Source organism: Bicyclus anynana, chromosome 10 (assembly GCF_947172395.1).
Source record: "Bicyclus anynana chromosome 10, ilBicAnyn1.1, whole genome shotgun sequence".
Taxonomy (NCBI): domain Eukaryota; kingdom Metazoa; phylum Arthropoda; class Insecta; order Lepidoptera; family Nymphalidae; genus Bicyclus; species Bicyclus anynana.
Window position 1 is genome coordinate 6,127,096 of NC_069092.1, and position 144,179 is coordinate 6,271,274.

A 144,179-nucleotide genomic window follows, 5' to 3' on the forward strand; every position below is an offset into this window, starting at 1 on the left:
CCCACCTGTATTACGTACTCACCCCACTCACACATAAGCACCTTAGTCCAGTTTAACAAGGCCTTCCATTCTCCCCTATTAATATTATTTTGAGGAGAGATAAAGGGCAGGTGACCTATGCTTTGGAGATCTAACAAATCTGGTAGTGCCGTGGTACTGTGAAGATTTTCTGCCCTGTTTACTTGATTTTCTTTACTCGCTTATAAATTTGGTTACGCAACGTTAAATTTGAAGTAAGTTATAATATCATAGCGTCCAGTAAGGCTTCCCTGATTTTTATCATTGACTTTACTTACAAAATGTTTGTACAATATTCTTATAAATTGTAGAGAATTAGCTATAGATACCAGAGGTGATGAATCCATACAGGCCGATTTCCACCGGGTTACCTTTTAAAAATCCATTCATACCAAAACTTTTTGTTTACAATTCCATTCTTCGCCACTGTTACCTATAACTAAACGATTTCGCTGCTGACATTACTTTAGTTAACAGTCACTGTATCTTTACTATAGGTACATACAAAGTAAGTAATATTTTCTTACCTAACTCATCTATTGAGCAACTTCTCTAACTGAAAAATAATGTTTCTTTCTTCCTTTATACAACGTTTACTATTCGTTTTAAAAATAATACTGCATAAGAGGTGCGCCTTCGTGTCCAAACTGACGTTTGATTCTGAACGAAAGTCGACTATTGAAAGTATTAGTAGGTATACGAGTAGGTAGACTATCGAAAGTGTACGTTGACAGCCTTCGTGGCGCAGTGGTATGCGGGTTCGATCCCCGGCTGGACCGATTGAGGTTTTCTTAATTGGTCCAGGTCTCGCTGGTGGGAGGCTTTGGCCGTGGCCAGTTACCACCCTACCGACAAAGACGTACCTCCAAGCGATTTAGCGTCTAAAACGACGTCGTGTAGAAGCCGAAAGGCGTATGGATTTCATCCTCCTCCTAACAAGTTAGCCCGATTCCATCTTAGATTACATCATCACTTACCATCAGGTAAGATTAGTCAAGGGCTAACTTGTAAAAAAAACCGACGTTTGATTATGAACGATAGTCGACTATTGAAATTATTAGTATACGAGTAGGTAGACTATCGAAAGTGTAAGTATAGTATAAGTAGTAGACGTAGAATAACGAAACTTTAAAGGACTTTACACTGCTTGGGTTTGAGTTTTCCAGTAATACTTGACACAAGCAAGTATACTTGCCAATCTACTTGCCAGCTGGGCACAACAAAACAATAGAGGGCTCGTAACTCGCGTGGGATAGTTAGGCGTACGAATAACGGCCGATATTGCCGCTCCCGGCTCTACGATCTGTTACGTAACACCATCCGATTAAATTGGACGAATTTACAGCTCCGCTACTAATGCAACGTTTATTTGTTACAAGAATTAGCAATAGCCCTCCCGAATAACACCTTTTTAAACAGAGTTCCGAAAAGAACTAGGTACATTAGGTACTTTAGGGGATATATTTATAATTGATTTTCGTGTTTTATACTCTTGTTTAATCTCAAGGTTCAGTAAACAAACATTCGGTTTCTACTCTTTTGTTCTTGTCATATTTCTATTAAAGTAAATGGTATTGCGACGTAACTTGGTGTAACCTTCCGTGTTGAAGCTATTGTTGACTGATGAAAATGCACGATTGACTTGGGGGGAGAAATGAGGAGATCCGCTGACGAACTAAAGTCACTGACGTATTTCAGCAAGTCGCGAAGCTGAAGTAGCAATGTGCAGGCCACATATTTCGAAGAGCCGACGACCCCAACGGTCGTCGGCTCTTCGAAATATGTGGCCTGCACTTTCAGCACTTTAGGGCTGGAATGGTGACCCCGGAAAGCGCAATGTTGGTCAACCTAAGACTACTAGGTGGACCGAAGACGTCAATCCGGTTGCAGGGAGCTGCTGGATGCTGGCGGCTCGAGACCGTTTTCTTTGGAAGTCCATGCGAGAGTTCTATTTCCAGCAGTGGACGTCCATCTTCTAATAATGATGATGATATACTAATACTAATCTACTACTAATCTTCTAGTACCTATCTCCATTTCAAATTTCAGCTACATTAGTCCTCTAATTGCGGAATGACATTGGCACCGTGTACTTACACACGAATTTTCGCCTTTATATTAATTATTCTGTGATTTTCCTACAGTTTTCATATTATGTATTATCCAATAAGTTTTTTCAGACTTTAGTTTACAGAAAAAGGCAATCTAAAACCGGTAATTTATACATAGGGTTTTCACTTTTTTTCAAATAAAAGCATGTGAAAATTTTAACAAACTATAATTTACCACCTCTAAAATTTATTTTTATTGTACGTACCTACTACAATGTCTTTTACATTAATACGCTTATAAAAATGACTTTATCGCGAGTTTACTTTCCATTGCTGGTTTATATGGAACAAAATTAAATGTGTAGTAAAATAAGCGGCAAAGGATATCATAAGCGGAAGTAACATTATTACAATGGATCCATAATGGTGTCGTAGTAGAGGGTAGGTTCGCTTGCCGAGTCGGGTTCTATCTGCAAAATCAATGTGCCCATTAGCAAGTTTTCGCGCAGTCGCAAAGCGTTGAAAGGCTATCCGTTAGAAGTTATACTGAACGTTTCCTATGTAGATGCCTAGTTAGATTTACATAAAAAATTTGTTTACTTTCCTGTAATGCATCGTTGGAAACCACGTTTTATGTAGAGAAGAAATAATATTCGTATTTTCGATTTAACTGTTATTTATCTAAATTAGACGCTTTATCATATTTTGCGTTTATTTTGTACTCTTACACATTTCAAAGGATCATTAGAAAATATATATTCCAATTGTTACTTAATTTAACAGGTTAAAATCATTCTAGTAGAATATCATAGAACTATGATTTTAATTAAACTTTTAATTATTTTCAAATTGATTTATAAATAAAAATATTTGATAAAGGATAGTTCAAAATCATTCAAGTTAGGTATTACATGTAAGAATAAAATATTCTTAAATGTATTCATGATTTTAATTAAACCTTTTATTATCAAAATAATTTTCAAAGTGAAAATTTTTATAACTAATTTAACAGAATTATTATTGCTATCGTTTTTTCTAATATATATGCATAAATAAAACATTCAATACGTAATATAGGTACATAAACAATAACACTTGGCGATAAGTGATCGCCAAGTGATAATAATGGACTCGTCACTAATTTATAATGTAAGGCCCATGATTATTTAGATGTCTAGACGTTTGCCATAGAGCTTTCTACGGTAAAATTAAACCAGTTTTTAATGAAAACGATAGTGAGGTAGTATGCTTATGATAATCTTACGTATCTACCTACTTTAGAATGCTAATCCATACTAAGACGGCTGCGTGGCGCAGTGTGTTGTAAGTTGTGACTCTGCTTTCTGTATCTAAGGCTGTGGGTTCGGGTCGGTTTAACGACTAAACCACTACACCGATTTGGAAAGTTTGGTGAAAGCTACATTATCAGCGAGTAACAATAGTTGTACTTAATCCCTATACTCCCACGGGAATGGGAATTACATTATTGAAACCGTGGCGTGTCCGCTAGTTATGTAATGAGCACCACAAACATTTATTTTTATGTAATGCATATTTTTAAACCGTTACATTTTTGACTGTCCCCTCACTTTACATCACTGCCATTATAAAGCTATTCATTCTCATTCGTACATCTAAGAGCTTTGTTGAACTATGCTGTCATAGCTAAATTATTTAGTAGTTTCTCAAGTATTATATTCTCGCTCGCTACTTTGTAGATAAGCCAGAAATTCAGTTTTCACAAATCCCGCGGGAACCATAGATTTTTTCGAATTAACAGTAGTTTATCCCTCTATGTTCCCGTGAAAGTCCCATTAAAATTGGTCCAGCTGTTTCAAAAATTAGCCTGAACAAACAGATAGACAGAGGATTTTTTTAAAAAGCTTGTTTGTGTTTTGGTATCGTGTAAATAACTATAAGCACTTTTTTTGTATTCACAGACAGTCACTTCAATTTTATTTATATGTATAAATTAATAACGATGAAGATTTGCAATTCCCTTCACAATCGCCCTTGGATGTACGACTAAGTTACTTCATTGTAGGTAGCTCTCTGGTGTAGGTACCGCAAATCGATACTGCAGTCGCGCTCGTTTTGTGTAGAGCTTCGTTATTTGGAGCGGTACCGGGTACCTTGTAACTAACATTCACTTTACCTACTACAAAAATAGTTATACCTCCAAGTATATCCAAATGTACAGTTACTTTAGAATTTAAACTATCGCGAGTGTTATTCGAGCCGTGATAGCCCAGTGGATATGACCTCTGCCTCCGATTCCAGAGAGAGTCGGTTCGAATCCGGTCCGGGGCATGCACCTCCAACTTTTCAGTTGTGTGCATTTTAAGAAATTAAATATCACGTGTCTCAATCGGTGAAGGAAAACATCGTGAGGAAACCTGCGTAGCAGAGAATTATCTTAATTCTCTGCGTGTGTGAAGTCTGCCAATCCGCATTGGGCCAGCGTGGTGGACGATTGGCCTTATACCTCTCATTCTGAGAGGAGACTCGAGCTCAGCAGTGAGCCAAATATGGGTTGATGATGACGAGTGTTATTCATATTAATTGATTATGAAACACGGCTAAAACTTACGTGATATAAGGTCGGAGTATGCCCGACTAGTTTCGAAACTATACGGAGCCCTTAGTCATGAGCTGGTTCTTGCAACGCGGCAAGATCAAAACTGAAAGTTTTAGCCGTGTTTCTTAATCAATTAATAAACAGTTACTACTTGTACTGACTTACTGACTGGTTGACGTATTAAAACCGAACTTTTGAACAATAAAGGAATTCTGGAATTTCAACTTAACAACCCATATTCGGCTCTGTTAGCACGAGTCTCCTCTCAGAATGAAAGCGGTTAGGCATTAGCCTAGCCTAGCCCCTTTTCTTCTGACAAATGAATGCATATAACTGAAAAGTTGGAGGTGCATGTCCCGGACCGGATTCAAAACGCCCTCCGCAGAGGTCGTATCCTCTGGGCTATCATCGTCTTTGTGGCGTGCACTTCATAAATGCAAAAAAAAGCACTGCGTACCCTAAGGGCTCAATACAAACCTTACTATGGTTTACCACAGAATACATAGTTGGTCAAGGAATTTTCCAATTTTTACTTATAGTGAATACCCTAGTTAAAAACCTTATGCACGCTACTGTTGATTATCTGACAGACAATCTATCAAAAAATTACGTTTCTTTTCAAAAAAAATTATAAAAAAAGCCCTATAGGATTACTTATTGTTAAAAGTAATGAAACATTAGATAGGTTGATATGCCTGCCTGGTGATAAGAACATAAGAATTTTGTTTTACAAGCATCGAGCAAGCACTGCAATATGACCACGTAAGGTTATATTGCAATGTGACTCACGAGCGATTTTCTTCGAAGACATGATGGACATGAAATTTTATGCTTCGTATTATGAGCTTGCTATTGGCACTAAATTGTTATCGTGGTGTTAATTCTAACATGAGAAGGGGTTTCTTAAGTGTGTTGTAAAGTCTAGTTAGAAGTTTTCCGACGGTTATGGACTTGTATGATGGATTTTTATACGACACTTCGATCGGAAATGTTTCGTAGATGTTAGGGCATAACTTTTTATTGTTTAAACCGATTTGTGCAATTATTATGTAGGTACGAGTATATTGTTTTCTGTAGGATAGTCAAAGTTATGTTTTGTTAAACATACTTCTTACATGGCCATGACTCATAACCTCATCAAGTGAGAAATTATTGGAGCTCTTTCTATCTTCTACTTGTAAATATTTAACCTGTTTTTTTAGTTCGAGTCATTTTTCTAACTTATATAATTTATGATTTCAGATAGATTTTTAGGTTTGGCAAATATCGGTTCAGCAGTCAAAAATCAAAAATTCATTTATTTCAAGTAGGCTCAGTATACAAGCACTTTTGATACGTCAGTTGACTATTTGTAAAGATTCTACCACCGATTCGGAAGGCAGATTCTGCTGAGAAGAAACCGGCAAGAAACTCAACAGTTGCTCTTTAAAAAAAAAATCATACAATAATATCATAATTACAATTAGTGTAAGATAAGCGTAAGATAAGCAGGTCTTTTCCAAAATTATGTTATGCATTTTTTGGCTTTATTTTAGATGCTTCACGCATAACAGTAGGTATAATCGGTTGTTATATTTTTGAGGATTGTTCCATAAGCTATAAGTATTTTTTACGTAGAGCCTCCATAGCTCAACGGTAAGAGCGGTCGGACTCATCATATGATGGTTCGATCCCCGCTCCGTTGGTCTATTGTCGTACCCACTCCTAATACAGTCTTTCCCGACTATTTGGAGGGGAATGGGAATATTGATATATCAAAAAAAAGATATGACAAAAACTCTTTTAAAAAAAAAATTGCCTAAAAATCTTTACATTTCATTTAAACACAGCATTTATACTGGAATTCGGTAACTTTGATTCTTCTACGGACTTGAAGATTTTCGGAAAACCTCAGAAATATAAAATTTTTGAATATGAAGGTCACTTCTGGGGGCAAGATGGTAAATTAAAAAAAAAACAACTTTTTCTTCAAGATTCAAGTAGAAATTTGAATTTGTTTGTGCTATAAACACATATCTAATACTGTCTTAACAAGCGTCAGCTTTAGCGTTTTCTATGTTCTGTGGCATTTAGATTAAGTCTTAGATTACTCTCAGTCCTGGTTGACATAACCCCTAATACCGCGGCCAACAATCTCGGCACGAAGCTCTATAAAGTATGAAAAAATACTGTTCTATTTGGATTTATAATATTTATTACTGGAACTCAATTTATTTATTGGAAGTTATACTTACCTATACATAGCCAATTTCTGCAATGAATGAATCAAGTAATTGCTTGCTTGGGAAAAGACAAAGTAGGCAAAGCAAAACACAACCTACACAATACACAGTTCTTCACCAGTCTACCTGTGTTGAAAAATTATACATAGTAACTAATTATACTAACTAATAGTTACTATTAACTAGCTGCACCCCGCGGTGTTACCCTCGAAAAATAAGTGTGTACCAAGTAATTTCATTTTTCCGGGATAAAAGTACCTAGTCTATGTGTTAATTCAGATTTAACTCCATTCCAAATTTTAGCGAATCCGGTTCAGTAGTAAGAAACATTCATACCACCATAACCATCAGTTTTTTAGAAATCTCGGTTTGAATTTGGACGATGGATGGATCGAGACAAAGAGTAGCCTGTGTGTTAATCCAGGGTATTAACTATTTTCATTTTAAATTTCATCCAAATCGGTTTAATAGTTGCAGCGTTAAAGAGTAACAAACATCCATACAAATTTTCTCGTTTATAATATTTTATCTGCAGAAAAGTAATATAGGTGCGTAATGGAAAACTGTTTTTTTTTATTTTTCGCTGTTTTTAACTTGGAATCTAATCAGATTCCTTGAACTATTTTTAAAATAGTAGAATTACCTACATAGAATTAAAGTAAAGGGTACCTATAGGTACTATAATTTAATATTATCGGTATCTTATAAAACTGAATTGTTCTAATAAGTAATCTTACATTTTGGACTATGTATTGTGGTATTTACATTAACATCAAGATTAAAATCAAGAATGCACGTTTTACATCCAATCGTAATACCCTATCAAAAGTTTACATGGTGAAACGAAACAATTTTCCCGATTGAATAGAAACAAAACCGAAATAAAATAAAAGAATGGAGTTTCCTATCGTATCCGGTATAGTTTGCAAGCGGATCGCAGTCGCCATGTTCAATCCACTCGGTTGTTATTTCGTGTCGTCATTGATATTCGGGTTTGTATCAATGCACATTTTAGAACTGCTGTTTTTCACGAGATGGAAGGACATTTACTTGTAGATATTTGGTCTTAGAATGGAAAATGGATACAGCATTTGATACTTCAGAAATTTCATATTTAAAAATTATGTTAGTCATATATAAATAAAGCTATTATTTGTAGCTGTTTTTGGCCAGTCTGACTAATTGGGTAAATTAAGAGCAACTTAATGTAATAATAACAACTCGGAGTCCAAAGGTCAATTCACCCAAAAGCTTTCGGTGTTTGGTAAAGTACGTGTGATGGTATTGCTAACTTTTGATTATTTAATATATAGCAGTAGAGATAATAATAGTAATGAATTTCAATAATTGTTTTATAGTGTATTCTGAAAATTTCCGTCTATCCGTCTATCGTCTAGGTATGTACCTACTACCTTGGAAAATTTGAAAGGAAAGTAATTTATTTTAGAATTTAATAATAATCATTTAATATGAAAGTAATTTAGTTATGTTAAATTGTTATTGTTTTTATTTTTAATGTAGATATTGTAATAAACTGTAAATTTGAATGTAAAATTTTATGCTTAGTGCAGATGAAATCTAAATTTAAAGTACTACTCGTATATAATATCAAGTAGGCTTAGATTAGAGCAATTTGGAAAGGTCGAGTTTATCTGTTTGTGATGACTTTTTCCTCGTTATTGGGATAGTGATCGCTTGGAAATGGTACATGTAATCAGTGATTTTGGTGCAGAGAGGGAGCGTCAGAGCATGAAATTGGCCCAGTCTATGCCATTTCGACGCACTGCAGCTTAATCGTGATCGCAAATAGGATTAAAGCTATTATTCTGTCCATAAATTAACGGAATTACCTTTCTGAATTTTAACCTTACAAAATAATATAATAAAATTAGATGAACACATATTTTAATGAACTTTCTTAAATTACGTGCTTTTTTAAATTTATCAGTGGCGTGCACAAGGTTTTTAACTAGGGTAGGCAGCAAAAGTAAACATTGTTCAAAATGGAAAATGTCTTTTCTACCCCGGATTCGTAATGAGTCTTCAGGGTAGGCAGTACATTTTTGCATTTATGGGGGCACGTTATTTATTTATCATTATCTCTTTTTGAATGACAAACAACAAGACTAGGCTAGGTGTTCCTTTTTATAGGAGTGGAAATTTGAGGCACCAGCGAACTCCAGAACTGAGAATTTTTTGGGCAGAATGAAAAGCTCGACTTCTTTATTTGTTATTAACAAATAAAGAATAATGTAAACCATGAATTATATATTTCAAATGGCATTGGTCTAAGAATATTTTTGCCTACTATAACAACATGTCTTGATCCGAAACAATACTTTCTGAGACATCTTTCAGTAGTAGGTAACTAGGTAGGTACTTATTACCTATGTGGATATCCGGTGTAGGACAATTATCAACCTAATGAGTTATATTTTTTATTATTGTGTTTTAGAAATATCGTATGGTATATCTAATGTAGGTATAATAGATAAGTTGATACTTTAATATCACATAATAGGTCTTTAGAAAAGAAAATTTCTAGGTAGTACGAGTTACCTAGAAATTTTCTTTACTAAAGAGGCCTACCGAAGTAATTATCTATATTTTATCTTGAATTTATTTTCGCGGGGGGCTTTTTAAAGCGAAACATAATAAAAACGTATAACACTTAATGAAAATACGACAAAATTTGTTTTGGCTATAAGACGAGCTAAAGCTCTTTTTAACTGCCATTAGAATTTGCTACGATCACACCATAAGGCATCAGGCGCCATAAAGGTAATGTCAAAAGATAGGAGTACTTGAAAAAACTACCAACAAAAACTACGGGGCCAAAATATGAAAAGCAAAAAAAAAATGTTTTTTAATTTAAGATCAAAATCGCTTGGAACGGGATCTTGTTTTGCAAGGTTTTTACAGTACAAGAGCAGTGAATTGCTTAGCGATTTTGCGTTCAACGTATAGCGATCCCACCTATTGTGAATTCTGTAGGTCTGAAATTTATTTGACAGCTCCAGTGTCTGTGGAGAATAGAAAATGGCGGAATGGCAGAATACATTACATTACAGATATAACTCACGGTTTGTTTTTGGCGGGGATCCGACAATCGTTATTGGTATTTAGGGGCATTAAACTATTAGGGTAAAATGGCGTTTTCTTTTTTATAATGAAATACGAGACAGTCAATGTTAGTGGAATGAGTTGCCGACAGTGTGAATGTTAGTTACGGTGGGAATTAATATTGTTTTAAATAGGGTCTCTGACAAGAGGAAGAACTATCAAGTAGGTAGTTAGTGACCTTTTTCTGAAATACTGTCACACTGCCATGATTTATTAGAAAACTTTGCGGTGCCCTTTGCAATCTATGCATTTTGAGTAGGTACCAAACCTTGTGCATTTTTAATTAAACTTAATACTTAAATCATAGATACTAGCATATTATCTCTATTACGGATTTATTTGATTACACTCTATTACTTATTTTTTGATATTCTTTGTGGGATAATAAAGTAGATTAGTGCCCGTTGCTTTATAAGAGAGAACTCCTATGATACGATTCTTGGCTCAGGTAAATTAGTAATTGGTTACTTTTGTATTATATTTGTTATTGGTTACTCTTAATAGTAATTTAACCTACCGATACGGTACCGTAATATCACATTGAACCCAGGACTTCCGTCCTGTAAATCCACTGCGCACATCACTGCGCCAAGAAAGCCGTCAAACTTTCTACATAATTAAAAAATGTACTCTACGGCTAAGGAATTTCCAGTGATTTTATTTTCAAAAACTGGTATGAAATTACTCGTACGTAGGTGAAAATGCGTTAAAACAGGAGAGTTAAAACCAAAAAATTAAAATCGTTTGCAATTAGGTAGGAGGATTAATGAGATCTATCTGGCCCAGGAATCGAACGCAGAACCTCATGTTTCGAAGTCGCATCGGCTAACCACTGGACTGACGAAGCATCTCTTCTCATAGAATAATAATTTTTTTAAATATAGTTACGTAGTTAACAAGTGGCCACAATTTTTTTAGCCTGGATTACTTGTACATATGTTTTCTGTGCCTGGATTTTGAAGTTGGTTGTGTAACACCCCGTGCCTCGGTGAGCACGTTAAGCCTTCGGTCACGGTAATTATTCATTAACATCTGATAAAGTATATTAGCAAATGAACATGATCACCATATGGTTGCGAACGTAGGAGCAGCGTGGTGGTGGGTCTAAGCTCCATATCCCCTCACCTATTAGGAGGGAGGCCTCACTTGTAGCAGTCTGGTAATCTGGTCTGATAATGATAACGATCTTAGACGCGCTTCCAGGTGGTCTCATGCTTATAGTCTCAAATGAAAAAAAATAACAAATTATGATTTATTCAAAAGAGGTTCTATAACCGAATTTTCTTATTTTTAATTTTCTTACTTTTTTTTACTTATATAATAGATTTTTATTTTTAGGACTACAAAATAAAGTAAAAACTTACCTTAAATGTGCAGAACTGAGACGGGGTTGTATGTTATTAGGTGTTATTAATATAACCGTTAAAAGTTCATTAGAGAAAGAGACAAGCGTTAGCTTGACATACCTCACTATGAAGGCCGAATGTAGTTAGCTCATTCTCCTACCATAACTTGTACCTCGTAGGTACAAGTAGCGAAGACTGAAAATTTCTAGTAGGTAGGTAACCCACGTTAGTTGTTACTTGTTTTTAGTTTGAAGAAAGCAGGATTCAAAGGTCCAGATCCTCATTAAATCAAGCATAAAACGTATTTTTCTAATGTTCTCTAATGATAAAGAAAAGTTAATCCTAGAAAATTTGGCTATTTCATAGGAAGCTCAGCACAATATGCTGAGTTATAGGGTAATTCCAGGATAGATGCCCCAGTGGGATAGATGATTTGATTTTTATTTCACTATGTTAGGAGCACTGTAGGAGGTAAATTTTACTGTAAGTAACGAGTCCTCCCCCTGCAAACCATAGTGTCGGAAGGAATTTCGACCGGAGTGCATGCGTTTCGTCTGTATGAGTAAAAATGTTCCGCGGTGAGACGACAAAAGGCGCCAAAATAAGATTCGTAAGTTCTTTCAACAGTGTATTTTTTCTCTCGCATATAATTTTTTTTTTTTCTATTTGTCTGCTTGCATTGAAGATTAGCCTATGTAAACTGATAGATTTTATAGTAATTGAAACTCAACTTTTGTTTTTATTGATAAGGGCATCTATCCCCTACAAAAAGTATAGTTGCCCCGTTTTTTATTAGGATAGATGCCTCTAAGGGCAACTATCCCCAACTGTTTATTATAAGTGTCGTGTTGTTGCAGGAGAGCAAAATACCTCGTAAATATAAAAGGAAACAGGGTGTTGTCCCTCGTACTGTAACCTAGACCGAAGACAGTATGCTAGCAGCGTTTGAAGAGATGAAAAAAGGAGAGAAAGGCGTAAATCAGATTTCTAGAATATAAGGAATACCATCTAAAATATTAAGACGAAGATTTGCCGTTAACAGCAATTTTTATTTTCAAAGTTACTGTATGTGTTGTTGTTTTAAATTTGAATTACTTTTAATTTGTATTGTATTGCATCATATCATTGTAGTTACTGTCTGGCATAATTATTACTGAAAAAAATTATATATATCCAGCATTTATTTTTATTTGTTTTATGAAAACATCCTGTAATAACAAAAAACGACTCGTGGCTCTTACATTCAAATTAGGAGAAGCTGGATTTCCGCTGGACCGAACAGCAATACGTCAGTTAACATACCAGTTTGCTAAAAAGCTACAGCTAAAGTATAACTTTGACAAAGATGGCCAAGAAATGAAAATGAAAGTTATATAAAACACCATAAAGACTGATTATAATAATATAGTGGTTTGATTTCAGAACAAACCAATTGCAATGTTCAATCTAAGTCGCCAATCCCCACTAAGGGCACCTATCCTCTGAAGTTTTTTCATGATAAGTCTTCTATCCGCCACAGTAGGCGTCTATCCCATTTTTTAGAGGTCCATAAAATTACAATTTACACAAAATCTACACAGTCTATATCAGAAAGATTCAGATAATATAGAACATTAAGAAATATATTTAATATCTCCCAAAGAACGCAATACTCTAAGATTATAAAATTCGAGTTATTTAGCATTTTCGAAAAGTGGGGCATCTATCCTGGACTTACCCTACTAATTGTCAAAGCTAACTTGAATTTCTTGTTTCCGAGGATTGTATAATTCAATTTTTTTTTAATTAATTTATTATTGCAATAAATTAATTAGTGATTAAATTTGAAGTTTGTCTTACACTATTTTAAAGAGATCGATTAATATTTTTTGAATATTTTGTTGCAATCTTGCATTTTATTATATAGCTACTTTACTTCCAGATATCTTGATTCAACCTTGTAATAAGTATATTGTGATTAAATTTAGGTAAATTAAACCAACTGATATTATTATAAAATAACTGACACTAATTTGAACATTGTAACGGTTCATTAGAAAAATCAGCTAGCCTATTCACTGCTTTGGTCTTTATTATCAACCTATTAACAAACATAGCCGTGATAGCCCAGTGGATATGACCTTTGCCTCTGATACCGGAGAGAGTGGATTCGAATCCGGTCCGGGGCATGCACATCTAATTTTTCAGCTGTATGCATTTTAAGAAATTAAATATAACGTGTGATCGACCACACTGAAAAAGTGAAGGAAAACATCGTGAGGAGAGAATTTTTTATTTCTTAATTCTCTGCATGTGTAAAGTCTGCCAATCCGAATTGGGACAGCGTGGTGGACTATTGGCCTAACCCCTCTCATTCTGGAAGGAGACCTGAGCTCAGCAGTGAGCCGAATATGGGTTGATAACGATTAACAAACATTAAATCAATTGAGATACGTCATCTACTTACCTACTGTATGATATTCACCAGTAGGCATCGGGTGACATTTGTTATATAGAATCTCAATTTCGTCATATTTCATAGAATCTCAATGTCAATACTAGCATACGTCAAAGATAGTGAATTAGTCTGCTGGGCCCAGCAATGTACGTATGTAAAATGGCGGTTTCCTTTATCTAGTTGCAGTGACTCCACAATTACTTGTAGGTACTTAGTAGTAAGTAAAATTACTGAAAGACCAGACAAAAAGCTCGAAAGTTTCTCTTGTAAAAATCATCATTTGGAATAATTTTAATTTACGTAAATCATTTACTGAAATACCCGACAAGAAGCTCAAAAGTTATTTTATCTTGTAAAAGTCATCATTTACCTAAACCATTTGTATTATTTTCGTTATAGGTGAACCGTGAACCGATTACAATACTACTTAATGTAATAAGTAAATTAAGATGGAAAATCGGTGAAGATAGATAAAAGGGTGTAACAAAATATTAAAGAAAATAATTGTTTTATTAACTCTTTATTCTCTTGAATTTTCGAAATGAATATTACAATATTGAATGCGGGTTACATATACAATCACCCAACTATTTCCTTAATAATAACACGACACAGTCACGTTGATTTGCACATTGGATTTCACTCGACCAAAAAATTTTGGAATTGATTGGTTCCACAAAATGGTCATCGTTTTTAAAATTTAAACTATCGTGAATGTTATTCATATTAATTGATTATGAATACACAAGTTTGAATCGTACCGCGTTGCAAGAACCAGCTCATGACTAAGGACCCCGTATGCATTCGAAACTAGTCTGGCATACTCCGACGTTGTATCACGTGAGTTTTAGACGTGTTTCATAATCAATTAAAATGGTCATCAACGGTTAAGCCATTAACCCAGTCGAAGAAAAACTGCGTTACCAATTTTTTTTTAATTTTCCAGACAGACCAAATTCTATTTAGAATAATTAATATATGTATGTACCTAAGTATCTAGATTTTGATTATAATCTAGTAGATAAATTATATCACAAAAGGAAACAGAGAGAAATGCTTATAAATAAAGACCAAAGAAAATATCAAAAACATCAAAGATATTTTTGAAAAAATAATAACAAAATATACTACTGTAACTATTGTAGAAGAATTATAGGTTTCCTTTACATTAAATATCATACCTTTATTAGTCTCTTCTTACAATGTTTGACAGATTTGTATTAATTAATGTTGTAACACTTCAAAAATTTAAATTTCACTTTCGACTTCAAAAATTGTGGGTAAATTGTGGGTATACAAATGACAGAATGTCAATCAATTACATAGGTACAAGGTTAAAAAAATTCGTTTCCAGTAATATTTTTTTTGATACTCGGTATCTTTGATCGAGTGAAATCACACAAAAATGTACGTTCATTACATAAATACATAACATGAAACAAAAAAAAATATGAACAAAAAAATAATGCGCCACATAAAACTTTCACGACTATTTACACTTATTTTGTAAGACAGTATAATTAAAGATATAGTTACATACATACATAACTACAATTATATTAAGATAAAATTAACCGATTTATAAGTAACCTAGTAGAACGGAAGTCTCGTTAATAATAATATAAATTCAAAAAATGTAAATTTTTTAACTTAACAAAAATATGTAAAAAAAGACAGCAACTGGGAAAGTTTTTTTTTTAAATAACAAAATTGATTGATACATAACTGTAGGATATATATTTGCTACAACTATTGAAAATCTGTATTCAAATAGGCATTATAGTAATACCTATAGTCTAAAACTAGCAATATGGCAAGACAGCATTACGGATGGAGGTCGTATATAATCTATTTAACAAATTGCTCATTGTTTCACGTGAATTATCTACAGTTCTTTACGAGGCAGAAACAATAAAGAGAACCTGACATAAATCATCGGACGTACATACACACAAATATTACTATCGTATGCTACCAGTTACCTATTAGTCAGGGATCCCTAGAACAGTTTGTACACTTGATTACTAAACAAGCTGATTTTTCGTGAAAAGCTTCATCTTGATGAGACGATCAACTTTTTTATTTACTAACTGAGTTACCAGAAAATGAAAATTTCAGAGCGTCTGAACGAGATAATGTACCTACCACGCAATTTGTAGGACAATGTAGCTGTTAAGTTGTAAAAGTATTAATTGATCAACAGTAAAAAAAACATCTGATTAGTAACAACTTTTGTTACTCTATCCTCTTCCCAACTTGTATCAATAACGAGGTTATTAAAAGATGTTACTAACCAGCTCTTTTTTTTACTGTTGCTTAATTTATAGATATACAAGTTAACAGCTACATTGTCCTACAAATTGCATGGTATTATATCTTGTTCCGACTTTCTGAAATTTTCATTTCCTGGTAACTCAGTTAGCTACCAGAATCAAGAATTTTCGTAAATAATAAAGTTCATCGTCTCATCGAGATGAAGCTAGTCACGAAAAATTAGCTTGTTAGTTATCATGTGACAAAATGTTCTAGGGATCCCTGACTTTAAATGTATTGTTTGAATCGGAACCTAATTAATAAGTATTGAAACAGTGTAATAAAAACGATGTTATGCCGATATTTAATAAACGGGTACTAATTTGCACAGACCCATAAAAATAACGAAACAATAACCGTTAATGTAAATTAATAATAACGGGATAAAATATTTTCTCAATATGCATATATAACAATTTATTAGTTCGTATACACACATTGCGTTATATTCCGAGGGTTTTGAGGTGTTTGATGAAAGCTGAAAATTTGTAGAATCTCTGTTTAGTTTATAATGTTTATTATATTTATAGTGTAATAGCATCACGCAATTCAAAATCTAATCGAAATCGGTCGTCGACAATCGATCAGTTAGTTATTTTGAAAAATGCGCTATTGTTATCCTTTTTGACAAGTGTAGCCGAAATAAAACGACCATAGTTTTCAGTTGGTCTGTTGTTTGCATTTTTTTTAATCCAACACGTAAGTAAATTAAATCAATAAACTGCGAATTTTTATTCATTGGCACCCCAATATTTATGTGTGTTTTGTTACAAATTTTCAGCGTTTATTAAAACACTATTTTTTGCGTCCTCCAGAGATGTCTCTTCTTTCTCGATGCATAGTTCCAATGTCCATTCACCAGTGTGTACGCTCCGTCCATTCGAAATAGTCTCCGAGTTTCATATCATCCAATCATAATAATTACGAGTGGTACTAAATAGGTAAATAAGCGTTTTTTAATCAAATACTTCTCCGGATTCATTACGCTTAAGTTTATTACCAGTGGCTACATTAAAATCTATGCATTATAATTTATAAAGCCTACATATACCAAAGTTACTTAAGTACATTTTGTTCGATTTTAATTCATAGTTAACGTAAAATGGGATAAAAGGATTTACCTACTAATGACAACCTTATACAGTAATCTTATACGACAACTATGGCTCATGAGAAATGTATCCAATATCTAGTTATTGCACATATCTGGCTTTTGCCGATATATCAATATAAATTATATTTTATGTATATAAACTTGGATTTCTTCGAATACCTAATCTATCAGCATGTCATCAATTTATAGAATTTATTATATCATTTTCTTTCCCCTCTCGTGGAATATGTAACTGCTTAACAGGTATATAGTATAATAATATTGCGAAAGTATGTCTATTTGTAATCAATTTCATACATATTCATAACGGGAAATGTAAAATTTTTATAATTTCATTTAAGTGATGTTACTATACATTTTAAAAATAAAATGAAGCACACTAATTTGGGGAAATACATTATAAATGGAAGTATAAAACGTGTGATAATATATTTTCTTGATAAAAAAATATAATACCCATCGATAGGTGATATTTAAACATAATATGTAGTATAAATAGAAAAGTTACATACGTATTTCTGGTAAATAAAATTAAAAACTTAAAGTTATCCACTTAATTTTCAATTAGATCTGGATATATATGTACTTCTTACATGTATCATGTATATATGTACATAGTTATAATGTAATTTATAGATTTATTATTGCTGAGATTAAGTTTTTTGGAATTTATATAGTTATTTATTCAACTGAATCCGTATTTTCACTCCATGTAGTGATAATATAATCATGTAGGTACTATGAGCTCCTTACACCTAAAAGGATCTTGCGCTAATGATATTGGCATATGTATGTATAATGTATATATTTAAAATTACTGCTACTGATATTTATGATAATGTTTATACGAATAATACAGTGGACAGATCTATTGAGTGATGATTATTATCAAAATTAAGCGAACATTTTTTTTTAATTTTAATACACATATTTATTTAAATTTTCTTTAATTCTACCCTGACATTAATTTACGTATAATGGTGACTATCAACACTAAATTTAGAGTCCTAATTAAATATTTGTTCTGATTTACGTATAGAGGAATTCTGTGCTTTTTGTTCGGAGAAACTTAAAAGTGAATTTGTTCCATAATTGATTCAAAATATCAAGTTAATTTAGTTTTTACAATATTTTGGCACAATGCGGATGTAGAAGCAAAAATAGAAAGTTTTCTAGCAAAATATTGTCAGCTTAATAAGCATTTTATTAAGAAAAAGTTATTGCAATCATTTGCAATTATTATTGACCGTTTATTATTATTAGAAAAAATCATGCACAAAATAAGAAACGGACAGAATATTTATAATTTTATATTCCGTCCCACTGTAGGATCATTTAGCTAAAATCTTAGCAATACTTTATTTAAAGTTGAACCTACATTATCTATTTATATGTTACACTTAATCTAGTCAATTTTAAAATTACATGTAAAATTTACTTTAGTCACATTATTGTTTATTATATGTATCAATGTTACGTATATAATTTTGAACATTTGATGACTTGGGAAGTATGGACACACTGTATTTTTATAATACTTGAAATTCAAATAATGTCAAATATCTGGACATGGTTTAACTACTTTAAAGTAGAATCATCATCAAAAATACCGCATTTAATATTTTTTTTTTTTTTTATGAAAACCTTGATTACAAAACAACATTCGTTACGATGAGAACCTACACGCAATTGTACTTCGATACGTATTTAGTTACAATTAATCGTCTAACGCTCTTACGAGAATAATAAAAATATTGTTTATAAAACTGCGGATAAATAAAACTATAAATAAACAAAATGTTTTAAATCAAACAACAATTTGTGGACCTAACTACCAAACTGATTCACGTTATGGACGAAAATAAAAGCAACGTTTTTTGAAACCAACCGCTAAAATAACAAATTTTAGAATCATAAAAATGTGACTCTCAAAACATAACCAGTCCACTAATAGCAGACAAATAATAAAATATACATCAAAATGTACATAATATAATATCTATTAATAAAAAAATATAACATAATGGATTAAAATAAGTGGTAGCAATAAATACTATGAGATTCACAGATTTTAAATCTTAACTAACAATACCGAAATTCACTCGGGCTTGTAAATCTTAGAGCGATATACTAACGTTTTTGTAAAATTTAGTAAAATATTATTGCAATACATGGTGTGGTTATGGCAACAAAATAAATGCTTAAAGCACTTCACCAGCCTGTCCACAGCGAACGACATCGAGGCAAGTCCTTCGCACTAAAGGAACATCAATACGATAATCAAAGTCACCGACAACCTCCACAACGAGGCGACACTCCTACTCAATCAGCCGCAAAACATAAAACTAGTGGATAGGAAACTAACGGTGCCCGCAGGTCCTTATGGACGTAACACTTCCATTCATGTATTCACACTATATGATACAGTATCAGTCAGGGTTTAAGCGGCTCGCGAGCGCCTTACGTCGGCACTTTATTCACTTTGAGGATATCGCTGGAGCCCTTGTCGATGGGCATTTTCATTGGGTCGTGGTGGTGGGTCACGTGGTGGCCGTGGTGCTGGCTCTCCAGCTTGGCCTGCTTCTCCTGCTGCTGCTGCTTCATCCGGTCCTGTTCCTCTCGCTCCCGGCGCGCTTGCTCGTTTATCTCTTTCACTGCGCGCAGCTCCTTCTTTAGTTTCATTCGTCGATTCTGGAACCATATTTTGATTTGTCTTTCTGTGAGACACAGGGCGTGCGCGATCTCTATCCTGCGTCGGCGCGTCAGATAATGGTTAAAATGGAATTCCTTTTCTAATTCTAGCGTTTGAAACCTCGTGTAAGTTTGCCTTCCCCGTCGCCTTGGACAGCCGTTCGGTCCTGAAGAAACAAAAGAGAACCATTAATGTCACATTCATAAAAAACAACGGTACTTTCGTACGCTAAAAATTTATGCTAATGAGTATAGGAACTTAGTAGAATTAAATCGATTTATTGCAATCATATATCACGCGTCCGCAACTCGTGTTTCGATTCGCATCGAAAAGGCTTCGAGCAAGCTATTAAATTTCACTTTTATAGCATCTTAGATTTTAATAGCTCATTAATATTTTATTGCAGCTGTAAAGTTAATTTTAGAGTTATCCGCTACTGGGACCAAGCTCAAAGTAGATCAACAGTCAATAGATTTACAACCGAATTTTACGATGTGGCATCCAAAAAATCGCTCCAATACAAGCGAACCCTTAAAGATAACAAAAATTTACAAATAAACGATTAAACCTTCAAAAAGTAACGGAAAGGGTTAAAGGCGCTAAACGAACCAAAGCTTACAAAAGAAGCTTTCTAAAAAGAAATCTCTACAAAAAACACAGGGACGTGAAGGGTTACGCAACTTTCTAACTCTTTGTAAGGTGCTTCTTTGTATTTAGACGGTAAAGATATTTTCTAAGAAACTGTGAAAGTATTAACCCTTTTATTTTATTTGTTAAACTGCGACATCGTCGAAATAACGTTTTTTGTGTAATAACATTCGTCCCACATAGTTTAGCGGTAGGTCATTGTTATATTGCCAATAAAAGTCGCTAACATGGAAATCAAATTAATTTATTGTGTTCTTTTCCTTATGCTAATATGTTGTTTAGCATTAAATTTCTTCCTGTAGCATTGAATATTACTTTAGATGGGTACATGTAGTTCAGACAAACTAACTTAATACATACTTTGTTGGTAAATAAAGAGTTTTTATGCACAATGTATGAAATATTAATTTGTATGTCTTAAGGTATGTAGGTACTAAGTATATTAGAATTCATCTTCATAAATCGGTAAGTACATACAGGAAGAAATTTTTTTTAGTGCGGATATTTTTATATTTTGTACATAAACAAAATTTAATGATCACGTATTTTTTCTTTTTTTTTTAACTCAAAAATAACAAAATTATCGTTAGTTAAAGTTATTTACTTTTGAACAGAATTTTAGGGTCACCCTATTGTGCGTTTATTTTATTTTCGTTTGATACCTAAAGGACGTCACCAGATCACTTTTAAGCTGAATATATCTTGTTTAGTAATAATATGTACATTATTTTGTTATTTTAGAGACATAAATTAAAAAAAAAAATTACATAAAATGTATCGAACTGTTTGTAGATTTATATTCTATTAATGATACAGAACCACGAAAAAAAAATATCCGCACTAAAGACCGAATCACCCTGTATAAATAAATCAAATAAAAATATGAAATATGTTTCTAATTATCTAGATACAAAAATATCCTGGTTAAAGATTATACTTGTTTTTAAGATCTTATTAATTAATAGAACTGTAATAAAATATTAACTGGTTGATGATAAAAATAAAATAGGTATAAATTAATACGCATTGAATTTAGAATCATTGCTTTTAATTAATTCAAATGGTTATAAAATTCAAAGAAATGAGTTACGCATTCTGCTTTTTTCTTGGTTGCAGCTTCAACTTGTTTCGTGCCGAGCTATAGCAAAAATAAATCTAGGCAACATAGAAAAATCAGATCGCCCAAATTCCAATCACATCATCATTGAAAACCCATATTTTTCTCACTGTTGAGCATGAGTCTCTACTCAGAATGAGAGGGGCCTTAGTCCACCAAATTCGGATTAGCAGACATCACACGCTTAGAGAATTAAGAAAATTCTCAGGTAAGTATGCAGGTTTCCACACGATGTTTTTCCTTCACTGTTTGAGACACGTGATATTTATTTTCTTAAAATGCACACAACTGGAAAGTTACGTTGCATGTCCCAGACTGGATTCGAACCTACGCCCTCCGAAACGATGGCAGAGGCACAATCCACTGGGCTATCACGTCTCTCTTTTGGATTCCAATGTTTTGCTTTAAAAGCTACGATATTCCCGTATCCTAAGGGTATGAATTTCTACATTTTATCCAGAACAATTCATTCTCACGATCTTTGGTTACCTGTACTGTACATATACCTTTGGTTCTACATAGTCCGGTAAATGCCGCGTCGGCCGTGCCCAGACTGGTTTTGAGTCAGCCAATAAATAAGGCAAGATAAATAGTCTTCCCTTCGTGTATAATTGATAGCGGACCAACTTGGAATGTCGCTTAGGTAGAACGGAAAACGCATGCAGCTCTTACTGTTCTAGATATAGGTGTCATAATCCAATGAAAATTATGTTTAGTTGTAAATCTACTGGTTTGACCGCATTGGTTTGAAGTGAATGAATTTTTTTTTTGTTTATTAAGTTGCTTGCATCTTTTAAGTCTAATAATACTTCAATTTTTAATGTGGAGTTTTCAGTAAAAGGAATTTTAATATCTAATAATACCTAATAACATATTAATGGTTCTACAATATTGCAAATCTTTGTCCTTGATTAGGAAGCGGATATTAGCAATCAATTCCGCTTTAGGAAATTAGGAGCCATGATATTCCAGTGGATATGACCTCTGCCTGCGAATCCGGAAAGCGTTGGTTTGAATCCGGTCCGGGGCATGCTCCTCCAACTTTTTAGTTATGTGCATTTCAAGAAATTAAATATCACGTGTCTCTAACGGCGAAGGAAAAGCGTCGTCAGGAAACTTGCATACCTGAGAATTTTCTCATTTATTTACGTGTGTGAAGTCTACCAACGTAGACCAGCCAGCGAGGTAGACTATCAATCTAAACTCTCTCATTCTGAGAGGAGACTCGAGCTCTACAGTGAGCAGAATATGGATTAGGTAATAATAATGTTTACGGTTTGGTTTGGTGATATTGATGGCTCCTCAGTTAGGTATATTGGGAAATTAATAAATGAAAGTCATGATAAACTATAATGCTATAGGTATAGGGTAATTCCAGGATAGATGCCCCAGTGGGATAGATGACTTGATTTTTATTTCACTATGTTAGGAGCACTGTAGGAGTTAAATTTTACTGTAAGTAACGAGTCCTCCCCCTGCAAACCTTAGTGTCGGGAGGAATATCGACTGGAGTGCATGCGCTTCATCTGTGTGAGTAAAAATGTTCCGCGGTGAGACGACAAAAGGCGCTAAAATAAGATTCGTAAGTACTTTCAACAGTGTATTTTTTCTCTCGCTTATAATTTTAATTTTTTTTCTATTTGTCTGCTTGCATTGAAGATTAGCCTATGTAAACTGATAGATTTTATAGTAATTGAAACTCAACTTTTGTTTTTATTGATAAGGACATCTATCCCCTACAAAAAGTATAGTTGCCCCGTTTTTTATTAGGATAGATGCCCCTAAGGGCAACTATCCCCGACTGTTTATTATAAGTGTTGTGTTGTTGCAGGAGAGCAAAATGCCTCGTAAATATAAAAGGAAACAGGGTGTTGTCCCTCGTACTGTAACCTAGACCGAAGACACTATGCTAGCAGCGTTTGAAGAGATGAAAAAGAGAGAGAAAGACGTAAATCAGATTTCTAGAATATAAGGAATACCATCTAAAATATTAAGACGAAGTCTTGCCATTAACAGCAATTCTTATTTTCAAAGTTACTGTATGTGTACTGTTGTTTTAAATTTGAATTACTTTTACTTTGTATTGTATTGCATCATATCATTGTAGTTAATGTCTGGCATAATTATTACTGGAAAAAATTATATATATCCAGCATTTATTTTTATTTGTTTTATGAAAACATGTTGTAATAACAAAAAACGACTCGTGGCTCTTACATTTTGAATGTAAAAGCCACGAGTTGTTTTTTGGGAGAAGCTGGATTTCCGCTGGACCGAACAGCAATACGTCAGTTAGCATACCAGTTTGCTAAAAAGCTACAGCTAAAGTATAACTTTGACAAAGATGGCCAAGAAATGAAAATGAAATTTATATAAAACACCATAAAGACTGATTATAATAATATAGTTGTTTGATTTCAGAACAAACCAATTACAATGTTCAATCTAAGTCGCCAATCCCCACTAAGGGCACCTATCCTCAGAAGTTTTTTCATGATAAGTCTTCTATCCGCCACAGTAGGCGTCTATCCCATTTTTTAGAGGTCCATAAAATTACAATTTACACAAAATCTACACAGTCTATATCAGAAAGATTCAGATAATATAGAACATTAAGAAATATATTAAATATCTTCCAAAGAACGCAATGCTCTAAGATTATTAAATTCGGAGTTATTTAGCATTTTCGAAAAGTGGGGCATCTATCCTGGACTTACCCTATACCACATATTAAATGTTGCCTTCGCAAATTCACGAATAAAATTTAGCGGTGTCACTATTTAATTATTTAATAGCTAGGTCATAGGTGTGAAAATAAATTCTTTACAATTATGATTGGACAGGATTAAAAAAATATTGTACCTAAATGGAATTTTAATGACGCACTTTTAAATATTGCCATTTATCTTTTGCAATTAAGTCTAATTCAATAAAAAAGGACAAAATAAAATATTATCTGAACATAACCAATAAATAAAAGTTCCTTCTCGGTTTGTTACTCGTACTTCGCAATCAAAAAGGCATTAAATCCTTTAAGAGCTCTTAAATGAAAAAAGTATGCGAATTATAAATCACGATGACCGAAAATGTATCCAGATACAGCGATTTATATGAATAATAAATTAGAGTAATTGCATTTTTACAACAGCTATAAACATTTACGATCGAGTTTTATTTAAAAAAAAGAACTTTAATATAACGGTTTCAAATATCACAAATAGAGACTTTGATATAATTATACAAGTGTGGTGGTCGATCTCTGTGACATCGAATGTAAGGGACAGAGATAGAGAGATATTCTAATTTTAAAAAGCAAAGATGGAACCCAAAATACAATACAAACGTTCCGATTATCCAATTAAAGTGAAAGGTCATAAATGGCCATCGTTGATCTTTAAAACAGAATCTTCATGTTAACGACGCAGAGTTCAAATTGCTACGTAGGTAGGGGTGAGATGATTCGCTTTTTGTCGGTGTTTGTAATATGTTAGCGCAGGCAGGTTGGCCACCCTTCGCTCGGTCGCCATGACAACGGTCGAAGGCACCTCCCGTCAGCTGGGTCCCATTATTCTCTCTTCCATTGTAGTCGCGGGAAGTAAAGTCTGCCATGTATGTTGTATCTACCTGTTTGTTCTGTTTAACGTAATTGGAAAGAAATTCTTATGTTTCAAGCACAAATATGCCGCTGAATAAAGGCGTAACTTGACTTACGTCAATTCAAGTTATGAATAAAACAAAATTATTATATTTTACAGCTTATAATATTTAATTGATCTTACATTTTTGTAAAATATTTAATACTTATGAGTAATTTTAATTTCCTCCGAAGATTTATTGATTAATATTGAAATTGTGTTTTTATTTATTTTAGTTTGAAGTTTTATTAATGAAAATATATCTAGTAAATTATTGATCTTATGTCTGTTATAATAAGTGTTTATTATTTATTTTAATTCAATTATTCATTAACAATCTGTAGATATAATTTCGCCGTGTTCGAAAATGACTATTGTTAAAAGGATATTAAAGTAGGTACCTACCTATAATGTGGCAATAAAATTAGTGGAAAGTAAATCTCAACTGGTGTAACCCTTGCATCACTGCAAACAATAATACGCATATAGCGAATTGGAAATTACTAATAAATATTACGGGTCAGATCTAATTAAGTGATTCATTGACTTTTATCAACTGGATACTTATTTACATACAACATATTTTTAATAAGATAACAAAATAAGATAATGCACACATTCTAATCTTAGTACAAAAAATAAGTTAAAAGAAGGACGCCGCGAACACAATATATCTCGGCGCGGCGGCGGCATTAATTAGGGCCGTATACGTATACATCGCTCGCAGACCGGACGACTATAAACATACGGCGACAAGACCTGGCTCTTACCTCGCTTTTTTCTCCGAAATAAATCTCACAGAATGTTCTTGCTTATTTATTATTTTATTTAACTCCGTACAAACCTGCCCGCCTTTTATACGAAACCCGTTCTAGTTGATAAATGCACCAGAATATTAAGGGTCCGATTGTGAATTATCGCTGGCCTGGTAAGAGGGTTATTTATGGAACACGCCCGGGTCAGCTCCTGTAGAATGGTGTCTAGATAGCCGAAGACAACGAATTATGTGACTGCTCTGAGACTCTGAATTATTATTATTAACGATTATTATTATAAATGTGAATATAGTTTCTAATTGAATTGGCTTTTATAGTAGAGTTTCGTTATGATTTAATGATTTTAGTATCTTCTTACCTATTTGAAAATACTTTTTACTGCTAATTAAATTTAAAATTAAAATTATATAGACGTTTCATCAGTTGTAACTATTTACTACTTACATTTTGTTAATTTTGGCTGAGTGAGAACTGTTTTTGTCGGATTTATTTAATTATAGCATTTTAAGTAGTATGTGATCTCGTAAAGGATTTTTTTTCAGCTGACAGCAAACAAGAACGATTTTTTACATTTTTTGGCACCGATCTGTCGCCCAATATTTATTTAGGTATGCCATTTTAAGGATAACCTAAGGTTATTTAAAATGTTACAGTAAATAGTCTCCAACATTAACTAGAACAACTCCGTAATCAGATGATCGTATTGTATTTGAGTAAATAATTAATTTTATTTTGAATTTAATATTATTTTGAATCTAATATGAGACGGATAGCAGTGATGGCCCAGTGGATATGACCTCTGCCTCCGATTCCGGAGGGTGTGGGTTCGAATCCGGTCCGGGGCATGCACCTCCAACTTTTCAGTTGTGTGCATTTTAAGAAATTAAATATCACGTGTCTCAATCGGTGAAGGAAAACATCGTGAGGAAACCTGCATACCAGAGAATTATCTTAATTCTCTACGTGTGTGAAGTCTGCCAATCCGCATTGGGCCAGCGTGGTGGACTATTGGCCTAACCCCTCTCATTCTGAGAGGAGACTCGAGCTCAGCAGTGAGCCGAATATGGGTTGATGACGACGATGAGACGGATACAGGTTTGGAAATTATTTCGAAATTTGAGTGCAAAATGACAAATTCCAACCTAAACATTAGATTGAGTCATATTTTAGTCGATTTAAGAAACGATAACAACCATATTATTTAAAACTGAAATAAAAAATGGTAAGAGAAAAACATCTCTACTGATTGTGTAGGTTGTATCTATATCATCAAAAGTTTTTGTGTACTTTTGTAATCATAAATATTTTATTTTATAACGTTGCATTTTATACTACCTACTAAATGAAAAGGTGGTATCTAGTCTGAAAAATAAGGTTTAGTAAACATATGAGTACTTATATAGATCTACAATTGTATGACTTTTTCCCATTTTCCTAAATTGTTGTATCTACTTATTGAGTGTAGGCGTGCTAATGTGTGGGGTGTGGTGAATTCAATTTACTTGATCAATTAATGTCAATCGATTGATTGTATTCAAATGACCAATTTTAGAAACAAGTTGATAAATATTTATTTACCTACTTAAGGTTAATTTTGACGGGCCGTCTAGGTAATGGTAATTCATATTCAATTACAGTTTGAACGATAGTGAGAAATTGATACTTTCAAATATAGAATACCTTTGACGACCTCCGTGGCGCAGTGGATTTACAACACGCAGGTCCTGGGTTCGATCCCCAGCTGGGCTGATTCAAATTGTCTTGATTGGTCTAGGTCTGGCTGGTGGGAGGCTTTGGCCATTTAGCGTTCCGGTAAATAATACTGGAGAATTTAGTATATTTTAAGGAAGTGATGATTTGACTTGGTTTTATATTTTGTTCGTACGATTGTAAAAAGATTTTGGTAAATTAAGTTCTGCAGCTAATTACCTAATTGCTTATAAGAGCAAAGTTGTTTTTAATTTTAATGTGTTGTAACAACAAAAATCTCACTTTGCTACCTAATGGTTGCAAGTACCTACTATTATTTATTATTTGCATGTTAAAAGATTTAGGTAAATTAAAATCTGCTTCTATATAATTCTTTAGTGGTGCATTTAAATAAAGAAATCCCAAGTTTGTACAATAATATTAATTTGAACCGGTTATGATTTTTCAAATAATCTCACCTGGTTGTTGGTACAGTGTTTATTGTTTGCACATTAAGGCAAGTTTAAATCTACAGCTAATTAATTGTGTAATACTACAAATAAAGCATCAATATACCTGTTATAATTACAAAAATAATTTCACATTGCTTCTGCATATGCATTTTTTTTACAATTGGACTGTAAAATGATTAAGGTACCTTAATTAAATTGTTATGCTTAATAATTAATTATGTTAACCGACTATTTATTAATAAAGTAAGTGTTAATTTAAATGACATTTAAGTCTGTTTATTATTAAGGGCTTTGTAGCAGTATTAGCGGAGGTTTACGGCGTCGTAACTCGACAATGGTCTTTATTGCTCTCAGTCGTAGCGCCGCCTTAAAATAGTTTGTTTGTAATGCGTGTTCACTACAATTTCGGGATAGTCATTGATAGACATTTTATCTATACGTATAATAAAATAGTAAAAAAGTCAACTTTGTACATTACATATTTTTGAATAAGTAAATGGTAGGTATAAGCTACCATTACGAGTATAATATAATACAAGCCCGGTCACCTACTGTTTTTGAATTTTTCTCTGTTTGTTTAGTCGAGTATCTAAAGAACCAAACGACCGATTTTCCTAAGGTTTTTGTAGGCAAAATAAGCTTAGCTTAGCTTGGAGCTAGTGTAAGGTTGATAGGTAAATACTTACACATTAAGTATACAATACGTAAAGAATGCTCCTATCGTACCATTATTAAATATATATATATATATATAACTTTAATAATTTTAGGTAAAATTTGCACATTAACATGGTATATTTGCTTATGTAGGTAACTTACCTATTCATTAACATACTACATGTAACATATTTATTCCTACTTGAGTTTTATATTTATTTAAGTTATTTTTAAAAACTATGCACTGTCTTGAAAATAGCTAATTTAATTTTATACTAAAGTTAAATTTAAGTAAGTAGGGATATACAATAGCAATGATATTACATAAATACCAAGAAATATTTACGTAAACCTGTACGCTTAGATACAAAAAAGTTAAACCAAATTAAGTTATCTTAATATTTCTTGCTTAGATTTTTAAATTTTAAAACAATGATCTTTCCATTCAGTATCTTCTGCAATAGAGTAATTCAAAGACGCATAATGGTTGTACATAATTACAATTATTCATTAAAAATTCGGTTTTGGTGAAGAATAATGAATTCGTTTCACATGGAAGCATAAAACAAAACCCTCTATTACCCACGCCTTATAGACGAAGAGCCAAGGCAGCCAGACATTCTTAATTTTATAAAAGTTGAAATTTTGTCAGCTAAGCTCCTATTGTATAGGTAAATATGAGAGCTAATTATGGAGTTCGGACCATGGTTACTTTAGGAGTTAGCATGTTTCAAAGATCCAAACCCTCATCCGTCTGAGTGTAAAGAGTAGGTATAAATTATTTTATATTTTCTTTAGCATATTAATATGACAAATTACGAGTACCTACATCCCAAATGGCCACTATATAAGATAAAACTTTAAGGATCTTTAGCGAAGGGTTGCCATGAAGCTTGTCTTATCTCTGGTGGGGATGGGATGGAGATATAATTTCTAATAATATGCCAAGAAAAATATAAAAAAAATACACATTATACTTGACTATTATTTTTTTTTTTTGGTTTTTAAACTTTAAAAAATGTGAAGAGAAAAATATCTCCTGTTGTTGTCATCTTATGTTGATTGTGTCGTTAAAATACTTTTAGCACTAAATCTTACTTATCATATTTACATGTGGTAGGAGAATGAGCTGACAAACTTTCAGCTTTTATAAAATGACGAATGTCTGGCTCTCGCTGGCTCTTGGTCTATTAGAACGGTCTCGGTCGGTAAGCTCAATTCAAAGTTAATGGCACACGCTTACTTTAATAGTCAGAGTTATTCGAAATCTCGAATACCACAGTTTTAGTGGCCATTATTTTAGCGATTATGTTTATACCACATCATAATACATTGTTCAAACATTTAATTTTTTCGTGTTCTTACGTGCCTAGCGCCCGGTAGGCATGTAAAAACTGCAGTTAGTTATGCAGTATAAATGAAATTACTGAAGCTTAACTTTATGTAAGCTTTGGTTAATGCTCATGTAGGTCAAAATATATAATTTTTTAAATAGGTGCTTAATTCCATGTAGGTAATAGATATTTGTAGCTACTTAGATTTTCAAAAGTCTTTTGTTTCTTTATAGACCTAAGAGCAGCGATTAATCCACGTAGTTTCTTTACTATTAAATTTTTGTAATAATGTTTCATTCCCTACCCTGTACATATTTAGATTACCTACTTGTACCAATTGATTTTTCAATAATCCAGTCGTAGTGATAATCTGCTGTGTATCTACTTGTAACTCCATACCTAATATTCAACTTGTTTCAAAATGTTCATTGTATTATTTGATAGTTTGGGCTGTGTGCTGATAATTTATATTTTTCAATGTTACCTATAGGTATATACCTTCCTACTCGTATTGTAGAGTACGACATTAAAGGATGCGAGAGATGCTATGGAGGGTCAGATCTAGCAGTCTTTATACCTACAAATAGGTATATTGTATGTATTAAGAAGCTCTTCCAAGCACAAGCTAATAATTATATTTATTATTTCACTACTATAATAAAATAACTCACTGTAATATCCATTGCTTTGGCAATAAAATAGGCATATGTTCAGTTAAGGCAATTTATTTGACTACAGTTAATATTTCATGTTGGCGAGTCGGAAAGGACTATTTCTGCTCGTTGTTCGAGCCAGTCAAATCATCACAATGTTGTTCTGTGCCGGCGAAAGGACATTGCCTTGAGCGTAGGGCTGTCACATTGCTTGTATAATTATGTCTAGGATCGATTCAACGGTATTTAAACATATATTTGGTTAGATTTATTTAGTTCATTGTATCGTTAAAACGTGAGTATTTTTTGAAATCAAAAATATTTTTCGCTAATAATATTTTCGCTAAATACTTAAATACAGGTACCAATCTACGAAAAGAAGGCTAAGGACGAAACTGGTACAATTTTAGTGCAATAAATACACAATTATTATCTAGATAACGACTTAGCAATTGAACATTTTAGAGTTAACTTCTCGTTAGGAAGCTCGGATTTTGGAATGAAACGTATGTTGAGTAGAGGTTTCTTGTCTGTTCTGGTTGGTGATACCGCGTCAGGTAGGTTTTGTCAGGTATAATAAGGTAATAATAAGTTTACAAACTCTAGATATTCCTATATGTAAGTATTAATACATAAAATATATCAATATCTGGCATTTTTTATTACTGCTATGTCTTCCAATTCACAACCTGTCATTTTCACTGCCATAGAAATGAATCATAATGAATAAATAAAAGGGAACACATAATCAACAATCTAAAAACACACCTTCTAAAAAACGGGATTAGCGTTTTTTTCTCTCCATTTCCTAGTCTCATGGATGCTGTTTTTTATTACTATGCACGGAAACTATGTCACACACTCCGCAGTAGTTTTCCATTCATATCTATCCATAGCCTATGTCAGAGATAGGTAACAAGTCTTATAAATCACCTACATCTTTTACAATTAAAAAAAAACGTCAGTCTTGTTTACAAAATCTAAAAATAAAATTGGCACTAATAAATTTAAAGAGCACTTTAAATTCACTTTGCATTTTTTAAAGCGATATTATAAGTAGGTACAGGACACAATTGGGGCCATAAATAAACCACGCGTGTGTGGTAACCTTGGTATGCGTAAGATGCTACGAGCAACTACGTACCTACACATATGCGTAGAAGTGAAAAGATCTTTGATCTGCTAAGGCATGACGTCATACTTCTGACTAGTGCAACGACGCCGAACGTCGTTTCATGTTTTTTTTAAGCTTTTGGTGTAGTTATGGCATATATAGATGAGTTAAAAGACTACTGAATTCATAAAAAAAAATTCAGGCTTTGAATATTTTTCAAAGCCTAAATTTTTTTTATAACGGGTTAGACGACTAACCCTAAAGACATTAAGTAGGTACTAGTTTTACAAAAAATGTAGAAATTAATGTCTCAATGAGAATATCAGAAATGATCCTTTTTGTAAGTAGGAACTTATTAACCTAGTAGGTACCATCAAATACAGAAAAGGTACCTAAAGGAGATGGTCCAAAATTGTATGGAGTTTAGGATCAGTCATTGTAGGTACCCTGGCGGAAATAAAAGAAAATGTTTTTTAACCATTTTTGATTATACATATCTACGAATTTAGTTTAATTCTTTCGAAATAATATTCGTTCTCTCCCAAGAAATGCAACACTATTAAGGGTAATAACGGCGGATCGATGATTTATTGCAGTAGTCGATTTGACGTTTGCTTTAAATTGTCATGTCATAGTTGCTCTATGGGCGCCATCTTGATATAACTCAAAAACTTGATTTTTAATTATATTTATTCCTTTTTATTTAGTTAGATTTATTCACTTATTTAGATTTTAATAAAACCTCTTATATTGTTTTAAATTTTAATGATACGGGGTAGGTTTATTTATTTGAAACCTATATTTATTTCAACAAAATTCTCCTTTCCTCTCTAAGAAGCGAATACCTACCCTGTGATAGGAGTTGGTACGGTAATAGTCCAACAGGTAGTGATAGAATCCCTTGGGAACTTTCAATTTATGACGTTTACTAAGTATGAAGTTATTAAGGCTTATTTTCAAATAAATGTACCTACTCTTAGATGATTGGTTGGTAGTAACAGTATGTTAACTTGCTATTTACTTTACTAATAGACGTTAAGTAGGCGCTCTTCAAAATTACGAGCACAATTACCGCGCAAGAATACGTTATATTCATGACGCGTTAACAGGACCAACTATAAATATCCTATTTTAGAGTAAAAGTCAATAATGCAGTCGTTAAGATCGTTGCTTTTAACTGGTAACATATACATTTGGACGGACTATGTTAGAAGAGGTCATAAATGCTTCAATCTTTTGATTGAGAGTTTGCAGGTTCGACAATCCAATTTCAACTTATATAGCCTAAACCTGCCGTGAATGAGATCGGGTATCTCATACCCGGAGATTTATTACACACAGAATATTTCGGAACTGTGCCATTCCTGGTACTCGGCTGGCTCAGTAACTGGAGTGAGTGGTACAGAGAGTGATTTTAAGTGAGTGGCATTGTGACAGTTGCATCGTCAGAGAAGTAAACTATAGGTACGTGGAAACCCCTGTAGTAATAAAGCTATCTAAGTATTTTTTTTTAAACAATTAGATTTTTTTATGTTATATCGATGCTTATTTAAGACAGGCTTTTTACTCTCATTTATTTATTACTTCTTATTTTTTTAAATTTTTAACAATATAAGTATAAAATACAAAACATTATTAAAAATTTATAAAAAAAATTCACCCTCCCGCTGCGGGACATTTGAGTGCCCAAGCAACCGGTGGTCAGGGCTCCAGAGTGAGGAACCTCCTCACAATACGCGCCGTCTCAAGAATCACTGCCTTTTGTATCCGACTCTTGATCCAACAGTTAAGCGAAAGCTTCTTAAGGTGTTGGTCGAAGCTTTTCGCTATAAGACCATTGACTGAAACAACTATCGGAACAATAATAGTTGACTCAACATATTTATTATTTTTTAAATTTATTTAAGTTTATTTAATTATCCCAAATATTTGGATATTAAGTATTAGTTTTAAATATTATTGATTTGTGAGTTAAAAATAGTAATTTTAATAGAAACTAACTACTTTTATAATTACTCGTAAAACTCTGTTTATTACTATTTTATTATATTACCTTTTTTCCTAATGGTAATTTACTTAATCTAAATTCATTCCATTTATCAAAATCGACAAATCTATATTTGGGTATGTCATACCCACCTCACAGTATAATTATTTTTCAACTCATTCGCGCTGATTTAATATTTTCAGGATTCAGCTTTCTTTATTGTTACGACTAACTAAAATTGTCCTGCAAAGCTACAAAGCTCTGCATACTAAGTAAATAGGTAGATATGTACATAGCTAATACCCGGTGCAGACTCACGAATGAACTAACTGCAGACAACCTGATTAAGTGCGTTGCGGTTCAACGGCTTTTACCTTCTACTACAGTCCACGCTTGTTGTAGATAAGTATTGAAATCATTCAACGCAACGAGATTGGTTTACATTCTCCATATTTAATTGCTATCACTACTTTCCCTAACAAAATAGACTAGTTAATATAACCTGGCTATGTTACGAATTTTAAGGACTACCTACTTTTTGTTTATATACCTTTTGATGGCCTCCGTGGCGCAGTGGTATGCGCGGTGGATTTACAAAACGGAGGTCCTGGGTTCGATCCCCGGCTGGGTCGATTGAGATTTTCTTAATTGGACCAGGTCTGACTGGTGGGAGGCTTCGGCCGTGGCTAGTGGCGAGTTACCACCCTACCGACAAAGACGTACCGCCAAGCGATTTAGGTTTCCGGTACGATGTCGTATAGAAACCGAAAAAGCGGTGTGGATTTTCATCCTCCTCCTAACAAGTTAGCCAGCTTCCATCTTAGACTGCGTCATCACTTACCATCAGGTGATATTGTATGCAAGGGCTAACTTGTAAAGAATACAAAAAAACCTTTTGATATATGTAGGTGTCTGTATGTATGTCTGCCAACGTAATTTAGGCTGATTGAGAGGTAACAGTCATGCGTTAACTCACCAGTAGGTAAGTATAATATAAAACATTTGAACAAACAATAATTCGGTTTCTAGTCCACTCAATGGTGCCTCTACCTTACACTCCTGCCAATTGATTTCTTCTTGTTCAAAAATCCAAAAGAAACCTGTATCTTACAAGTCGACATCAAAAGGTTAAACAACGACGAATACGGTTTAATTATAAATTACTTAGGTATATGTTTGCTGTAGATAAAAAAAAAAAAAAAAAACTTAGGTATATATTTTGAGAAATTAAGACTCTTGTTACCTATGCATCCGATTTTATATATCTCTTAATTTCGACAAATCACCAACCTCACCCTGAACGACATTTTGGAACAATACTTTCTTGGAGTATTGATACATAATTATTTCTGTCGACGAATACTGTAACCCTTATAATAATAACTGAAATATCAACAGGTAGCGTAATAACGAGACCTGAATATGTCAAGCTATGTGGGTCAAAGTTAAAATCTACAGATTTCAATGTTATCATCGGTTTACTTTTGAAAATGCATTTGGAGATATTTTTCGCAATCATGAAGATTTGTTTTTACGTATAAATTGTTAAAAGCTTAATTCTTGATAGGTGGATTACACAATTACTGTCAAACCTATTTCTAGCACAATTTTTCGATTAAGACGAGAAACAGAAATATGAGTCATATCTAAAGAAAAAAGTAGAAATGTTTATTATAACTTCAAGGACCTAAGGCCAGGAGCTTACCACCTAAAATGGTCTTAACGTACTAAATGGAGGGGCAATCATATATCTACCAGAAATATATCATGGTAAAAGGATTCAATTCAGGTCTTCTTTATGGCTTACATTTGCGGCAACTAGACACGGTTTATCTCGCCAGTGTCGAGTAGATGGAGAAGGCTGGCAAAATGATAATGGTCAACGATATATTACCAATCAAAAACCTAGGTATTAATGATGATAATGATTATTAATAAGACAGTGGCGTAGTGCCTTAAAGTGGCCCTGTATCAAAACTAGTTGGGGGGGAACCAGCGACAAATCCCGAATAATCTCTATAGTTTCGTTTTACCCCAAACTCTTTCACAAACCACAAAGTAAAATTGGTACCAAAATGTTTGTTGCAACATACTCGTAAAGGATGTAATAATATATTTTTTTAAATAGTAAAATATGCTTCCCGGGAAGCACCAGATATTTTACTAATTTTAGCTTTCACTCTTAGCCCCCGGGCCCCTGTAGTCCGAGGGCCCCTTATTATTATACGGCTGATACGGCGGTAACTAACTATACGGTCCTGTCATAAGACCAAAACAAAAAATTCTCAAATAACGGACCATTATATGAAATAAATTAAACGAGGCTATAAATTCTTACAGCTATGATTAAAAGAACTGATGTTAAACTCGGCGTAATAGATATAAACTCTTCATCTATAACGCCATTCCGTACCTCATATGTAGGTAAGTACATAACGTAACATTTTTATGAGAATTTTATTAGGTAGGTAAATAAAGCTAAATGTTTCTGCGGAGACGGTATTTTTCTATCTTCAACCTAACTGTTTATAATAAAAGGATTTATAGTACTACAAAAAGCACTTGTTTATTTTAAAATGAGTGGAAACGAAGAGATAGTTGGTAGGTACGTTATAAAGTAGCGGTTTGCTGGAAAAATTTATAGCTTTTGAGATACTAAAGTTAAAATATCTTCTTCGACCTTTTAAATAAATTTATGTGTTTAGAGAAAAGATTACTCCATTATCCCTAATAATATTGATATAAAACTTTACAGTTTCTTTTTCGTCGTCTAATAGACATAAATCAATCTTTATTTTGGTATGTAATTGAGTATTTTTTCAAGATTTTTTCTGTTGCTACATTGTCAATTAAGATTAAGGAAGCCACAATAGTTTTTCCAATTCAAAAATAATACATTCAGTTTGCATTTGAACAAGCTTTTTACTTCAAGCTAAAATATTCTGATCGCTTGGCTAACAATGAACAACAAAAATAAAGCGACTGTCCTAATTATAAACAGTACCAAAATCATTTCCATAATAAGTATAAAGTTGAAACAGTACCTATATTAGTATGTGAACGTTTGTTATCATTCAGATAAGGGAAGTCATTACAGTAATCAATGGGCCAATTATAAATACATAATACATGTCTATCCTAAAGACAGTGGTCACTTACTCTCAGATTGCAAATAGGAATACCAACATTGTTACTTCTAAATCAGGACAAAAGAGCTTTTGACAGTTACCAAAATCACAAAGTAACTACTTGCAGAACGATAAATTAGCGGAACATTAAAGTACGGAGAATTAAAGATTAAAATCGAGATTTCAATCCTCAAATAATAAAAATTTACTGTTTAATTGACACTAATGAATTAGATTTAACAATGGATTTATTTATATAGGTACATCGGGATTCTAGTCAATAAATCAATGCAAAGGTAATGGCAATGTTACTTTGTAATGTTGCCATTACCTTTGGTATAGATTTTTCGCTAATTTGTGAAGGGAAAGGTATATGATATAACCGAGAGACAGTCTCAATTAAATCTGCATACATGGTGCACCTACATACCTATATTACGGGATATAAAACGCCATTTATTATGCATAATATAAGCTTTATACATTCACAGCGTTACGACAACTATTATTGAAATTGATGACTCTATCCAAGATAAAAAGGTCATATGATATCGCAAATGACACATAATATTCGATTTAATTAGCTTGAATGTTTCCATTATATTGAGTTACTCATATAAATTCATACGTAACTCAATTTGAGACAAGCATTATCGATTTTTTAGGATTATCGTACTTTATTAGATTACTTTAAACTCATTTATTAATGCTTTTCTCTGAGTAAGAGAATCAAGTAGGTTATAGGTAGATATTTCAATATTAAAATCGACGGCTTACTTTTTAGCACAATTTACGTCATGATATGACTAATAGGTACATTTTACATTTTCTATTTTCTCATCAATCTTACACACCTCTTGTGTTGGTATACACTATACCTATAGCTAATTTTCTATGAATGAATTAAAATACATAATTTTAAGTCACTTCGAAGTGACCTCCCGTCGCGGAGCGTGAATGTGTTTAGGTATTAGGTAAAAAAACAATTTTGGTAGTTACGTACATATATTGATATGAAAATTAGTAGGTACCTACCAATATGAACACTTATTATTAATATGTTTCAAAACCAAAGGAAATGCTAATATTCTACTGAAAAATTATCAATTGTCATGAATTATCCTCTTTAGGGCACACAGACTAGAACGCTTCTTGAAATTTTTGTTTGTGAAACGGGATGGTTTTTCACGTAAATTTAATAACTAACTATTAGTACCTATAAAACATTTATAAAACAGAATTAACCACATAAAAGAGAAATAGTAGGTAAGTGGACTTGTAGTATTTGATGGTTAGGTATTTACTCCTTTAGGACAGTACTCACGTAAAGGAGAGTTGGCTGACTCACAATACACTCAACGTGTGTTAAAAGTCAAGCCTACATTTACGGTATTAAATTGCGCCGACAAAGGCAATTAAAATAACGAATCGAGCAAAAAAACCACATCGAATTCATAAGGTCGTAGAGGGCATGTAAAGGGCAAATAAACAATGATTTTCGAGAATCCTTTAATGTCGTTATTATTTGAATTTTCCTGTTATAGGATACCTGTCGATTATATTTTTTTTTACTGAATATCGAATAATATTTAAATTTATTAGTAGGTCTCAAGAATGTTTACCCGTTACGAGCAATTAATTAATTTACTATTTTAATACTATCAACAAACTACGTTTTAAGGATACATAATAAAATTTGATACCTACAATTTCGTTATTAGTTAAAATCATATGTTCATTTTGAATCTTCGATGATAAATCATAGATATCTAAGTAGAAACCTATATGATATTAAGCTTAATTATGCAGGGCAGTGGCATAGTTGGTTTAGCTTGGTTGGAACATTTTTCTGTGAGGTTTTATCTCCTAACATAAAATCTTACAGTATTTACGATACGACAGTTTTACAGACATACTTAAGATTAGCAGGCCAATTCACTAACTTTGACAGTTATGTACGTCAAGTTAGTTTGTTAGTAGACATATACGAAATTTACTAACTAGTTTTTTTCCTCTCATTTCTTTATTTGTCCTTTTTTTTAAATTTTTAACACTGTAACTAGAGTAAATAAACGTATTCAATATATCTGTAAAATGTATTTACTAAGATTGCGTTGTATCTGGTAATAAACAAACATAGGTAAATAAATTAACTATAATTTTATATGATTAGTAACAAATTATGTACTCCAACATATAATCGTTTCAGTATTATACGGTTTTAATAACCAACTATTTATGTACTTTGTAAACATTATGTTTTCGTAAACCTGCGGTTGCAAGGTGCATTTCTTAGTCGGTACTACATACACATTATTATCGTACCTACGTTATGGGCAAATGTCACCGAGTTTGCCAATTAATGAAAGTTTGTATGTATATATTTATGTTTCTAATTTACTGTTAGTTGTTAATTAAAATACACCGATCACAAATGCACCTATTAAATTCTCATTTTATTTCCTTTAGTTAGGAATTACAATCCACACTACTTACACAACTTAGTTTTTTTGTTGATATCATCATAAAAGTTTAACATAACGCAGAGTTAACCAGTGGCGTAGCTTGTGTTGGAGGGGCCCTGTATCAAAATTAGTTAGGGGGCCCATTATACATATAATTTCTTTAGCAATTTTTTCTTTATGAAGCAGCAGATTAAGTGATATTGTAGATTAAATTTGACTAATTTTTGTTTGCACACTTAAGGAGCCCCTTGTAGTCCGGGAGCCTTGGATCATCGATACGGCAGATACGATAGCTATGAAACTATGATCAACGAAAGCGCAACTGTTTGTTTTTCAAAAACAAGTCAACCATTTCATCTGATAATAAGTTATGGTTCAAAAACATTGAACGTTTTGTTTAAAGGGGTAGTTTATTGGATCCATATCGGTTTTACGCGACAACGTACTGGTACGATAAAACATTTAAGTAACACTTTGACGAAAGTCTCAGAGCAGATTAATAAAAAGAATTACTTAATTGACACGCAGCTAATCGAATTCTAGACCTTCATGTTGTACCGAAGCATACAGTACAAACGCCAGAGATTCAAAGAATTTTTGAATCAAAAACCGGTCGCTAGTAAGTAGATTGCAAGCCGTGAGTAACAGCTAAACCACAAAAATCTGTGAAAATTGCATACGGAAGTGCCACACGGGTCTTGCAGGAAAACGCATGAGCGCTGTAGGCACGTACGGGTCTGTAGGTATCTTTCAAAGTGGACTGAAAGCCTGCTATAGTCAGACTTACCTCGTTTTTTTTTATTTTATGACTTTTGAGAAATTGACAGCTACCATAGGAAAATATGGTTGTCAATTATGCAGTTAAAAAAATTTGAGGCTTTGGAAAGTGGGTCTCAAGGGACTAAGGGGTATGAAATATACAGTCGCTAATCACTTAACTTTGTGGGAACCCTTTGAAAAACGCCGTTTAATTTTTTTTACAGAAAATTTCAAGGGTCTCTAGAAAAGGGACAAAACTAGGGGTCTGGTGACTTGAGATATGATATATATATTCCTCACGATATCCCGTAGAAAATATTATAAAAAAATTTATATAAGGAAAATTGAGGATCTGGAAACTTGAAAATTGCTGCCAATGCTATCTCGGTCCAAACTTCATAATCGGCTACCGTACTTAACCACTTACCTATGGTTTTTTTATAATTAAATGACAAGTTAGCCCTTGATTGCGTTTGCGACACCTGATGTCAAATGTCGATGCAGTCTAAGATGGAAACGGACTAACTTGGAACGGACGGTTGGACGGCTTTTATGCTCTAAATCGCTTAGCTTGGCTGGGCTTGGTCTTTGTCGGTGGCTAACTACAGCCGAAGCCTACCACCAGACCAGACCTGAGCCAATTTAGAAAATATATTCCCGAGCTTGGAAATCCAACTCAGGATTTCTCTGTGAGAAATATTGGACCGCCAAACACGCCAGAGTAGTCGTCAATAGGTCAAGTAGGACTAACAAACTTTCAGTCTTCATAAAAAGACTGTCTGACTGCTACAGGCTCACGTTCTAAAGGCGTTGTAGATCATTGTCGTGCACATAAAGGCTCTCAGTAGCGGACAAACGGGTTTCGCATCTTGCGGCGCAACATAACATGGCCGTTATGGGCAATGAAAATGCACACGCGAGCATTAACGTGAATGAAACTCGTGGGGACGCGTTTTTTGTACTTTAAATTTTGGTGTTTGTTTATTTTTTTTTATTTACATTATTTCATAAGAACAATGTTTAGGAAGAACTTCAGTATCTATTTTGGTATTTATTTATAATAATATAGGAAATAATAGCTCATTTTTGACGTGGCAACGTCTTATAATTCGATGGAGTTTGCACACTCGAAAAAAAAAGACTTCATGCGTCGTTCCCTCGCTCTAGAGTTGACAAGAAATAAAGTATATTCTGGTCTATAAAGATTATTAAACAGTATTTTAGAAAAACCAACGGTATTTTATTTATTTACTATTTTAAATACATTAATTAAAATTTTCTTTTGAAAAATGCAACTATTCCATCAGTATTTTCTGACGTTGTCACGTTCAACTATCGTCAGTAAACTGTATTTACTGACAATCAATTTTTATTTCGCAAAGGATCAGCTTGGTTGTCCAATGCGAAAATGCAGAAAGTATTCTTGGCACCATTCCACGTGAACATGATTTGTATAATAGCTATTTAGTTAAGTTAGCTTAAAGTAATGCTGACCGTCATCTACTTTTTTAGTGTGTCATTGGTTACTTAAAATTATTAGCTCATGTGTTAAACTTGTTTAAAATACGTATCTACATGAATATAGAGAATTAACGCATACAAAAATCGAACATCTAGATTATTTCCAAAATATACAGAGAGTTTTAAAGTATTAGTACCTACCTATACTTAGGCAATTTATGTTGAATGACGATTTATACTAAATGATGAATTTTATTTTAACAAAATTTAATTGTAAGCAAGAATTTCTCTTTCAAGCTCCACTCAAACGAATGTCTGTGAAAATAAAATAACAACGCCGGCTCAACAGCGAATAATTAACTTTGCCTGTCTGGGTATGTTGGTCGGGACAATTTCATTTAAAGCTATAAAAATCTTCTATACAACCTAGCCAACAATATATATTATACTTGCAAATATAGACCTGCATTTTAATTTTATACTATTTATTTATCTTACTCAGTCTAATCAATGATTTCCATTCATAACGAAATAAACGCAAGTCAAAACTTTACACCGCTTCATTCTATGAAATCTCTTGCGGCATCTTTCAAGTCCGGAAACAATGACTGAAGTTACAAATTATATCAATATTTACACAAGTAAGTACTTATATCTACCATGTGTTAATTCTACGACAGGATGTTTAAAACTTCAAATTGCGTGGCTAAGTGTGTACTTTATTTCCTATTGGATATTATTTGTGAGCTTTCTTTGTTTAAGATAAGCCAGCCGACTTTGTAGATTTAAAGGTGGCTTTCGAGAGCGCGCGCAGACTTGCGACTAAGACAATGACAAATTAAACCGTTTGTCGCCTTTGACATTAATACGATTAAGTTAGTTTTTATATTATTACTTCTTTTAGCTAGCCGTCATCATTTCTGATTTGTACCTAAATATCATTGTAACCATGGAAGAAACTCAATTACAAGGACATTTTATTATGTTTCACTATTTACCAACAAACAAATTTAAAATTAGTATATAATTCGCTATTCATTTCACACCTAATAATAATTATAATTAGCCAGCATAGCCTTTTATATGCTTTCCAAGGATATCGCCTATGTATCAGATTATATCCTATGTGTGATTTTTTTTCTTAGAACGCGTGGATTTTGAGAGTGAGCTTTTAAATGAAAGACAACGGTGAATTAGCTAAATCATGTTTAAATTTCTTTTCCAGTGATACGAGTGAGTTAAGTGCGACCCGTTAATTATTTTCTATCAGCCTGCGTCGGTTTGAAGGTTTCAAATATGTGGTGGTGAAACGTACTTTAACTCTGTACGAATGGCTTTCGAGATTATTTTGATAATATATTAATGTGAAGCGGTCGGGTACATTCCCTTGACAAGGGACGTTTTATTTTTGAAAACATCACTCACCGATAACGCGTTCTCAGCGTCACAAAAAAAGCCGTTACGCTCAGTGTAATGTGTCACATACCATATTTAAACAACTAAATATTGTTCAGTTGACACTGATGGATATTTTACAGGGTTTATTGCCTGTTAGACGTGCTGGAATAGCAGGAGGTTAATTTATGTAATTTAGAACTTGGGCATAAGAAAACTAACTCATATTTCATAACTGAACAATAGGTACCTATATTGTATATAATTTATTTATACCTCATCATATTCACATAATGTCTATGGTCGAAAGATGTTATTTTCGGTCACTTTTCAGTGGGATTTCATGTGTTTCACTACATAAATACAATGTGTAAATGTAAGATTTTGATAGAAAGATTAAGATGCTATAAGTGAATTAGGTAGGTACGAGTACCTGTGTATAACTATACTAGCTGACGCCGAACGGTTTTACCCGCGTGGTTCCCGTTCCCGTAGGAATATGGGGATAATATATAGCCTATAGCCTTCCTTGATAAACGGGATATCTAACAGTGAAAGAATTTTTGAAATCGGACCAGTAGTTCCTGAGATTAGCACGTTCAATCAAACAAACAAACAAACAAACTCTTCAGCTTTATAATATTAGTATAGATACGCATCTACCTATTAGTAGAAGATTAATACAACATTAAAAGAAAATACCTAAGTAAGCTAATGTGGAAAGCTGATTAGGTATCTATGCTTAAAATATGAACAATGAACATACGGCTACGACATGAAATAGGTACATCGATGCTATTCGTAGCGTCGCTTAAGGTACCTATAACTACAACTTACGAGTACTAGGCAGAAGTCGGTATACAGAACTAAAGTCGTGCATATTATCAAGCAGCCTACTATAGTGAAGTTACAGGACTTTGAATATCTTGGATATTAGACTCAGGGCAATTCAAATGCATTGCCCTCGCATGACACTGTTTCAAGTAGGCGCCATTTCTCCACTTTAGATCAGTTAGCCGATTGTATCATTAATTAGTAGTTAAAACGACTTTTAACCCTGTATCTCTTGTACTAAATATATGTAATAATATTTCACACATTCGACCAATTTATAATTGTCTACTATTACTTACATATTATAAAAAAAATTTGACTACGTTAATGTAAACAAATAAGATAAGACAATAACAATAGTCAACTTAAAATCATTATCATCATAATATGAAGAAGCAGTTTATATGTCTAGTAACTTCACCAACACATTACGTATTGTTATCTACCAGAGTGCCGGTAGACTGACCTATCCCAATGTTACCAATTAACCTAAAAACACAAATGTGGCCAGATGTGAGCTAATCTAAATGACATTGTGCCGTGCCACTTACAAGTTACACGACTGAAATAACTGAATGTACTCGCTACGAACATCTAGGTACTCGTAAAACATGTGTTCTTTTTAAAGAATTTTACTTATGTGTCATATATATAAAGGACTTTAATTACATTTTATAACATAACCTATACCACCATACCATACGAGTGGGTAAACTCTATTGATTCTTCTAGTCACAATTTAGACACAAAAAGAACAGCTTGTGCTATAAATAACCTTGTAACCCTGCACCCTGAACATTTTAAATACAGGGTTCTTGATAGAGGCTTAAGGATTGAATACATTTATTTACTAATTATTTATACGTTGATGGCTGGATAACTAATAATTTAAAATTATGTACCCCATTATAATACTTTTAATTTCATAATCTTCATCACGTGATGTTGTATAAAAATTCTTTAAACATTTGTTTAATAATAATTTATTGGAATTATTATTATTTATTAAGTGCCTAAAATCAAAAGCTTAACTTGAGTAGGTACTTAAATTAGGTACATATAAAACAACATACAAAATAAAACCATTTAAGGAATACCAAATTGGATGCCATAGATACAAAATTATAACCATTAACCTAATTAACACAAGCTTTTAAAATAGTGAACATGAATTTCACAACGCGTATGGAGTATGTACCAATGTCTATGTAATTTCCACTACTGTGCATTGTGCAATCTAATGAAATCCCTTAACACACTGATAACCTAAATAAAAAACCACATACATAAGGTTGAAAATCAATGGAAGTTTGCAAGCAGGGATTGTTGGGATATCAACCGCACAATAAAAGAGCTTTTAAAAACATCGCGCTATCTAAGACGGCGAGTGACGCTCGGGTTACCCGCCATGTTTTGAAAGCACATCGATTACGATTACGTTTCCAACGAAGTGTCGACTTCGGGTTACGTTTGATATCGTCATATGAATATCGCGCTCGGATGTTTGGTCCAAAACGCTCGTTCATTAGCATTTTATGACTGATACGACCGATAAAAGTGGAGTAAGAAGCATTCAACGGGTCATATGATTTGATAGACGCACCGGTCCGCTGGCACAGACTACAGGAAGTCGGCATTCCGTTATTGGGCTATATTCATTCAAATCGGCGCATTCTGATTCACTGAATGGGTATTATTGTACGTTTCAGATGCTCCGATGTCGATTCTGTTTGTTTTACGCGTTTGATGGCCAATAACTGAGTAGTATCGGATACAATTCGGACCGAGTGAGTCATGTCGTCACAGCGCACCTGAACTTTAGATATTTATTTTGTTCGGCATCACAATATGTATTTTTGGTAACGTGGGGTAACGAATTATGATCGCTGACGTTAACTGCGTCCATAAATTGGATAAGTAAACAAATATGACGAATAAACTAAAATAAAACTGTTCGCAACATCACAAGAATCTTCGTTGTTACACTAACTCCATCGAGACGGTTATAAATAACTGTATCAAACATTCCACTTTTACTTAAATATTATATCGAGTATAGCTAATTTCTTAAACTTGAAGGCTTTATGTTAATGTTGAATGTTTTAGTATCTTAAAACTTCCATTATGATATACGCATATTTTACTCTTGAATATTTTTTGCTTTTAAAATGAATGGGAGCAAGTTAATCTCTTTTGGTGCCAATTTAGTATAATAAATAAAATAACGAATTTGTTTAAAAGCATTGGAGGAACTAAGTGTACTATTCTTGATTAGGTACAGAAATGTTGGCATCGAAACGCGCATGCTTTTTATTCCCTTCTACGGACAGACAACCTTCTGTCGTTTACTTACCTTCTTACATAAATGTATATGATATTTTCATTTCATATAATATAATCTTCTTCGTAGTAATTGCTAAAATTGTTTTATTTACTCATTTGAATTTATCTAGTAGTTTCGGAGTGATACATTAAAAATTGCTTGTTTTTTAACTTTCTTGTAATTTTCTAAATAGATTAGTGTGTTAATGTCATGATAAAAAATAGAAGATTATTAATAAAACTGATGTAAATCATTTGTTCAGTCCATACACCAACAGGAGGTAGGTTCAAACAAACCTGGCAACATGTAGAATCGTAATATGCATACTTTTCTGAAATTAAATCTGTAAACATAATGCGGTCCTCGATTTTATGTACATTCAAAACCTCACAGTGCCTGGTCTATGTAAGCTAAAGTCCGGTTTAGAAATCTATAGTGATATAAATATCTGTAAAGACAGGTGAGATTCAATCGTGTCGTGTAGCATCTGCCTTAGTGGGCGATTGTCCACGCTCCGATACCAACAGACCAACAAGCTCACCCCGAACCCATAAAGTCAAGCAGATGGGGGGCGCGCAAGATCGTAAAATTTTTTTTAGAGCGACTCTCAACAAAACGCGAATCATAAAAGTAATTGGAGCCCATTCATATTAATAGACATTTACGAGGTCGCCATCATAAACTGAGATTGTCATCGCTTACGCAATGACAGTTTGTGAGCGATCGAATGGGAATTAATTCGTTTTGCGCTTGTTGTATTGCTTTAGTACTTATAAATCATAAAATTTGTCCGGATATACAGTTAATAAAATCAAAAGAAATCCTCTTTCAAACAACTAACTCACTATACATCTACCTATACAAACGAGTACATGCAGTATTGCTTTAGCTGATATAGTTTGACTGCTATGATTCATCTAAAGGTGATAAACTGATCGTATTTCATGATAGGTAAATGGATTGCGATATTATCCTTTATAAATAGCCAGATACCTACATATTAATAAATAATGTTAATCATAAATCGATCGTTAATATAACATTGGCACATCTGTGCAAAGTGAGATTTGCGATGTATTGGGGGTCGTATACGTCGTATGTTATGACATATCTATCTACATACCCACGTTTCCCCGATCGCAGATAAATAGAAAAGACATTAGGCTCCAGCTGTCGCCCCCCGCACCTCCTCAGGGACTGTCGCAATTTTCCTACCCTCAGCTTGATTCGAATCCCGAAAGGTTTTTCCTCGGATATTTATTATTATATCTTTATTAACGTCCCCGTTTCACTTCGACTCGTTTATTGTGAATAAGTTTTTACCGGATTCTCGGTTGTGATAGTTTTTTTTTTTTGTTTTTGTTTCGTATATTCAAATATGACAGTAAACATGCACCTGCCTGAAATAAATTATAACGCAAAAGTGTTACAAAGCTTGTCTAATGTGGTCGTAAAAGTCACGGTGAAAGACTTATAATATTTTTTAACATTTTAAACGATACGTAAGGAGATTACGAACTAATCTTTCATTATAATTAATATTGTAGTTTAATTGGAAATTTAACATTTTTATTATTTTGTAGCGAACTTAATTCGTTTGTATATAAAATTCCTTGCCCTATATCAATAAATAGCGTAGCTGAGAAAAGCTAATTTTAGCATAGAGATAGATTCATTATTATTAGAAATAACTCAAAGGCTTACTTCTCATTTCAATAATATGACAGGAACGGAATCTACGCTTAAAGAAGTCACGGAGCAGAAAATATACCTACCTAAATATAAATCCATTCTCTATCTTGTAATTTTATCATGTCATGATAAATACAATGAAACAAGTGCAAGTAAATAGCATAATTAAACATTAAACCTGCCTAATATTTTATACGAACCCTCTCTGTTTATGTCTGCAATATTTTATTCCCTGTGCAATATCGTAACGTAATTTAAAACAAATTAGGTTCCCCCACAGGACTGGCAAATTTGAATACTGAAGCTCGCGCCCCATTCTGACGTACCTGATACGTTTTTAAAAACAAAGGGAGGAACATTGTTGTAATATTTTACAATACAACGCCCCGCTCTTTGCGCAAATGCTCTGCAGAATAGACTCCCTAATGTAAAGTATCCGAGGTACTGGTTTTGCACGGGAATCGCTGCTTTTATCACCAGAAAATGTTTTTGGATATTATATTTACTCTCTCATTCTTTGAAGCCATTGTAAATTATGCAAAAAGGTTAAATTTAAGACATTCGGAAATCAGTTTGTTTACATTTTTTTTATAACGGAGCTAATTTGCTTCATTTTCGTTTAGTTATTTGAATAGTTAAAGTGCAGCTTGGTATGGACATGTAATACGGATGGATGAAAGTCATATTACCAGAAGAATATTGATTTTGCAATTAGAAGACAAAGAATCATATCTTATGAAAGAGGTGTCTAAAAGGAGTAAATCATAAGTTGTACGATCGAAGAGAATTAAAGAAATTAGAAATTAAATAATAAATATAATATTATAAATAATAAACAAAGTGATTTGTAATGTTAGCTTGGTATGGGCATGTAATGCGGGGGGCTAAAAGTCATATTACCAGAAGAATATTGATTTTGCAATTAGAAGACAAAGAAGATATGGTTGAAGCGTATCTTATGAAAGAAGTATGTAAAAGGAGAAAATCATAAGTTGGCGTGTGATCGAAGATAATGACATTCCGACTCTACTTAAGTATATAAGGAGACGATAAAAGTACCTAGTTTTTGTGTAGTTTACCCATTAGAAGACGCGATGTCGCACCGAAAGTTGGCTTAAAAAGTCTGATACAAGCACTATTTGTGAATTGTGTGATGACAAAAACTAATTTATACTTATAGCTATAATCTACAAAATTATAATGTAAGTGTGATTAACATCAAACGCTGTATCCCAAGCCCGCATTACTGCACTGATTGTCCAAATGTCGCAGTGACAGCTGCAGTTTATCCACCCTTGCCTAACGCTGACCAAAATGGCGTTCACTGCACAGCCAAGGCGGGGCGAAGGGGTTAGGGGGTAGTATAATGGCGCAGTTGATGCTGCTAACATGCAAATTTAATATACCACTGGAAACACTGGCCTCCAACAGCGCTCGTTAGTCGCCCTATTGTGCGCTTATTAATTCAACGACGTTATTTATGGATTATGTATCAGCTCGCATAAATTCCTTTAATTGGAACGTATACGGGCTCGGACGGATGCGTTGTGCGGCCATTATTAACTAACCACTAACGCAATAAGCTGATTGGGTTGCCAAAATTAAAAATTCCGCCATTATTGATTGGGAGAGGTCAAAGTGACTCCAAACTTATCACTGATCTTTAATTTATTGGATATTAAATATATGATTGCCTTTGTATTTTAATGTTACCAGCCTTTGGAATTATTTTAGGGATTTGATTAGGTAGGTATCTTTTCATAAAAGCCATAGTAGCCCAGTAAATATGTCCTCTGCCTTCGATTTTGAGGGCGTAGGTTCGACTCCGGTCCAGGGCATGCACCCTCAACATTTCAGATAGGTATGTGCATTTTAAGTAATTAAATATCACGTGTCTCAAACAATAAAGGAAAAACATCGTGAGGAAACCTGCATACCTTAGAATTTCCTTAATTCTCTACGTGTGTAAAGTCTGCCAATCCGCAATAAGCCAGCGTGATGGACTATTAGCCTAACCACTCTTATTCCGAGAGGAGACTCGTGCTCAACAGTGAGCGGAAAATGGGTTGTTAATGATGAGTAAGGTGCTGAAATTGCGACCCCGCACTAGAAACCACATTGTTGGCCGACCTCCCACCAGGTGGACCGACGACATCAAGCGTGTCGCTGGGATTCGCTGGATGCAGGCGGCTCAGGATCGTGATGTTTGGCGGTCCCTACAAATGTCCTGCAGTCGACGTCCATCGGCTGATATGATGATGATGATGAATTAGGTTAAGAAATCGTAATTAATGCAGAAAATAATAGTAGTAAATCATTAATTTATTAAAGGTTTACTACGACGAGTCCATAGCGATATTTATTTGCCAATATCGAATCTTCTTGTTTGTAAAGTTTATATTCCCTGGGAATAGGTATAATTTACTTTTTTTTTTTTATTAAAAGAATATTTGCCTTTTTTTTTAATTTGACCAATTTTCCCATTCCCCTCCAACTAATCGGGAAAAAGACTGTACTGACTGTGGGTACGACAATAGTCGAGCGGAGCGGGGATCGAACCACCTCGGTGATGAGTCCGACCGCTCTAACCATTGAGCTAATGAGGCTCTAACTACCTAACTCTACTTTGGCATTCCACTTGTGTGAGTTTAAATTAATAAAATGAATTTGCTAGGATACTGTTAAAATATTAAATTTAGCCATGAATTGGCGTACGTTCTGGCGCGAACAGGCAAATCCTTCTCAAGAGACGTTGCTATGCTGCATAATAGTCCGTTTAGAGCGTTTTAATTACAAGTGCTCTATTCCAAGGGTGTTATGTGCCCTTAAGCGCCAAACGACGAAGGCATGTGCCCTAACGTGCTTGTAAACTACGTAACGGCTAAATTATGTGCCATACAGACGCCATCTAAATTATTAGACCCTTCACATGTTTGTCTTTATTGACAATTTTAGGAAATAGCACAGACGTTAACAATTATTTATCTATACTAATATAATAAAGCTGAAGAGTTTGTTTGTTTGTTTGTTTGTTTGATTGAACGCGCTAATCTCTGGAACTACTGGTCCGATTTGAAAAATTCTTTCAGTGTTAGATAGCCCATTTTTCGAGGAAGGCTATAGGCTATATATTATCCCTGTATTCCTACGGGAACGGGAACTACGCGAGTGAAACCGCGCAGCGTCAGCTAGTCTACTATATAAAAATAAGTCGGGTTTTCCTTCCTGACGCTATAACTCCAGAACGCACGAACCGATTTCCACGGTTTTGCATTCGTTGGAAAGGTCTCGGGCTCCGTGAGGTTTATAGCAAAGAAAATTCAGGAAAAATTTCAACAAAAAAGCGGGAAAATCTTTTTTCACATACATCATTCTCTGATACATAGCATGTATAGGGTAGGGGTAGGGAAGGAGCGCACATAAGTCAAAGCGAAGCTTGACCGGGTCCGCTAGTTTGCTTGATAATTTCAATGCAGACTTGAGGACAGTGGTCCCCAGTTCTGCCAACGCCATGCTTTCCTACCACTAATCCGCTTATAGTCTGTCGACTGATTGCAGATAAAACCAAAAAAAAAACTTGATAATTTCTAACACTGCCAAAAATATCAAAAGTTTATGGATACAATCAATATTTATGACATAATTTTATTGAGTATTATTAGAATATGATAGTCTAGATTCCGCGCCACGATAGAAAACCTAATATAGGCTAAAACCTGAACTAAAATTCACAGCGCCCTACACAAATAAGCTGCGTCTATGGGACTTGTTTTGTGGCGCGGAGTCTAATTTCGAATATTTTAAGATCTATAAATCCCTAGATTTGATAAACTTAGGTGAAAAAAAAACATCTATTCTAGAACAAAGTAAATAGTTTATACGAAGAAAGCATCTTCTTTCTTTTGTTAAATGATAATAGAATAAACATAACTCTCGTTTATTGGCGTCGACAAAATTTGTCAACAACAATTTGACATAAAGTCAAAATTATCTTCAACGTCGAGAAAATTTGTCATCAACTTGTCAACAACAATTTGACACAATGTCCATTTATCTTCTGCTCCACTTGCATTTTAGCTTGCACTTTTTCATTATTTTTCACACAAGCATTATATAGCAGTGTAAAGTGTTGTACCTACTTATATAAAAGCGGTTGGTTGGTATCTAAGCTCAAATCGCTAAAACTGTTATATACTCTCGTGTCGGCATAAAATTAAGTGTTATTACTTATACCTACGTATTTTAATAAAGGATACATAACAGCGCAATTATAGAGCCCTTATAACTCAAGAATGCGTTTAATATCCCCCTCTAAGCCCTCGTTATAAGGCCAACGATTAAATCGCGCCTCTCACGCATTCAGACATCGTCTTTACTCAGCAGCCGACATTTTCTACGGTGCAATTATAATTAAAAATTAATCCAACTCCGAGCAGAAACCTTCCATTACACCCAGTACTTAATTATTATTGAACAGCGAGATAAATATAAACAAAGTTATATTGCCTTTGAGATCGCTTTGTTTTCAAACTTGTTTAATCAATTAATTCAAAATTTCGAGTCCGGTTGCAAAGATGTAAATATCGAATTAAAAGCAGTTAACACAAAGCTCTAAATTAAACGGATATTTCTATTGGGTACGCAGCTATATCCATAAACCAACGAGGTGAATTGCCCCGCGTACAGTTATGTTAATGTCCCACCCCCCACGCTGGGGGTAAAAAGATAGGATTACAAATTTGCGGCCAAAAATTTATGATAGCCGTGTACCTATAGAGTTTCCCGAGGGGCGCGCGGTGGAATAGGTCTATCGGCGTTTGGGACTTGGTGTTGCCCGTTGTCGGCCAAAACGACCCTAAACATTTTATTTCCTAACACCGCTGTTTCCGTAACGATTCTTTGTGCCGACTAATCTTGAGCTACAGTTAAATAGATGTACCTCACGCCTTTTTCATATACATATTTATTTAGATAGTAAAGATGGTAATGGTGTTAACAAATTGTAAATGATTTTTTAAAAGAGCAACTGTTGAGTTTCTTGCCGGCTCTTCTCAGCAGAACCTGCCTTTCAAACCGGTGGCAGTTTTTACAAATAATCAACAAAAGCTTGTAAACTTAGCCTACTTGAAATAAATGAATTTTGATTTGATTTGATTTGAAAGCTTTCTAATACAATTTAAGAATAATACTTATAGACCTTGCTTTGTCGATTTTTGGAACAGTTGAAAAATACATTTCAGAAATAAGTTCAAAGTAGTTATCTAATAAAGTTAAAATTACTGAATTAAATAAGTAGATATAAATAACAAAAAAAATCTTTGATAGAACCGCTTATTCGATGTCGATGAAACCTTGTGTAAGTTAAGGTCACAACTCATTGTGACCTACAGCGACGCCTGGCGAGAGCGAGGCGAGTAGGCTACTAACGATAGTGAGAGAGAGCATTTCTCTAGAGAAGTCCTTATAAAGAATACTAAACACACAAACAATGCGGAGCTTGTGCCGGGTAGCTCTAATGAGTTATGCCAAATATTATTAGATACATGTTCAGAAAGATTTAAGTATTATAAATGGCGAGTGAGTCGGTTTGTAATATTATGGCATCCCATGCCATAATATATACCAGTATAATATTAACACATGGAATGGTAACACGTCAGAAGTAACTTGTAGTATATTCTTGTTTGCTGAATTCTATGATAGGTGCTGCTGGATAATATCTACTTCAAAAGCTTCATACATGCAATAATAAACATATCAGATCATAGTAGTAACACTATTAAAACCAATTGAAATGTTGGTATATGATGTAGAAGTTTGAGAAACAAATAAACTTCTCTACACCTACGATAAGTTGACCTAATAATAATATGCACCATACACTTATTTTATTGTTATATCAACTTGTACTTAGTTCCGAACTATACCTCTTACTAATTTATTAGTCGAAGCCCCAGTTAACCATATCAATAAACAATATCTAGAAGTCAAATTGGTTTCCTTGGTTGATTCATCGTGTCGTATTAAAAAAAATACTTTATAATTATTTAAAACTCGAAAGAATTTAGACTATAAGTATTACTCAAGTCTTTTACAACGCTGACTATGTTTATGACTTGTTATATAAAGTTGGTCAACTATATCTTGATATTATTGGTACAACAACTCTTACAATTTTTACAATAAACTGTAAGTAACAGTAGTAAGTAATAAATAAAACTGGTGTACAAATAGCTAATCAATTAACACCCTTATTCAACTAGCATAGGTACTGTAATGGAAATGGTTCTGTAATCATGTTAGCAGACCTGAAGCTAACTTTTATTTACGTAATGAACGGTGGAAAAGACGCGGGTGTTTTCTTTCAGTTGGTAATTTAGCCTAAGTGCTCTTTTAATCTCATATACCATTTTGTTTGCACGCATTACCTATACTTGTAGATATATTTATGATTTTAATCAATTAGACTGTTTTACTCAGAGTTTAGGAAACAAGAATTTATTTAATAAGTAATTCATTTTTAATATATTTAAATCTCTATAAATATGAAGTGTTTGGTATGTTCTGATGTGATATTTGCAGAAATCCGAGTAGCCTTTGACAGTTAAAATACCTATAAAGGTATGAGCACACTGATCTGAGGACCTAGTGGCAGTTTGATACTGTTACTGTGACGTAACGTAAACGCGAATTTCTAAGGAATTGAAACAGTGCCATCTAGTGGCACTACTGCACAACTGTCTCAATTCCATATAAATTATATTTGCGTAAACGTCAACGTGATAGTAACAGTATGAAAATATTGAAAACTCCCACTAGACACACTGTTGATAATTGTGTCTTAACCACGAGCGTTAGCTTTAGCGTTTTTTACGTTCTGTGGTACTTCTAACTTAAGTTCTTAATTAGTTCTTCTAGGTGAGCCATAACTTGTGGAAACGTTTAGCAGGATTTGCAGTCTCTACTCTTTTGTAGTGTGTTTATTTGATATGTATGATTTTTTTTCTTTTAAGTGCTAACGAGTACAATTAAGGAATTAAAAATATTCATAATGATGCAAATATTCTTGTTTCATAGGATGCAAGCTTAATCTATACTAATATTATAAAGCGGAAGAGTTTGTTTGTTTGTTTGTTTGTTTGTTTGTTTGATTGAACGCGCTAATCTCAGGATCTACTGGTCCGATTTGAAAAATACTTTCAGTGATAGATAGCCCATTTATCGAGGAAGGCTATAGGCTATATTTTATTTTAAAAAAATTAGGGATCCTTCCTAAAACTCCAATAATGTAACCCAAGGTGTACATGGCGCCTTCCCAACAGTCTGCTAATTCCCTCAAGCATTGTCATTGCTATTCAAAAGGCCAAGGGGTTGCAAATACAGCAGCGTCATTCAGTCGCAGCACACATCATTTTCTACAAAAAATGTCGCGACAGCATATATCTATCTATCTATCTATACTATAATAAAAGAGTAGAAATCGAGTGTCTGTACTTTGACCAAATATAACTAAAATCAAGTTAGGGCGATTAGAAATGAGCAATAGAATACAAAAATATTTTTTTTTATTTTTTTGCCTGTCTGTCTGTCTATCTGTCTGTCTGTCTGTCTGTCTGTCCTTCTGTCTGTATGTTCGTGCTATTCTCTGGTTCTGCTGAACGGATTTTGACGCGGATTTCACAAGTAGATTAAGCAAAGTTCAGGGCAACATATAGGCTTTGTTTCATTAAAATCGGACAGATAGAAAAAAGTTATCTTGAAAAAACCGGATTGCTCAAATTGATTCGCAGGCGTTATTTGGAGAAACGAGTTTTCCACTAAAACTGTGTAATATCGATATTGAGGCACATATTCTATACTCAACTGATCAATTTGTTTGTTTATTTGGTTGAACGCGCGAAACTAATCTCAGGAACTACTTAAAAGTTCAGGTTCAAACTGAATAATCCTTTTTGTGTTTAAATAGTCACATTGTCTACTTTTTTATCGTATAATGTTATGCAAGATTTATTACTATAAAAAGAGCACGAATTTGGCGCAATAGCTATTAAATACTTATCTATACTCTATACTTATAATGAAACTGTAACAGGTCAAATTACTGAACTTTTTGATTAATTTAAAAAAAAAAATTATCATAGGGCATTATACAATCGATACTGAATTCAAAAACATTTTTTTTCGATTATTTGTCTGTCTGTCCCTATTTTTTGTTGACCGGGCATCACACTGAAACTACTGAATGAATTCAAATGAAACTTAGCACGGTTTGAGAACATAATACGGGGCAGGTTATAGAATACTTTTTATAGCGAAAATAAAATCAGAAGGGGGTGAAATAGGGGTTGAAAGTTTGTATGTAAACTTTACTATAGACCGGCATTTGGCCGGGAGTTTGTGATAGGGTCTTTGACCGTGACTACGGCTGGGTATTTTACCCAAACAAAAAAAAGCGCGGCCTTCGGTCGGGGGTTTGTAATATGGCCTCTGATCGTGGCTACGGCTGGGCATTTTTCCGATGCACAGAAAACAGAACGCGCGGCCTTCGGCCGCTCACCGTATTGTAGCCCGGCCTTCGGCTGGGAGTTTGTGATAGAGCCTTCGCGCACTGTATTGTAGCCCGGCCTTCGGCCGGGAGTTTATGGTACAGCCTTCGACCGTGACTACGGCTGGGCATTTTACCTAAGCACGAAAAACGGAACGCGTAGCCTTCGGCCGCGCACTGTATTGTGGTCCGGCCTTCGGCCGGGAGTTAATGATACAGCCTTCGACCGTGACTACGGCTGGGCATTTTACCCAAGCACGAAAAACGGAACGCGTAGCCTTCGGCCGCGCACTGTATTGTAGCCCGGCCTTCGGCTGGGAGTTTATGATACAGCCTTCAACCGTGGCTACGGCTGGGCATTTTACCCAAGCACAAAAAACGGAACGCGCGGTTTTCGGCCGCGCACTGTATTGTGACCCGGCCTTCGGCCGGGAGTTTATGATACAGCCTTCGACCGTGACTATGGCTGGGTATTTTACCCAAACAATAAAAAGCGCGGCCATTGGCCGGAGGTTTGTAATATGGCCTCTGATCGTGGCTACGGCTGGGCATTTTTCCGATGCACAGAAAACGGAACGCGCGGCCTTCGGCCGCTCAACTTATTGTAGCCCGGCCTCCGGCCGGGAGTTTGTGATAGAGCCTTCGCGCACTGTATTGTAGCCCGACCTTCGGCCGGAAGTTTATGATACAGCCTTCGACCGTGACTACAGCGGCTGGGCATTTTACCCAAGCACGAAAAACGAAACGCGTAGCCTTCGGCCGCGCACTGTATTGTGGCCCGGCCTTCGGCCGGGAGTTTATGATACAGCCTTCGACTGTGACTACGGCTGGGCATTTCACCCAAACAAAAAAAAACGCGGCCTTCGGCCGGGGATTTGTAATATGACCTCTGATCGTGGCTACGGCTGGGCATTTTTCCGACGCACAGAAAACAGAACGCGCGGCCTTCGGCCGCTCACCGTATTGTAGCCCGGCCTTCGGCTGGGAGTTTGTGATAGAGCCTTCGCGCACTGTATTGTAGCCCGGCCTTCGGCCGGGAGTTTATGGTACAGCCTTCGACCGTGACTACGGCTGGGCATTTTACCTAAGCACGAAAAACGGAACGCGTAGCCTTCGGCCGCGCACTGTATTGTGGTCCGGCCTTCGGCCGGGAGTTAATGATACAGCCTTCGACCGTGACTACGGCTGGGCATTTTACCCAAGTACGAAAAACGGAACGCGTAGCCTTCGGCCGCGCACTGTATTGTAGCCCGGCCTTCGGCTGGGAGTTTATGATACAGCCTTCAACCGTGGCTACGGCTGGGCATTTTACCCAAGCACAAAAAACGGAACGCGCGGTTTTCGGCCGCGCACTGTATTGTGACCTGGCCTTCGGCCGGGAGTTTATGATACAGCCTTCGACCGTGACTATGGCTGGGTATTTTACCCAAACAATAAAAAGCGCGGCCATTGGCCGGAGGTTTGTAATATGGCCTCTGATCGTGGCTACGGCTGGGCATTTTACCGATGCACAATAAACGGAACGCGCGGTGTTCGGCCGCGCACTGTATTGTGACCCGGTCTTCGGCCGGGAGTTTGTGATACAGCCTCCGACCGTGGCTACGGCGGGGCATTTTACCCAAACACAAAAAAAGTACGTACTTTGTTGTGCACCCTCTTTCGTCCGGGAGTTTGTGATAGGGTCTTCGACCGTGGCTATGGCTGGGCACTTTACGCAGACACAATTAATTACACGCCGGCCGTCGGCCGGGGGTTGGATAGGGCCTCCGACGATGGCTACGACTTTGCATTTTACCCAAGCACAAAAAACGCGCACATTATTGTACACCGGCCTTCGGCCGGGGCTGTGATTTTATAATTTTTATATATAAAACATACGAAAATATAAATAGAAGGGGCGACGGGGTCGAAAATGTACATCGATTTTCACGCGGACGAAGTCGCGGGCATCTGCTAGTGGTAGATATATGGTTTTGTCCACTTAGTACATTTGTACAAATTTCCGCTTTACGTAAACATATAGCTTGTATTGTCCTTTTTTTTTTCTTTACAAGTTAGCCCTTGACTACAATCTCACCTGATGGTAAGTGATGATGCCTTCTAAGATGGAAGCGGGTTAACTTGTCAGGTGGAGAATCAAAGAAACTCATATACCTACTTGGCTAATATTTGCAAATATAAGCCAACTTTATAAACATGATCAAAAATCCCGTTTACCCTCATTACATACCTTTTACATTTATTGGAAAACGTTTTATTGAAAATCAGATCAGTTCACGTTATCAATACAGTTAAGTCTAGTACTAGTAAATGCGTGTTGAATAAAACAGTAAATAAATGTAGGTAGATACATCTAGCTCACTGTACATGCTTAGGTTTCCTGCCAAACAGGATATTCGAACTTAAGTCTCATTTTATCAGCGAAAAATAAGATTTTATCATATAACTAGCGGACGCCCGCGACTTCATCCGCGTGAAACTCGATGTAAACTTTCAACTACCTCTACCCTATCCCTACCCTACCCCTACCCTACGTTGAAATTTTTCCTGAATTTTCTTTGCTATAAACCTCACGGAGCCCGAGACCTTTTCGACGAATGCAAAACCGTGGAAATCGGTTCGTGCGTTCTGGAGTTATAGCGTCAGGAAGAAAAACCCGACTTATATTTTTAACCGACTTCAAAAAGGAGGAGGTTCTCAATTTTTTAATTTTTTTATAAAAAGTAAAGTCCTTCTCCTGGCTCTAAACTACCTCCCTGCCAATTTTCAGCTAAATCAGTTCAGCTGTTCTTGAGTTTAAGTGGAGTAACAACACGACTTTCTTTTATATAGGGTAATTCCAGGATAGATGCCCCAGTGGGATAGATGACTTGATTTTTATTTCACTATGTTAGGAGCAATGTAGGAGGTAAATTTTACTGTAAGTAACGAGTCCTCCCCCTGCAAACCTTAGTGTCGGGAGGAATTTCGACCGGAGTGCATGCGTTTCGTCTGTGTGAGTAAAAATGTTCCGCGATGAGTCGACAAAAGGCGCCAAAATAAGATTCGTAAGTTTTTTCAACAGTGTATTTTTTCTCTCGCTTATAATTTTATTATTTTTTCTATTTGTCTGCTTGCATTGAAGATTAGCCTATGTAAACTGATAGATTTTATAGTAATTGAAACTCAACTTTTGTTTTTATTGATAAGGGCATCTATCCCCTACAAAAAGTATAGTTGCCCCGTTTTTTATTAGGATAGATGCCTCTAAGGGCAACTATCCCCAACTGTTTATTATAAGTGTCGTGTTGTTGCAGGAGAGCAAAATGCCTCGTAAATATAAAAGGAAACAGGGTGTTGTCCCTCGTACTGTAACCTAGACCGAAGACAGTATGCTAGCAGCGTTTGAAGAGATGAAAAAAGGAGAGAAAGGTGTAAATCAGATTTCTAGAATATAAGGAATACCATCTAAAATATTAAGACGAAGATTTGCCGTTTACAGCAATTCTTATTTTCAAAGTTACTGTATGTGTTGTTGTTTTAAATTTGAATTACTTTTACTTTGTATTGTATTGCATCATATCATTGTAGTTACTGTCTGGCATAATTATTACTGAAAAAAATTATATATATCCAGCATTTATTTTTATTTGTTTTATGAAAACATCCTGTAATAACAAAAAACGACTCGTGGCTCTTACATTCAAATTAGGAGAAGCTGGATTTCCGCTGGACCGAACAGCAATACGTCATAAAGTATAACTTTGACAAAGATGGCCAAGAAATGAAAATGAAAGTTATATAAAACACCATAAAGACTGATTATAATAATATAGTGGTTTGATTTCAGAACAAACCAATTGCAATGTTCAAACTAAGTCGCCAATCCCCACTAAGGGCACCTATCCTCAGAAGTTTTTTCATGATAAGTCTTCTATCCGCCACAGTAGGCGTCTATCCCATTTTTTAGAGGTCCATAAAATTACAATTTACACAAAATCTACACAGTCTATATCAGAAAGATTCAGATAATATAGAACATTAAGAAATATATTTAATATCTCCCAAAGAACGCAATGCTCTAAGATTATAAAATTCGGAGTTATTTAGCATTTTCGAAAAGTGGGGCATCTATCCTGGACTTACCCTATATAGATTATGAGTATGAGTAACCGTGTGAGAACAATAGTGGCATATTGTCCCTCGCACTAACAGATGAACACCTATCAGTATTCCCACATCGATATCTCCCGAATGTAAATATACACCCCATAAACTGAATGTTTTATAGGTTGCCACTGCTATTCCAATTTATTCTGGTCATTTTTTACTTAGAGGGTGTTCTATTTTTTTTAGGGGTGAATTTATTGCTTTTATTGCGTATTTCGTGTCAATACCACCTTTGTACTGGCTGGTCGAATATAAACATACAGTTTAATTGTAATACTGAATAATAAACGGATCAATTATTCTTGTGTCCTTATTTTTAAACCAAACGAAACTGACTGATTAAACTGAGTTCGCTTTACGTCGCTTTGTTTGAACAAAATCATGATTAAGAACGCTAGATGGAGAAATAAGTTGGGTGTAATCCGACATATTTATAAGTACGTGATGGTGTTCTTTCTTTTATTTTGGAAACAATGGGCTTAATCTTATTTTTAAATCTAAAAAAGTCAAAACTATGTATTTCTAATTAATTATGTATCTCAGTATTAAGTAATACTGAGATACATAATTAATTAGAAAAATGTGTATGTATTATTGTATTATTGTGTGTGTGTATTATTTAGAAAAAAGTGTAATCTCAGTATTACTTAATAGAGATTACACTTGATAATGGTACAACAAAGTCTAAGAAGCAGGGTACAAACTCCCATGCTTACCCCTAAGTGCATTATATAGTGTGCTGTACAATGTACATACAGTCGCTAAATCGGTTGGCTGTAGATACATCCGGTAGAATTATAACTATACAAAATATAAAAAAAAACCTTCTTTTCACAATTTTCAATTATTTTCATTTGCTTTGATTAATTAAAAATAAGCCAAATTCCAAAACATACCTAAATCAATTGTTCCGACCTTTTATAATCGAACCTAAGCCTTCGCGATAGTTAAAGACAGTTTATCGACACCAACACGACTGCCAAAATTAATATTCTGTAGGCACACCATCGCTCTTTTTCATTGATCCCACAAAATGTAGATATAGGTAGATCTCTTTTTAAATTGTGTGCAATATAAATTTATCGTATAAATATTCATCGGCTGAATCATAATAAGGTAAATGAATCATTTGGGAAACTTATATCGTAACTTCTCAAAGAAATGTTTTATAACTGTTCCTATGTTATTAACATTATTTTAAAGAATATTGTGTTAATTATTACCGAGAAAGATATACCTATATAAGGTAAGAATCCAATTAGGTACATCCTGTAGATAGATAATTAAATAGATTTATATATGACTATTAGGCACCATGCAGATTGTAGGTAGGTAGGTTCTTACATAAATCAAAAAAATACCTGATAAAATCAAAGAGGATGATATGCTAAAGTCACTTATTCAAATTTAAAATATTTTAAATCTAGGTACCTAACTAACTATCTAGATAGAGATGTAGCTTATAACAAATAATTAGATAATTAAATAGTGGAAATTATTAAAAAATATTAAAAATTAAATGTGTGAGAATGTGATTTCAAACAATGTAGTATCTATATCTGTGTAAAATAATAATAATCTGTGTAAAATAATAAGTTTAAGTTGAGTTTAAGTTTGTTCTGGCCTTCTTCGCGAACTAGATGAGTGAGCTTAAAACTTAAAACTCGTGGCTTTAATTTCAAGTAAACGCATTTAATTATTACCATAACTTTACTACAATGTAAGTAGATGTAAAGACGTTAAATTGTAGGTAGCTAATAAAAACGTACCGGCTATGTAAATCAAACAAAGCGTTATACAAGTTTCACAAAAGCGTTACAAGTATTACACTTTTCTAAGAGCGTTGTAACTCATTTAGATAATTCTTTGCGCTAGCTTCCAGCGTTAAATTATCTCGTTACGATTTATTCGACAATAAAGCTACAATATTGTACAGGTACCCAGTTAAAGCGAGCATCAATTCGCACGAGTAGCTTATAAATTGTATCGAGTTTGCAATTGATCAGTGGCCCGATCGGCATCGGCGAGCGTTCCCGCATTGTAATCCATTGCTTAGGATGCGATATCGGGCGAGCGAACAAAATATTCTGATCTCGTACCACTGTAACGCCCTTCGTAGCGCCGGCCCCTTCTATTTATACCACTGTTATTGGCACTACTTCAATGTCAGACGCACCCTGTCCCTACACCCTAAGCTGAAGATCCCCTCGGATCCTGACACCCATTACACTACACCGCCTGAATACCGAGGGACGCCATGGCAATTATATAAAATTATAGGTATCAATCGGGTTTACGATCTGATTACAATTTCAGATTTGACACCTTTTTTGAATTGCTCTAGCCATGTCACATATGGATTCTCTTTCTAAAATCGCTAACGTTTCAAAAAGAAAAACGTATGGGAATGACAAATCCGATTGATAACGTGAAGTAGGTATTGTATGAAGCGATGGTAGCAAGAAAACAAATCTATAACATGACTTAGGGCTTACTATTACTGACATGATTTCTTAGATAGCTTTATGATACGAAAATTACTTTTTTATAGCTTACTCCTTTACCTAATTGCCCATTAAAAATAATATAGGTAGATACATAATTTCCGAGGTAAACTTTATGGTCCTAAAAAGTTTTAAAATTGCTTGCTCGGCGACACTTACGACCGCATAAATAAAATTTGCTCCACTTCACAAACCCTTTCACTACCTTACGTTCATATTTCTTAGACTACATAACTCTACCTATTTTGGTATCACTATTATACTTAGATACTAGCGGACGCCCGCGACTTTGTCCGCATGGAATTTAGTTTTTCACAAATCCCTCGGGAGACATGGATTTTTCCGGGATAAAAGAAAGATAGCCTATTTGTTAATCCAGGTTATAATATATCTCAGTACCAAATTTCAGCTAATTCGGTTCAGTAGTCGAGGCGTGAAAGAGTAACAAACATTCTTAACATCAAAATCATCAGTTTTCACAAATCTCGAGAAACCTATGTGTTAATCCAGATTATAATCCATTTCCATTCTGAATTTCAGCCAAATCGCTACAGTAGTAGCGGCGTTAACAAACATCCAAACATTCATACAAACTTTCGCGTTTATAGTATTAGTAGGATCTTGTAAAAAGTAAAAACTTTCAGTAAAAAGAGCTTCAAGCCAGCTTAATAACCTGTACAGACTTGTGATAGTATACAAGGTCTACTATTACTGTCTTGTCCTACTGTCTTGTACATGCCCACTATACAAGGTGGAGAGAAAGTGTGTACGCGAACGTCCTAGTCCATAACATAAAGGACAAAGTAAAATATGTCATTGTCTTCTATCTAATTCCTAAGAAATGATGGCAACTTTCCAAGCAGAAGATGCCTTGGTAGCCAATATTCCACAATACCACAAGAAAAAAATATGTACCTATGTCTACCTACTCATTAAACGTAACTTCTAAAGTGCTAAAATGAAACTAGGTACCATGTATTGTTTGTAGTTAAATCGATTAATAAACTTTTTTTAATGCAATAACCAGGTGAAACCAACTCACGGTTAAGCACGTAAGCGTCACTAACGTTGAGACGTCATCAAAATAGAAAGAAAGAAAGAAAATTAATTTATTCATACCTAAAAGTTCAGTCAATAAATACCCTGTCTTTATGACAGTATGTCTGTCTGTAACCCTTAAAAAGAAAGGGTGTACAGCTCAGCATATGCCGTGCACATACAAGCATAATACACGGCACTGATTTTCAGCTGAGACCCGTGTGACGTCACAGCTAATATGACTACATTCAAATAAACTAAATTAAAATAAGCAGCAAACATATATATTATTTATTCTTTTACAAGTTAGCCTTGACTGCAATCAATAGCCTGATAGTAAGTGATGATGCAATCTAAGATGGAAGCGGGCTAACTTGTTAGGAAGAGAATGAAAATCCACACCCCTTTCGGTTTCTACACGACATCGTACCGGAAAGCTTAGGGTAGGATGGTAACTAACCACGGCCGAAGCCTCCCACCAGCCAGACCTGGACTAATTAAGAAAATCTCAATCGGTCCAGCCGCGGATCGAATCCACGACCTCTGTCTTGTAAATCCACCGCGCATACCACTGCGTCACGGAGGTCGTCAAAATAGTACTTCTAAATAAATAAATAAATATACTTAAACACTAGACATCACTATCTAGCCCCAAAGTAAGCATACAGAGTATCTTGTGTTATGGGTGCTAAGATAAGTAAGATATACAATTATATACTACATATAAATACTTATATAATGTATAAATACACACAGACACTGGAAAACACTCATGCTCATCACACAAATATTTTCCAGTTGTGGGAATTGAACCCACGGCCGTGGATGCAGAAAGCAGGGTCACTACCCACAGCGCCACGCGGCCGTCAAAACTTCTAGAAGTGCTTATAAAGCTTCCTTTGTGAAAAAGAGCCAGCAGGCAGTTAGCAATGATATCTTATTTCACAATGAAGCCGACTTAAAATATTCGCACTGTTGAAAGCTTGCGCATTGCTATAATCAAGTGTACAATATGTAAATATTATTATGACATTTATCTCGGGTATCCGGTCGGGTACTAAGAAGTATGCTAATACCGCGGGTATGCATGTGGTAAATAAAAACTACACGCTTGTATCGTATAGCTTTTAATTACCGCAAGATATTCGCTTAACTAGAAACTATAGGCATAAATTAGAATTCCAGTTTATTTTATTCCGTATTATGATCCTATATTGACTGTTTTGTAGATAAAGTTGTGTGTAGAAGTATTTGCTACCGCCGCGGTTATTTATGCCATTTTTGGCGCATAAACGGTAAAGTTATGGCTAAAGTATAGAACTAAAATGTGTAAAAAAATAAAATTGCAAAAAATATTTTATAACCCAGAAGTTCTATTTAAAAATGTAAAAAAAATATATTAACAGAATGAAAAATAGTCTTCGCTACTACTTTACCTACTACCTATGTATTATTAGTAGGATCTACTTGACTTTGTCAATGGTTTTGTAAATAAAGGTAAATATGTGAAATATTGGTACTTAGGTCACTCTCAAAGAGACTAATTAATCTATTGACATCCAAGCTTTCCAAAGAATGAAAACCTATATTTATATAAATATTGTCGCTGGACATACATAAAAAAAAACATACATACAGCCGAACGTAGAACCTCCTCCTTTTTGGAAGTCGGTTAAAATACAATATACCTACATAGGAATTTTCGACAGTCGGGTAAAGACAACGATATAAAATGTAGTGTAGGAAACATACATATCAAAACATAGGTACATATAGCCGAACGTAGAACGCCTTTTTGGAAGTCGGTTAAAAATAGTAAGAGAACTCGCTTGTGACGTCATAGCCCCTTAGCGAGCATCGCTATAAGTTAAAAAACGTTGACTTTTTGCTGCCTTTTGGTTTCCTTATCTTGCAGATGATTCCAAATCGATAAAAGTCTTAATTAAAAAGATAGGAAGCGCATTAAATTACCTACCCACCTACGAGTATATTTCTTGCCCTACCTCGCAAAAAGATAATCACTATTGAACAAGATTGCAATAAAATTCACAATAGCACCGAGTTTCACTGTTTTAATATCATCCATTTAGATAAAGACATTACGATGCCTACGTTGGAATGAAAAAAAATGGCACTTTCATTAAAAACGAGTCACGAAGAGTTCACTTGGTTGTACCGTAAAGAGTCAAATCCTTTCAATTAATTCGTCTACAATAAAGTAACATTTTAATTACATATTTGCAGTAATGAAATACTTTAACGGCGCCTTAATTGGTTGGCACGTTTATTTAACATTTCATTTAAGTTTAAAGCCCACGTAATGGTATTTCTATTATGGACAAGAAGTATTTTCAAAAGATCACAAAGGCCAGTTCATTTTGTATTGAAATAATTGTTTCGATACGTAGGTATTTAAAAGATGACCTTAGGTAGTTGAACCTATCCTAATATATCAATTAAATTGCGCTTATTTTTTTATGTAAAGCTTAAAAATATATTCCAAAGTGATTCGTATTGATGTGAAAATAAAATCGTTTTAACAAAAAATATTGAATCTACTTCAAAATCACAAAAATGAACTAAAAAGCGTAAAATTGCACCGTATGTGCTACCTTCTGATCACTTTGAAGGTGGTGCCAACGTATTCACTAAACCCGTTTCTAAAAGAATCACGGGAAAGAACTGTCTTTAAATCTAAAACTTCATGATTTAACCGGCTTGAGTTAATGCAATCGGGCAATTTGCTTATGTTAATATTATCACAAAATAATGAAAATTAAATGGGACTAATCTAGAAGTATACTCTTTCAAACAAAAAAAAAGAATTTTCAAAATTGGTGAAGAAATGACGAAGTTATGGGGTAACAAACATTAAAAAAATGTTGGATAGAAAAATGATGCTCTAGTAAATTCTTTAAGAAGTATATAGGATAAGCACATAGATACACAATCTAAGTGGTATCATACTGCAAAAAAGTCATTCGAAGGTGAAAACGTTCTCTACCGTCCAGTATAACAAGATGCTATCAGAGATTTACTTGCGGCGATTGTATTAAAGATTAATGCGTCGCTAGACCCAACCTACAGGCTTGTAACATAACTCCGTGTCTTTATCTTGTTATTTATATACAAATGTAACCCTTTTATTTTATTTATAATGCTTTGCATCGCTGCGTTTTCAACAGATTTGTAGAGTGGCTATTTAGAACATTTTTGTAGTTTAGGGTTTTTTTTGTTACTAAAGATTCCTTTATATGAGCTCAGCAGCATCCCCGCGGTGATGTGACGAGTCGCAGAAGTTCTGTTAAACTTTAGAATCGAGCTTGAAGACTAGAAGAACATAGGACGTATAGAACGACTTTATATGGGTGTCTTGGATCTCGGTGTAGACGGACGTTACCATAATAGTTACCATTATGGGTTACTTTTATCTTTTATCCGGTAATCTTATCGTACTAGGTAAATTCAAATAAAAAATAATTTTATTTAATTAAATCATTTGTCATAATATTATCTCGAATAACATATGTAATACAACTTTCTACGAGGGAGAAACTTAAGATCCTAAAGTTTTCAAAGATTCAAAGATCCAAAGTCCTAAATGATAGATGCTGATAGATGCTTAACGTTCAATACTTTTAGAGGAACAAAAGGTCAGGACAAACTTTTTTTGACGGCCTCCGTGGCGCGGTATGCGTTATGGATTTACAAGAGGTCCTGGGCTCAATCCCCAGCTGGGCCGATTTGATTTTCTCAATTGGTCCAGGTCTGGCTGTTGGAAGACTTCAGCCGTGGCTATTTACCACTCCGATTTAGCGTTCCGGTACGATGTCGTGTAGAAACCGAAAGGTAGATTTTATCCTCCTCCTAGCAAATAAACCCGCTTTCACTTTAGACTGCATCATCACTAACCATCAGATGAGATTGTAGTCAAGGGCTAACTAACTTGTAGATAAAAAAAACTTTATTATTTTCTAAATTGTCGAAGGCCTGGTATCTTTTAAGCTATAAGTGGAACTCACGCACAAAAAATGGTCTTCACCTTTGATCTACGTCGACCTAATCAAAAACTAGAAACATAATATGCTATAGTCAGACAGGTTGCGAAATAACTCTATCAACAAAATATACAACAGTCATTAAACGATAGACTAAGAAATAAGTTGATGAATAAAATATACTAATCAAGATAGTTTGCAGTAGCCGCAAATGAAGGTTTAATTTGTTGTCCTAAAACTTGAACAAAAACTTGTTGGACAATAATTTAAATTTGATATTGTAGTAACAATTTTTTTTCTTATACCTAATACTTATGTGAAGATAAGGCATCGTTTGATGAGTATTCTTACATCGTTACAAACATACTCGGGTTAGTATCAAATTATCGTGTCATGTTATATTACAGCAATTAACAATGATTACACGGAGGTTGGTTTTGATTACGATGGATATCTGAGATATTTTTTTCTTTACATTATGTACCTACCTAAATGGCTTTATTTATAAACATGACTTCTCGTTCACAAAGCTATTCCACTTAGTAGGTACCATTTAACGTATTGACTGATACGAAAATAGGTGTCATAGTTCAGTCTACAATATTTCATTATAGGTTATAACTCGAACAACATGAAACAGCAGTAAATCACCTCCGGGCGTGTCGCTTCGCTTCCTTGTACGTGTGTAAGTGGGCAACTCTGGCCAGCGGGCAGCCAATTTGTTTTTATTGAGACTACCCCCGACTTATGCAAACTGGTAGGAAACGCTGAGCGTGCCGTAAACAAACTTACGCGCGACCAGTCATCGTTGACCTTCGAAAGGGAAAACGCTTTCATCGTTTGTGATGTAAGACACGAGAACGGAGCTATACCAGGTGGATCTGGTTTGAGTGGCGCACGTTACCAGGTCCACCTTTAATCTTGACGTGCATGTTTTCACAAGCGTCTGCGCTACCGAGGCCGCGGTCAGGCGAGTGTAAACAACACTTAACGCTAATAGAGATATAAATTGTAAGCATTACATTTAATTCCTTTGAGACCAATCGACACCTATGCATTATGAAATTGAACGCTATCGTAGCGGCCAGACGTCGGATACCCATAATGTGCGGACTTTCGGGTATCGTTATATTTACGCGGGGAAACAAACGCCACATCTCCCCGAGCTCGCTCGCTCTATCCTAAGCTAACAGCCACTGGTTTTAATACATTGTACACACACATAAACTCACTTGTTTATACGTCCATAGTTTTAACAAATGTACCGTAAAATTTCGTATAATAAACAGTCTCGAACGTGACATTAGCATCAGTATGAACATTTCGCTTCATAGCAGACGAATAAAATAAATTCCAATTGGCGTACTGGCAGACATTGTAGTATCAAAATTATCATAACGTATTTGGCATGAAATGAACTCTGCTAAGCTTTTGAAGCTCACATCATTGTAACAATGCACAGCCTACAATCTCATCCCTTTGTGAATACAGAACGATTTCGGAGGATAAAATAATCCCAATTTAGAATATAGGTATCTACTCTTTTGTGTTTGTATTTTTAAAGTTAACTCTAAATTTGTTTCAAATGAAAACATTTAAGCATTTAAACACACATTTATTAGGAACTTTTGAATCTAAGATTTAAAAATTTAATGACTGAAATGGACTTTTATGAAGATACTGGCACATTTTTATTACGAAAAATGTATATATAGAGTATACAATTACATACATAGTTAGATTTAGGCATGATAATGATGAGAAACTACACAACGCACATTACCATTCTTATTTCTTAGTTTGATTTTTTCGAGATAATTCTTTTCATTTTATACCTAGTAGCTGCTGTTGTTTCGAAGAACCGGTGATTTAATCACAAACAAAACACGTAAATTCTGTTCACGGGTACAGAGCACGTTAACAATATTAAAACAATTTCCAATTACCTACTGTTTGTTAGAAATTATGGATGGGCGGACAAATGGCACGATTAACTAAACAATATGTAAATAAAGAGTCGTGACGATTAAATTATTGATATATTCATAAGACGAAGTGAACATGAGGAATAAAGATGACAGGTAGCTCGCATGACTTGATACTTATGCATCCTCTGTAGGTAAAAACCACCTAAAGAGCATAGAAATTCTTGTTAATCTTATACAAGTTTCTATCTAAATGCTTAAAGAAACTCATTATAAATCATATCATGATTGTTTATCCCTTTGATGCCACTTGAATATGTACCTTTCAAGCTCAAACTAAACATTTATTTTTTAACTAAATATAGAAAACAGTACTCCACGAGTAGTTTAAAGTTAAAATTACCTATACCTACTATATTTGATATTTACAAATCTTAAATTATTGCAATAATCTCATCTGTAACAATTCAAGCAATTTTCATTTTATATCATGCAGCGTTCTTCCTAAATCTAGATATAATAGGATTTAGGTTGCTTTGAGATTTAACATTAACTGTAATTAATTAATCAGAACTAATTTTAAAAATTAGATTCTATCGAATGCCTGAGTAAATAACTTTTTACCGAATAAGTCTGATTGACAAAAGCAATCGATGTATCCTATTAAGTATATTTAAGGTTATTTAGATTAAATCAATTTCTCATTACACTTCTAACATGAATGATGTCCTTGATATTAAGACATGTATATGTTATGCTAGAGATCGCAAAGCTTTTGCAATACTATATATATTTCATCTCGTCCGCCTAATTTTAATAATTAAAACGATTTGTGATTACTACTTCTTCTACCTGTTACCTGTTTTAATAATACGAGGATGAAGTAATAATACAGAATCATTTAGTTTTAGAGATGTCAATTAGATATATACCTAACTATAAGGTATTTTGTAAAATGGAAATAATTAAATTGATATTCATTTTAATTGCTATTTTAAAAAAATGTTGACTGTCAAAATTTAGAATTCAATCAAAAATCAGAGTAATATCAAATTTAAAATAAAAAGCATCCCAAGCAAATTAGAAATTGAAGTCATACATAATATTTTAATCAACAATAGACAAATATATAACCTCGTATATTACTTGATTTAACATTCGACTATTGTAGCATTACATCCGTTGTAGGTTGTTCTGGATGTGAAATATTATAATCAAAATATATTTAAACATCGGCACGTCTACACTTTGGTTATCAAATAGTACCTATAGTTTCATGTGAACAGGATATTAATTAAAATTGCTGATTTTCTAGTGATTTCTTTTGCTGGTGTCTACTTGTTACCTACTAGTGTCATAATCACTAGCTATGTTCTGATTTTAATGCCTTATAGGTGTTAAATAGGGTAACACAAGGGTGTACGCTAGGTCCTGTCTTCTATTAACATTGTAAATGAAGTGCCAAAATTGATTGAGAAGATAGCAGATTTAGTTATTTTAAATATTTGTACAATGATTGCATGGGTATGAACAACAATATTTTCAATAAAAATGGACGAAATTCAATTCTATCTGATCCTTGTCTTTAATCATGCAGACCAATTTTTATTTATGTAAGATGGCATTTATCACTTAAAACAGCTAAAATTTAGCTAAAAATAATATATGTACCTATCTATAGTAACAAGTGCCACTAAATATGGAATTAAGAGAATCAATCAGCTGACTAAGTTGTTTCTAACAAAGATTGTAGTTGAGGTCAACTTAAGAAAAATTAAGAAGTAAGAACTATATTTTAATACTAGATATTAAAAAAAAGCAATTAGTAGGTACAGAGTAATTCTATATTCTTGCTTAGGTTAGTAGATACAAAAGTACATTATGTTTATACCAAAGATGGTATATAAATGTTCGGTCATAGGTAATGCTTATTTCAAATTTACTGACCAAACCTCATATTTGATAGAGACCTTTTGACCCTTGCGAAACACCAATCGCCCGAGTGAATTGCCCAAGGAAATGGCGTACACTGATACTATATCGTTACTTTCTATTTATGAACACTTTCGCTGAGTTTGAGAAATTCTATTGCTGTTTAGATATTGGATCAAAATTATTTATGAAGATTAAAACTTTGGATGGAATCCTTATATTTCATCTAAATCTTTTAGTTCGATCTAATTTTTAAAATGGAATTTAGGTTCTCATTGTAAGTTATTATTGCTTTTTTTATGACCTAACGCTTGACTGCAATTATCGCTGACATAGTAAGCAATGTGCATTATGGTCAATCGCGCTTGTCTAGATGTCTACTTTTGACTTAAAGATGATAGGGAAAACAGAAGCTGGAATGGAATTCCTCGTGTTAAGAGAAAATCTTTTAGGTATATTTTTTTCAAATTATTTTTTATGAGAAGTTAGTAAATGTATGATGCTCTGTATTTTCTTCAAGGTCTAATTAATTTTAATTGCTCAGAGATATAAATCGAAGAATTAATAAAATCTAATTTCATTTTCCTTCTTATATCAAATTAGTTGGTATAAGAAGGAATATGATAATATGCTTGGGTAGTGTCTTAAATAGGCTGATAGGCTGATAACTGTTGGCCTAAGTAAATCAGTGATAGAATAAGTAATAAAAGAATGAGAATTAAAGTTTTTAAGTTTAGATATTATGCTAATGAACTCAGTATTAGTCCATCGCATGTGGCTTTATGTGTGTTACAGAGCCTTTTTATTGTATATTTGAAATAAATATTACTTTTATATTTCTGCTTTCTCCTCATATTTCCATATGTGTATGTATATATGTGTATGTGTATATGTGGTATTTTGATAGTATGAAACATGACTTCCGAACCGGTGGTAGAGTCTCTACAAATAGACAAATTTCAAAAGTACCTAGGTATCTACTTGTAAACTGGGTCTACTCGAAATAAGCGAATATTGAATTTTATGAACAATAAACATATGTTTAAATTGACAGAACGTATTGTGAGATCTTTAACATATATTTTAAATCCGTATACGAGTAGGTACCTACTACACAGTCCGTACCGGATAATTTTGGTGCTCATTAAAAGTTCTTTTTCACCCATAAATCCTAAAATTTCATTTCCTAATTTAATTTTTTCTAATATATTTTGTTTTAAGGAAAACAATAATTGAAATCCATCAAACTATTTATGAATATTTGCGAATTAAAAATATTGATTCGATATCGATTTAACAACAAACCAAGCTTAAATTGACAGTATTTAACATTCAAAAACAATATTATTATAACAACGAAACGTACCGTTCGTAAGTAAACTACTTCCGATCGTAAAAGATTCTGCACGCAACTACGAGTATACTAACTAGTTAAATAAAGGCAGCATTGTTTATATTGGCAGTGGTATAGCGTTAGGTATTACCCGTATAACCATGCACCGCCGAATAGAGATTACATACATTATTATGTGCGTAATTCATGCACTGCATAACGTATTGAGCCGTTGAGGTCGACGACCCCAATGCATTTTTCAACGCGTCTAAAAATAGAGCGTTGCGTAACTTTAGTAATGGCAACAACTATAGCCTTGAACGACAAAATATGTAGATAGCCGAGTACGAACCGCACGACGCAACCTCACATACGTCTAATGGAAAGTAATGTGGTACCTACTTGTAATCGGATAAAGGCGCTTTCAAACCAGACGTTATGAAAGCGGTTAGACACACGCGTTTTCTCTTTTCTGTGGACTTTCGTATACTCAGAATATGTACATACTTTAATCGTATGTATGGAAGTTTTAGATAATATTTTACCTACTACTTCTTAAAACTCATGAGCAATCAGAAGTACCTACCTAAACTAAAACAGAAAACTAAACTCACGCTCTATGTTTTTAGAAGTTGGACGATATTGAGCGGTCCATATTAGAAATTGTGTCTTCTGTACAAATACATGGGTAGGTACACATCGTAATAGTGCAATCATCGATATTTGAAATAAGTTAAATAAAGGTGTATAATATACACCAGTGGCGCATATTGTATACCTTTGGACTATATACTATAAGGGACTGGAACAGCTTTGCCGCCATTGGAGGTCATTTTGTCTATTTCTCTTCACTTAGTCGCAGTACCACTGGCTTGTATGGTGCATTAAAAGACTTAGACGTTAGGGTGTACCTACCTAGTAATGACCGAAACAAAGTAATTCACCAAAGCCATGGAAATGTGCAAAAGGCATATCTATAAATTACCAAAAAAATTATACACATACAAGATATTGTAATTTAAAGGATGTCTTATTACTTTGTATAATATCTAAATTATTTTAACAAGCATTCATATTTTGTATGCAAAAGTAAACGTCTACTGATTAGGTACCTATAATATTAAAATTATGTTATATTTTTATCTAGACTAATGTAATAAATATGTAAAGTTTCGTATTGTAATCTATGGATCTACTGAACCGATTTAGAAAATTCTTTTACCACTAGAAAGCCACCTTACTTGTGAGTGTCATAGAATTCTCATATCTTAGTGGATAGATATCTAAATATGAAGTTCTATATAAAGCCTATTGAATTGCTCGTCAACGAATACACGCGTTTCACACTTCCAGTCTGACATAGCCTTGCGTAGGCACAACGTCGACGCAAGTCAACTGTCATTGACATTTGGTTTCAGAATGTTGGCAACGCTTGCGCAGAACCGTGAACTTTAGGAAATTAGATAGCACTCGGTTTCACGGTCATGATTATTCTGTTACTATTTCCATTTCATTCTTGTAACCGTATATTTGAGTGAGTACCAATAGAACAAAAATATACCCGCTTAAATAAATAAATTATTAAACAGAATTGGTTAGACCTACTGGTTTCGGAACGAATGATTTATTGAAAACATTTTTTATAGTTCGTGTATTGATGAATCGGGCTTTGTTTTCTTGCTTTTGAACTGTTAAATTTTTACGAGCCACATGACGAAAGCCCGGCGTCGTCGTAAGGCGCTACACACACGCCAGCTGTTTCTATGACACTCACGTCCACGAATCTGACGGCGTGTTTATACTACGACTTTGCCTCGTTAAATTTTTATAGCCGCAAGGTCGCCACTTTATGGTCAATTCCCAGATCTTATTGTTCGCTGACATATTTTTTTCATACACAACCTGCGCCGAGCTCTATAATTGTGGAGTTACGATTGTCAGTGATTAGTTATTAATTGTTATGGACCCATAAAACAGATTTTATAAACTCCCGAGCGTATAAATGTTTTGTGGGCTTCATTAATGATTATAAAGGCGGATTGTGTGGCAATGTAATGACACAAATCTCATAATAAATAAATGTTGGAAGCGACAGTTTTATTAGGAAATCGTATGTGGCAACACAAATGCTCTTGTTTTAATTTACATTAGTTAGAGATCGGTGGAGCTGGCTTCGTCAGGCTTCGTCCACATCGCAGTGTGACAAACAAACGGTGTTTTGACTGCGATTTGGGCGATATCGACTTTCGCAGAACGGTCGCGGAGCGTCGGGTAATAAAGCAATTTGCGAGCGTGCCAACAAAACAATAGCCCCTGTTCTAAGCTTGTTTTAAAAGCTTTCGACACCGTGATTTAAAACCCTTTGACTTATACCTTATTTGTAAACATCTCGCGGGCACAAAGGATTGCTATTTTTAACAAAAAAGAGAAATTGCACAACCCCATTGCCGTGGATCTTTTGTTGCTCATTTATTACAAAGTGGTGAGAGTTCCGAACGAGGTGATTGTAAATATTAGGGTTCCGTAAGGAACTGTTAGTCAGGTAAAATCATTAACGTAACTTTTTCACATTCTGCTTAGGTACAGCAAATATAGGTACCTACAGTAAATTATTATTTACTTACCTGTTTAGCAAAATAGATGTTTATTCGAACCTTAAATTAGGTAGGTATAGATATGAAACTTAATACGATACTTAGAATTTAAACTATCATGAATTAATTCTATTATTGATATATTCAAAATACATATTTCATAGTAAGTATGAGTATACCTAAACCAAATTGTACCTACTTTAATATTTCAAGGTACTTATACTTTATAGGTACCTACATGAAGAGTTTGAAGTTATAGAACAAACAGACGTTTCGCATTTATAATATTAGTATAGATTTAGAGAATTATTTACTATGCAGAACCTTCGTAGAGATAGCAACTCTTTCTCTCAATGTCTATACCTTAATTTGTTTGGTTTTTGAGCGTCACACTATTCATCTATTGTGTTTAGAGAAAGTCGCTGTTCTTTGCAACATTTTTAAACCCTTTTCGTCACTTTTTTGCTGCTGTACGCCATAAATTTATTGGTCACGGCTGTAAACTTTTCATTCACTTTAAAATAAACTGCAAGCGAGAGATATAAGATGCCAAGGTGAAGATAAACGATCTGCTTACCGACATACGTGCATGTATAGATTTTTATCAGCATTCGAAACTTTGTTGCTACAATGTTCACTTCAATGATAACGAGTTTGAGCGGTATTTTACTCAAACTGTCTGACTTATAATTACTGTACAGGATGCGGCGCTGGATATGGAAGTATGTAGGTATATGATTGAGCAATCATCGATTTAATTCCAAGTCGATATTGTCAGAACCGATTATAGTGGATTCATTGTTTATTTCCTTTACGAAAAAACGCAATATAAATATCAATTGCTATGATTCGACGAAGCCATGACAAATGAATAATTGCAACTAAATGTTACGGAAGGCATCTTGTGAAGAGTCTCTACACACGAGCGTATTAATCGATTAGAAATAATAATATCGATTACTGTTTTCGATTCCGTTGGAAGCTCATGTGTAGCGGCTCTAAGGTAATTTTGAAATTCCAAACGCTTTCTGCACCATTGCATTGAGATCAATTTTATTTGAACTGTGTGAAATATTACAATAGAAATTAGGTTTGAGAGGAAACTCAGCAACTTTACCCTAAAATTTAATAGCTATTTTTATATTGTTCAGCAATGAAAAAAAATTATAGATAGCATAAAATCTAGAAGCTAAAGAAAAAAGAATCTAAACTATTTAAATAAATAAAAATAATCAGTCTTTACCGCTAACTCATTTAATTAATATTACGAATATATATTTGTTAATATGGTATCTTTTACCAAAAAAAAAATTACCTAACGAAATTAGATATATTTTTAGCAGCAGCCAGTTCAAATAAATATGACAAAGTTACAAACGTTTGGAATTTCGATATATTGTATCATTAAATTAAACTTAAAACTAAAAGAAAATAAATTTGAAACGATAAATACCATTGAACTCACCGCAGACCACGCGGTCGAAGGGGCTCATCCAATCTGGAAACGGAAAATCTATTATCAATCGTAATGAATGTTCTTAATCCCACATAAAGACATGCACAACGAATTACACGACCTTTTACCTACTGACTACTTACATTAAAAAAAAGTTAAAGAAAATTTTCATCAATAAAATAATTAATTAATTGTGAAATACGGCTACTGGGGGCAAGGGGTTTCTCTTGTCACCCTTTTAGACTTTAAGACCTATTTATATACTAAAAAATATAACCAAGTAGTAGGTAATTATAAACGAGTAAAATATAAACCTAAAACATAGGACTATTATTGATTGAGTAGGCGATAGTTAGCTTTAGGTATAGGTAAGTATTGGAAGATAAACAATTAAATTTCATGAGAGATTTTATAAATAGATATCTTAAAAAACATTTTGCGTTTTCTTTAAACCCATTGAAAAGTTGAGAGCAGAAAATATCTACCCAAAGCACACACACTTTTTGTGGATAAGTTATTCCATAGGTAAAACGTAAGTCTATGGGTAAAAGAAAAATATTTGTATTCGGTTAGGGCAAACATAGAATTAGTAATTGAATTAATTGAATTCTCAAAGCAATTATTTCACTCTTGTTTTTGTTTCAACCAGTTGAAGCGATCCAGTTGAGTTGATACCTTTGATATTAGCGAAACGACTGTAGAATACACATATATTGGTGCAATGTTTTTTGTTGCTGTTAAACATCGCTAAGCAAACACAATAAAGACTATTAAAAAGCAATATTCATGCAACCTGGCTATGAAAAAGATTTTCACATAAACAAAGTGAATAGAACAGGGCAATTCCGATAATCATGTGAATTGATAAACTTTTTTGTAGTAACTGCTTCACGCTCACTGGAAAGTTAACCTACCTGCCTATTTATAAAATATTCTTTGCTTTAATTAATTATTTTATTACTTTTACGAGTAACTTTAATGTTTTTTAAGTTTTTTTTACATATTTGTCTGTAGAATCCTGTCTTCTAAACAAAAAGGAAATGATTATGACGCGGGTTTTGGTCAAAAGTAAACGTGATTGCGCGCTAGGTATATAACTATATATAACTATAGAAATAATTGAGTAGGTACGTATTATATCCAGTAATTTCACGGATATTTTTAAGGAAGGAACTTCAAGGTATCATCTGGATTGAACTAAGATTTCCCTTCAAAATTCAAGCTGAACATGTATTAAAACCTATCTACCAATGTACAATTATATACTTATTTTTATTTAACCTAATATACCTAATCTATTGCACCTACTTGCATATAATCACCTATTTACAGCTAATTATGAGCTCACTCCGGTTTTTTAGTGTTTTTTTAACGATTGTTACTAATCGAAAACATTCAATGTACCCATTGGATAACCTTTAATAGCTTTTAAGTGCATAAAATGCTCGATTATTTGGAACATTGAAAAGGCGGGCGATATATTTGAATACAGTCTTACTGATAAGACAACGAAATAATTGGCAACTTTGTGGAGACAATATTTTACGTATAAAAGTATTGCAAATAAAATTAAAAATATAGGTAGGTGCGTATTGCTTGAGTGCATATTTTTACTAATAAAACAACAAACAACAACGTAATTACCTTTACACTAAATATCTAATTACCTACCAATATAAAAAGATAGGGCTAACTCAAAAGATTGAGTATTACAAGATACTTAGGTAGGTACTTCAAATTTGTATTATTTATGTTCTGTTTACCTATCATTTTAGGTGGGTAAGGTAAAAATTATACCTGTACCTACATCCTCAGGCTTATTTAAATTTAATGTATCTTTGTTTTCTTACATAAAAATATTATTAAATCGATAGCAACCGATATAAAGAAAATAGCAATTTTCTCTTTTACCTAAATATACCCAATATTTAGGTAAAAGAGAAAATAGTCAAAAAACTGTTAACATTTATTTTAATCATTTAGGTATAGGTTTCACTTTAATAGGGTACTTAATAGATGAACTTATGTATTGTAGGTGTCTAGTAGGTACATATACCAAGTAGGTATGTGGGTAGATACTAGATAGGTAGGTACCTAGTTTGCAGTGTCTCATTTCAATTCCATACACGTATCTTAGTAAACAATAAAAATAGTAACGACAGTAATTAGCAACGTTCTACAAATAGCAATCAATAGAACGTAGAGTCATCGCCATCGTGCAAGCTGGGAAATCGTGACCGGTGATTGGTCAACGCGGCGGCCATCTTTGTTGCGCATGCGCTGTGAACGCGCGCACACATGTGACTGGCTCATCTCGGACTATTTATCACGTCAAGAGGCAACCTATGAAGACAGTCTACACTGGACTTTAAAATAAATTTAATACCTCGATTATATCATAATATGATTTTATGAAAAATATTATTTTGAGAATGTCTGTCTTGAGAAATCTATCAGCCTAGTTATTTAACAATACGACCTTTTTCTATTGAGATAAATTTTTAGTATAATAAATAAATATTAGGTAGGTACTTTATAGGGTTATAGGGTAATAGGGTAGGTACCAATTAAATGCACAATTTTAAAAATATCTACACTATATCTATTTACTTTGATAAATAATCAGGAACAAATCAGACTAGAAGGTTTTCATTTCCAAACTACAAATTTCTATTATGTATTCATTTATGGAATCTATATGTACCTACCTACGTAAAATGAAAATACAATTAAAAGTTAAGTTAAGTTTTAATAATATCTGTTAAAGTTGTCCCAGTCCGTATCTAGCTGATATAGGTTTAGGTATGTGAAGTTAAAAAAAAAAAAATGTTGACTATTTCTGCAATTCCCTTCGTTGACTACGACTATAATGTCCGCATGTATAATTTTGAGAACACGTGGTAGGTATAGCTAGCACCTGCTGATGTGTGTCTGCTTTTTATATCTCATGAAGGCGCGCCGCCCGCCTCTGTCGCAAAGATAATTTTTATAATCTAGTATTGCCAACAAATCACGAAAATTATCGCATTTAAAACAACAACAAGTCGGTTATAGGCCATTTAGTGTAATTTCAGTGATCTACGAGCCAGTTTCCGTGGCAGATCGGCTTTGATTATGGGTTTCTTTACGTCTCTACTTTATTGATGAGAGTCATCTGCCAGGAAGGCCGCAACGCTTCAGATGTAAAAATCTTTATGATTCACACTTTCCTTTTAATTTTGTTTTAAGTTATTTAGGAAAACATTACATTCGTCTAGTTTACGAAATTCCGCGGTGAAGAGAAAATGGTTATTGAGATAGTTTTAACGCTGCTAAAGAAAAATATAAAGGTACTTTTACATACGAGTAGGTGCGTTAATTACTTTTAATTTTATCAAGATGTAGGTAGGTTTTTAATTTAATATTAACAGTCTCGACAATATAATCATTTACTTAGGTATTAGTATTAAAGATATTTTTGATCAAAAAATTAAATTAAGTACCTACTTAATATTATAAATGGATCTTAGTATTTTTATGGATCTGCAAAAATGTATTTTTAAAAGTTTTGAACTAAGAAAATAAGTTTTATTAATTTTTTTTTAATTTTTTCTAAGCCTACTGTGAATTTAGGCTGTTACCTACTGGTAGGTATGAGTACCTATGTACTAATGTTTTTTTTATAAAAAAATATTTAAAAAATATAATAAGTAGGTAAGTATAACTTTCAGTTATATATAAATTGAAAAATATTACAAATTTATAACTTTTCCCCTAGACCTTAAGCTTATATAAAGCTTCTAAATTTTGCATTGAAAATGAAGTATAATTTTTAATGAATTTAAATCGAAGTAATAAAACACTAACCATATCTATATAGATTAGTGCAATCGGTAATAAAACTGCGAATAAAATTAACTGTGCCATTGTATTCAAAACATACAGGCAGTTTAACAGTAATGTGCCATGGCGAATGAGTACCAAGAGGACCTCACAAGAATACTTCTAGTATCAAAATTATTTAGTCTGGTTAGTCTTATATCCTAGGTTAGTTCTGTTTTTTATTCATAAAAAAATTGTTCTTCCTAGTGATGTAACCTGAATACTACTAAGTACCTATATACTTACTCGTTTAAAAATCATCTTTGAATGTACTTATTACATTATATTATCTTACCCATCAATTGTTTTGATTAAAAATAATAAAATAATAATCAGCATCATATTGTTTATCAGCCTGTTTGAATTTCCCACTACAGATCCAGGTTTCCCTCCTTCGAAAAAAGTTAATAATATCTAATAATAATTAATTAGGTGTAATAAATTTGTAGTTATACGCAGTCTAGTGTTAGTGCCCAAGAAGTACCTACATGATAGGTACTTATGTGCATCTTACCTACATTGTGCAGTAAAGACGATCTGTATATATTATTTCTTTTCAATATAAGGTATTTATTAGTATATTTTGATATGTATTTTATTCATTATTGTAGGTATTTGTGTAATATTGTTTATGTATTAGGATGTAAATTATTTGTATGTATGTGTATAACTAATAATATGGTTATTTTTGTTTTACGCCACCTGCTGATGTCCTTAAGTTTCCCTAAACCGAAGGTTGCCTGGAAGAAATCGCTACTTAGCGATAAGGCCGCCTTTTGTATGGTGATCTCTTCCTAATTTGTTTTTTATTTCACTTGTTTTTGTCTTTGTGGTGTGCAAATAAAGTATATTTATCTTATCTTATATTTATGTTATTGTTTATGTACCTATTTACCTATTATTCGAAGGAATATATTATGAAAGGTCTATCATTCTTATATATCAGTATTAACTCGATAACAAAAACAAAACTTAACTATTTAAAAGCAAACTATAAAAATGGCGGGAAAATGACTTGTTTTTTTTTAAAGATTAAACACGATGGATTAAATCACGAATAAGTTTTTATATAACTGTGATTTTTTTTGATGATTTGATTTACCTACCTACTACAGTGTGTAGGGTCTCTTATAAAGATCTATCTATTTATTTATCCCTCCTATATAATTCCAATTTTAAAATGTAGGTTTTTATATAGGTGCCTATTTTAGATACTGTAGGTACTTCCATTAAAACCTTTGTATCAGTAGGTACATTCATACAGAAATCACAAAAAGTGGTGGTAAAAAATTAGCTTGTATTGTTTTGTTTGAACTACCTAGTTGAAAAAATATTTTTATCGGTTACAATAATATAAAAACTTATAATTAAAATTTTATATTTATATTGTCTATTATAGTAATTAAATTAGATATAAGATATAATAAATAGCTGTAGGTACTCGTTGCTAGGTATCTACCCTACCCTTGTAAGTACCTACTTTGGGAAGGCACATGTTAAGAAAATTAAAAAAAACAGCAATCTCTCATTGCAGGTACCTAATGCAGGTAGGTACCTACATAAGCTGTCTCAAAAGTATCTTCATTAAAACACCTTAATCTTGATTGCCGATATAGTATAGGTATGTCTTATATATATAGGTACCTTATACTATATATTACATAGCAATTTAATAAGTATAAGAGATACTTAATTACTGATATGGCTAATTAGCCTGTTACCCTGCCTTGGACCCAATCTCTACCCACATTCAGAGCTTTTTTTATTATCTACAAGTTAGCCCTTGACTACAATCTCACCTGATGGTAAGTGATGATGCAATCTAAGATAGAAGCGGATTAACTTGTTAGGAGGAGGATGAAAATCCACCCCTTTCGGTTTCTACACATCGTGCCGGAACGCTAAATTGTTGGCGCTACCTACGTATTCGACAGTAGGTAATTAGCCACGACCGAAGCCTCCCACCACCAAAAGCTTTTACCCAGCGTGGTGGGTACAAGTTCTAAAACCTCTTAATGGAAGGCTGTTCCTAAAGAATGTCATTCAAATGGGCAGATAATTATGACGGTTAGGTAATAAATAAGTGGGTATATAAGTAATACCTATATGTAATTAATTTTTTACCTACTTTATAAATAGATAGGTGACGCTGTTTTATATATTTCATACTAATGCCGCCGTCGGCACTTGCTCTACATCGTGTTTTTATATTTTTATCTTATTTCAAGTTTATTTAATGTAGTAATTATAATCATTAAAACTGTAATAAAATTATTAATAGGTACTTAGTAATCATAATAGTAATGTGGTGCAATTGTAACTGGTATTCAACCCCGCAGTAAAATATATAAATAATTCAAAGTCTGTCTGTTCTTATTATTTATACCTATTGGTCCTACCTATACCTACTTACTTCATAACAGATATATTATTAGGTTTATTACCAAATACTCGTAGTAGCTTTTAGGCGCCTAATTACAGGAAATTATTTGAAAATTAAGTGTTTAATAGTTAAATAATAATTAATTTGTATTAGTTATGAAGGTATTTGATGTAGTGTGTGAATGACTTATAGTACCTACTTGTTAATATTTGATTTGAATTGGAAGTTGGTAAGGTTCTTATTAGAATTATGAAACTATAATAGCAAGGTTATTTTAGTTACAAGGGCTTGGATGTCAAGAATAATTAAATGATAATAAAAATTAATAGCTCGGCATTTATTATGGCGAACTAGGTATTCTTAAGTTTATAATGCCGATTATAATATTTATGTATTTAAAATTTGATAGGTACTTAAACCCATCTGAAAGTCGTGAACGTGTTGTAAGCTTATGTAATAAAAATTTGTGTAAAATTATTATTACAAGTACCTACAGGTACCTATTTATTAAACTGGAACTATACATTCTATAACTAAAATTATTGCATGCATACAAGTAACCATTCATTATTTTACATAGGCTATATCATAACCTGATACATGTCTAGATATAATGAAACGAAAATGAATGAAAAAAAAATCATAAACAGAATACTAAGTATTGTTCATAAAATCATAACGTATACCTAACTACGAAACGAAAATCTAACACTAATTATAAGCCATTTGTTTTTAGCGAATTTTATAAATGAGACTTTCTTAATTTCAGAAAAGAAGTGATATAAACTGCTAGTGGGCGGCAAACGGTCATGCAGTGAATGAGTAAGCAATTACCGGTGATGGACATCCAGGGGTAGCGCGGGATGTCGGGCAGCGGCTGGGCGGACGGCTGCGCGCACGTGCCGCCCATGGCGTCGACGGAGGCGGCCGACGCGGCTGACGCGGCCGACGCCGCAGCCTGGTGGTAGAACTGCGCCGCCGCCGCCATGCTGGCCGACGCGGCCGACACCGCCGCGCCGCCGTTGTGCTGCCCCAGCGCGTAGTTCACCATGGGGTCGCCGCTCACGGCCCCAGGGTACCGGCAGCTCTTGTCGTCCGCCAGCCCGCCGCCCGCGGGGAACGGCACCGACCCCCCGAACTGCTGGTGGTGCGACACGTACGGATACATCCTCGCCGGCGCGCCCGGCGACGCCGACGACGACGACGACGAGCGCTGTGGGCTCCCGGCACCCGGCGAGCCGGCCCCCAGCGCGGCCGCCCCCAGCCCGCCAGACAGCGACGACGACAGCGACGTCGACAACGACGACGACAGCGACGACGACAACGACGCCTCGATCGGCGAAGCTCCGGCTCCCGCGAACAAGTTCTGGTGATGGAACTGCTGGTGGTACTTGGGGAGCATGCTATCGATGATGAACTTGGAACTCATCGCTCGGCGGCGACGCGGCGCGCGACGATCGCCTCGCGGGAGATGCGTTTATCGCCGGCGATTCGGATCGATTCTCGCGCGTGCACCTCTAGTATGGCCGCGGATCGTTTATGACCCGCGTATGAGGCTCTACGACTCTGAATTCCCGTCGTGGCGAGCGTTACCGCTGCCGCGCGCCGCACGCGAGACGGCGAAACGTAGCACGTGCGTGCGAACGGGACGCACTGATTGTGCGGAGTGACGCGCCGGAACCATCGCCGTCTCATTAATTCCTACCTGCGTGGCTTACATTAGAAAGAGATAAAAGCTATTCGCTAACGACTGTTCCGCCGGCCATTGTTCGTAATGGCGCTGGTCCCCGCGCACCCCCGCGCTCTGCTCGTCTACGCCAATAGTGATCCGGTGCAGAACATTCACCGCCAATCACAAACCATTCCGGCACTTCTAGCTGTCAAAGTGAATGGTTTTCAACAATAAAGCAACAGTGAGAATGCTTATTTTCATTATTTTGTATTAAGTTTATAATAAATATAGTTTGTTGGGTAAAATCATAAAATGGCTGTTAAGTAAATCTTATTATAAAGTAAATGACCAATTTATCTATAATTTAATAACATACACACTTTTACTCCGCATATTAGTTGACGATATAAAATTATATCTTACAATTGACATTAAAAGGTCCATAATTATTAAGTCATGTTGGTACCTGTGTCTACCTACTAAGTATCAATAAAAATCATGTATCTATTATTTGATATTTACTTTTTGTTTTACTGATAATTTGAAATCACTTTTAGATCCGGGAAGTAAGTTTGGTTGTTGCATAACATTTTTACCATAATTCATAAACATGAAAGATATTTAGAATATTAAAGTTGCCACTGTTTAATAAAACGTTGGTATAAAGTCTATCTTTATACCAATATTCCCGTTCAACACTGTAAGTATAGTACGGTACCTATAGTACGACAGTAGTCCAGAGGGGATCGAACCCTTTACCTTTTAGGTAGTAGATAAATCACTTTTTTATTTTTTTTGTAGGAAAACAGAACAGAATTAAGATATTCATTATGCTACTTCTTAATTAGTTATAATGGAAAATATCTTTTTTTTATTTAAACTTTTTATAAAAAAAATAAGCGATAATTTAACCTAATTAAACCTTCTATAAATCTTTACCTCAGTAAATTTCTCAAATGAGAATTGTAATTATAAGTACGTATTCTAGTGTCTATTCGACAAAATCACAGGTTATATCGAATTCTAAACCGTAAATAAAAGACTAAAAATTAAAATACAAAAAAATACAAACATACCTGTAGCAAAAATTCCTATCTATAAATAATTATGCAATACCAATAATAATGCAATATGGATATAACTGATAGTGTTTGTAAGGGCAAACACGGATGCTATTCAATATCTCATAATACGATAGGACAATAAGTTGACATCACTATAGAAAGATTTTTTATTTTAAAGTGAGATTTGTTTTTCATAGTCTCGATTTTTTTTCACCCACCGTTCCAATTCACATGTCGCATTACACTGTAGAGTGAATGACGCTTGGCGTAGTAGTCAAGCCTCACATGGCGGTTGCCACAGTTTTAATTAAATCGTGAATTAATAACAACACACAATGTTTTTTAATAATTTTTTATTATACAAAGAAGCAAAAAAATATTTATCAAAGTAATAAAGAATACATTAGTCCAAGGACGTCTTAATAGGTTAGGAGATACTTATAAGATCAGATGTAGGGCCGCTGAATTTAGGAAAAAAAAAGCATATCTTTTTGTGATCTCCTTTCTCAGTAGCTACTGCAATAGAGACCTACTGGAATTCTGGGTCTCATGAAATCGACTATTGAACCTAAATAGGTCGGTAATGTTGTTTAGTATCTATATACATTGTACCTACGTATTACGTGGCAATACAAAGATATATCTTTTGATATGTTAACAAAGTCACTATAATGAGACATAACAACAAATATTTAATTTGTCAAAAAAAACCTTAATCAAATTTCAATACTGTACTGTAACGTTTGGCAATCAATTTAGGTAATATATCACAAATATTGATTTGTTAAACTAATGCTACAATATTAACAAAATACTTGGTCATTTAATCTATTAAAATGTATAATTTTTAATAAAAAAAACTATTCTGATAAGAAAGCTTGCAGTACATACTCCATTCAAATTGGAACGCAACAATAATAAACCCCAATAAGAATTGCACCGAACTGTGTTACGCCGGCCACGTGGTCGAACTGGTATCATTCATCCCTCTCCAACAAACATTGTCCTTTCATTCACGCATTTCATTCATCCTTTTAAGTCGTAACCACATAGAGTACACGTGGAACTGTAATCTTTACGACAATTTAAATAAAACCGTTTATTGTCTGACGTGTTTATTTATTTACTACATTTTTGATCGCTAGACGGTGTTTAGTGCAGGGTTTTTATAGGCTTAACTTGCCTTTTCAGCTTTATCAGGTCGGTGGTACGGCGGTGTGGCAGTAGAACATTGCATAAGTATAGGTTTTATGTTGTTATTGTGATGTTTATGCCATAAACGTACACAGGGCCCGATATGGACAGTTTAGGTCATTTGTTTTACGATTCAAACATTTTTCCATTGGTCTGTAATTGATTATTTTATTGTCAAATGATTTATTTTTACGATCCAATGTGTAAAGTAATTAATATCATACTTATGTGTAATAAAGACTCAGATAAAAATGTATATAAAATTGAAAATCAATGAGGTCATTATAGAGATCGACACGTCGTTGAATTTTTAATAGGTTTAACGTCGGCACAGATAAACTTACTATTTACTAACAATTATTATTTTATTGTACTTTTATAGTATACCTAGGTAGGTTTAGAGATTGGAAACTATAAATATAAGTTGGTTACTATAAAAGGTTATTATTTATGAAAAATATTATTATAATAATTATCTTTAGGTTTACCTATCCACCTATATCCCTAGGACTAAGTTATTAAAGCAACAGCCACTTCGTCTTCAAGTGGCTTTTATATTAATAGGTACAGTTAATTATCTAATACCTATACTAATATTATAAAGAGGAAAGATTTGATTGTTTGTTTGCATTCAATAGGCTCCTAAACTACTAAACGGATTTAAAAAAATATTTCACTGTTAGAAAGATACATTATTCCCGGGTGCCATCGTTATCAACCCATATTTAGCTCACTGATGAGCTCGAGTCTCCTCTCAGAATGAAAGAAGTTAGGCCAATAGTCCTGGCTGGCTCCAATAGTCCAATGCGCATTGGCAGACTACATGCAGAGAATTAAGAAAATTCTCTAGTAGGTAAGTATGCAGGTTTCGTGACATTGGCTATATCCCTTATTCCTAAGGTCTCGTCCCACCACAGGCTCATGCCTCGCTCCGTAATAGAGAGGAGATATGGAGCTTAGACCCACCAGTCTGCTCCAATGCGCTCAACGGGCTATCAGCCGATGGACGTCCACTGCAGGACATAGGCCTTTTGTAGGGACTTCCAAACATCACGATACTGAGCCGCCTGCATCCAGCGAATCTCTGCGACTCGCTTGATGTCCTCAGTCCACCTGACAGGCTCAAGGCCAAGCTAAAGCTAAAGCTGAATTCTTTAGCAACCACTGTGAATCAAATGTTCATGATAATGACCAGGACAACGTGCTCTGCGAGAAACCGGATTGTGATACCACAAACATCCCAACACCGGATTGCGAAATTTTTCTGAAGTTTCTCAGAAAAGAAGACCTCAGTAGGTATTTCATAACCGGACTAGACCCGACCGAAATCAAAAATCAAAATCAAAATCAAAAATCATTTATTTCAAGTAGGCTCAGTTTACAAGCACTTTTGACACGTCACTTGACTATTTGTAAAGATTCTACCACCGGTTCGGAAGGCAGGTTCTGCTGAGAAGATACCGGCAACAAACTCAACAGTTGCTCTTTTGAAAAAGTCATACAGTATTATAATTTACAATTGATAACAATTACAATTTCTTATAGTTTTATTTCCTGTGTGAAGGTGGAAGCTGATCCAATCGCCTCCAAGCGCTTTTATCTTACTTACTTACTACTACTTACTTTTATCTTACTTACCGATAACTTACTATAGGTACCAACGGCGAAGATTCCATGCAAGCCGATTTCCACCGGGTTACCTTTAAAAATCTATAGGTACATATTCATTGTTGTACGATATCTAGATATTTGAGAACCCAGAGTTTGTATCACGCTATATGAATTACCTTTTCTTTGAGTCGACTTAACTTCTTCTAAATTCCATCCTTCGCCACTGATAGGTAACAGTTTTATCTTCTAGAAATAGTCCTGCAGGCTAATTCAGTAACTTTGTCGTACCTATGTTAGTTGTCATACCTATACGAAATTGATATTTTTGGTAACAATTCATCCGGTGTCTACTGACAACCCTTCGTGGATATCATACAGTTGGTAGATGACATTTCTCACTTGATTTGATGTTTATTTTAAAAGGTTAGTAATAAAGACCAAATCAGTGAATAAGCTAGTAGCCATTTATACAATGAATGTTTAATAGTTAGAAATAAAATAGCATTTACTGTAAAAAATACGAACGAAGCCGCAGGTAAAAGTAAAACTAATAGGTAAATTAATCAACCTATTAACCTATAAAAGAAATTTATATCCGTTAACAACTGAGATCATCTGTGTACCATAAGAAACTAATTTGAATTTAGATTAAGTAAACTTATAAGAATAGTTTTCCAATAAAAATAATTATCATTTACAAATGAGGTGCTTTGTTTTAGCTAATTTCAATATCCGATACATAATGGTTGTTTTAATGCAAACCTATTTGAGAAATTATAATATTTAATGCAAATTTTGATATAATTTAGATAAAATACTTAAAAGCTAAATCGACTCTTCAATCGGTGGTGATGTTCTGTGGATCTCTGTCTTCATTCCGTGACGTGAGTGGTATCAGCGCCCACATATTCATCGTTATCAACCTATATTCGGCTCACTGCTGAGCACGAGTCTCTTCTCAGAATGAGAGGAGTTAGGCCAATAGTCCACCTCGCTGGCCTAACGCGGATTGGCAGACTTCACACTCGTAGAGAATTAAGAAAATGCTCAGGTATGCAGGTTTCCTCAGGATGTTTAGGTACCTACCTATCTTTAAACGTTTGATACATGTGATATTTGATTTCTTAAAAATGCACATAATCAACTAAGTTGGAGGTGCATGCCCCGGGCCGGTTCGAACCTACGCCCTCAAGAATCAGAGACAGAGGTCATATCTATTGGGCTATCACGGCTCTTACTGGGCTATCACGGTGCCGAAATATACGAGTAGCTATATATAACGAAACTATATAATCATGTTACGGTAAGTATATAGGTACCTACGATAGGCAACTAGGTAGGTATAAATCTTGGATCATGTGGGTTTGTGAGGGAGGTCCTCAGTTGCAAGATAGCTTCATAGTAACCTTCAAACGTCGATTTTTTTAATCGAAGGAAGGTCTAGCACATGCTCCTGCTGTATATTATATTATCTACATATTTATACAACGTAGGCAGATATAGATAACGACTTCAGTTTCTCTTGCAAAATTACCAACTATTAAATTTACGGTATGTTTAATACCAACAAATTTCTCTAACATTGTTCGTTAAGAACATAAGGGTCACTACATACGTAACGGGGTTAGGACGTGGACAGGGCGGCGATGGGACGAGATGTGTTAAAGCTAAACTTCGCCGTCCCGTCCATGCAGTAGGTACTAGCAATTACCCGACGGTTTCACTCGAAGATTTCCCAATCCCGTTGTAATATGGGGACTAAAAAATAGCCTAGATTTTACACGCTGATAGTGTAACTTTCCATTAGTGTAAGAGTTTTTAAAATCGGTCCAGTAGTTTTGAAGCTTTTATAACGACAAAAAAACAAAGGAAATCAAATCTTACTTACTTGAGATTAAACAATATTATATATTAAACAATATTATTTCAAAATCTAGTCGGTTCAGTACCGTCCGAGATAAAACACGCCACGTATGTAGCGAGCCTAACTTCCCTCGCGCTCAGCATTAGTATAAAAACCTTTGTGGATACAAACAAAACATAAAACTTAGACTGTGTTTGATTACACGCTCGCAGAACATAACAGTGTACGTGCCAATAAATAATTTACTAAAGACTGTGTAAAATTTCGCCCATATAACAAAAGAAACGCCGACAAGCACTGATGGCCTGTTTTATAGAGGATCGATGTATAGAAGCCATCTCGCAGCCACAAAGTCCCAGGTGGGTGGAGCAAGTGTCCATCGTAAAAGTGCTCAACTCCTCGGAAAATTTACAACTATCGCCCGCGAGATTTAACGATCAGTTTATAGAACCGACGCTTTTAAATTCGATATAAACTTGTTTTGTCACTTACAGTGTTCATCAAAATGACAAACGACTGTAAATACGACTGGAATCTTTCTTGTTGGTCGTCATGCCAATTGGAGTAGATAAAAGTTAGCAGATTTATTTCAAAAACTGGTCTAATAAATTAATCTATTTGGTATTAGAATACGATTTTAGTCTTTTATCTTACAAAAGACAGTCCAGTAAGCGTCAGTTTGTTATAATACAATACATATCTACTTACATACATATTCGTATGTCGTTAATGGTAACTTTATGTAACAATATAAAATCTTCTACAGCTAGGTCCGATGCTGCTTCTACGTACTTATTTGTAAGCTCCTTAATACCTAGTCATTTATAATATAAGTAATTAAGCTAAAATGTAAATTTGGAAAAAAGTCCGCATTGGTAGAGCCATTTTCAATTTTTTTTGCACAATTATTTTTTAGTTACATAGAATAAGTACCTGCTTTAGTTTGTTTACTTGTACGTAGGTATCTACTTAATGATACCTAACTTATTATCAGTTGTTATCAACACCCATTCTGATGACCACATTCTCGGATTAGTGCTTATATTACTTTAGAAAGCCGATTTAATATTATCTATAAACACCAGACACCAGTTAATAATAAAACAATAATTATGGCTATCTAGCATCGGTAATATTTTAATAGGGATTGCTTACCTTATTTTAAAGTAAACTGTCACCTGCAACAAAAAGAAACACATTAGTTTTTTATATTGATGTCATAATACTGAACTAAAATGAATAAAATTAAAGTACGGCGGCAATATTTAGGAAAGTAGGATTACTACCTTATATTACTTGATATAGAGTTTGCCTTCTTCATGAAAAACGGCGTAAAATACCCAAACCACTAGATAGGTGGTTAGGCGTTCTACGACAATACTCATGTGAGTTTAAATTCTTACTCGTAGCTTAATCTTTGATACTTTCATACTGTCTTTAGGTTAAGCTTTGTGTGCCTTTAAATTTTAGAGGCAACCATTTACCTACAAAATAACAGCAAAGTTGGTCAGCTGTCACGCTGAATCCTACAAAAATAATGAGTACCTGTTATTCAGTTTTTGGCAGCCTTCGAGGCGCAGTGGTATACGCGGTGGATTTACACGAAGGTCCTGGGTTCGATCCCTGGCTGGGCCAATTGAGATTTTCTTAATTGGTTCAGGTCTGTCTAGTGGGAGGCTTCGGCCGTGGCTAGTTACCACCCTACCGACAAAGAAGTACCGCCAAGCGATTTAGCGTTATTCCAAAGTCCCCAAATTGATTAATTAATATCTTGACATAACAGAGACCTAATTAGACAAAATCTCTTTCAAATATTTTCTTATAATTTATAATTTATAATTTTGTAGCGTTTGTCCGTGACTTCGTCTGCATGTTTCAGACCATAAAAATTGTCTCAAAAGCTTAGAATGTAATAAAACGTGACCACCAGACAAACAGTTTAAAACCATTGTTTTGGGTTTACAAACCTATAAATAGGAACATAAAAGTTGATCCCCAGAGGACACATTCCTATTGCTTAGGTAATAGTTTATCTACTTGCGTAAGTATAGGTTTCTTAGGTCAAATACAAAATTTTCAATTATTATCTTTTCTTCATTAACAGCCGATGGACGTCCAGTTCAGGACATGGCCTCTTTCATGGTCTTCCAAATAAAATGGCCTTGAGCCGCCACCAGTGGCGACTAAACTGCGCTTTCCGGTGCGGGGTTCCCAATTTAGCATCTTGTACAAACTTTTCAATGTTAAGTTGTTATACCTAGGTATTTCTCTGTTGTGGTAGGCATTAGCTAGTATCTCCCAGGCGGAGCGCCAAGCGATTTAATTAGCTGGTACGTTTAAAATATGTAGGACGTAGGTCGGTATATGGAAAACTAAAAAAAATAAAATGGAAAGTGTTAATACATTTTTTTTATTCGATAGTTACCTAGTTACTGATTATTTTTACAATAGCTCAAATTATATCAAAGTAGGGAGGTAGGTACAGGGGAAGATTTAATATGGTATACCTACCTGTTAAAAAAACAACCGAAATGTATCTAATCTCCAAAACGCAATACCAACCCTTTGTTATCTATTTTAATAGAACCAATTTACATTTTATAAACACTTGCATTTGTCTCAGTTTGTAAGTTTGTAACTAGGCAGCAATATTTATTAAGCTATCCCCGTATAAAGGGGGGTAAGTAGGAAATTTTAATTTCACGTCTCGAGGCCGGGGGCGCGGAATTTGTGTGGCATAATAAGTGAGATTGTTGCGAAATTTGCTACAAGAAAAAGAACGAGGGCTTACACCATACTAGCTCGCGAGAATAGAGCGGACATTCCCCAGGGCTAGACAAAAAATAAAACTTTCACAAAAAAAAAGTAAAACGAAGATTAAGTAAAACGTTTGGTATAAAAACAAATGATTATTTAGATAATTTAAAAAAATTACAAAATATAATGGGAAGTATTGTAAATTGATGTTTTGAATTATTAGGTGGTTTATATAATCTCTACAGACAATTATAAATGACCTATTTATTCTACCTACCTATTTATCTATCCTATCTTTTTATCGACATTCAAATAAAATGTATACAAATTGTAATATTTATCCAATAATATTTATGAAAAATTGATAGGTAGGTACATATAATGTGGACTATTGTTTTAACGTATTAGACTAAGATCCTCCATTATCCAGACATAACTTCTAGCATAGAGATAAGACAAGCTTAGTTTTGGGGCAATCCTTCGAATAGTAAAGATCAGACTTCAAGGATCTCTAGCGAAAATTTTAAATGTCTAAAAGTTGCTATGAATAGGTAATGTAAGGTTCTAGTGTAGAGACATGATTCATTCATTTAAAATGTCAAATAAATACATTTTATACTTGGACAATTGATAATAATCTAGAACTTTGAAACCTGTTAGCTTCCAAAACTACCACGGTCAAAGGTGCATAATTGGTTACCTATTTTTCATATTTTAATGAAGGCCGAAAGTGAGTAGGTAAGCATGGGCTTAGTCAGACATTTTATGAAGACTGGCAATTTATGAAGTTCTTTCAGACTTAAATATTTTTCAGACACTATACACAGTATTAACAATACATTAGCACCGATTATTATCGTTTAATATTATTCGAATCTTGAAAATATTAAAAACGACAATATCGACATTGAAAAACTGGTTTTTATTTCGATTTTCTTGTTATTTATTACACACAGACACAGAGCAGGTGAACAAAACATCCAATAAAAGCATAATATAAAACAAAGTATCCATTGTATGAGAATCTTTAAGGCATGTCCATATTAGCCGAGAGGACGGCGCGGGGCGCACGTGTAAGTGGCAGCTTCAATATTTATGTGCAATTTTTCCAACGCTCCCCCCTCTGCACCCCGCACCCCTGATAAAGGATGCAGCGATCCTTCCGCACCGGAATTGCTTAATAATGCTTGTTATTTTAAATACTTGTATGAAACTACGCCATTAACATAAATCTTTACTAGAGATTACTCGTCTGTGGCGTGCACAAGGTTTTTAACTAGAGAAAGCACAATACGTAGAAATTGTACAAAAATAGAAATTTATAGGTTCGTACAATAAGCTATTAAAGTTTTAGAGCTTGTTTAGTGTAACGTTAAATTATCTTAGAATTATCAAAACTCATATACATGCTTCAAAGTTTGATGTACAGGTTATTTTTGTTTGATTTTGAGTATTATTTTTGGTTGGGTTAACTTAAAAAAAATACACAAAATAGGTTTATCCAAAGTACTAACTTTTTAAAAGATGTTTTAGGCTAGAACTTAAAATAGGTACGAATAAATTTAATCGTCTAATGTGCTACGAACTATCTACAATCTACATGCTACGAGATGATTAATAGATTCATACACTCGTAGTAAGGTCCAAAAGTGTGTCCAAAACCAATGACAAATTAGTTTTAACCTCACAAAATTTCATAACAATCAATGAGATGGACCTACTAGACTTTTACCTACTTAAAACAAAAATAATTAAATAATTTCATTTCATTTAAAAATATAGATAGAAGAGCCATGATAGCCCAGTGGATATGACCTCTGCCTCCGATTTCAGCGGGTGTGGGTCCGAATCCGATCCGGAACATGCAACTCCAACTTTTCAGTTGTGTGCATTTTAAGAAATTAAATATCACGTGTCTCAAACGGTGAATTAGAAAACCTGCATACCAGAGAATTTTCTTAATTCTCTGCGTGTGTAAAGTCTGCCAAACCCCATTGGGCCCACGTGGTGGACTATTGGTCTAACGCCTCTCATTCTGAGGGGAGACTCGAGCTCAGCAGTGAGCCGAATATGGGTTGATAATGATGAGTAGAAATCATCAATCTAATCAAGAAAATAGAGTAAGATCAAAAAATCAAAAAAATATAACATCAAACGAACTGTTTTAAAAAGTTTTTACCAAAGAAGTTAACATTGTGGTCAGTCTTCTTTGAAATTCTTCGTTATTCTTGTTTTGATGAACACAACATTTTTCAACTAAATAATATTTAAACAAAGGTTATTCAGACGACAACTAAAAGTAGTACTCATAGGTCAAAAAAACGAACAACGGCGAGCAATACAATAACTATCATTTCACCATCCGCGTAGAGTCTGGTATAGTAATATTATTCAAATAAAAACAATTTCAATTTGTTCCCAAATTGAAACAGAGAGCAGGCGGCGTATTATTACATTTGGGCGGAGGTTAGCTCCGGTAGAGCGTGTAAAGTGCCGATAGAGCCTTCCCGCCCGGCCCTCTCATTGCCTATAACACCGGCTTTGGGCTTTCCTCAAAAGCCTCCACGAACGCCTCAAATTTAGCGACTTTTCGCTCTCAATACTTTTACGCGACATTTAGGTGTATGCTACACTAGATTTTGACCTCGACTCAGTTGTTATTTTAAAACCTCAACAACCTTCAACTTCAAATAACTTGACAAATGACCTGCCTAGTTGGTTCAGTGGTTAGTCTATGTATTTGAGATTATTAGTTCGAATCCTGAATCCTATGAAAAAAATAGCTTTTCTTTCTTTCAATAAATATGTATTTTAATAGCATCCTGGATTTAAGGAGTAGTGTTACACTCTCATGCATCGTTGTCTACGTTAAGTCGTTGGCTCACAGAGTCAAATTTTATAACCATTTAGCCCGCCAACCTGCATTGGAATAGCGTAGTAAGCATACATTCCTCTCCTTTATAGAAAGATGCAGCGAGCAAGAAAATGCTTGAAATGAAGTTGTTGACAATGAGCTGACGATGGTGAATGTCGATATATATTACGACTGGTCTTTGGCAGACCAACCTTGCGTGTTTGAATTAGGTACAAGTGAAACGGCACGATTGACATTGAGGTCCCAAGGTCCTGGAATGGCGACCCCGCACCGGAAAGCGCAGTGTTGGCCGACCTCCCACAAGGTGGACCTAGGATATCAAGCGGGTTGCAGGGAGCCGCTGGATGCTGGCGGCTCGAGATCGTTGTGCTTGGAGGTCCATGTAAGAGGCCTATGTCCAGCAGTGGACGTCTATGTTTACACGGTTGTGTATTATATAATAATGTCATACTATATACATTAACTTACAGCCTTATATACTACCTTATGTTTTTATGACTACGTTATTTATACCTTATTTTTCTATGGACTGTGGCCACAAAACTTACCAATACCTTAACAGCTATAGCTTGGAAAATTTGTTCCTGACACTCCCATGGTCAGTCCAGTGCTATTGCCATCAGTCCACCTAGTGGACGGTTCGATGCGCTTTACTGTGCGGGCTTGCCAGTTGCCACTCCACCAGGCTCCCATCTAGGGACACCAACGTCATCAGCTCTTTGAACTATGTGCTCCATCCACCGAGTCCAGCTTCAACTATATCAGCTGATTTTCAGACACATACCTATTTAATAAAATAACTAATAAGTAGGTATGTACAACTCTAATTTAGTTAGATAAAGCAATTTATATCTACCATACCTAGTAGATAGCTACACGCAGATAATATTTCCCTCGTCCGAAAAAAAGTAGTTTATCGCACCATAAGCGTGAACATAACGGTCGAGTGTGTCGATTCCGTACAATAGAGCGATAGTGGGACGATCATCAAGGTAGCGTTTCTCATATAGCGATACATCGGGTCGACGTTTTCTTTGATGCTCCACCGACTGGACGGTATGTCTTTGTTTGTCACATTTTTCATTTGGACCAATGAATCGTAATTTTGGCTTAGTCCGTGGGAATTTCGGGTTGTATAGCTTTACGGTTTTCGCAGTAAAATTGATTTGCACGATGTTTTTCGGGGCTCACACAATGCCTTGGTATTAAGGCTACAATCAAGCTACTCATACTAAATGTTGTAAATACTTGTCTCTAATTAATTTATGTGATCGGCACCTACGTAACTGTAGATATACCTATCTATGGGAAATAATGACCGACTTTGTCTACAAAGACGTAGTGCTTCGAGTAGCCTATGATAATACTTTTTATAAAAATAAAGTTTGCCTTTTCATAAAGAGTAGGTCATAATCATCATCATCATATCATATTCGGCTCACTTTTGAGCAGGAGTCTCATCACAAAATGAGAGGGGTTAGGCAATCCGCATCAGGATAGCGTGGTGGACTCATAAGTCCACCACGCTATCCTAATGCGTATTGGCAGACTTCAAACACATTGTCAGGTTTCTTCATGAAGTTTTTTCTTCATCGTTAGAGTCGTGATAGGTCAGTGGATATGACCTACCGTTGTCTCGGAGAGCATAGGTTCGAATCCGGTCCGGGGCATGCACCTCCAAATTTTAAATATCTCAAATGGTGAAGCGAAAGTCAATAATAATAACAATTTATTGACCATTGCAATCTGCCACATGTCTATTATCTTAGTGATAACTAATGTAACCTACCTGCATTTATTACAGGTAAAACTGTACTGTAGTAAATAATTTTAGATAATACTTCCAATAGATTTAGTTCGACGTTATTTGAATGGGCAAATCACAAATCGCTCTCAAACGAATCACGTAAGAACACGTATTACCGAAAATATTCTACTCCGAATCTACTACATATCTATCTAGAGCGCGGACCGTAAACAGGTGGGTAAAAATAGAAAAGCATCGACCAGTTATATGTGGACGCCAGTATATGAATCAATGATCCAATACTGACGTTATCGGGTTTTCAAATTATTGTTTTTATACGCGCGCGGTGATTCAACGGGTTGAATACGATGTTATTAGAAAATATGTTATTATTTGTAGAACAGAACCATATATGGTAAACTAGCTCTGCTGCGGTATTACCCGCATCCTGTTCCCGTAAGAATACGAAGATAATATAAAGCCTATAGCCTTCCTCGATAAATGGGCTATCTAAAACTAAAAGATTTTTTTTAATCGGACCAGTAGTTTCTGAGATTAGCGCGTTCAATCAAACAAACTCTTCAACTTCATAATATTAGTAGGTAAAGATGGTGTGGGTGATATTATTAATTTAAAAGTCTTGTTTAACGCAAACTTATAGCAAATATATGTTTTTGTTCTTTTTGTAATTTTATTTTGTACAAGATAGCCCTTGACTACTATCTCACCTAAGTACCTAAGTAATGATGCAATCTAAGATGAAGCGGGCTAACTTGTTAAGAGTAGGATAAAAATCCACACCCCTTACGGTTTCTACACGACATTGTACCGGAACGCTACATCGCTTGTCGGTACGGTATCGGTACGGTCTCGGTACGGTGGTAACTAGCAACGGCCGACGTCTCCCACCAGCTAGACCTTGTTATGTAGGTATTTGTGATACAAAAGATTATCTACATATGAATACTCTGCCTATCAACTGAGTAGGAACAGAAAGTTTTGGAAGTAAATTGCTGTAGGTAAAGGTATAAATTATTTTTAAGTATTTAAGTATTTGTTTTTTTTAATTGACTAACCTGCAGTTTCATCCCGTTCCGTGGGAATACGGGGATAAAATATAGACTCTTTTAGTATAAGAATTTTCAAAATAGGTTCAGTAGATAGAAGATTTAGAGATTGCTCCTACAATCTCAAAAACTCTTTATAATATGTATTAATATAGATCATACTGCGAAATAATGGAAAAAAAGATACATTGCTTGTTGCATTCATTTGGGATACCTACTCTAGGTGTCTTTTTAAAGTATACGAGTAGTTTACAATAGATATCTTTATTATTGTATTACAATCATAATAGATATTAAATAAAAATAACATTTTTCTATTTCTGATTTTTCTGGGTATTTGAAAGCTTTGCACCATGCATTTGTAGTGCCATCTTTGTATTTAACGTGCAACTAAGTAGCAAACCAGGTTGGTTGGAATCTTACCTACATACAAAATACTTTCACTACCTAAATTAGTTTGTTACAAAACATCATATTGTATATTTAAACTCTGCGGATAAAATAATATTATAATATGATGTTTTATTTAAAAAATTGTACTGACGAATAGTTTTTTAAATGTTAACTTCATATTCTAGCAACGCCATCTGTTGGGGGGCTAAGGAATTACACATCAAGGTTGAATTCTGCACTGTACAATGTATGCTACGCCATTGCTTACAGATTTGTTCTTACCAGCTATGGGTTAGTTTTGAAAACTAAAGCTTAGTAATTTACAAATGCTTTTAATTTTGTTAGAAATTACTTACACAAAAGTTATAATATCTACGATGGTATCCTCAATTTAAGATTTAACTTTTTTATGCTTCAGTCAGACGAGGAAAGTAAACATGTGAGTAGAGTGTTACTCGCCCTGCCGCGAATATTCGTGGGATATTCACGCGAACATTTCCGCGATTAGACTAGTGTGTGGCCAGGCAGAACAACATCGCGGCAATATCGAGGCAGCGCGAGGAACATGGAGTGGCAGCCGGGTTAGACAAGCGCACTCATCATTGGCTACATTTTTGCTTACCATCCAGAGTAAGATTGCAGCCAAGCGCCCTATATAAAAAAGCTTACTAAAGTGATGGAGTGTTTACAAAACATCATTACCATAATAAAACACAAAAATATGTCACAACGATAGTTATCAGCCAGGGACCGCTTTGTGGAAAAGCGTTATCAAGATTTCAATTACACGGTGATTTGGCGTACGCGTGTTACTCGCGCGTTTCCCGCTAGGTTCCGTACACAGCATTGTCTAAATAATGAATCCATTCTCACGTTCTTCGCTGATTTACAACCCCACACAGAACCGCTATAAGACTCGGTAATGACGCCTACCGCAGCCACTTTATTTTTGGACCTTTACATTTTTTTTTGACACGCAACGATTTAGAATTTTTATCACGTAAATTTTCCGCTTGAAAGGGAAACCCCTATTGTCATTCGGCGCGCACAGCCCGTTTCCTCACAAACACGTGTTCGATGATGTTTATATACTCACTTGCGTAGGTCTATAATGTAGTGGTGGTATTTCAGTCACGCAATTCTGTTTCGGCGAGTTTTGAATTCTCGTTCGGCTATAGTTTTGACGTTTTTCGGAGTAACTCAATTCTACAGTGACTCAATTAAGAGAAATTTATTGGGGATTGACATGGAAATGGCAGGTAGTTTCAAAGTGAAATAGAAAATATTTTTCTCTAGGTATGTTATACCGTAGGTACCTATTTATATCTACCGTACACAACACCTACCGCCTTTATTTTTGTTAACGATCATTCGACATTCCTCTTGAACTTCTGCAAGTAACAACATTATACCTACCGCCTTTATTTTTGTTAAAGATCATTATTGGACATTCCTTTTCAACTTCTGCAAGAGAAAAGGTAGTCTACTTGGCATGTAATGGCAATTGAATGAATAGTGAGATATGAAAATAAGAAGATAAACTTAGAACTATAACTACTAATGAATTTTATTACACCACTTAAACGTCTGAGCTATTGAAATTAAATCAGTTACTACAGTGTGTAAATTTCTATAAATTTTGGTAAATAATACCCAATTACAAAAGTTTTACATGCGATAAAAATGTGTTTTTTTTTGTTTATTTCCTGAAAGCTGGATACCAACTTGAAAATACTTAGATTTCCTTACAGGAAGTCAGTTAAACCTACCCACATATTTAACCTCAATTATAAAAAAAAAACGCCACCTTTAAACAAAATGTCAACATTGAGCCTTAAACCCCTCAAGATGTTATTATATTATGCTAATTTAAGTACATGCAGAATTTCAGTTTTCTGGGTCAAATGAGAATTTAAAAGATAGGGGAAATAAAGGCAACCTGAATCGTGGAAATGTCTTTAAACATGAAAACTGGTTCACGTATTTATTCGTCCTTAACACAAAATAACTTACCTAAGTTTAAGTAAATCTCAATCAATTTACCTAATTACAGGCTTCTACGTCACGTAGGTAGGTACTTACCAACTTACCTAGAAATATGTAACTAACTCTGGTAATTTTTTTTTTATTATTTACAAGTTAGCCCTTGACTACAATCTCACCTGATGGTAAGTGATGATGCAATCTAAGATGGAAACGGACTAACTTGTTAAGAGGAGGATGAAAATCCACACCCCTTTCGGTTTTTACATGACATCGTATCGGAACGCTAAATTGCTTGGCGGTACGTCTTTGTCGGTAGGGTGGTAACTAGCCACGGCCAAAGCCTCCCGCCAGCCAGACCTGGACCAATTAAGAAAACCTCAATCAGTCTAGCCGGGGAGCGAACCCAGTACCTCCGTCTTGTAAGTCCACTGCGCTTACCACTGCGCCACGGAGGCCGTCAATAGTAAGCAAGCATTTGCGACTTTTTGGTACGTAAGCACAGACCTACACTTAATATAGAAAGAAGATAGACAATGGTTTTAAGCTAGTGGTTTTAGACCACCAGGTTATTTCTGAGTTCGAGTCCTGAAAATATTGAACTTTTTATTCTTCTAAGAAATTCTCCGATCTGAGTTAGGAAAATGCTGGAGTAGTGTTGTTCCCTTGTGCATCAGAAAGCAAGTTAACCTATCGATCCCGGTCATTTTCATCTGATAGTAATCGTTAAGAGTCAAGCACTATATTATTAAACGCAAGCTTTTAGTAAAGTTATTATAGTGTTCATGAGTATATAAATGATTAAAAAGCTAATGAGTATATAAATTTTGATTTTGATTTTATCACCCTAAAGCCATCCGCATTGAAGCAACTTGGTGGATTTAGGTCCCATATTCTGTCTCCTAAACGAAAGTTTGCCTGGCTCTGTAATAAGCTGTTTAGAGACTAATAAATAAATTAAAACTGATTTTTAAGAACGACCATGAAAATAAAATAAGCTATTAAGCTAACCTCAATAGATCAACGGTAAAAACGGTCGGACTCATCACCGAGTGGTGGTGGTTCGATCTACGCCCCGTTGGTCTAGTTATTACATTAATACATTATTTCCCAATTTCTTGGAGAAGAATGAGATTATTTGTCATATTTAAAAGATATGGCAAATATTAAAAAAAAATACTTCGATTCAGTAAAAATTATAAAAAAAAAATATTCTGCAAACACTATCAACAATTGTTTGTCATATAGGCACATATTAATATATCCTGCACACGATCTTTATTAATTTATTGCAATGTCGGCATCTTGACATGCTTATTGCGGGGAGTGCTGTGTACTTCGCTCGCCCACATTACTCTCAATTACTCGTGTTTCCGGTACCTAAGGAATATTTACTCTTGCATGGTTGATTTTTGCAAGGCCAATTTGGTGTCAGTTTGATACTGCGTCAGGGCCAGCACCCACTGCATACCTTCTTAACAATACCTACTAACGAGAAATTATACTCCAACCCAGTGGCGTGCACTTCTTAGATGCAGAAATACATTGCCTACCTCGAAGACTCATTACAAACTTGTTGGAAAAGGTATTTTCATTTTGTACAATTTGTACATATTGCTTACCCAAATTAAAAAGTTTGTGGAGGAGGAGAACTCGAAAGGAGACTTGAGCTCAGCAGTGAGCCGAATATGGCTTGATAATGATGAGGTAATACAAAGTTTCATTTTTCTTCAAGAAGTTTTTAGTAGAAGCCTGGAGTTGAGATGTTAGTTAAACACCTTTGATGTTTGTATTGGAAGGTTGGTGTAACGTTCTTGTACCTCGGAGAACACGTCATACCTTCTATTTATAGAAGGAGTGACATGTAATGTAGTGATAATGAAAGAATCAAAAATTTTCACCCTGGGCTTATATTAGAGCATGGTGGGCTTAAACTCAAAATCTCCTCTTCTTTTTAAACCTATAGCAATAAAAAAGTGCTAGTAATGATGATAACTCACTTTGCTGTAGACTCCGCCAAAGAAAAATAAGTAAGTTGTGAAGCAGTTAGATACATTTGAACCATTCCTGTCATAATACCCATCTTTTGCATCGGGAGTTAAAAACATAAATCAATTACTTTAAAACCTTTTTAGTACAGAACACCGTACGAAAACTGCAACCATACCACACCTGTGCACCTACCTACGTCTATCATAAAGACACAAATTTATGAGCACTGAGTAACTGTGAGACTTTATGAAATATGAAATGCATGCAAAGGTAACTCAAGGTAGGGCTCTATCGCTAAAATCGACCTGCTTGTTCATTGTCATTGAATCTTTTCATAAAATAGTAGGCTACTGAGTTTACTTGGTACACGATAGCTGTAAAACGTTTTAATTAAGGGTCAGCCACATTGAGCGGAAGTTGGCAAATTATTTAGCGGTTATATCTCAGACTGACGAGCAACCAGCGCATTCGACGTATTGCAATGTTATAAGGGTTTTCACTTACCATCAGAAGGCCCATCTTTTTTATAGTAGGTAATTGACGATTTGAACAGGTAGTCTACTTGGTCTAAGGGACAAGGGGTACCTATAAAGTACCGCTCTGTGTTAATCAATCTGACGCATCATCATCATTCATTATCAACCCATATTCGGCTTACTTCTGAGCTCGAGTCTCCTCTCAGAATGAGAGTGGTTAGGCCAAATAGTCCACTAAGCTGACCCAATGCGGATTAGCAGACTTCACACGCGCAGTGAATTAAGAAAATTCTCTGGAATGCAGGTTTCCTCACGATGTTTTTCCTTCAGCGTTTGAGACACGTGATATTTAATTTCTTAAAGTGCACACAACAGAAAAGTTGGAGGTGCATGTCCCGGATCGGATTCAACCCATACCCTCAGAAATCGGAGGCAAAGGTCATATCCACTGGGCTGTCACGGCTCTTATTACAATCTGACGCATACGAGTGAGTATTTATACATAACGACCAACCATGAATAAAAAAAAATCTATGAATAAATCACGTGTTCCAAAGTAACTTTAAAAGTTTTTGTTACAGACTAAGAGTACCTATTTACAAAAAAATAAATTTTAATCAAATATACAAAATACAAAGTTCAACAAAATTATATAATACTTACAAATATTAGTGTTGGCCAAAATATTATAACGCTTCATAAAGATGTATTAGTATTTACTCGTAAATTTAGTTTAGGATGTATTGGTTCATCACAGACCACCTTTTCACAGCATGTACGTTCGAGGCATTTGTAAGTAAATTTTTTAAGTAGTTAAAAGTTAAACCTGATTGTTATTTTCAAATAATAATGTTTTAGTCAATACTACAGCTAATAAGCTATAATATGTGATAAACATTATTAGGTAAAGTTAATTATTTAAAAACTTTTTGTTTTATTAGTTACAAAAAAAAATACTTTTTCAATGCACGTAAGGTATCTTAAGGTTATCGATGTCAAAGGCAATGAATGAACTACACGCATTTTATGTTATTGCATACGCTTTCTATGATTATTACCTATAATAAATAAATAACTTCGTTATGTGGGTAAGGTAAAAAGTTTGACGTAAACGCACGGTCTTATTAGTTTTATGATTATGCGGTCGTAAAATCCAGAACTGCGTTACGCAAGCAAGATGTGGCGGAAGCTTAGGGAAATGTTTAGATTATTCCCTTCAGGGGTTGACGGGGTGGCGCATTGTTGCTGATAGGTACCCGTGGTGTGGTTAGATGGGGCTACTGTATTTTGCAATTTTGTACTTAGTTTAGCTTTTGATGCACAGATGGAGCTGTTTGTGTTTTTCATAGTAGGTAGGTACATTCGAAATTAATAGTTTTCAAAGTACGAGAATGAATGTTTGTGGGATGATGAAGAATAGATTATTATTATCTATTTGTAATGATTTCTTATTTGAAGTAGGATGACTTTACTAATTTGTTTTGAAAATATTCAATGCAGACAAACATAATTTAAAAAAAAAAATTTTTTTAAGGTATCTAAATACTTTCATCTGTTTTGGAAATAATTATAGCAAAGGATTGTATTTGTTACTAAAATACAGAGCTGACTAATATTGAGTAGGTACCTAGCTAGCTCTGATTCTTAGAGTACCTATGTCCTACCTCCGAACCCTTAGTAGTGTGACGATAAAACTTATTTCTAGATCCGAGTGTACGATTAAGGAGCTCCTATAAAAATAGTTAGCACTGCCCATTTTCGCTCGTATCGTTCTCCCTGCCCAGCCCAGCTAATTCGCATGACAATATTAATAGAGTTTTTTTGGATACCTGTTGTAATGTGGAATTTACTGCAGTTCTAGCTTACCTTAATCAGTTAAGGACTTAGGCCACGCTTATGCTGTAGACAGATTTGGTCTTACACATTCCACTCGTACTTATTTATACGTCATACAGTACCACTTACTAACTATTTTAGTACATACTAACTAAAATAGTTAATTGAGATTGTGTGGTGTGGACTTACTGTTGAAAACTTCGCGTGGGTCATCGTTCATCATCATTATCAGCCCATATTAGGCTCACTGCTGAACTCGAGCCTCCAATCAAAATGAGAGGAGTTAGGCCAATGCGAATTGGCAGACTTCACACTCGCAGAGAATTAAGAAAATTCTCTAGTATGCAGGTTTCCTCACGATGTTTTTCCTTCACCGTTTGAGACACGTGCTATTTAATTTCTTAAAATGCACACAACTGAAAAGTTGAAGGTGTATGCCCCAGACCGGATTCGAACCCACACCCTCCGGAATCGGAAGCAGAGGTCATATCCACTGGGCTAAAGTAAGCTAACCAAGAAAAAGGACTAGAATACAAATTCCTCTAAAGTTTACTACACAAAACAGTTACTTTACAATATAACCGTTTAAGCCTAAGGTGGGTACATTTTACCCCGATTCACATCAACACAGGTAGAAAACAAATCGCCGTTACGCAAACAATACATCTTAAGGATTCGTCGCGTTGTTTTAGCACTATCTGTTTCGTGCGCCGGGAAAGGGTTGAGAGGACAATGGTCATTGCGCATTGTCCCTTCAGTATAGCGGCGATGTTCTTTATTGACCGCCCGGCGAGCGGTGGTTAATTACCACTCAAAACAGACTTTTACTGCGTTTACTTTGGCTTGATACTTGAACTGCTGTGTTTAAATTACGATACGAGTATTTTAAATAACTTATAGGTATCTACTTTTTACCTCGTTTGGTTGGTAACTAGTAAGTAGTTTAATAATTCACAAAATATGTCTTGGACTAAGAGCCGTTATAGTTAGTCATACTTACCTATTGTAGGGGTACAGACTAACAAACTCAGCCTTCATAAAATTAAGAAGGTAGGTTTAACTGACTATCAGAGTCTCTCATCTTTTTTTGTCACTTGCGTTTTTCCAGCAAAAGTGGCCTGCAAGGATTCTGGATCTTCTGCCATAGACAATCTTCAATCATTTTCCACTTTCTGGTGAGTACCTAATTTGTATTATTTTAAGTTCAGCATTAAGGCCTCCTTTCTATCAGGGATTATTTAAATCTTTGATTTATTTAGGTACCTATGTGGTCATTTGTACCCGTCTCAGCGTAATCTCGTAGCGGTTAGGAGTAGTTACTGGCTGTAAAAATAATATTATTACAATCTCTTGATAGCGACGTACTTTAAAACCAGGCATTTGTAAGTGTAAGCCCGATAGATAACATCATCATGTCAGCCGATGGACGTCCACTGCAGGACATAGGTCTTTTGTAGGAACTTCCAAACGTCACGATACTGAGCCACTTGCATCCAGTGAATAACTGCTACTCGCTTGATGTCGTCAGTCCACCTGGTGGTCCACCAATAGTTATAGCTCTAGCTAAATATGCATATAACATTGTCCCATTATCGTCGAAAATTATAAGCAACTATTTTGTTAAATAGATAATAGGTACCTACACTGCAATGCAAAAACTGAAATTCCAATCCAGTGAACAAGGTAAGTTACATGGTACTAAATTTAATAAGCACTCGTAACTATCAAATAAACCTTAAGATTCCCTCATTCGTACAACAGAATATACTCTATGCAAGTTAGAATATTACAAATGTCGTAAAAATCGGTCGCCGTACACGCTTGTGTACAATGCAAGAAAATTGCACAACGAAAAACCATAAAACCATCTCGCTATTACCCAATCCTTTGAGGTGCAATAAATATTTCTGTCAGTATCATTTCAAATCCATCAACTTTTTAGCATTGTAGACCTTATGTCATTACAATAGAGTGTAAATTTAAATGAGAATGATTTACAAAGGTATGTACTTAGAGATTATTGTTAAAATCACCCCGTAAAGTAATTACAGGACAAAGCGTCGAAGGGAAGGTAATAATCACAAGGCACAAAAACTCAACTCAGTTTACCTTTGCTTGTAAAACTGTGCGTTGGAAGTTTAGTGTAATTCGTGCAGGAAAAATAAATTTTGCGTGTATGTGAAATGGTGTCTTTTTGCCTAGGTAGGTACCAAATACCCAGTGCCTCATAATTAGGTAAACGATCAGTGTTAAGAGTGTTAACTTTTTGCTTTACCCAACTGCTTTTTAAATGTCTCTTCCTACTTATTAATTTTCTGGAAAGAAGGTTACATACCTATTAGAAAGTACGCAGTTACGAGTAGGTAGGAACATTGGTGAGACTGCACTTTAGATTGATATACTCGTAAGTATAACGTATTATTGACTTTGGGACCAGTACAACATGCTTACCTGTAACCCTGTAGCTTGAATTAAAATAATAATTTCATATTAAATTTTAAAAAAATAGGGTAATTTGTCAGTAGTACGAAGTATCTTTTATGTCATATCTTTAGGTATAAGTACTTACAAAGTACATTGTACATATTCCTTCAGGCCTATTCTCTATCTTTGAGTAACTATAGTGGATTGACGAGTCTACGAAAATTACCAACTAGATATTTTCAGTGATTTATAAGTCACGTAATATCGTATTAAACATAATCTATTACTAACTCATCAAAATTACTAACCAGCGTGTTTGATATTGTGTTTTTCGTTAACTTTACGGAATATGAAAAATTCGGTTGTTATTGATTTCATGTTAATAATTTTATGTGGCTAATAAAGCAAAGTTAGTGAATAGGCCAGCTGTTATGCAAATTATGCAACTTGTAGCAAACCTACATAGTTTGCTACGAGCTAACATCCCGTTCTATTCTAAATAGATACTCATACATATTAAACTAATGCATGCACAGTATGCAAAAATAGTTATATAATTAATTCATGAGGCATGTAGAAATAGATTATTGAAAAATTGCCATCTTTCTTTTCGTGTATTCAATAAAATCCATTTATAAATTACAATCAAAGAACACAAGTGCTCGAATGCCACCTTAAAACTGTATTAATTTAGTGTGGCGCTTAGATATCAATAAAAGCATTTCTGAGGTTTCGCCGCCGTAAAGTGTCCCATAAAATCTTTTATAGTCCATACGTACACACATTACAGAGATACGAACAACAATAAATCATCATTAATACACGTTATAAACAAAACTCGGGCACAAGGGTTTCTTTACTGTAAATAACTTTACGACATTTATAACCTTAGCCTGGCGAATTTTATCTATATGTTAAATTTATTCAGCTCACTTTGATATGATTTAAACGTCCTACATTATTGAATACAATACAATGTTAATATCACTTGTAATTTACCTATTTACTGGGCATACTATCAACAATTCCGTTAAGAAATATAAAGATCTATATAGAGATTTTACATACACGCGGTTAACCACTTATAAGTAGTTATAAGTAATATTAGGGTAATTTAAGCAATATTGAAGTTTTTCACATTAAAAAAAAATACGCACCGTGCTTAGCTGGTTGGTTATATAACCAATTGTTAAAAATAAGAAGTCGGTTAAAAACAAAACTAGCAGCGCTGGCCTTTCTCTCTATCCGGGTTCAAAATAATAAAATACTTTTCAATGCACAATATTTTATTTATTGTATGTTTTTCTTTTAACAAATAATACTTACGAACAATGCCTACACCTACAGTGAAGTTGAAAATAATGTAATACATACCCAAGTAGGTAACTTCTATTATAGCTACCTACGTTCTGTATAACATACTGTACTAGCGGACGCCCGCGACTTCGTCACAAGAATTCAGTTTTTCACAAATCCCGCGGGAACCATGGATTTTTCCGGGATGAAAAAGCCTATGTGTTAATCCAGAGTAAAATCTATTTCCATTCCAAATTTAAACCAAATCGCTTCAGTAGCTGTAGCGTAAAAGAGGAACAAACATACTTACACACTTACACACAAACTTTCGCCTTTATAATATTAGTGTGATAGTGTGACTAGCTGCGCCCTGCAGTGTTACCCGCGAAAAATAAGTGTGTAATTTTTCCGGGATAATTTTCATATCTTCGAGTTTAAAATAGACTGTTTACCAATAAATAATTAAAATGGAATGTTAACAAGAATTTGACTAAGTATTTAATGAACCGCTTCATTTGGACATTCCTGCGTAACTTTAAAGCCGCGTGTTGTATTTTAATCATGAAGCTATTTTACGAGGTGAATTATTAAATAAATTAATTTAATTTGCATGAAATAATTACCTTTTACAAACCTATTTAGCATAAACAAACAAATCCCGTTTCGTTTTTATTTTATCTTGTGTTATACCTATATACCTAAAGTACATTGAAGTACAACTATGTATTTGTGTAAGTATTAAATAACTAAGCGATAAAAATGCTTATTTTAAATAATACCAGATTTTAACTAATTATTACCTTATTTATTTAGAAAGTAAAGAATTTTATGAGTTTGTATTATTTTTCGTAGTAAAAGTATACTACTTACTTTTACTTTTACTTTTTTTTAGTAAAAGCACTTTTACTACGAAAAATATTACAAACGTATTTAGAAAAAGGGGTTAGAGATTATTAGGATATGAAGCAATTTAGAAATATACACGTATAGGTAGATACATCTCCTATTTCTAAGTAATTATTGACAGTCCACATAAAATTAATCGGTGTTTCTACTTATCGTAATTTTCGTTACCTTTTTAACTCCAATACTTACCTATTACCTACAACTGTTTGGTATGGAAATGAAAATAATTAAAAGACGTTACATACAAAATGTATGACAAAATGATTTTTCTTATCAATTTATTTTTTTAAGCTTTTCCAATGTTTTAATGGTTATTTCACTATACGGGGCGGAATTTAATATAACAAGTGAAGTTTTCAATTGTTTATAGGAAAAACCATCGCTGTTATCAGATTAACATTTTACAATAGGTATACCTTTCATACTGGAACACAGCATTGCTGTATGGCGGCGGAAAATGAGCATGAAGGTAGTCTTTCTTGGATGACCTCTATCACCGACTATTTAAAATTCAAATTAACTTGTGTACAAGAGTGTACTTCTGCAAACGTAGTTGTATCGAACCCCAATGACAATGTGAGCTTTGGCTCTTAAGATAACGTTCATACCATTATACCTCACCGCTTATTTTGCAAATCGATAGCTGGGTGTGAAACGTAAACACATTATGCGCCCGACTGTACCGTCAGTTTCCTTCGGTCTGACATTATGGTCGCTTCCTTACGAAGATAGTGCTCTCGTCGTTACTTCACGTTTATTTACGATACTCGGCAGCATCTTGTAAGGTAGTGGACAGAGTCTGGGTACCTAATTGCCTTTGCTCTACCGCCTCTACCTTAGAGGTAGCGCATTTATTCTCAGTGCGTGGGATTTATTCTAGTATATTATGTAACAATTACATATTTAAATAGTTTCAGAAATTGGATAAAACAAATTATAATTGGTGTTTTTTTCCTGTTTTTATAATCAACATAGATAATTATTGAATACGTAACCTTCGGTTTTTACGAGTATTACTTATTATGTTTTCGAATATCTATACCTACCTATTTAATTCTAAATAGCTAGCTTAACTTTGATAGATGAAATAATGACCTAATTAATTGCAAGCAATGTTGACAGATATCTAATTACATTAATACATAGTTGAAACATTGACGAGCAAATAAAATATGTATAATAATATACCTACTTACGAGTACTTAGATGTTATATGTATTTTTGAATGAATAAAATAATACTCTTAGTGAGGCTAGTTAAACAGACTGTTAGGTACATCGCAGTCAAAAAACAACTTGTCCTTCAAATTTCGACCTATAAATTTTGACGGCCGGTATGCGCGGTGGATTTACAAGACGGAAGTCCTGGGTTCGATCCCCGGCTGGGCTAATTGAGGTTTTCTTAATTGGTCCAGGTCTGGCTGGTGGGAGGTTCCACCGTGACTAGTTACCACCGGCAAAGACGTACCGCCAAGCGATTTAGCGTTCCGGTACAATGCCGTGTGGAAACCGAAAGGAGTGTGGATTTTCATCCTCCTCCTAACAAGTTAGCCCGCTTCCATCTTAGACTGCATCATCACTTACCAAAAGGTGAGATTGTAATCAAGAGCTAACTTGTAAAATAATTTAAAAAAAAATCTATCAAATAATTTCCCTACATAGGCCAAAGATACGTAACTACCCTACTTTTAGATAGGGAGTGTAGAATTAGACCTGGAGTAAAATAAAAAAAAAAAAAAAAAAATACCTGGAGTACTTATTCATAATTTGAGAATCTCACGGTAAAAATCCGTGGTGTAAAATGATATGTCAAGTAAATATCTATTTAACTTTTGTACGTAATTTATTTTTCTAATCCGTCCCTCACATTGTCACAGTACATTGAGTCACTTCCCACTAAAGTATCAAAACATTGACCGCCGTTCGGATGGTCCACTGTCGTTTGGAAATCCATAAATTACATAATCTTTTCATTCTGTACATTTTTCTTATAGAATAACGAAGGATTTCAAGGAATTTATGAGAAAACGTAAATTGAGTGTCACACTTTTTCTGAACTTGGAAAAGAGCTTTACTTTTCCATCTAATAAGGAATATTTGCATGTTCAAACAAAAGTTGAAATATTAATTAATTTAGATTTTTTATTCTTTTACTCGTGTTATAAAAGAAAACATTTACACACTAGCTTGTATATTAAGGAGCGAAAAGGAAAAAAAATAACAACCGGTCGATAATATTGTATATAATATATAATATTTTATGTTTATTATATTCTATATAATATAAATAATATATTATGTATATTATATTATATTGTATGTAATATAATATACATAACTCCACATAGTAATAAATAGGTAGGCTATGAAGGCTCATTGACGACACTTAAGACGTAGATATAATACTTACATATTGCAAGCGTTGAGTTTAGTTATTAAATATTTATGAAATTCCTTATATCCAACAAATTCCCAAGTTTAAGGCAACGAAATATGATATGAATAATGAACAAGAATATCTTGTGAGATAAAGAGATAGCCTATGAAATGTGTAAAGTTTTTAACTTCGTAATATCTACATATCTATTATATAGGTACAGCTACTGTTAAGTATAGACAATAGGACTTTCTAATAATGATATAGCGTTAGAGCATCCAACTTGCCAAAATATTTTTTTTTAAGCTGGTTGTTCATTTATTTGTATCTGACAGCTTTTTAAATTAGTCACGAATTATAATTACCTAGTAACCATAAAGCTTCGAGAGTTATTAATTAATGATAATTGATGATTATAAATTATAATAGTAACAAAATCATTTTCATTTGACCAATAGAAATTGTCGACATTATGAATATCGACCTTAACAAAGGACCTAAAATTGACACTCTTTGGTACCTATTAGAACCTTTACAAGTAAGCGACTAATCTTTCAGACATACTTAAAATCTAGTCTTGCGGTGTTTACACGGTACAGAAGTAGACGTAGTAGATATCTATACAAATATCAAAGCTGCGAACTTGGGTTCTATTTCTATCTATTTAACAGTTGGGTAGGTAAACTTCTCGACTAGTTTTCCTATTCTACCGTCGCGAGTCGAAGTTGGCAGAAACCAATTTAAAGTTAGCGACCAAGTGGTTAAAAAGCAAAACTTCATTCCAGCTTTACCTGTGCACTTGGATCCTTTATGAGACTCTACTATCATAGGAACTGTTTGTATATTAAACAAAAAATCTACTTTAATAGATATTACAAACATATTTGCTTATTTTGTTCCTAATGTATGGGTACTTAAAATGCTTTGGGAAACACTGTATTGTAGGACTAATTAAAGTTACTCAGTTAAACTCATTAGTATTTCTTGTTTAAGGTAGTTTCTGATATAATGTAGATCTATAGGATAAGTGCTTTATGTTCTGTGACCTAGGTGATTTAAAAAACCACAAAGTCTGTTTTTTAGTTTTTGAGTTTATTGTGAATAGATAAACAGACAAACGTTGCACATAAGACTTTGTTTTGGATAGATAATAAAATAAATTTGGTCGATCATAAGCTTATTTAGCGCATCCGTTAGATGTTAGATCCGTTAGATATTGGTATTAAAAGAAGTAGGTATATTGTTGTCTAAAGAGACATGAATATTGAACACCGCTAAACAAACGGATAGTTATAAGGAAACAAAATCAAAAAATATTACATAGGCATAAAAGATACGCGCGAAAAAAAAAATTCTTCTAGACAGTCGGGTAAAAATACACAACCCTTTCCCAATACGTAGAGCAAAAAGAAAACAGCGAATAGAAAGCTAAATTCAAATATTCAGTACACCGAACAATTCAAAGAGAGGTGATTGTAGAAAATTGGAAAAGTTCTAAAACAAATAATGGCGGCGACGTGACGGTTCGCGACGACCTTAATTAGTGGGCCCTCATTAAATGGACCATTAACAAACATTCGCCAGTTTGACCCTACTTTAATACAAGACAACTTTCTTATTATGTGCTGTGGAGAATTTTAATCGCATCTATTGTAAATGTACAGACTCAAAACGACCCTCTTAAGCTACCTAGGTTATTGTTTTTTGTTATATTTATGCAGCTCGATAACTTTATAACCTTTTTGAAAAACCTTATAGTATATAGATGAGATGCAAATTATATCAGACTTTTGAGCCTCAATAGCTCAACGGTAAGAGCGGTCGGATACGTCACCGTGGGGTTGTTCGATCCCCGCCCCGTTGGTCTATTGACATACCCACTCCTAATACAGTCTTTCCCGAATAGTTGGAGGGGAATGGGAATTTTGGTCATATTTAAAAGATATGGCAAATATTCTTAATTAAAAAATTAGATAGGTATAAATTATGAAAAAATATTACGCGATTTATTTTTCCGCATTATATCAAACATAAAGCTTAAATTCTAATACACTTTATTTACCTTTAGGTACATCATGTATAAACCTAGCTATACAAAAATGTTAAGTTTAGTTTTATAACTAGGTTTCATTACTCTAATCCATTATATCGAATGAGCTCAAAAGACACAATATATACCTACCTGAGTACAACATGGGAATAACATAAATAGTTCCCACGGGATAGTAAAACAATCCTAACACGGGCGAAGTCACGGGCATCAGTTAGCTAGAAGATAAATAATAATCTTTCTGTTTCAAAAGATTTGTTTTGTAGGAAATAGTGTTATAATTTGAGCATAGTTTAATTTATAATCGAATTCATATTATCAAAGGTTAATGCGGCCATTTAAATCGAATCACCAATTACGAATACAATTTACCTGAAGCACGCGCATTGTTAAACTAGCTGATCAATTTCATTGATAAGGGAAATTAATGTGTCTAGTAATGGCGTCCATTATTATTTTAATTGTATTAAAATTATGTAAAACATTGATAAGGATTTTAAATACGCTATTTTTTTGTAACTTCTTGATGACTTACGCTAAAAACTGTTTGATATAAAAACTACACATATGTGCCTATTTGAAGGAATGTAGTTACCCTCTGTCTTCTGACAGAAGATGGGTCGACGACATCAAAGATATTGTAGGAGACGAGTGGCAATCAAAAGCGAACGATAGGGAAAAATGGAAAAATCTGGAGGAGGACTTTACCCTACAGAGGGGTTATCATTTAAAAAGCTAAGGAAATATATATATATATATATATATATATATATATATATATATATATATATATATATATATATAATAATATATATATATATATATGATATATAGAGAAAAAGAAAGAAAAATAAATAGATACAAATAACATAAAAAATATTGATAAAAAGATAAAATGCAAAAAATGTACTAAGTATAAAAGTGTTACCTACTTTGTTCTGTTTAAAAAGTATTAGAATAATTACCTTATGTAAATGGAAAATAATAAAAGGCTTTTTTATTTTTTTCTTATTTTTTTTATTTATTTATTTTATTTATTTAGTTACCCTTTAGTAATTAGTTCTATATTAGTTAAATACGGAAAGGACATACTGACAGTAAATAGCATTTATCTACAGTAGTTGCGGTAAACATTTGTAGTGTAACAATCGTTTGAGGATAAACCTAGCTGAGTTTGTTGTGGATTCTTCTCGGACCAAGGCGCGTTTGGAACCCTCGTAACTTTTTAAGTTTTTGAATAATTATTATCATCATTATCTTAAGTTCGATATTATATCCTGACGTTTCGAAAGAGCTTGTAAACTAAGCCTATTTGAAATAAACGAATTTTGATTTGTTTTATAAAAATGTCATGGTGGTATAGTAAGTAAGGATGAGGCTACACGGTGCGGTGCGGCGCCGCGCCGAAGACGTTTTGCTGCATCGCTGTACACACGCTGAGTGCGGCGCCGCAGTACGACGCCGCTGCGGCACCGTGTGGCATATCATTGATATTTGTACTAGCGGACGCCCGCGACTTCGTCCGCGTGGAATTTAGTTTTTCACAAATCCCTCTGAAACCATTGATTTTCCGGGATAAAAAGTAGCCTATGTGTTAATCCAGGCTATAATAAATCTTAATACCAAATTTCAGCTTATTCGGTGCATTAGTCGAGGCGTGAAAGAGTAACAAACATTCTTATCATCAAAATCATCAGTTTTCGCAAATCTCGAGAAACCATGGATTTTTTCGAGATAAAAAGTAGCCTATATGTCAATCCACGTATGATATTGCGATGATATCTATGACGGTAGCACCCAATCAGATCAGTTTACTCAAGAGATATTGTAGTGACCAAGTATGATAACAAACACAAGCGCAAGTAATAAAACACTAAATTCCATCACTGTTATAGTTTGATAGACAAAGAGAGATCACACGCAGAAGCTAACAACGATTATCCGAGGTACGAGGCTGCTACTTATATAGTTTCAGAGTTCTTAGTAGGTATTTTGAATATCCAAAGGCAAGAATAGTGGTGTAACTAAAGAGTGGCAGCGCAGGTTGGCAAAGTATCGGACGCCCGCGACTTCGATATTCAGCTTTTCACGAATTCTACGAGAAAAAAAATGGTTTTACCGGGACTAATAAAGATAAAGTAACTTATACGTAACCTTATTTACTTATAAGTATTTACTTAGTAACCTCTATTTTAAGAGTCCTATTAAAATCAGCTTAGTCGTTCCAGAGATTAGACCCAATATAAAGACAATTTTTTAAAAAAACTTTGTTTGTGTTCTATTACACACACACACACACACTAAACAAATTATTATTAAATAAAAAAAAAAATAAAAAAACAGTTATTTGGAAATCACAAATGTGTAACTGTTTTGTCTGCAGACAGTCACTGTTTTTTGTCTGCAGACAGGGTCTTCAATTTTATTTATATACAAACGTACTATTGATAGTACATAGGTCTAGTCAGCAGGTGCACTAATAGAAAGGCAGTACGTGCAGCTCAGAATTTCGTCGTCTCCAAGCTCGGTCTCGACTAACTTTCAATTACGCCGACAGTAATTAAGTGTCGGCAGTAGACGGCGACGAACTTCGCTTCTATTAAATTGCTTTACTTTTATCGCTTATAGGATCGACTTAATTTTTGTAGACGTTCGTACAACGGCCCCGAGTACGTACTTATGTTGGATTTCCACTTCAATTTAGGCTGGAATTTTAATAGATCACTGTTCATTGAAATATCTTATTGCGCATGAATGCTAATAACATTTTAGGAGTAAACTGCTTGGAAATTGAGCAAAAAACAAATGTTTTGTTAAACTATGGCTTTATTTTATTTCATTTACGAAGTTAACCAAATTCTATTAAAAAGATGAGTGTATTATGAATAATACTTTTTAGGTACGTTTATATAGTCTCTAGTAAACTTTTAACAATTAACTTATTGCATGAAATCGCAAGAAGAGCTGTTTTATTTACTTTTATTACGTATTAAGTTTGAAATCTGAAATTTTATAAAACAAACGAACAAAAAATTCTCAACCTACCTAGGTGAAAAGTAATGTTATTTATTATAGATTTCTTATGTATTTTGCTAATTAGTAGAAAAAAAATAGTTCAAAATGTCAAGTAATTAGCACAGTTAGATACGTGTTTGATCTTAGTGTAGTTCCTTAGGTATACATAATTATTTAAATATCAAAATCCAGTTCTTATAAATTTATGAATGACTTTTAAATCGGAATTGCATTAAATTAATAAATGCGACAGAAAAATTTTCAAAACATAAACTTTCAAACTCATTCCTTAACGTTCAACGTAATTGATATGTCATCGAAGTATGACACTTGTACGAGGAGGTGATATTTTTAAATCAATTTATAGACTTGTAATACGATGAAATTAAACGTGTTCTCTCGATAGGCAAGTATTATATTACGTCCGCCCAGAAGGACATTACCCGTAAGTAGAAGAACATAAGAAACAATATTAACATTGAGTTTATTGCACGACAAATCAGTAGTCTCCACCAGTCTCCACAAATGGGATTACATAATATCTTTTCCTTTAAATGATTGCTTAATTACGTGTGTACAACGCATAAAATCCAAAATGTATCTACTCACGACACGACATAATATTTCATTACGAAGACGATTTAAAACATCTAATTGAAAGCATGTCAAAATCTCATTACACCAGTAATGTGTCATAGGAATGACGTTTGACACAAGCGTTTGGCCTGGCTTGCCACTTTTAACTGCGATTAATGGCATTTGTAATTTGTTAATGCCATGCGTGTCGGATGCCTTAATACAACCTGGCTGGAAAAGTTGTACATAATTATTTATATCTCGCCTCTACCTACATGCAAAAGCTAACACGCCTATCTTTTAGCTTTATTATTTTTGGCCTTCGAAACGATTTAATAAAAACATTAAAATACTATTGTATGGGATATAAATACCATATCTAACATTTACGATACGATAAAAATAAATATGATCATCTTATTTTTCACACATAACTGATTAAGCTATAACTATTTTACTTCTAATTATTACCAATTGTCGATTCGTTAGACTACGTTTTTATGGTGAATGAGCTGGCGTAAATTTATTTTTAATCACGGTGTAGTAGTTTGGGAGTAATTTCAGTCGGTAGGTGCTTTCATAGGGTAAGTTTACCCTAATTTAAACGCGCGCCTAAGTTTGGAATTGTAAGCGCTTAGATCGTGTCGGGCGGCATATTGTCTTGACAGCTTTTAAAATATTCTCTCTATTTGTAATCGTTTACAGTTACGATTAGATTAACTATGAAAGCTTTTTTAAATATTTCTATTAGTTATCAAGTAACGTTTTAGATTGAATATGATGTCCGAAGTCAAACGATGGCTGTAGTCTGTTAATGCTTAAATGAAATAAAAAAGTTATTGTCTCCACAGATTTGTACGGCGCTTGTTAAATTTATGACGCAATAAGGAAGTGTCAACTCGCATATTTTGACGAAAGGATTGAATGGGTCATTGTATGGGATCTTTGTTGCTTTTTTAAAGGTTTTTGTGATGTCCCATTTAATGGGAAGACGTTATTGTTGTACCTACGTCTATTGTTTCGTAGTGGAAGCTTTATTATTTGTTTTTATAAATTCGAGTGCCTGGGCTTTAAATTTTTGTGTAGGTTGTGTATCAGTCAATGTATTTTTTTAAAGTTTATTAGTAAGATATACATACACATAAATAGGTATTAAGTAATACCTACTTACCTTACTATATTCTTCAGAGTAGTAATACAAAATTGTGATGCGAAGCATCGTGGAAAATGAGTTCGCACAACGCTTAATACGAGCATCCATATTGGTATTCATTGCATTTTCGCGGTTTTGTATGTCGAGCAGAAGAGTTTTTTTTTTAAAGAGTTAGTCTGAGGATGTACTACCACCATTCTTATTTCTACCGCTAAGCAGCAAGTCTGTAAAACATGGCTGTAAGGTGTCAGTGTAGTTTATAGACATACCAGGCTTAACCTTTGGAAAAAGTAAAAAAAAATCAGTAATAAAATTTATTAATACTTTGAATATAATATACCTACATTTTATATAAGTTTTATTTTTAATTTGTACCAAGCCTTACAGGTATCTAGTTAGCTTAATCGAGTAGTAGGTATGTTTCAGAACGACGAATGATACATCAGAACATTGCAGGACGTGCTCTTAGAATACCTGCGAACCTGCTCTGTTATAGCTGATGTTATTCCACTTAGCTTATGGTAGATCACAGGTTTGTTTCGTTAACAATTATTACCTACTATAAGAAAATTAACCCTAACTAAAATCATCCATCGAATTAAAACTGTGGTCTCAGTTAGAGTGACAGGGTTGAATCTGGGCTGGTTGTCCCTTTCGCCTTGGGACCATGCCAAAATGTTTACGAGTTACGAGTAGGTACAATATATTTACCCTTTCTTAGTTAGAGGGTCATAAACAAAAATTATGGCTACCACTCTCATCTTATTAATTATTCATACCTTATAACTACTCAATTGGCAGTTTATATCATAAGAAATTGCGGATATGGCGACTGCCCAAAACAATAACCATCGCTAAGGGGTGTGTTGGTAAATTAGCTTAGTACTCACTGTAACATTTTTGATTCTTTGTACATAATAAGGATTGGCGTGCACTTCATACATGCATTAAAGTACTGCATACCCTAAGATATGTTTTACTTAGTACTTATTAAGTGCTAATTTTCCCAGTTTGGTTAATTTTGCTGGTCTGATCAGCTTTCGTCGTAAATTATTATAACTTAATCAGCACAGACGTAGAGGCTGATTTTGATAAGAGAAAGATAAGAAAATATTTTAAAACGTTTTAGTTATACCCTTATACGTTAATTACTTATCGAAATATAAATTTAAAATATAAAAAAAACATGTTGTCTGCTTAAATTACATCTTTTTTATTGCATTGCATTATGGAGTATTTACGTGAATATTAAGTTGTAACAGCATTCTATAAAATGAACGAAGTTAGTCTTATAAAAGTCCGTCTACTTTACCGAAATGTAGTGTTCATGATATATTGTTTTTTAATGCGTTACAATGATGGTCGGTACTTAGATACTCCTATCAATACCAAATTATCAATAAAATGTATGATTGCCTATATATTATGGTCCTATAACGAAAACTCTACTTCTATGACAAGTCGATAAAACACTTGACTGAACCTAAATAAAGTCTCTACAGTCTATTTCTAAAATTAGAATGTCGTAATGTTATATTTTACGACACTTTTCCTAGCAATCGTCGTGTGATAAGACTATTCAATGACGGGTATGAACATTGACGGAGCTAGTAGCATTTCTTCTGGTACTTACTAACTAATGCGTATTTAACGTTGGTTTCAAATAATGGTAAAATTAGATAAAAATTGATGTATGCATGAGATTCACTTAAGGAAAAGGCTCTAAAGTACATCTGAACAGATTTAAGTATGTATTTGAAATTCTTCAAATTTGAAAAGTTCGACAATGCGGATACAAAAAGTAGTTTTGTTTCCGCATTGTCGTTCATAATTTTTTCATTGTGTTTTGTTTTTAATCTTTTAAGTTTGGGGGAAATGCGTATAGTATGTACAATGTATTTTTTTATTATGTACCTACCTTTCAACTGAAATATACAAATTGTAAATGACAGCCTTTTTGTTCAGTTGCTTATCAAATTTGAAATCGCGAAATACTCAATGTTAAAAATGATTTTAAAAATAACTCATCTATTCGGTGAATTTTGCGAAATGACTGACTATTCATTGCACATTTTTTGCGGCTGTAGGTATAGCAGCAATCAAAGAAAAAAACACACATTCAAATCGGTCAAGCCATTTTAAATTTTTAGCGAGACTAACGAACTACAATTTATTTCTATGGTATAGGTATTAAAAGAAGGAAAAACAATAAATATTACCTAAATATTAAAATTACGTAGTTAGCTGTCTGAGGGGGGTTAAACCCCAGTCTGCCCCCTAGCTCCGCCCGTTATGAATATATCATAACGCATTGCGTCCGTGACGGGCCCACGCTCATTTGCAAGGGACAAGTGCATCCGCATCTGCATTCGATGCGAACAAAATTGCCCACTCGTACATCAGACTATTACGTCTGATTGTATACGTTGCTTGAATTGAAAAACGGCCAACTAACTGCCTACTATATAATACATTGTATCTGTGGCCTTTAGCTCTTTCTTATGCACGTCTTCTTTATTAGCTGCTATCTTTAATTGGGCATTGCACGGTAGGCACTAACCTTCAGGTCATTCAATTTTTTTCGAGTTTATACTAGGAATATGATGCGGAAATAATAAGCTTTTGTTGCGTTCAGGGAGATAGTTTTTAAATTCAATACTATCTCTATTATGGTGGGCGTCCACAGATCTGCATCATACGCGTCGCATAAAACGAATTTTAGTATTCTTTGTATAGAAAGTCATACAAGTGCGTCCGCTGATTGGACAATTCGTATCGAACGTATTTCATCTACGGTATAGTTAAAAATCCTTTTGATGCGATGCGTTCGATACTTACGATCAGTGGACGCCTACGTTTAGATGGCAGGGACTTACCGACGGCTTAATATGCTAAATACTAAATAGGTAAATAATCTATACTAATATTATTAAGCTGAAGAGTTTGTTTGTTTGTTTGATTGAACACGTTAATCTCAGGAACTACTGGTCCAATTTGAAAAATTCTTTCGGTGTTAGATAGACCATTTATCGAGGAAGGCTATAGGCTATATATTATCTCCACATTCCTACGGGAATGAAAATCACGCGGGTGAAACCGCGCGGCGTCAGCTGGTAAAAGTACTAAATCTTTAGATGAACCTGTGTTCCTCTACTTCAAACACATTACTTTTTATTTATTTTGTTTTACTCATTCATATATGTGTCTACCAATAGGTAGAAAACTATATGATGGTGCTTAGTCGTAACCTAAATACTTTGTCTTGTCTAGGTGCTATAATAGTGCCATTAAGTATCTAGATACTTGTATCTGCAATTGACATTTCTTGCACATACCGATACATTGGTGCCATTGGAAATAAAGTGTATTGGTCGTTCTAAGTCTACGTGGCATATTTTATCAATACCATGAATGCAATATTAAATTTCATTCTCATGCCTGCCTGCCTACATTTCGGCCTGCATTTCGAATGCACAATCTTCCTACCATTTAGAAAAGAAAGAAGGAAAAATTCATTTATTTTGTAGTTAGATATGCCATATATCGCAAGGTATTGTCATTTCATGTTCATCTTTTTATTTTTTTTACCTACCTGGGTATAATAAATACTAGATACATTTTTGTTTATTACCTCTGCCTAAACTAGCTATGTTTCTAAATTAAATAATTACTCAATCTTGACCTGACAAGTGCAAAAACGTAGCGACCGAATAAGTGATTATAAGTAAGCAAATCATCTTTATCAGAAATCTGTAATTTTAGACGTACCTAGGTACTACATAATTATTCGAGTTTTTATAAATTTACAGAATAGATTACTTTCTACAATCAATTATAATAAAAGGTTGATAATTGATTTTAAAATATAATTTGACAGCATAATCTACCATTAATTTTCAGTATAACATACCGACTAAAAGTTATGTTTTTTCTTACTATACAATCCACAGATACATTACAGATCAACCTTATTCCATTGTAACATTAATTATCTTGAAAAAACAGACTGCGTTTGTCGTTTAACGACCCTGAACCCTTTGGTACATAAAGTGGGTACACATGCTCGACATGGCTGCAGCTTATCCTTCGGAAGCTCCCGCCCGACTCCACGAGATCAGAGCCATTGTAATGCAAATGCGTCCGCTGTCTGCCTCCAAATTACCCCTTCGGTCAAGCCGTAGCACCGATGAACGAACATTAGAACCCCCGTTTTAAAACCGACCCCAATAAGTTCCCAACCAACAAATTTCACCTTTATATCACAAGGGCAACGATAATTTTTCCCTTGCAGACAATATTCGGCCATTATGGACATATTTCATAGGAATATAGCGTTATGAGAGTCTCGCTAATGTGATAAAGTACCAGGAGTGCAGGAATGGCGGGGCGATTGTCTGGACAGTAATTATGGGGCATCGTGCGGTATTAAGGCACTACATAACTCCAGACGGGATAATTTCTTGGGATATTATCAGTTTTAGTTTTAGCTATGGTCAAGATAATGGGTATCTAGTTTTAAACCTTTAAGTTTTTTGTGTGACTATGCTTGCTGTTAGTGTAAATATTTAATAGACGTTGTAAGTAGCTAGCTATTTTTTCTTAATAAGTCTTTTCTTTCCATTTATAACATTTAGATACGTACTAAAATATTGCAACGTTTTGCAATACTTAGTACCTACTTACTTATCTAAATACCATAATCAACAAACTAGATTAAAAGTAAGTACATTTGGTTAGGATCTTTCGAATTTACCAGCACAAATGTTATTCCCTTGTGCTAATGAGGTTTTATTCATCTCATTTAAATAAAATTAAGATAATTCTAGAAAAAACGGGTAATAATACGTTGTTCCTACATACGAGAGTACAGAAGGTAACTATATTATTATACTCAAACAAAGTCACAAATATTTTATAATAAATACTTACCCGCTTAAATGAAACTGGTAGGTTATATTCTGCTATACAATTCTGGTTAATGTTAACCAAGTGTTAAAATTATAATAACAACAAGCAATTTTGGGTTTTACGACCCTTGTGACCTCAAAACTTTCTTTTGATGATAATTCGCTTGTAACATTAAGTTTACTGTTGAAAACTAGTTTTGATTCTCTGACCATTTTTATTACTGAGTAGTCATGTACCTACCTACATTTTGTACTTATACTTAACAAGTGATTTTGACGCCTGCCATACACGGTCATCATCATCAAAGATTTATCATCAATTTCGCAGTGCGCATTGATACGGTGACAGTCGCTTGTATGACTGTCAAAATACGTACTATTATCGTGAATTGCGACAAACTTTCAAGAGTGAAACGAACTGTCATCCGCCCCATCTTACATGAAACAATTGTAGGGTTGTAAGCAGTGAAAACATATCGTTTTTGTTGATTTCGATATTATTTTTACCGCCCACATTCCAAATAGCGCTGCACGCTTGACGGTACCTACCTATACTTGACAGTGTGTAGCTGGCGTAAATATGAAATTCAACAATTTTAATACCAATTCCTGAAGGCTTTCTATCGCAGAAAAATGGATGGTTCCCGCGGGATTTGTGAAAAACAGAGTTTCACGCGAAAGAAGTCGCGGGCGTCTGCTAGTGCTCATTATAAGACCGAACAAGCATTTACTTTCTTTACATACCAAACATCCGTATACAATTCTAAATGCTGATGTATTTTAAGTTTCAAGTAAGTATTGCAACAAAATTTATATTCGAAACAATTCAAAAAGATACAACAGCGCACCTGCTTATTAAAAAGAACGGCCTCTTCACTCCGCTCATATAAATAGTGCATAAAATTTCTAGACAAAGCGTACGTACATAAACTGTATGTAACAATGTAAAATAAAGATAAAACGGAAACAATACGAGGTGTTTAGCCCAGACGCTCTCCCCTGGGCACAGATCGCAATTTCATAAAACGGGTAATCCTATATCTAGCAATAGGTATACGTACCATTCCCTGTCCAATCTCCTATAAGGAATGTACACTGCGAGCTCAACAAAATTAAAATGATCTGCCACGTGGCGAACAATGCCGTCTCTTAGTTGGAAGTGAGAAAACCGAGCGAATAGAGGAAAGGCTCTTCATAAGTTGGCTGGAGTCTGTTAGACTCGTATAATTAGACGGTCTAGAACAAAATTAGAATACATGCACTGCAGAGTCAGTTTAAGCTCCTGTTAATGTGTTTTTAGAATAATTTCATTTCATATAACAACTATACCTAAGTAGGTATATAAGAGAGTATCTACCCACGGTCGAATGGAGAATATTTTTTTTTTATAATGAAATTTTGATAACACTGTAAATTATATCGGATTTTCTGCGTCTTGTGTAGGCGTTTAATAATTATCGAAATTGCATTTAAACTTTGAAGCGTAGTTGATTATGATTTTATGCCGTTGTTTATAAACAGATTAACCACTATCTGGCGCCTCTCCAAATGTTTATTTAAACGAGTCCATAAATAAAATGAGCCACCGAAGTAGACATCTATAAACATTAATAATTAAATATACATCTTGAACTTCTATAGATCAGGTTTACAAAAATTTTGCAAGAAAACTAATATTTTTCAATCCTAATAATATGTACGCATCAATCATTTAGCCAACCATTTGATGTTTTATTAATGCGAGGTTTTTGCAAGCATACAAATTGCTATTTTAATGAAACGACTTCTAAACTACCTACTAACAGAGGTCTAGATTAATTAAAAAGACTGGTCATCATGAATACAATATATACGTACACATATATCATAACGATGGTTGTAGATACACGATCGAAATAGCCTGGTGTAACTACTTCAATGTTAACACGCCAACTAAACTTGAACCTCCGCTGTTCAAACGTACCTCACGAGCAAAACTAAATATACCGAGTTCAAAGAATCTTGTGGTTCAACTAAAAGCGGTCAGGCAATCATTCTATACGGCAAACTGCGGGCGGTATTATTTAAGCGCGCCATATCGATTTATTTTATCCCAAACTGCCGCAATTATGACATTAATTCAGATCATAAAAGCTATAGAATGTTCATTTAAGACGTTAGAATCGAATAACTTTATCCGATCCGATGCCGCGTGAACGAAAACGTTTTCGGTCGATATACTTGCGCGTAGTCTTTTTATTTTCTTATTCTCGTAGACATAAGGTGTGGGAAGAACGCCGAATAAGGCGATTATGTACGGATGATCAAACACCGGCAGTAGGTATATTGTACGGAACACATCGATCGCTAGGCGATTCTGAGTCAACTGTCCATACATATACAATGGATTCAATGCAGCACATTCTGAACCCGGACCAGTTATGTAGATATCGAAGCTATAAGTTTAGTATTTAAAGCACTGAACATTTTATATTGGAAGGGTGATTATTTTTGTGGTTTAATTTGCAATCGGCCTGCAGATTATCGCGGTCGTTTTTCTTAACGCTTTTGCCGACGCACTTGTATGGTAGTCTAGGCATTTAATATTTATTTTTATCTACCATATCATACTGTTATTATTTGTATTCAAATTCTAACTGGGTAGGTATACAAATACGAACAATGTTATGACTAATAACATTTTAAGCTCCAGAATAATGAAACTCTGTGTGATTTATTTAATAGACAAACTATACCATAACAATAAACAATCGAATATTACCTGATTACGTAGGCATCGATTTTGCCTTTTACTGCCTATAATCCAATTCCATTCGGCATCGTTGATTGTATGACAATAAATCAGAAGCCTCATCGAATGTAGCTCTATAAAATAATGATAATAAAAATAATTAAGTTCATATAAGTTGGTGATTCAAAATAATTTCACTTGCAACGTTATCTATGCGAGACTTATAAATATTTATAATTTTACATTAAATGATTAATACTGTCTTAATTAGCTCGGTCGCGAACGTATTTCACGATACCTGTTATAAATTCTCGTATTTAGTGTCGGGCGCCAGTGGCCTAAGGTAGAGATAAAGGGTCCATTACTTGAGACTGTTCCGAGGAAGGGCTGAATTTGTGGTCGACACGGGGTCATTAACTGACAATCTCTTTAAATCACTTGTAGATCCTCCCTGCGGGCCAACCTGGCTTATTAAGGAGGGTGCGTCGGTACCGTTTTTGGAGGTATTAAGAAATTTCAGCCTTACGCTGCATAATTTCGGCTGACATTTTTGAATATTTTTTCGTCTATTTTGTGTTTATAAAAAGCTCCGACCTTTAAATATTTCTACCAATATTGTATAGAATTAGTAATAGCGTCAGTAAAGAATATATTTCGGTGTTAGGTATGTAATATAAGCATTGATGGAAAATGTAGATAATAGATAGCTAAGTAATTCGTTATCTACTTTGAATTTTCTTTTGAAACAGGCGTTTGGACGAATATTTGTATAAAAACGATGATGCTTTCTGCTAGTAGATAGGTATATCATGAATTACGGTAATTTTAATTTTTGTTCACAATTTAATAAGATTCCTTGTCATTTATTATTATATATTACTTCCTAAACCAAACACCTACATAGACCTACATGTACATGTATTTGCTAAGTATATACCCACGTTTTTAGTGTAAGTATAGAATTACATATTAAATATAACCTAGTAAAGGTAAACTAAGTGAAAGTACGTATACCTACTCATTATTTCTCCATTCATAGATTCTCATAATCTCTCTCGACCTACCTAATAACAATATATATATTTTATACATTAATACCGACATACCACGACTATCTTATGACAAACGGAATCCCATAATGAAGTACCTACCAAGATATCGATATAAACATTACCATAGTCTCGACATTTTTAATATGCTAAACAGTGAATAGGCACGTTAGATAAAATTAAATAATTTATAGCTCCCGCCCATTCTACACCGGTATTAAATTAGATGTAAAATGCAAGTCAACGGCCAACATTTCATTATAATGTTGTCCCTTCCCTATCTTATGAGATATAGTATGTCTGCTTCAGTCCATTCGCGCGTGAATACTAAGTACCTAATTTAGATTTTTTGAACAAAGCCAACGACTATCCGGGATCGATCCGCGCCCCTCAGTTCCGGTCGTACAACGGACTTAATTTAAAAATCCCTGGTTTAAGACCGTCCAGTTGACATCAGGCCCCCGGATATATGTATCGATACAAAAAATGTATTGAAAAGAAGCAACCCAAGCAATTTTAGAGGCCAAATTAAATTGGTTTTGGCAAGTATATCCAGCAGGTAGGAATAAGCTAATTGTGTATTCTTTCCTCGCTCCCAGTGTCCTTAATCCGCCCTCTTTGTCCCCTCCCTCCTCTCTTACCCCTCGCTCCCCAACTAGGCGGAAAGTTTTGAATGCGATGCAAATCTTTTCGCTTGTCATGTATTACAACGATTAGAACTTGTTTATGGTAACACTTAAATGTAAATAGCGAAATATTATTGAATTTAATGGCCCTTTACTTAAGGGTTGGTTATAAATTCCATTTCAAAATATTAAGTATTATAGATAACTACGTAGTTTGATACTTATGTACCTACCTACACCATAGGTAGAGAAAAGTTTAAAATACCGATAAGATTACATTCATAGTTAATATTATCATCCATATATTCAATGGACGTCATGGGTCTTTGATTAAAATAGGCCTGCATATGACATTAAAAATAGCCTGATTAAAATGATCGTAATAACGATAACATACGTTAATGTAGTAAAAATCTAGCACAAAATACAATTTTTAATCTTTTAATAGCTATTTACTTAGATACCTTTTTTACAAAATATAATATCAACCTTATGGTAACTAACTTTCTATGGATAATCCGATCTTATAAAATACATGTCCATAAGAAATCCAAACATAATGCACTAGGATAGGATCCAATGAGGCCACGGTAGTGAGAAGAAAATTGCTCGGGAAGAAATTTGCATTTTTATTGAAATTTCCACTCTTGGTCGCGGATAAAACTATGTCTAAATACGTACCTTAAGCTTTGTATAAGCGTATTTGTGACTCTGTGTTGGTGTCTCCGTATACGTTTTGTGTGGGAAAGTGTGCACACGGCGATAGTAGGGTTGGGAAGTTCATTATTAACAATACATCGATAAAACGCAATTAGTAGGTAGGTACTTTTACTTACCCTATTACTTACCTTATTAGTACTTACTTATTAGTTCCTTATGAGTTGAAGTTGAAGAACTTTAAGCCTTAAAATAATGCTTTTCTTTATTGTAAACAGTTGCTTGTTTTGTATTATTTTTTGAAATTAATAGGTTGTATTTATAAGCCTCTAAACAACACAAGCTGACGGTGACTTACTTTATATTTTAGGAAAGTTTCATAGTGGTTAGTGAGTACATAAATTATTGTGAATCCCATAATTTTGAAACCAATAGACACACATTTGTTTATTGAATTGTAAAGAAAAAATAAAAATAATTTAAATAAAAATTGACAACTTTATCTTAAAACGTGTATTTTATTGAATAAACCTAAGTATGGAGTGCTAGGTAATTACTAATTATAGTTCGATGTAGGTCGATAAAAATAAATCTCACCATTAGTTTTCAATATAATAACAGTGCAATAATAGATACCTACCATACATAGGTGTCATACAAACAAGTTGTATTAATATGTCGATATTGATAACGTGTTGTAGAAATTTAAACCTGCAGATGTCGATAAATGTACTCGGAACATCACTACAGATGGCACACGATCGCTATACAAACGTTGACCTATACAGTAGTTGACTTTAGGGTAGGGATCATAATAGGAATTTTCTCCAGCGAATATGCGCACCGTATCGGATACCCTTTTTCACTTGTATTGTTTTTATTTTCCAAACTTAATGAAAGAACTTGTCTCGCCCGTATTGCATTTTCAATATTTCCTCTACCGATAGGATATAGGTATTATTATTTTCTGCTTTTGTTGGGTATAAGCTTTTATTATAAGAATGAGAGTCTACTTCTTACCTACATAAGATAAATGATTAAGATTTGAACTTTTCCTTATTAAGATACAAATGTATTTTACGTATTGACCTTTACGCAAACATTAGTTACGCAAACCCAATCCCTACTAATATTATAAATGCGAAAGTAACTCTGTCTGTCTGTCTGTTACGCTTTCCCGCTTAAACCTCTCAACCGATTTTGATGAAATTTGGCACAGATAATCTTTAGACCCTGAGAAAGGACATAGAATAGGTTGAAATAGAGGTTGAAAGTTTGTATGGGATTTCTTAATTTTAAAAGATAAAACAATGAAACTTTATATTTAAGCACTTGATACGCGTTTTTGAAATTTTGGCCTGTGAGGAGATGAAATAGGGGTTAAAAACTTATATCGATTTTCATGCGGACGATGTCGCGGGCGTCCGCTAGTGTCAAATAAAATAACAAATACATTATTCTGTCTGTAAAAGATTTAAAACTCATACCCAATAATCCCAAATTCAATTTTAGACAGCGATGTAATGTATTGGTAAATAAGTAGTACCTAGCTGGAATAAAATGTTTACTGAAATTGTTTTAATCAATCTCGGTTGCGTCCATCAGTTTTAGCGTAAATTAGAAAACCATATCCATTGTCATTCATCATCCACAAAGTTACGCCTGATTCTATTCAAATAGGTAGATAAGCTACGTAACAGTTTTCAAAGATAGCAAAATAAAAGTAATGATTCATTTTCATGTAACTTTTCGTCGAGTTTGTAACAGGAAAGCATCCCCAAAGAGACAACATCATTAGCTCTAATGATGCTGTTTTGATACTAAATCAACTTCTTAAAGGCTTTGTTTTCCCCTCGTTGCGGTTGTTTTTTCAGGTTTAGGTATAGCTACCCGTAATTTATATGAAGAGGACGGAAATAATTTTTGGTCTTATCTATTATTTATGGCACAGTTACAGAACTAATTTGTTTTAGATTAATGTGTTTTATTACTGACAGACTCCTGTGACTTTTTCTATGTACCTATCTAAATAAATGATAGACCTATCTTTAATGGTTTTGTTGTAAAACTCCTCATGCTAAAATTAGACTGAATGTTGCTCAGGCAACGCAACACCACGTTATACAAAATTACATACCTATATGTTTTAAATATTACGTTACGTCTCACTTTTTACATTGTTATAAAATAGTTATCTACTGATAGATAGGTAATATATGCAGTACTTTCCAAGCTTTTTGTCCTGAAAAGCAAAGCCAACATCAACACAACAATTCCTTCCGTTATTACCCTTTTACAAATTACAACCAAATTCTCAGGTAAGTATTATTGTCTGCAATTTGTAGCTCATTATATTACTGTTATACAACGTTACAACCCGTTTAGTCATAAAACAATGCGACCGTTAGAATAAAATGAAAAAAATTGTCACATCATACCTGGCCCTTAAGACCACTTTTGCTTGACAGACTCGACACAATTTTATGACGAAGGGACGAATGTTTTACGATCACTTATCGAATCGAAAATTTGCTTCAGTAGCAAACAAACTGTGTTTTTTCATTACAGAAGTCTACATATTTTTTATTTGATTTAAGTAAGATGACTTATAATTATAGTTATTCAAGCTTCTCTATACCACTCACTTATAGATAGCCTTCTTTGGTCAGTTTGAATACGCATACGTCTTGTCTTTTGATTGTGATTTGACTGTGATATCATCATCATCATCATCATTGACAAACCATATTAGGCCCACCGTTGAGTAGGAGGTCTCCTCTCAGAATGAGAGGGATCAGGCCTTAGTCCACCACGCTGACCCAATGCGGATTGGCAGTCTTCACACACGTAGAGAATTAAAAAAAAACTCAGGTATGCAGGTCTCCTCACAATGTTTTTCCTTCACCGTTTGAGACAATTGATATTTAATTTCTTAAAATACAAACTAAAAAGTTGGGGGGAAACATGCCCCTAACCGGATTCGAACCAATGCCCTCCGAATCGAAGGCAGAAGTCATATCCACTGGGGTATCATGTCTCTCTCATGTACATTATATACTAACTAATAACAAAGCAGGTAGCTCGTACGATATACGTATAACTGTGATAAGTCTGCATATAGGGAGATTTGTAAAACAATTTCCAAGTTAGATATGACATAGGAATTGCTATGGATACAGGAAATCCGAAGTTCAATTACACGAAGTTTACACAAACTAATAAACTCCTTTGACACACGCATATCTTTCTTTTTATTCATGATAAAGCAAACACCGCTTTGAGAAGATAAAGAGGAGAAATCGACCGCAACTATATAAAGGTTTGCGGCGATAAAAATAGCGTGTTTATTTGCACGTCCTACATCAGTTTACTTCTTATGGCAAACACGAGCGGGAAACTGCGAAAATGTACCCTCACACGAAAACGTTACGAACCATTTTCGTAAGAAACGTGGCGTCGTTATGTGATGTTCTTGAATGAAAAAAATGCAGAACTTACATTCTTTCGTATCAGTAAATTCGGTTCCCTATCTCGAGCATTTTTTTCTAAAAACACGATTTGAACAATTTGCATCGTACCTACATCTTAGATTTCTTCTTATAAGGTTACCTATACTCGTAGTAAGTAGTAAATATCTACTTAGTATAGAGTCTTTCGTGATAGAACTCATCTGAGACAGTACCTGATTCCACGCCCATATTTTTATTAACCCCTTATTCTATTGTAGTGTTTCAGGCTGAAGGGAATGGTTTCCGCTGAATTACATAGGCTCATCATACCTAAGGCATAGCTTTAAAGACCTATCGACATCGTTTTGTGTGGGATAACAAGTAAAAATAATCTCCACTTAAAGCACATGTAGATTGTATCATCTAAAGGAGCCTTTTCATCATCTAAACAACCCATAATCGGCATTGTGCTAAGGCTAATAGTCCACTACGCTGGCCCGTGGATTGGCAGACTTGACACACGTAGAGAAATAAGAAAATTCGCAGATAAGCAGGTTTGCTCACGATGTTTTTCCTTTACCGTTTCAAAACGTCATGTGATATTTAGTTTCTAAGCGGACATACGCTAAAAAATCTCTTTTAGATTTTATTTTATTGCTTTATTGGCGTGCTGTTAAATTACAGCTTTCTAGTACTAATCTGAGCTAAACCGCGAACCCGAAAGACTAGGGTAATTCCAGGATAGATGCCCCAGTGGGATAGATGACTTGATTTTTATTTCACTATGTTAGGAGCACTGTAGGAGTTAAATTTTACTGTAAGTAACGAGTCCTCCCCCTGCAAACCTTAGTGTCGGGAGGAATTTCGACTGGAGTGCATGCGTTTCGTCTGTGTGAGTAAAAATGTTCCGCGGTGAGACGACAAAAGGCGCCAAAATAAGATTCGTAAGTACTTGCAACAGTGTATTTTTTCTCTCGCTTATAATTTTAATTTTTTTTCTATTTGTTTGCTTGCATTGAAGATTAGCCTATGTAAACTGATAGATTTTGTAGTAATTGAAACTCAACATTTGTTTTTATTGATAAGGGCATCTATCCCCTACAAAAAGTATAGTTGCCCCGTTTTTTATTAGGATAGATGCCCCTAAGGGCAACTATCTCCAACTGTTTATTATAAGTGTTGTGTTGTTGCAGGAGAGCAAAATGCCTCGTAAATATAAAAGGAAACAGGGTGTTGTCCCTCGTACTATAACCTAGACCGAAGACAGTATGCTAGCAGCGTTTGAAGAGATGAAAAAGGGAGAGAGAGGCGTAAATCAGATTTCTAGAATATAAGGAATACCATCTAAAATATTAAGACGAAGTCTTGCCATTAACAGCAATTCTTATTTTCAAAGTTACTGTATGTGTACTGTTGTTTTAAATTTGAATTACTTTTACTTTGTATTGTATTGCATCATATCATTGTAGTTAATGTCTGGCATAATTATTACTGGAAAAAATTATATATATCCAGCATTTATTTTTATTTGTTTTATGAAAACATGTTGTAATAACAAAAAACGACTCGTGGCTCTTACATTTTGAATGTAAGAGCCACGAGTCGTTTTTTGGGACAAGCTGGATTTCCGCTGGACCGAACAGCAATACGTCAGTTAGCATACCAGTTTGCTAAAAAGTTACAGTTAAAGTATAACTTTGACAAAGATGGTCAAGAAATGAAAATGAAATTTATATAAAACACCATAAAGACTGATTATAATAATATAGTTGTTTGATTTCAGAACAAACCAATTACAATGTTCAATCTAAGTCGCCAATCCCCACTAAGGGCACCTATCCTCAGAAGTTTTTTCATGATAAGTCTTCTATCCGCCACAGTAGGCGTCTATCCCATTTTTTAGAGGTCCATAAAATTACAATTTACACAAAATCTACACAGTCTATATCAGAAAGATTCAGATAATATAGAACATTAAGAAATATATTTAATATCTCCCAAAGAACGCAATGCTCTAAGATTATAAAATTCGGAGTTATTTAGCATTTTCAAAAAGTGGGGCATCTATCCTGGACTTACCCTATAGGTACAATAGGTTGACCTAGGTATGTGACCTACTATAAAATAGGTTGCTTGATGGTTTAGTCATAGTCAATCCAATATCCACAAACATGTTTAAATTCCAATACATGTATGTAATGTGCAGGTGGCTTTTGTTACTCCAATGGTATTGCTAAAAGCATTAAAACACTCAATACGCCGAGTTTACTTTTATTTTATTTTTGAATCGTATTTCCTCCACGTTTGGTTCATGCGTTAACTCTCTTCCTTCTTTGTTTTTACAATCCACACCCAGTTTACATTAGCTAATGTTGTTTTATTTTCGTGTCCTAAAAAACTTTACAGCCGATGAAACCTATTGTTTACAATTTGATTGTACGAATCGATTGCGGTGGTAAGGTACTCTTTCAATAGTTTAATGAGATACGCCTCCTGATATTTAGCTGCCGATAAAAACGTGCTACAACAGCTTCTACGGTATAATAAATAAAATAATTTACTATTAGGTGTGCTGCAACTTACCTACTCATACCGCGGCACGATAAAATGACTGTTTTGACATTTATGACGCTCGCGAATTACTCGTATTATATTTTTTTTTCGGTTCAAACGACAGAAAGTCGTTAGAGAGTATATTTTATCGAAATTAGGTATAGGTACGTAATTTCAGAATAAATTATCTAAAAACTTCTGTTAGGTACCTCTTTTCACCGATTTCAAAATTTTCAAGAACATGAATAAGAAAACTGTTAATTTATTAACATACAAGAAAACTACTAAACTTTAACTGTTAAATAAACCTAGATAAAATCAATCTAAGTCATTGACTTAGATTGGTTTTATCGTCATTAGAAGCCCAGGGTAGGCTTAAGTTTATTTCAGTATAGGTATCTTATTAATTAGTATAATTAAATTATTACTAATTACTATTAAAAATACATAGGTAATGTAATTTTTCCGTAACTATTATCGAATTATTTTAAGCTGTCATATCGGCCGTTTTATTGTGTCGCAAATATATACATGAATTGTGTAAATAATGTTTGCTTTTCATAATTCGTTTCCTTCTTTAGCTACATGTTAAAAAGAGATAGCGATAGGTATTATAATTTACAATTGCTATGAAGACAGTCGGAATGCTTGAAATTTTCTATTAATTGATATTTTTATTGCTCTTCAATGGTTTAGATAACATTTCGTGTTAGTGTTGTCGTGAACATACTTCTTTATTTTTATGCCTAAGCAGGTTATGTACCTACTGAACATTGACAATAGTAGGTGTAGTCATTCCACTTTTTTGGAAATTAAGCAAAACATTATAAACTTTTTTTAAAAATTTAAAGGCATAATAAATAAACAAAGATATTGCAGAAAAAGATCGCTACTTGCACTGGATTCGTAGATCATACATTTTTCAAGATTTTTAGTAATAAAGTTTTTATAAAGGTAGATAAGCTTTCTTCATAACACAAGCAGATAATCATTTTCGTTACAATTTTGGTGATAATATATTCTTAACATCTCTGTAGGTATACCTACGTAACGTTATGACTGATAATATTTAGTCGTTTCTTTTTATTAGACGAATAAAAGCAATTTGGGAGCTCATAAAGGAGCGTCGTATTGGATGCCAAATGTATGCTAATGATGCACATAATTGGCGAAACTTCCTTCCTCGACAGAAACATTCGATCATATAGATAGACGTTAAGCGTAGTTATCAACGGAGCTCATAAGAAATTCCAATAAAGAGCGCCATGAAAAATTCAAAAGGTCCACGGCATCGGTGCCGCGGGGACGAAAGTGAAAAAAAAAAACGAAAACAATAACGTGGATTTAATCAGTATTCAGAGTACGGAGCGTCTGTTCTCGGTATTTTTGGCGAGTTCAAAGCCGTCGACGTCTGCCATGTCCATGCGACATTGCAAGTCACGTCCTGCAATTTATAAAGGTATGTAATTAATAAATTTAATGATAATGACTGCGAACAACGGCAGTGTGCTCTCTGTGTGCCCAAAGTCTCTAAGGTTATGACACCATAACCTTAAAGACTTTAGGTTGTAAGTTTGCACTGATTCTAGAATGACAGAAAAGATCAGTGTTTTAAAGCTCGACCTAGAGCTTGATCCCGTAACCCGAACCACTGTTGATTTGAAACTATATCCCTTCTCCTCTTAGAAAGAGACCTGCCTCTAGTAGGGCTGTAAAAATAAACCGATAATGTATACCTACTAATATCAAAAAGAGGTAAACTTTGCGGTATTGTAGGGGGTTAATCTCTGGATCTACTGAACAGATTTAGTACAATTCTTTTACCACTAGAAAGCTACGTTATTTGTGAATGTCTTAGGTTAGTTATTAGTATATTTCGCTCTACCTGACAGGAATTGGAACTATGCGTGTGAAATCGTGGTGGTGGCTAGTGTAATTAATAAAATTACAAAGATGAACGAGGTTATTTCTGTTTTATTAACACTTATAACAATCCTCTTACTAGATATTGAAGCTGCTATAAATTGATTTCAATTGCGGCTCACTGCTATGAAACTGTTCAATTGAAATATGCCATTAAGAGTTGATTACGACAAGCCGAAATGGATTTCAGCTTTGAAATTACTTCTAAGGTACAAAGTGTTGCAAGTTATTGGAAATTGGATACATAGTTATAGCGGAATTACTAAATTTAAGGCTAACGCAAATGGTAAAATTAATTTAGGCCAAAATGAGGGTGCTGAAAATTTTAAAATGGATTTTAATTTATTGTTTTCGTCCGCGTATAAGTTTCCTTGCAGCAACTGTAGGTACGTCCTAAGCAAACGTCATTAATACTCGTAAACCTATATGCCGTATCTACCAGACTACCCACACAAACCGCGGATTTTTAGTACACTAAAGACACTATGATTGATTCTCGATCAAAAGGACATACCTTCAAACAAACATTTTTAGAAAATAAATGTTGCCACAGATTTTACTTTACTTTTTTAAGTTGTACAAAATTCATTCCTGATATTTTATAATTAAAAACTTTAATTACGTTTCTTATAGTTATTTTTTCCTTGCATATTAAATGAAAATCTTTGCTAAAACATTTATAGTACTTCTACTGAGTATTGATTGAAGTCACAAACAACACTCAAAAATAAATAATAGAATTATCGTTCTCGTAATTTTAGACGTATCTAACAAATCATCGCCATCTTAGTTAATAAAGGCAATATTAATAAGAAGTTATCCAATAAAACAAACATGCCCTCTATTGATATAAGCTCATTACATTCAGAGCGGGCGGCAACTCGGTCAAATACCTGCGTTTTAAATTGAATACATTGCTTGCCAGCAATTTGTTAGCCTAAAGTGAGTGCTTTATTAAAGCTAATAAAATGCTGGACTAATTTAGTACATGTTCCTGATACGTTGTCTGTAAAGGATCGTTTTGTTTGGACAATAATAAACCTACGTGTGTAGAGTAGGTATTATTGTCCAATTCCAAATAAGTTGGTAATTTCGAAAATTTCGAAACAGTTTTCATTAAAGCTCAAGTAATTAGTAACCTTGGAAAGTAGGTATAAATCACTTTTTATCAATATTTTTTTTTATTCTTTACTTGATTACAATCTCTCCTGATGGTAAGTGATGATGCAATCTAAGATGGAAGCGGGCTAACTTGTTAGGAGGAGGATGAAAATCCACACCCCTTTCGGTTTCTACACGACATCGTACCGGAACGCTAAATCGCTTGGCGGTACGTCTTTGTCGGTAGGGTGGTAACTAGCCACGGCCAAAGCCTCCCACCAGCGAAACTAAATATTGACAACCAAACAAAACTGCCTTGAAAATATACTAAAACATTTCAAGATAAAATTATTTTTAATAATCGAACCCCAATTGTATAAAGAAGAGAGAAACGAATTCATTATCACATGTTTTAAAAACTGTATGAAAATAGACTACACGTATACAAAATATAAATGTACCTACCTATCAATGTAAACAGACAGTGCCCTTTAGAACGGCAAATGCAAATTTTGTTGCTCTGAAAATTCCTTTTATATTTGAAACTTCAATTACAGAGATGGTACAAGCAACAAAGAGAATTCAGACGATCCCAGCAGTTTCTTATTTAGCGGAAAAAACAAATACTGAAAGGGAACAGGAATACGACCCGAGCTAGGTCCTTCGATACATAGCTAGATACCTATTTACTGACCGACCGCCTATGTACCTACGAAGGCACTGATGTGTTAGCATAATATATATGAAAACTTGTTTTAGTTTTAGTTTTGTAAACTAATAACTATAGTTAAGTAGGTATAATGGTTGTACGACAAGTCAGTTCTTATTAAGGCGATTAGGGACGCTATTTGTACAGAGAAATCGGTTTTAAGTTATTATCACAAATAGCGGATAATAGCAAAATAATAGGGAGGTCAATTGTACGTAAGCCCATATTTTTATATTTATTTATGTTTTATTATGACTATGTATGAATAATAAAGTGTATTTTATTACACTTATTTATTTATTGTTTTATTAACAAATGAATCACAGCTTTGATTGTTTTATGAGACACACTTAAAATGTTTTATGAGTCTATATATTTATATTTCAAACGCACACAGAAAAATAATAATTATCTCTTATAAAAAAAATCTATAAACTATAAACTCTATTAAGAAAATGAAATTTGACTTAGAAGAAATTTGCAGATAAAAATGCAAATATACCTAAGTATCTCCGACTCCATGTATACTTATTACTTACTACGATACTACTAATTTATTCTCTACATCCTTTGAAGAACAAAGTTTTCTTAAATATATTACATTTAAAAGTCAATGCAAGAGCACACTCAATTACGAACGAAGTGTGTTTTGCCATAATTTTTCTTAAGCAGACGTCACACCCACGAGCATTGCATTGTCCAGAATATTCTTTTTAATTAAATGCAGCTTTAAGCCTCGCACGGATACGTATTTGTGAGCACTTATAAAAGTGTTGATACAAATAGATACTTTTTTAACACTTCATTTAAAATTAGCTGTTTAAATTTCAAAGATTAAAAATCCGATGATTTTTGTGTTAGCCGACTTTGTATACCGTAGACAGTCTCTATTTAGTAGGTACATACTCAATGCACCAATCGTCCGTCATTGTTAAAACTACCATGTAAGAATTAGGTACTTTAGGAATTTCCATTTTTCTCTTTAAAGTCTGAGCAGCTATATGAGGATACCTAGGTAGTTTTAGTAAGGTATAGTAGAACTTTTAGGTAGTAAATAACCTACGTAATAACCTATTACTTCCTCCAATAGTTGACTATGACGTAATATTCAAAAGACCTCATCATCATCATCATCATATCAGCCGATGGACGTCCACTGCAGGACATGGCCTTTTGTAGGGACTTGCAAACATCACGATACTGAGCCACCTGCATCCAGTGAATCAAAATCAAAATCAAAAGACCTATTAAATCCAAATGACTTAATTCTAAGTATACTCTTATAAATAAGATTCTATAAGAGGAAACTAATATCTACCGACGTATTATACACATACTTATCGCTAAGCCACAAAATTCAACGTAAACCGTGGAGATACGCCGAGATGAATAGGTATACATGAATAGATAGGTAGGTAAAGGGGCTTTACTTTATCTCCACAGCTATAAGATACAATGTTGCAGAAAGCATTTACGCATTTGCAATTTAATATGCTAAATACCAAGTTATTTACCATAAACCCCAAGGTTTCGCAGTCTTTTAGGATTGTAGACACGTTCTCTATTACAAAATATACATTCAAGTTATGCTATAAATACTTATTATATTAACAAAAATCATTATCTCAAACACTGAAATTTAACTGGGCTTCGAAAAAAGAATAGGAGTTAAAAGTTAAGAATCCTTAAAACGCTGAGGATTCTTAACCTTTTAACTCTATGGTTTTGTAGTATTAATTTCATCTACATCAATTTATTTTAATAACCTGGTCTTTCCTCTTAAAATCAAAGAAGATTAAAAGCTTAGATTCACCATGCTATTTCAATGCGAATTGGCGGATTTACGATCGTTGTTTGTTTACAGAATCTGAATGCAATTTCGAATATGTACCTACTTACCTATTCTAATATTTAGTTTAGGAACCAACTGTTTTTCAATACAGGGTTGGCTTTATCGCAGTTCTAAGGTCGACATTCCATTTTTTCGCGTATCGATCCTCTAAAGCAGACATTTAAACTATTTTACTTTAAAGTCAAAGACTAAGTAGGACTAGAAGTCTATTTAACATATCAGTGTCAGCCGTATCAATAATACGGGGCCCCCGGAACACAGGGGCCCCTTAAGTCTGAAAGCAAAAATTAGTAAAATTCAATCCACAATCTCTCTTAATTTGGAGCTTCCCGGAGAAAAAAACATAAAAAACTGCTAAGAGATTTTCGGGATTTGCCGCACATCTAATCGGCCCCCAACTATTTTTTATATAGGGCCCCTCCAAGGCAAGCTACGCCACTGATTCATAGTTTTATAAGTAGCTAACTCGTTGAACAAGTTTTGATCAAGTCTCAATTGTGTCAAAAGAAATCCCACGTCAAGACCTCCGAAAGGGTCAATATTCAAATAATCAATATTATGTCATTGAATAAATAAAAGTTACTTTTAGTTATTAGGTATCTAGTGTTGGTATGCCCACATGTCGTTACCTATTTGAATAGTTACGTCAAGAACCAACTGTAACGTTTGTATCGAGTAAATGTAGGCACAATAGATAAGGCTAGACGCTAAATAAGCAACCTACATAGCTATCTAAAGCCGTCGACCCCGCAAGGACGGAATCCGTCATGTCAGGTCAAGGCCATGTCATACGTCACACGAATATCTGCATCTGTGATCGTCTACATAGATACGCATGCAAACACCAATGTAGCTCTTGCGTCTTTGGAATAAGAGAGCCGCTTTGGTGGAGTAAAAATAGTCGGTGCAATGAACTCCACGGAACCGCTGTTACGTTCGAGATGTTACAACCGTGGTTATAGGTATTTCAGATGTTGATAACGTTAGTTGAATAACAACTATTTTTTTTTTTTTAATTTTTTGAATAAATTTTTGTATCGTACGGAATGGAGTTATAAAATAGTTACAGTTATTTTAATATTAATTAATATAAAGACGTACCTACCAAATTCCATTTTTGTAGAAACACCCGATAGTGTGTACCTGTACCTACTTTTCAAAATGTTGTTTCTTGCAAATAAATGATTCTGATTATGATTTTGAATGTTTTTATATGATTGATAGGTAGGTAGTTGAGTTAGGTATATGGTTGGGTTGATAGGTTGAGTTGAGGCGTCAAAGCTAAAAATTTTTTTATTATATTTTTAAAAGTATTAGTTAGGATTACGAACACCTATAAGAAAAAATATCTAGGTAGATCGTATGTAGATAGGTATCTACGTAAATGTAGGTATCTACCTACGTACTTTTCTTCTAATTTTCAATGTAAATATACCTACCTACTTTTAACTTATTAAGTATAACTAGTAGTTATATCAGTTTCGTATCCAACAAAAAAAAATTAAGTTATGGGCTGATGAAACATATAAATCTTAAAACAGGTAGATAGGTACGTAGGTGCATGAAGAAACCAACGAAGGGAATCGGTGATAATAACCATAAATTTGCGATTCCAAATAAAAATTACAAATATATGGGACTAATCTGTAGACCAATCACATAAATAAAAAGAATGAAACAGATGCGCTTACCCCACCCGCCCGTCAGATATTTTCATTCCAATTTTTATAACAATAAATTGTAGGAAATGGAAAATATTACTGTCGGCGTTACAAAGAGAGATACAGTTGTTAAGGCGCACGGTGGTCTTTTAATTATTTAGGATAAAAATATGACAGGACTTCATTAGGGCCGCATGGACATGGACATGTGATTTTGTTACAATAAATTATATTTTTTGACGTGAGAGAGCAAATTACATTATATACCTACATTTAAAAAAACATCCCAATCTTTTCCAAACAATGATGTTAGAAGAAAAAAGAGGTAGGTAGGTTATACGCAGACTGCAAGTGGCACGTTAAAACTATGCTAATTAGCAAACCTGTGCTCAGTCACAGCTGAAATATCTGTGTGCTAGTTGTGAACATCGAATGTGGTATAAGTAACCTATCTACCTCTATTTTCTTCTTTGTTTCCAAATATAAAAAAAACATGTGCTCGCTGTGATGATTTTTCTTCTATCATTATATTAATATGTACCTATGTTAATCATAATTAAATAATTAAAGCGACAGCGGCTTAACATAATCTCCAAGTTACATGGAGGTCAAGGTTATCAATTTTCGAAATTCAGGTAGATACATAAATAACGTAAACGGCCTACGGCCTACGTCTGCATAACTAAATAGTTTTTAACACAGTCAAGTCGAACTTGCTACCGTCGCCGAATTTATCAACCAATAATGCACTAGGTAGGTATACGGATTCCTATCAGATCTATTTCAAAATCTACTCAAAAATAGACTCTTGATACTCTTACCTATTAGGTAAATACAACTTACTATTAGCAAGTAGGTACGCAGGGAAAAATACCGACTCCC

The 144,179-nt window shown here is 34.2% G+C and overlaps 1 protein-coding gene and 1 long non-coding RNA gene across 5 annotated transcripts; one reads left to right on the forward strand and one right to left on the reverse strand.

The window, feature by feature from the left end:
• Positions 1 to 11,749: 11,749 nt before the first annotated feature.
• On the forward strand, positions 11,750 to 12,519 carry LOC128198413 (uncharacterized). The gene is made up of 2 exons (XR_008251132.1): positions 11,750 to 11,948; positions 12,196 to 12,519. It is a non-coding gene; the product is annotated as an uncharacterized LOC128198413 (long non-coding RNA).
• Positions 12,520 to 14,279: 1,760 nt separating this feature from the next.
• LOC112057784 (homeobox protein abdominal-A homolog) lies at positions 14,280 to 88,147 on the reverse strand. 4 transcript variants are annotated; one of them, XM_024098330.2, is made up of 3 exons: positions 84,587 to 88,147; positions 77,518 to 77,550; positions 14,280 to 20,060 (listed from the first exon to the last, which is right to left on the reverse strand). In XM_024098330.2, the coding sequence occupies exons 1-3, from the start codon at positions 85,179 to 85,181 to the stop codon at positions 19,663 to 19,665; spliced, it is 1,026 nt and encodes a 341-aa protein (XP_023954098.1). In that variant the 5' UTR covers positions 85,182 to 88,147; the 3' UTR covers positions 14,280 to 19,662. The 4 variants fall into 4 exon arrangements, with proteins under 4 accessions (XP_023954098.1, XP_023954096.1, XP_023954097.1 ...); XM_024098328.2 differs by having other exon boundaries at positions 77,518 to 77,565; XM_024098329.2 differs by having other exon boundaries at positions 77,506 to 77,550; positions 84,587 to 88,144.
• Between the last annotated feature and the right edge of the window lie 56,032 nt (positions 88,148 to 144,179).

What these genes read in the sequence shown, in the direction of transcription:
- LOC112057784 (XM_024098327.2), bottom strand. Translation starts at nt 85,181, where the DNA reads ATGAGTTCCAAGTTCATCATCGATAGCATGCTCCCCAAGTACCACCAG. An exon ending in CCCCTGGATGTCCATCACCG is followed by an intron (nt 77,566 to 84,586) that starts GTAATTGCTTAC and finishes GATTGATAATAG; the next exon opens with ATTTTCCGTTTCCAGATTGG. An exon ending in GGTCTGCGGTGAGTTCAATG is followed by an intron (nt 20,061 to 77,505) that starts GTATTTATCGTT and finishes TTGTTTCTTCAG; the next exon opens with GACCGAACGGCTGTCCAAGG.